The 142,781-nt window shown below is 45.6% G+C and overlaps 3 protein-coding genes across 4 annotated transcripts; 2 read left to right on the forward strand and 1 right to left on the reverse strand.

Annotated features, from left to right (window-relative positions):
• Positions 1-7,534: 7,534 nt before the first annotated feature.
• On the forward strand, positions 7,535-35,480 carry SUSD3 (sushi domain containing 3). Its single transcript, XM_059823412.1, has 5 exons — positions 7,535-7,625; positions 19,549-19,737; positions 21,204-21,351; positions 24,221-24,388; positions 35,267-35,480. Exons 1-5 carry the CDS (start codon positions 7,535-7,537, stop codon positions 35,478-35,480), a joined length of 810 nt encoding a protein of 269 aa, XP_059679395.1.
• Positions 35,481-43,745: 8,265 nt separating this feature from the next.
• On the forward strand, positions 43,746-70,349 carry CARD19 (caspase recruitment domain family member 19). 2 transcript variants are annotated; one of them, XM_059823084.1, is made up of 6 exons: positions 48,026-48,059; positions 55,617-55,759; positions 57,691-57,844; positions 62,148-62,207; positions 64,091-64,162; positions 65,394-70,349. In XM_059823084.1, exons 1-6 carry the CDS (start codon positions 48,053-48,055, stop codon positions 65,504-65,506), a joined length of 549 nt encoding a protein of 182 aa, XP_059679067.1. In that variant the 5' UTR covers positions 48,026-48,052; the 3' UTR covers positions 65,507-70,349. The 2 variants fall into 2 exon arrangements, with proteins under 2 accessions (XP_059679068.1, XP_059679067.1); XM_059823085.1 differs by lacking the exons at positions 48,026-48,059; positions 62,148-62,207 and adding an exon at positions 43,746-43,844.
• Positions 70,350-77,699: 7,350 nt separating this feature from the next.
• On the reverse strand, positions 77,700-99,321 carry NINJ1 (ninjurin 1). Its single transcript, XM_059823189.1, has 4 exons — positions 99,250-99,321; positions 88,817-89,051; positions 83,764-83,925; positions 77,700-80,648 (listed from the first exon to the last, which is right to left on the reverse strand). The coding sequence occupies exons 1-3, from the start codon at positions 99,319-99,321 to the stop codon at positions 83,771-83,773; spliced, it is 462 nt and encodes a 153-aa protein (XP_059679172.1). The 3' UTR covers positions 77,700-80,648; positions 83,764-83,770.
• Between the last annotated feature and the right edge of the window lie 43,460 nt (positions 99,322-142,781).

Consider the following 142,781-nt stretch of genomic DNA (forward strand, 5'->3'; position numbering starts at 1 on the left):
GGGCAGCCGTTCGGCTGGGGCGGGCTGTGCCCCCCGGGGCTGTCCCTCCCCCCGCGCTCCCTCCGCCGCCGCCGCCGCCGCCGCGCTCCGACCGCGCTCCGACTCTCCCTCTCCTCTCCCTCCGCCCCCCCCCTCCCCCTCCCCCCCCTCAGCGGCCCCGCGGGGGGTCCCCGTCCCGGTGGCGGTCCCGGTGGCGGTCCCGGCGGAGGCCGCACCTGCCCGGCGGTGCCATGCGGGTCCCCCCGGCGGGACGGGACGGCGGTGCTCCGCGGCGCTCCTCAGGTACGAGCGCGGCCCCCGGTGGGTCCCGCACCGCTCCGCGCACACCTCCCCCTCCCCCACCGCACCGGGGGCGGCTTTGGGGGGTCCCCCCCGGCGGTCCCGGGGAGGGGCGCGGGGCCCGAGTCGCGTTCCCCCCCCCCCCCGGGGGGGTCCCCCCTGTGCGGGGCGGGGCCATGGGGGGGGGAGGGGCACCCCGCCCTCCCCCCCCCCGCAGTTCTCAGGGCCACAACCCCCCGGACGGGTGTCCCGGAGCCGCCCCGGGCGCGGGGGGGGGTCCCGGGGACCCCGAAAGGGCTGTGCCGGGGCTGAGGTGCGGCTGCCGGGGGGGGAGGGGGATGGGGGGGGGGCAGGGTGATGGGGGGGGCAGGGTGATGGGGGGGGCAGGGTGATGGGGGCTGTGGGGCCGGGCAGAGTGATGGGGGGTGGGGGGGGGCAGGATGATGGGGGGTGGGGGGGGGCCCCCTCGGGTGATGGGGGGTGGGGAGGGGGCAGGATGATGGGGGGTGGGGAGAGGCAGGGTGATGGGGGGTGAAGGGGGGGGCAGGGTGATGGGGGTGGGGAGGGGCAGGGTGATGGGGGGGGGGGCAGGGTGATGGGGGCTGTGGGGCCAGGCAGGGTGATGGGGGGTGGGGGGGGGCAGGATGATGGGGGTTGGGGGGGGGGCAGGGTGATGGGGGCTGTGGGGAGGGGCAGGGTGATGGGGGGGGCAGGGTGATGGGGGCTGTGGGGCCAGGCAAGGTGATGGGGGGTGGGGGGTGTCCCCTCCAGCCACCCCCTCCCCAGGGACACCCCAGTGGGTCCCCCACGGTGGCAGCGGCGGTGGGGGCCCGGGCGGGGGTTTGGGGGAGCAGCCCCACAGCGGGTGTGGGGTGCGGGAGGGCCCCCCACCGCCCGGGTCTGCGCTGGGCCCCGACGGCTCCGGGAAGGGGAAGGAGCGGGGTTGGTTTTGGGGAGTGGGGAGCCGGTCAGTGGGGCGCAAGCGGGGTGCTGCGGGGGCGGGGAGGAGGGGTGGGCGAAGGTGCGATGGAGGGCACTTGTGGGGAGGGACAGGGACGGGGGACGGCACCGATCTTCCCGCGGGCTGCGGTCCTCCAGGAGAAACCGTCTCTGGGGAATCATCCGTTGACGGGGTAAAACACGAAGATCCCGGTGTTTTAATGGAACGGGATAACAACACTGCGGAGTGGAACGAGAAACCAACCGAAGCTTTTCCACTCCCTTTTCTCTCGCTTCCCCCTCAGCGTTGGCATTCCCTTCGATCGCAACATCCTTTCCAAACCTCTTTGACTCCGCCAGCTCCCATGAACGTGGCGATAGAGGCGCTGAGCGAGGGTCCGGCCCTTGACGCAGGTGGGACGTGGGCGCCGGGGCCCCGGCCAGTTCTTGGCTCCGGGACGGAGCAGAGCTCCGGCCCCGCTGGTTCGGGCGGTGGGAGCCGCCGGCTCGCGGCCGCAGCACTCTCCCAAACCTGGGAGGAAGGTTGGATGGAAGGGAAAGGACCCGCGGGAGCTCGGCGCGGCTGCGGGTGAGCGGCGTTCGGCGTAGCGCCGCTCGCCCGGGGTTCCTGCCTGCCACGGGGTTTTTTCCCCGGCTTCAGCGTAAGCGCTCCTGAAATTCAGGGACCTCCTTCTCCTCCGCAGCCCGTCCCCGCGTATCCCTGCCGCTTCATTTCCTCCTGCGGCTCTGACAGACTTTTTTTGGCTTGTGCCGATAGAAACCAGCGAGAGCGTTTGGGCCGACGGCGTAGCAGCGCTTTAAATTGCATCCACTGAATGTGTTTAACTGTGCATTTAATTGGAATTTAATAGAGCCGTTCATTTTAAAAGTGCAAAACAAGTTCTGGGAAACCTACTCGGAGAATTAACAACTCCAACGCCCAGTGCAGACCCTGGTGCTGTAGTTTGATGCTGACGTTACTCGTTAATTGATTTTTTTTCTTTTGTAAAATGGTGTATATTCGGCTGCTCCAATTGTCTTCCGGCGCTGGATTTGCCCACAGTTAAGGTGAGGTTTGGAAGCGGCACGTCCCGTGTTACCGTCAGCCTTTCTCTTCCTGCCTAAGCTAATCTTACCCCACGTAGCTCTGTGGCAAAACTCCCAGAAATGTGGGACCCCCCCAAAAAAAATTCGGCATTGGGAGTAGAATTCCACCCTCAGTTAATCCCTCGGCTATCGACAAAGCCGGCTTCTCCCAGCCGGCTCTCCAACCAGCGCCACAAACACCGTTTCTTCCAAAGCGCCCACACCAAAACTGCAGAGCAGGAGTTCTTAGTAAGGTGCAAAGCCGGAGTAAAAAGGGAGTAGGCAGGACCAGGGCACGGCTATCCCCGCCCGTAGCTGCCGCGTCCGTTGTAGGACCAGCGGAGACGCTGGCAGCGCACGGGGCCGGAGCTTTGCTGGGCGTCGTGCTCCCCCGTCCCTCTCCTCGCCCCGCCGCTTTAGGGAGGTTTGTCTTGACCTTCAGCATCCCCGCGGATTTCACCGTCGTCGAATGGCCGTTTGTTACGACGAATGTCTTGAGCGAGGGGGACGTGCTGCTGTTAAATCCCAGTGGCTTAAAGAGCTAAAATGGTCACTACTTGTTGTATAATTTTAAATTAAACTCTCGTCCGGGATGCTGAACGTAAACCGCGGCCGTGTTATTTATGCAGCGGTATTTGCTGGAGAGGTGACCTCTAGAGAAAGCTGCTGACAACCGTTGTACAGTATCGTTCATCGTATCCCGTTATTATTGGCCGTCATTTTTCATCCCGCTTGGATTGAGTGCCCGTGAGCAATAGGGTGATCATCCAGACGCACGCGGACAAACTCCCTCCCGCGTTCCTTTTGCAGCGGATGAAACGGGGCCAGATTGCCATTCGAGTCAACGCGGGAACGAGGGAGAAGTTCCAGTTCCTCGGCGCAGCCTGATGCCGCCGGCACTTAGAGGGTCTTACGGCTTCCCGAAACGCGGCTGGGAAATTCAGACACCCTCTTGCTTTTCCTGCTCTTCCCTGCTTTTTGAGGACGGCTTTCTCCCTCTGACGGTCTCGCCTTTCCGCGGTAGTTTACTCTGGACGGATACTCGTCGACCGTCCCTTGCCAGGCTCGTTGTATTACCTGGAAAAGCCTCTGAAATTCTGAAACGCTCACGGAAGCGGTGACCTGAGGGCTTTCCTGCCCTGCAGGAATTGCCGGGAAGCGGGGCGCTGCCGTCAGCCCAGCCACCCGGTTGCCACCGAGCTGCTGTTGCCTCTGAAGCTGCTGAAATTCTATCGGGGGCTCTTTGGGTGAAATCGGAAGAAGAGGAAGGAGTAGCGAAGGTGTGTCGTTGGGTTTAGTCTTTGTCTTGCTGAAGCTGGGGGGCTCTGGCCCTCTGTTTTTCCAAGCGGTACCTCGATTTCGGCTGCGATTCCTCCGTCATTCCTCAACGCAATCCTGTAGCTCTTTCAGGCTGGGCCAGCACGTGCTTCCCTAAACCCGCAGGTACATCGACCAACGCATCGGCGCAGCCGCAGACAGAGGGAGCGTAGACGTACAGACCGCGACGGAAACAACCGTTAACGCCAGGTTGCGGATCGGGAGGCGTCTCGCTGCTGGGTTCTTGTCCGTAGCGGCGGTTCTGCTTCGCCCCTCTGCCTTCCCAACGCAGGTGGGAACGTGCCGCGGGACGCTGGCAATGCCACCTCCGGACCACGTCGCGGAAGCAGTTTCCTTGCGGACACCACTTAAGGGAAGAGACGTGATCTCTGCCTTGGGACAGACGCAAGCTGCCGTTTGCTGGAGGGTGGGAGAGGTATCACCACGTATTCGCTCGGCTGTACTCTGGCTGAACGTTGGCGGCCGTGGTGGGATGTAGGTACCGGGTTGGATGTATCTTTGGCGTAACTCACGGCGTCTGCTCTTTTCTTACAAGCCATTTTTTTTTTATTGAAGTGAGTTTCCTTTCCGGTGCGGAAACTGCGAAATCATGTCACTGAGAACTTGCAGTTGCTCTTCCAGGAAAGCAAAAGCAAAGTCGTTCTTCAAAGCCCAGGGCACCGCCGCGCTGCAGAAGGGCTGCGGGGAGGTTTCTCGCCTTGTGCTTTGCGATCCTGAGATGCGGCTGAGTTTTTAGGCCGGGGAAGAAAACGTTGCTCCTGAATTTCCATGTCCACGGGGACAGAACGTGACACAACTTGGAACGTACGGGCTTGTAATTCCTTCAGGGTTATTTCTCCTTCCTTTTTCTCCCACGAGAACCAAGTGAAACCTTTTATTAAATAAGGTAAAAGAAGTGACAGCTGCAGAATTTCAGCTAATTGGCTTTATCTCCTGTACTGCAAGATGCTAATCTTGGTGGTTAGGCGTTTGCACCACGCATCGCTACTGCTTTGGGGGAATGATTTTTGTGCTCGTCATAGAAACTCTGGAACGGTACAAAATAGAGAAGGAAAAGAGTTATTAGGTCTTCTGGCACAGTCCTCCACAGCGCAAGATTGTTCCCTGTGGTATTCTCCAACACTTTGTCCCAGTTACTCTTAAATTACCTAGGTTCTAGAGATGAATTATGTCCCGACTCCTGAATTCCAGCTAGGGAATGAAGCGAGCTGAATGTTTTGGCCCCAAAACATTGGTATTTCAAAAATCAGAAGTCAGCCTCAAAGCAGAGAAGCAAACCCACCCAGCCGACAGCAGATAATCCAGCACTGTCTGGGTTAGCTGTGACCCGAAACGTGGTCCGTTCTACAGGACCAAGGCGCTGCCCCTTTGGCTGTTCCCACAGCGGCAGAGCCCAGGAGGTCTTCGGACCTTTCCCGCGAGCACGCGGAGCCTCCCGACGCGCGTCTGCAAGTCTACGACAAAGAGAATTTCAGCTGTGCTGAAATTAGCACTGCTTAGCTTGTTCAGTCGCGATCGGCACTGACTTTTTACGTGCCTGGCACTACAGGATCTTGCCTTCGATAATTCGACGGGGACAAGGCGACGTGGAGGACGGCTGCTGGTTTTCACTTAGGCGCTTTATTGACACGCTGTCTTTCAAAGGCAGTCGCAGATAAGCAAGCGTCTTATTCTGGGGAGCAGTTCTGACTAGCTCAGTGGATCAAAAGCTTGACAGAGAGATGATTTTGCAGTCTTGGTGGAAGTCCGCCTCTCGCGCGTTTTGTTTTAAGTTGGCAGCGAGAAATGCAGAAGTTGCGGAATGAGCAACCGCTCGCCAAAAGAAATCAATGCCTCTGTCTGTTGAGGGTCTCGGAGACGGGGCTGAGCCGGCGCCTGGGTTACCTACAAGCTTTTCCCAGCAGAGCTGAGCCCCTCTCGCAGGGGCAGAGGTGCTGGCCCGGCAGCCCCCGGCTGCGTGGGGAGGCAGCGCCGGCACCCGCACGGCTGCGTCAGCGGAAGCTGAAGCGGCAGCGGTTGGTAGAAACACTGGCAGGGGAAGAGGACGGGTTAACTGCTTGCTTTTCCTCTACCGGAGTCGGAAGCGATTGTTAAGTTATTATTCCTGGGATGGAATAAAGCCAAGCCCAATGCTGCTCACATCTACAAGTCTTCTAAGCAGAGGGTCTGTGCTTGGGAATGGCTTTGAGGAGGGGTGAAAATGGGGGCGGGAGGCGGGTTAGGTGAAGGGAAGAGAGGATGTACAAAAAGCTGAGTGCATCGTGAGCTGGGAAGCGCTGGTCGGGAAGATGGGCTGGGCTGGGGTGGCCGAAGGAGGTGCAAGGGGGGAGTCTTGTTTGATTCCTCCCGTTCAGGAGAGCAGAAATTTGTGCCTTCAGGTAAAAGAGCAGAATTATACCCAGGGGGGTTTCTCCTCGGAACTGCGGTCATCTCCGAGACTATGACCTTTGCTAGTTGGTCGGGTCCGAAGAGGTGTCCGGGTTGGACACGTGGGTTTCGCTTTGCTCTGAAAGAGGTGCTCCGCGAAGCCAACGGCAGCTTTGCATAGGCAAGAGAGAGCTCTGCTGTTTGGCCCCTCATCGTTAATAAATACAGAAATACAGATCGGGACTAAGTTTTTCACTCATTTCAAATACAAATCAGAGACTGTCCTTGCCCCGTATTCTGGCCGTCCAAAAGCTGGCAGTGATTTAGCTGAATTACCTGATGCAGAGCTTAGTTTCTTGGACGTGTGCAGTACAGGAAGGCGCAGGGCATGGGGCTGCTGTCCTCCGACCCGCTCGCCTAAGCTACTTGGCATTCTGCGGATAACTCACCCGCAATCATTGACTTTTTTTAATGGGAAAAAGTAAAGGCAATGGAGCGGTTCCCTGTCCTTACACTGGCATCCCCCTCATTCGTCATGCCATCTTTCACTAATTCCCGTGGCCAGGGAGGCCGAAAGCAGATGTGCTTATTGACTCGTACTGTTAATCATTGCCCTGCTCGAATGGTTTCTGGCAGGATGCTGCGTGACTTTCACACGTTGCAGTTTTGCGGGTTGCTTTTGTGTCCGTGGCCGGGTTCCCGGCCGCGTGCCCTTCTGCTGTCCATGGGTGAAGCCTAGGAACAGGAAAGCTGAACCCAGCAGCCAAAAAAAAAAAAGGAGAGAGAAGAAAAATAAAAAGTGATAAAACCGCAGAGAAGGTTTTTAAATCTGGCCGTTAGTTTCTTAGCCCATGAATGATTTCTATCCCCATAATAAATGGCGTGCTATTGCTAACTCTTTCAGACTGGTGTCTAAAAAAATCAATTATTCACAGAAATCCTTGCTGACAGTTGCGAATGCCGGGTCACAGCTCTGTGGTGTGCGTTTAGCAGCTTAACATAGCTAACCAAGTACAGGAACAGCTTCAGTTTGCTTTTGGGAAGGAAAAAGGACTTGCAGAAGCCAAAACAGGCCAGCCAAGGGGAGCAAATGCAGGCAAGGTCTATCGCATTCAGGTTGGTTTTACTTAATAGGGTGGTTGGAAAGTCCTCTAGAAAACTAACAAACCTGGATTCAATAGTCCATTTTAAACCAAGAAAGTAGTTTCAAAGAGAAAAGCTTGAAAAGTTTCTATATTCTTTACAAGTAAGTGCTTTCTGCAAATGCAATTCCTATGTTTGGGGGCTTTTTGGCCAAAAGGGAGTTCATAAGCCCATCAGGTAGGAAGCATTTCTGGTCCACCTAAAACTTCGTGTTGGGGGTGAATTTTCTAACGCCCGAAGCGGTTTTCGGCCAGCGCTGGACCCTTCCCACTCGAGCGTTTTTCGCTCACGGTAGCGCTGGTGCAGTGCTCACCCCACGCCCCCCCGCCGCGGGCAGGGATTTCTGCCACCCGCCGCCGTTGTGCCCAGTCTGGCAAACGCCATGCAGAAGCAAGAGGCCACCGGCCGCATCGTCGGGGGACATCTGCTCTTATCGACGCCGTTCATTACCCCGCGCGTGTTTGCAGGCTGCTGTACGCAAAGCAGACCGACCAGTTGCTGCGGGCAGATAACCCGGAGCCGTCGCGGTAGAGGGGCCAAGCACACAGCTGGGCGGAGCTCCGTTTCTCCGTAGTGCCGGGGTTCGTGGTGAGGAGTGGGAGTGTGTCGGGGTGCGGGCGATAGACGCGCGGGGATGCTGCCCTCCTTCCAGGGGGGCGTTGCAGGAGGGCTCCCCAAAGCGGGGCCGAGCGGGCGGCAGCGTAGTTGTCTGGTGGGGCATCCTTCATCCTTCCATCCTTCCATCCATCCTTCCATCCATCCGTCTATGGCTCCTAACAGACATGTGTTTTCCCTGTGAAAATAGATGCGAGGTTTTCTTTCGGCTTCTCCAGTGGCTAGTTTTTCCATGAAGCGCTGATTTTCTACCCTGTCTATTGCAAATTAAATAGACTTTTGAAAACCATGTTAGGAGATGTCTGATGTTGCCAAGGCGTTGTGTTCAGACCCATTTCTCTATCAGGTGTGTTCAGATAATAATTTTCTATCCTTTACCCTTTAACTCCTGAGGGTCTTAGCTTAGCTCTGCCCAGCTCTCCTGCTCGGCCGTGCAGCTCACTGGGGGTCACCAGAAGCACCAGTGATTTATGTATTGAATCTGTAGGTCCAGAGCTTAATGGACAACGTCGCCGCTGGTTTCTCTCTATTTTAGTTTCCTCATCTGTTTCTTGCAGTAGAGTCTGAGTCTTGCTTAGTTTACCAAAGATCTATTAAAATATTTAATTTTGGCGACAAAACTCCGATAATTATCAAGGGAAGCCAGAAAATGTTGGATTCGTTACCAGCTGGCTTTCAGGTTAAATATAAAATTGATCCACTTAGGTGTTAAAAAAAAAATTGCCTGCTCTACAGAGAAAAAGCCGAAGGGTTTTGCAGAGATCCTTAAAGGTGCTAAATCACTTTGTAGGTGAAAAGCCACAGAGCTGAAGCTTTTCTGACAGCGAGCCCTTTTCTTGGGGCCCATTGATAGGATGAGTGCTGATAAGGTCTTTGTATTAGAACTGGCCGGACAAGGTGGTTTTGACATTCTTCTTCTTCCTGCGTTTTAAAGGGAACAAAAGCAAGAGAGCGGATTCTGTCAGAGCATCCCCTTTCAGACAAAAGGGTCAGGCTTTTCAATTCGAGTTCCTACAAGCGAGCGCCCGCCGCCTTCTCCAGAGCCCAGAAATGCCCATCGTCATCTCTGAGCGCTGAAATAGTTTTGCTCTCGTAGGCGGCTGTTGGTTCTCTCTCAACGGCAGGCTCCCGCACGAGCATGGAGGAGGGCTCGCCAAAGACAGACTGCTAGCAAAACTCGGCTGTTTTCCTCTCGGTACCTGATCCATGTTAGCAAGGTGCTAAATATTGAGTTGGACGCTGAAATCTGGATTTCCCCAAATCATTGGTCTTCTGTGGCGTATTTGTGTAACTTTTCTTTCCGTTTGCGGTGATTGTTTTCTTGCAGTTATTGGGATGATGACAAATGCTTTGAGCATCGGTCCACGATAATCTCTTATCTCGACCACGGACAAGGGAAAAATTCAACGTTTCTGGTCATCATCGTTTCCACTGGAAAATACACAGGGTCTGGTTAATGGAGCCCACGTATCGCTTTGCACCATCTGCAGAAATGTTACGGTCGGCTGCACAGGTTTAACGAATGAGAGATTATTCATGAGCACTGGGGAAAAATAATGATGAAAGTTGAAAATATAAACCTACAGGCTTCACTGGCCTGATGTTTCATGAAGGACACTTCCGCCAGCAAGGATGTGCCTCTCAAAACCTGGTGGAGGACAGAGAGGGACCTGGCGGCAGAGGGAGGGTGCGGGGACGCTCCCGGTCTTCGTTATTCCCTGGAGAGGAGGAAAACGATATAGAAACAGATTCCTGACCTGCAAATTTCAAATTCAGGATTGAGCTGATGGATTCATTTGTCTTGCTTTACGTTTCTCACGTCCCTGATTCTGCTTGGCTTTCCCTAAAGATGGGGTGACGGATCCTGGGGTAACACTCGCATCTTGCTTTGCGTTTTAACCTCGCCGGAGACTGCGGATGTCGAGATGCACGGGGGAGGCTGAGGACCATCTGTAGAAGACTGTGGTATTGCGTAACCAGTCACTTCTGTTCTTCTTGTAAATACCGATGCTTATTATGCAAGAAGCAGTGCTAACAGACTTCGGAGGCAAGCGGAGCAAGGGCCGGAGCCCTCGCTGCCTGCTGGGGACGGCGTGCTGGGACTCAGCTCTCCGGGGCGGGGGAATTTGGTTGCATCCTGGCGAAATTCCCTGCCCGTCGGGTCTGTCTGCTCCAGGCCATTCGATACGTTCCGGGTCTCAGCTGAAGTGCAGGTGAAAAGCTCATTTCAAGTTATTCCTCTTCAATTTTCAGGGTCTCGGCTGAAGTGCAGGTGAAAAGCTCATTTCAAGTTATTCCTCTTCAATTTTATTCTCTTTAGGATCTTTGTTTTAGAAACTCGGCCACAAACTCTGCATTGTGCAAATACGTAATTTATTTGTTATTTGCTTTAGAATGACGACGAGGGGAGAGCATCAGCAATATTCGCTCCATTCACCAACCAATCAGTCACAAAAGCAACTGTTGGCGTCACTTCCATGGGTAATTTTTAATTGGGAACAGTTTGAATTAAGGCGTAATTCTGGTGCGCTCCATAGTGGAGATATATATATGGATAGATAGATATAGATATAAGATTACTTTTTTTTTTAATATGGAAGTAATGGTGAAGAGATAAATAGATGAACGCTTCTAAGTTGCTTTAGGTTTAACGGCTCCTTCCTGTTCTCGAAAGTTGCACTATTATTAACTTTTCAGAAGTGTCATAACCTATTTTTTCAATGCTGTTGGTAAACAGACTAATAAAGCACCGAAAACCCATCCGTTCTTGCTTTACCGGGGACTTCATCAAATACCTCAATTTTCATTTAGTTCTTATTTCTCATCTAATTGTTCCCGTAAGAAGAGAAATACGCAGTATTGCCCTCGTGGCTCGATCCTAGAGTAGAATCTACAGATGAGAATAACCTGACTTTGATGTAAATTGGCAAAAAAAAAATCAATCATGGAGATGGCAGTACAGTGACCGGAACAAATCCTCTCTTAAAAGAGTAACATAAAAACCATAAGACTCATTTTACGCCAATGCTACACATGATGTTTGAAATAGGAGTGGATTCCACGTGGTGTCATCAAACCCTGATCTAGCACTTGGGCGATACGTAGCTTTGATTTGACATGGGTTAAAATTGCTTGCAGCCCTCTGCTCTTTCAGAGTAGTGTTGGGAGGTGTTTAGTGCTGACTCCTGAACCTTGCTACATCTTGTTCACGACACTGAGTAGCTCCAAAGCCAGGTGAGAATGCTGCGAGAGGGAAGAGAAAAAGGCTCAGTATCGTAAAGAGAGATGAACCGAATTTGTCTGCTTCAGATTTGGATGTAAGATTTCGCAGCAGCGCAGCGCACGGGTTTCTTTCGGAGACGGAGGCCGAGAATTTGCTGCTCTCTGGTAATTTTTGCTACCTTAGCAGGCATGAAAAGATCTTGGAAGTAGACTTTGCCAGCCTTCATCCCCCAAAGGGCACCCCGAGCTGCCAACGGCCACGCAGCGGCCAATACGTTACTGTGTATTTTCCCATCCGGATGTAGGGATCGCAGCTCTATCGAGTGAGTAACCGGCAGCCCCGTATGAAGCGGGTGCAGCCATCCAGCAGCTCTGGATACAGCACCGGTGCCTGTTCAAGCTCAGCCGCGTTGACGAGGTGATTTAATGCCTCGCTCACGACTTCTCGCCGGCTTCGCACCAGCTTTGTCCAGCCGGAGGATGAGGCTCAGGAGGATCAGATTCCCACCGAAGTCTCCCCAGCATCCAACAGCGGTTGGGTCTGTGCTTCTGCTCGTTTATCCGAAACGGTCGTGGCGGTGAGCGATCCTGCCCCTCTCGTGTTTCAGAGCTGCTTGGCATTTGACACTGTGCTGTTTCTTTCTTTTCTCTGGATGCATTTGCTTCTCTCTTCTTCTGTACCTGCGCCCTTCCCAGCCCCAGTCCAGGAAGGATCCCGCTCCATCCGATAGCAGCCGCGGCCCAAACTCTGCCACCGCTGACCCGAAATTGCAGCAGCGCTCCTGATGGAAACCAGCTGCACACGAGGAAGCACGCAGGGTGTTGAGATGCGCTCACTTGTCCTGGGGGCTCCCGCCTCGCCCGTCACCCCGGATGGGTCGTGGTGAGAAGGAAAGCAACGCTGCCCGCAACTCAACCCATGAGTCTCAGCCTGGCGTGGGAGTCCCAGCAGCCCTTCACGCTGCAGAACTATTGCGTGTTGTGAATTACGTTGCAAACAGTGTGTTGAAAAATCAGTTTTACCTACAAAACGGACAACAGAAAGAAAAGGAGGGAGGTCGGCAGGAGCGAGCCAAAGGTATCTGCTATGGTACAGGTGTGAGCAGAGAGCGCACTTGAGTACGGATCTGTAAGCACGGAAAGAAAGTCGCTTCAAATACCTTTTTTCTCTCCTTCCCTCCTCTCTTAATTGCATGGAAATTCCTTATCAATGGGAGAATGAGCTTTTTTGAAAAAGCATTTCCACCGGTGTTTAAGGGTGGCCTGTGAGAAGGATCAGAAATTGGGTTCCCGCTTTCACAGAATCACTAAGGTTGGAAAAGACCTGTGAGATCATCACGTCCAACCACCAACCCAACCCCACCATGCCCACTAAACCATGTCCCGCAGTGCCACGTCCACACGGTCCTTGAACACCTCCAGGGATGGTGACTCCAATAGAAACCCAGAATGTTTTATAGGGCGTACGTTCATTTGGAAATGCTGAAACCAGGCAGATGCAAGACCCGTGTATCGTTAACGAGTTGCAGTTCTTTTTTCAGCCTACGTTCTCTGACAGATGTCCTCTGTAGGTACCTTCAGATTTCACTGTCTGCATTGTCCAGATGGTTCCGTGGTCCTGCCCCGGGGGCAGAGCCGCCCGCGCGGCTGCCGTTGCAGTTCTTGCAGGTCACCATGAGGCTCCTGAGCGTGACGCTCCCCTGGGCAGCGGTGGCCCAGCCTAGCCCTGCCCGCCAAAGGTGGTCCTTACAGTCACGTCTGTGCAGAGGGCTGCCTTTTGGTGCGTGCGGTTTGTGCCACACGTGGACCTCTGAAACCCCCCCCCGGGGAATAACTTTGCAGGGCCATGCCCACGTGCGGGAAGGCAGACAGGTCTGTAACAGCTTTCCAGTGTCTCGGCTTTATAGTGACTCTCAGAAACCAGTGAAATAGGTAGGAAAGGTCAAATCATGCCATTGTTGATGCGTGCTTTTGTTAGAAAAGGGTGAAGCAGGTCATTACCCGGTGCCGCCAAGCCGTGGGAGGTCTCCATGGCACGCTTCCCGGTGGCTGCGGCACAGCTGGGGACCTTGTTCAAGCTCTGCAGCTTCAGGAGCCTGGACCTGCCCCCCTCTCCTTTACTGCTGGGTTGGTGTGGTGTTTAACACCGATTTCTTAAAAAGCCGTGCCAGCTAGCCCTGCTAGCAGGAGGATAAGCTCGTCCTGGTAGCAATTTGTTGTTGCAGCGCTTCGTGCGGTTGAGAGCCCAGCCCTGGCGCGATTCGTGGCCGGCTCTGCGAGGGAGCGAAGGCACGGTCACGAAGGACCGGATGCCAGGGCCAGGCGGTTTCACTCACACAAGATGTTTTACTACATCTGCTTTATTTCATACTTCACTTCTAGCTGCTTTTCTTTTGCTTTTTGACATAGCGAGCTCTTCCAAGAGCTCTTCTGTGAGGCTGCTGCGGATGTTCAACATTACGCCTGTGACTTCAGGGACGCTAATTTCTAAGACGTGCTTCTGTAGGAAAAGAGACTTGCAGAAATAACACCAGCATGTTTATTTTCTGCAGGGTCTATAGAACCTAATGTTCTGTTTCTTTCTGGCATCTGCTTATTCCGGCATGTTTTACTTGCATTAAATAGTCAACAATAAGCAACGCAAAGGCGTGAGTTACGTGTCTATGGGAATAATGAGGCAAAGTCATGGATTGCTCCCTTTCTCTGCAGACAGCGAGTGGCAATCTTGATAACATGCTTTCAGGTAATTACTGCTGTGTTTTAGTTCGTTTTGGTATATACTTGTCTGACGTATTCGATTTTCAGTCTCGATGTTTCGCTATGGAAGGAGCACAGGAAATGTTTAACGGGCAAGCGTGCCTAGGTTGCTCTCTCATTTCTGTTTTCTTATCAGCAAAACATAAATCTGCAGCTTGCCGACAATGAAACCATATGGTACCTCTTTCTGACAAACCGATTTTGCAATACAGATAATCCCGGCTGTGCATGTGAAGAGATATTTTGGATTATTTTGTCTTAATTCTTGCATTACTCTCTATTTTTCAGCGCCTGGAAATTACGTATGTGGCTATTTATGAACGCAGCGGTCTGGATGAATTAAGAATTTATGGAGTACGCTATACTTTAGTGTCTTTACTTTGAGGGCAGTTATTTGTCATAGGAATTGAACTGTATTTGCAATAGCCAATGCCGCCCTTCAGTGACGGCAGCAGATTCAGATAGAATCATCGAATGGGTTGGGATGGAAGGGACCTTTAAAGGTCATCTAGTCCAACCCCCCTGCAATGAGCAGGGCCACCTTCAACTAGATCAGCTCGCTCAGAGCCCCGTCCAGCCTGACCGTGAATGTTTCCAGGGATGGGGCATCTCCCACTTCTCTTTTTCAATACTTTTTGAACACTGCGTATCCTTTTAGTGTGAAGCCAAGCTAAGAAATGCATTTGTATAAATCAGCTCTTGCTTTACAAGAAGCTGCAGAAGTAACTGTAGGAACTTGAAGGTGTTCGGCTCTTTGTGTCCTGAAGGGAATTGGTCAGCTGATGGCTGTCGGTCAGCTCGGTTCACCAGAGCTGATGCCGTACATTGGCATGGTACGCAGAGTGGACAAGGCGGTTTATTAATCCTTTTCGATGAGTAAAATGAACAAGCGAGGGTCCTCACAACTTCTTTTGGACTTCAAAATAAATGAATAAAAATATTTCCAGGCTTTGCTTCATAGCGATGTATCAGCAAGTGAGTTTTCTTCTTGAGCTTGGTTAGGGAGTTGTGGTGAGGTGGGTGTTGGTCTCTTCTCCCAAGTGACTAGCGACAGGACAAGAGGAAACGGCCTCAAGTTGCACCAGGGGAGGTTCAGGCTGGATATTAGGGAAAATGTCTTTCCTGAGAGAGTGGTGAAGCACTGGCAGAGGCTGCCCAGGGAGGTGGTGGAGTCACCATCCCTGGAGGTGTTCAAGGAACGTGTGGACATGGCACTGCGGGACATGGTTTAGTGGGCATGGGGGGGTTGGGTTGGTGGTTGGACTTGATGATTTCACAGGTCTTTTCCAACCTCAGTGATTCTGTGATTCTGTATCTGGAAGTGTAAGCAGAGAGTGGAGAACAACAGTGAGGAGTAATGGGAACTGGGTGCTGGAGACACGTATCAAGTCTAGGAACGATGCCATGAAGCTAATCGAAACTAAACAAGACACCATGAATTGTGATGTTTATTATAAACTATGTAGAAATGGCTGATAGGCTGTTAATTCCTCAAGTGTTCCTCCTAGCTTTACGTGCTGGCTGTCAGACATCAATCTGTGGGGTTTGAGATGCAGCTATTGCAAAAACTACGTGAGCAATAATGAGGGGGGTTTATTCAATGTCACATTTCTGGGTGCTAACAGTTACTGCAGCCCAAGACCTGAACAGATTTTCTAGATATTTAGAAAAGAAATATAAATCAAGATGTAAATCTGGTCAGCACAAATGTCTACGCAGTATTTATGTTTTACTTCAGGAGGCAATGCAGCCTCAAACACCAGCCTCAGCTGAAAACAAAAATATAAACATATTTAAAAAAAAATAAATAAAATTCTTGGTTGTAGTAGATTTAGTCAGATAAACATGCCTGAAGAGTATTCAAAGCATAAATCTATATGGAACATCTGCTTATATAAATACGAGGATGGAAGCCTCCGTAAACAATGATTTTCTGGAGATGGAAGGGTAAAATTAACCTAGCGGAACAGTGAATGCAGCAAGTAACTGCAAAAGCATTATAGGTAGTTAACAGCAAAGGACGCTAGAGCTTACAGGAGAGATTTTACAAATGAGTTATCAGAAGACCATTGCTCATGTCAATCAGGGCAAATTTTATCCAGAGATCTTAAATCCAGACTTGGATAACATTCAGCGAGTCATACCGGCAAAAACCCATCTATGCATTTCAGTGAAAGCATTTGCGAAGAGCAAAAAGCAGTGACACATTTGCGTGCTTTGACTTTGGTCGGAAGAAATTGTGTTGAAAAGCTTTTAGGAGAGGAGGAGGAAATGGTATTTCTATTCTGGCCAAATGCAGGTCCATGAAATGCAGTTGATGAACTTTCAGCTCAGCGTCTGTGTACAGCCAGGTATAGAAGCTTTCAAATGTTGAGCTCTCATTAGCTGTCATTAAGATGAGCCTCCGGGGTTCCTGCCCCAATTACATTCCTCCGGGAATGATCCTCTGGGGATGACATAATCCTGTTACAGCCCTGGCCAGAGCGAGGAAATACTCACGGCTCCATGGGACATTGACCGTTAGAAATCTCTGTAGTGCTCAAGTGAAGAAAAATATTTTAAAATCCAAGAAGAAGAAATATATGGCTCCATGGGACATTGACCATTAGAAATCTCTGTAGTGCTCAAGTGAAGAAAAATATTTAAAAAAAAAAGAATAATGCTGACAAGGTCACTGACATTCAGAGGTTTTAATCCCTCGCCGTATACCATCGTGGGCAGGGACAGTGCAGGAAAGGGTCAAGCGCACCTGAACCAACTACGGCTGCACATATTCCTCAGGATGGTCAACGCTGGATTAAATGAAGTATGTCGTGAAAGAAAGGATCCAGTGCCAAATGATCTATTCTTCGGTGAGCAGAGGCTGCGTAACGAGTCCAGGTAAACCGGCAAGTCCGCTGAAAGTGTCTAACGAGGGCTGCTGCGGTGGCTAAGCAGATGTGCTTTGACTCACATTTGGCTCTGAATTACTTTCTGCATCTCATGCAGCTGGACGTGTCACCAACATGAACTCGAAGTATGTGATCTGCTATCTAAAAATAGCCTCGAAAGTGTAAAATGCAAAAAGGCAGATATTTTGCAGCTTAGGACATGGTGGTGTTTTTCACAGTAAGTCTCTGAGTGATTAAGGTCAAAAGAAAAGCCTAAACTCGTAACGCTCAACTGAAGCGAGGAGGAAGGTCGTCCAATGCACACACCCCACGTGTTCCAGTAACGGGATGTTGGAGGGAAGGCCAAGAGATGAAGCGCAACGACCCTCAAGAAAACATTTGCGCTCGTTGAGGCAAATTGCTGCCATAGTAAGAGACTGAAAGAAGTGGCACAACAAACAGAAATAATCTGCGTGGAATTAAAAAGGCATGTTTCTAAAAGCTAGTCCTCAGTACGTATTTACTTAGTAGATCAGACCAGTAATTGTCACTGTGGCTTTTGTTTGGTCTTTTGCTGAGATTTCTTTGGGTTTGTTTTCCAGGGGACTGGGGTTTTTAAGAGCGTAAATTGAAGATAGGTCGTAAGCCTCTCTGCTGCGGTTTGATCGCAGAAGCTTAACGTTAATTAATGACAAGAGGGGGGTTTTAAGTATTAAAACTAAAAGAGATTTGCTATCAACGTGCGATTCTGTCAAGATGTTCTCAAGGAGACTATTAAAACTCTACATTTCTTTTTGCTTGTAAGTGTGGGAAGCCTATTTTCCCCCTTTAAATTTTTTTGTGTGTTGTCATAGTGCTCGCAACTCTGGTCTTGCAACTGCGACCCAGCGGCCTCTGAGTCTGCTGAAGTCGTTTGGAAATCCAGCGAAAGATAGGGAACTCGCACTCCGATGCAGAAGCAGTGCTGGTGTTCAGTAAATGTTACCAAAAAAAAAAATCATGTAAAACAGTTCCCAGATTCTGTCAGTGCACATGTACAAAACCAGAAAAATGTATTTATTGTTATTATCTTTAGAGTATATCTTGGAAGGATATTTTATGTTGTCTTCATGATCAATCGTTAAAATTTGTGTTTAAAATGAGTGTGGAACAGGGAATGTTGTGACAATAAAACCCTATGTATAAAGTTAGTGGCCATGGTGAGGTTGGGTTGATGGTTGGACTTGATGATCTTAAAGGTCTTTTCCAACCTCAGTGATTCTGTGATTCTGCGAAGTTGTGGCTGACGTTAGGTGGCCGAGAGGAGAACAGCTCCGGGACTCAAAGAACAGCTGCATGAATGACAAAGAAATAGAATGAGGAAAGCTGAATGAACAAAAATGAACTAAAAATGAATGATATACTGTAAAGCAGAGTTTGTCACTTGAAAACAGAGATAAGTTGAAGGTAGTTGTGCTGTGTGTGTATGTATGTCGGTCGGGCAGGAGTGTTGATCTGCTCGAGGGTCGGAAGGCTCTACAGAGGGATCTGGACAGGCTGGATCGATGGGCCGAGGCCAATTGCATGAGGTTCAACAAAGCCAAGTGCCGGGTCCTACACTTGGGTCACAACAACCCCAGGCAACGCTCCAGGCTGGGGGACGAGTGGCTGGAAAGCTGCCCCACAGAAAAGGACCTGGGGGTGTTGGTCGACAGCCGGCTGAATATGAGCCGGCAGTGTGCCCGGGTGGCCAAGAAGGCCAACGCCATCCTGGCCTGGATCAGAAATAGTGTGGGCAGCAGGAGTAGGGAGGGGATCGTGCCCCTGTACTCGGCGCTGGTGAGGCCGCACCTCGAATGCTGTGTTCAGTTTTGGGCCCCTCACTCCAAGAAGGACATTGAGGTGCTGGAGCGTGTCCAGAGAAGGGCGACGGAGCTGGTGAGGGGTCTGGAGCACAAGTCTGATGAGGAGCGGCTGAGGGAGCTGGGGTTGTTCAGTCTGGAGAAGAGGAGGCTGAGGGGAGACCTCATCGCTCCCTACAACTACCTGAAAGGGGGTTGTGGGAAGGTGGGTGTTGGTCTCTTCTCCCAAGTGACAAGTGACAGGACAAGAGGAAACGGCCTCAAGTTGCGCCAGGGGAGGTTCAGGCTGGATATTAGGAAAAATGTCTTTGCTGAGAGAGTGGTGAAGCACTGGAAGAGGCTGCCCAGGGAGGTGGTGGAGTCACCATCCCTGGAGGTGTTCAAGGACCGTGTGGACGTGGCACTGCGGGACATGGTTTAGTGGGCATGGTGGGGTTGGGTTGATGGTTGGACTTGATGATCTTACAGGTCTTTTCCAACCTTAACGATTCTGTCTCTCCCTGTCCCCTCCCTGTAGAGTGGCTTTTGAACCTGCTGCTCATTTCAGCCAAGGCTAACAGAAGTGCAGTGCTCTTGAAAGACAGGAAGTTTCTGTAGGATCATGAAAAAGTTGCTGCCAAGTAGACTGAAATATATGATCAATCCATTAGATCTTGGAGATGTGGCATGAGGGAAGATGTCTTATGAATACTCCCAGCATGGAAGATGCCAGCCTGAGCGCTTAATTAAACACGGAAAGTCCAACAAGACAGGAATCCATAGGACATCACGCCACTCACAGAATGACTCTTTTTTTTTTAAATGTTTAGCATGTACCAGTGTAATAATAATCATAAGTAGATAATGTTGCAATACGAGTAAAACCCCACTTTGTGCCGGGGGTCAGAGCAGTGGAACTGTTGAACGGCACTGAAGGGGGTTTGGCCTTGGGCTGGTACTTGGCAGAGCAGTCAACATCGCCCACCCCGAGGTCTGTTATTTGTTTTCACCGCTAACTCGGACTGATTTACAATCTGGTCACAATAAAACTAAAGTGGACCTTCGCTTTTGGCTCTAGTGCTGCATTGTCTTGCTTTGTCTTTGTTCTGCAGGGCAGTGCAGCCGTGTCTTCCCTCCCCAGCTCGGCACACTACAGATCATTCATGGCAATGGCACGGCCGTGGGGACGGTGATAATGTTCCAGTGCTCTGCCGAGCATCAGCTGGAGGGACCGGGCGTCATCACCTGCGTTTGGAAAGGGAACGGTACCCAGTGGACAGCCGGAGTGCCCTCCTGCAAGCGTAAGGTTCTTTCCAAACCGTTCCCAGTCCCTTTGGGCTGCATTGTGTTTATTTAGCCCTGCCTGTCTCCCACAACTTTAGGATTAATTCTAGACATCTGTGCAAGGAAAAGGACAAATTCAATTTCCTTCAAAGTTGCCCCCACTGACTGTAATTGCGCTCCATATGTGTTCTGACATCATTAATTATCATGATACAGAAAAGACTCGGCCGGATTTATGCCTGATCTCACGTCACTGACTCCGATAGCGTTGCACCCGCAATAACTGTGGCTCTGTAGCTACAAGGTGTACCCTTCTTTAGAAAATGTATAGATATGACCAACTAATGCGCAAGCATATTTGCAAACCCTCTAATCTCCTGGCATTCTTTTCAAAAGAGATTTTTGCTCTAAAAGAACCGCGGCGATATTTTTTGAACAATTCTAGGTTGTTGCCTGTGGGCAGCTGCATGGGAAAGTTACCCTATTGACAAATAGCGTTTGAACGGCAACAACATTAAGTACCTTTCACGCTGTGTTCCTTCTTATTTATTATAAGGTTGTTAGTCATTTGACCAGAGTAGGCCCAAGCAAAACATGGTACCTCTGAGCGTTGAGAATCTCCGTCTGTGTCTCAACCTTGTATGATTTTGAATCGCCGGTGGCTCTTTCAGACACTTACCACTCTCTCACAAACTCAGCTGTTCTGGTCTCTCATTTGAGAGATCCCATTAAAGAAAAACGAGAGAAATTCTCCCCTCCAGAGGCTGCAAAAATAAAAAGCTTTGCGGGGAGCTCAGCTGAACCATTTCTGATGCTACTCATCGTGGTGTTGGAAGAACTAGATGAAATGTGAAGTGAGACGTACTTAGTGCTCCAAATGAGTTGGAAGACATCTGCGTTACCTGCGCCACGCCACATTCCCACTCCCCTTTTGTCTGGATAATTCACTTCCGACAGCAGGTCACTGTGAACGCTCACACCTGTAGAACAGAGGAAGACCTGTTGTTCGCTGCCTGCCAAATAGAATGTAATTATATGGAACTCTCCTTGCTCTAAAGGGCTTCTTTAAACCCGTTTACCCCCCGTCCGGATTTGGTTTTTGCAGCCCCACTCCTTGTTAACAATTGCTTGTAGGAGTCTGCCAGCTCATCTGCGTTTGCTATGCCGACAAAGTTGTGCTTTTCAGCTACTGCAGCGCTAAAGGCGTTGTGTTTAATTAGTTGCAGTGGTGAAATACTTGTGAACGATTCATTAGTAGCTTATAAACGGGAGATTTTTAAATAGCCCAATTTGAGGCTTGCGTAGCTCTAAGCTGAAGCCAAGGTACTCTGCTATCTTGACACGGACTAACGTGAAAGTCCTCGCTGAGCTATTATTAGCAGAAGTGTGAAGCAGGCAGGTTTCAGCATGGTTTAATGAAAATGTGAAAGATAAATTCATGGGTTGACCTTAGAAACGTGCTTCTGTGTTTGCTTTGCTGCAGCCGTATCCAAATATGAGACTTTTGGATTTAAGGTCGCAGTGATTGCCTCCATCGTGAGCTGTGCCGTCATTCTGCTGATGTCCATGGCTTTTTTAACTTGTTGTCTTATCAAGTGCGTGAAGAAAAGTGAACGGAGGAGGACTCAAAGGTATGTCAAAAAAAAGATTTTTAAAACCGGCGTTAAGACTGTGCATCATATGGACCCCATTGCTGTGATAGCAGAGGGCTTCAAAGGACTTGATGCTCGCGACACCACAATGATGTTAATTACTTAAAATCCTTAATTTGTAGGTTAGGCTTTAGGCATAGAAAGACTTGGAATTCAAGACTGTTTAGGCACCTCATGTCTGTTAATATCAGATGACCCAGAAGGGCCTGGGCAGATCTGGATTTACCCAGGATTATGCAGAAGCTGAACGCACAACTCTTATTTGCTGGCCCAGTCTTTCTCTCCTTGAATGATTTAAGATTGGCGGCGTTTTCCCTTCTTCTCTCTCTCTCTTTCATTTTTTTCTTTTGCTCCCCTTGAACACTGCGGGGAAAATGAATTTACCCGTGCCGAAACCATCAAAGCCCTCACCGTCTGCAAAGCGTACTTAAAGCTGTCGCAGCGCTGTGCTGGGAGGATGTAGGATTTTGTCTTCTGGCTTGAAGCGCAAGACAGCGGGCAGGATTATAAACAGGCATGGGAAAAAGTAAAATTTACCAATCCAGGCCGTTATAAAAACTCGGTGGCTGTGTGACCACATCTGGCCGTACGCTAAAGCCGAGCCAGTGTCGTTCGTGAGAGCATCCATCCAAAGTCACCTGCTGCAGAAGGCTGCAGCCAACTTAAAATCGACTTCTGGTTGATTTTAAGCCTCTTCTTGCTTCAGAGAAGTGTTTGGAGTGAGGCGGGGTGGCGGTGGGGTAGAGGGAGACTGGGGAGGACTCGGGTGAAGTTCTCTGTGCTCTGAGCTGTGTTTTATCTAGAGCTGCGTGGGAACCAGCTTAGGGGGGAAATCCTGTCATTTCGAAAGCTGATCGGAACCAAAATACAGATTTTCAATTTCCCTTGAAAGGATTTTGGGAGGCAGAAAAGAAAGTCTTTGGTGTCATTCATAATATTAGGTTTTCAGTGATAGCATGAAATAATTTTTGAAATGAAAGGGTCGATTGGCATTTTTGGAATCGACGCTTTTCTTTTTGATAAGACTATTCATATCAGTCCTTGGTTTTCATGTATTTTAAATGGAGGTTTGCCCATTTTAGCTGTTCACATGACTTTGATGACTTGATATTTTTCTCTTACAAAAGAAAAGCCCTTCACACCGGACCTTTCGACCTGGTTCTGTCATCAGGACATAAAATGATTCTCTTTCTTGGAAGCTTCTCAATTCCCCGCTGCCCGCTGTCCTCCCTTCACTGCCTCCTGAAGGAGCCGCTCCAACCCGGCTCGTCCCCGACTGAGCCCCGCTCCTGGGGCGGGAGAGGAACCCGAGGGCACTGTAGAGATTGTGTGGCTTGGCCTCGCTGTCCGAAAGCAACTGAGATGATGGAGAGACCATCCGTGCCACGCCAGAAAGAGAAACAGATCCCTGTACGAGACTCGCTCGACCCGCGGGCCGTGCTGCCGAGTGCCAGATGCGGTGGTAGCGCTGCTGCAGCCGGCGGCGGCCGAGGGCGTGAGGGTCTGCATGTAGAGAGCATCGCTTTTGTGGGGGCAGTAGGAAAATGGGGATCGACTTTTGGATGCACTTTTGGATGCTTCTGTAGAGAAGCTGCAGGCTTGATAATACAAAATGAGAATATTTGGTAGGGGATTAGTTAAATAAGTGTCTCTTAGACCATCTCTGAAAGAAGAAGTAGTCTGTACCTGTGGGGTAGGGAGGATGTCCTCGTCTTGCCTTTAGCTTTGAAGACTGCCTGTCTACTTTTTTTAGCTCTTTTCGATGGTCGGCTAGAAGAGATCGCCTCTGCCTACAAACCTGTCTTGCAAGGTATCAGTCTGATGATCTTTGAAGTGCCGTCTTGTGTTTTATCCTTGCACTGGGAGAGAAAAAGGACGAAGGCGGCTGAAAACCCTCACGTAATTTAGCCTCCTCGCAGACCTTGTCCCACCGCATGAGCGTAGCTGTCATTTTCTTTGGCAGGAGCCGGATTGCATCCTGAGAGGACAGAAATGACAGCAAAATCAGCATCGCCAGCCCTCACAATTTAATCGTGTCCCATCGGCTAGCGTGAATGTCTGTGATTATGTGAATCTCGGACTTCTTTTAAAAACAAGAAAAGAAATTGTGATTTTTTTTTTTTTTTTTTTTGCCCCAGAGCTGTAGAGAGCAGCATGAAAAGCGCCTTGAGCATTCCTGAAAGGAGATCCTGAAGGCAACCGACTAAGCCCTGCTCTTAACACAGGCAACGTTACCTGTCTCCTCCATTTTTAAGTCAATTCATCTTTTCAACCTGCCTGGTGATTTTCGAACCCTTAGGAACGGCAGTGCTGCAAAAGTTCGCAGGAAATACATTTTTTTTTTCCTTAAATAATTTACTCCACGAAGCGGGGATGGTCTGTAGTCTTTTTACGCACAACGGGATCTGGCCTGGTGTGCGTCACTGATGAAGGTCGGTGAGAACGTTGACACAACATCACGCCTTAAGTGACTTTCCCTATTAACACAAAATCCACTGAATCAAATTGACATAATTATTGGGGGTTTGTTCCTTTGATCTATCCACAGGTGCTCATAAGAAAATGGCTCTTTTTTTTTGTTTGCTTGTTTTTTGAGGAGTGCTGGATGATACTTAAAATAACACTGTTTTACAGAATAATATTTACGCTGTTTAAGAACCCTCCACCTTAAGGCGTTTAAGCCGGGAAATTTGGCTTACACTTGAAGTTCAGCACGTGTTTAAGCGCTGTCTTCAGTAAACCTGGATTTAGATTTAAAGTCTGGTGAGTCAGGGCTGTGGTCAGATAAAAGCTCAGCTATACAGCCATTTATCACAGTAATGTATTTTACCCCTTGCTTTATTCACAGAGATATGCAGCTGTGGTACCAGCTCAGAACTGAAGAACTAGAGCACATGCAAGCTGCTTACTTTGGTTTTAAGGGAAGAAACAATAACAACAACAATAAGAAACTCAGGAATAAATCTGTGTTTGATGATGTGACTACCATGGCGTATGATAATCAAGGCTTTTACAGGTAAGGCTATTAAAATAGAGTGGGTTTGAATGAGTTTGTTGAACAAATTTTAGAAGGAGGATGCCTCGAAAATGCATTTTAAAGGGATGCCGCCGAAGAGGACGTGATGCCACTGGGTTGTCAGGGCTTGCCCTTGAACTCGCCCGTCTTGGGGGGAATTAATGTTGCCGAAAGGCGAGACAGCAGAGAAGCTGAGCATGACCTCCCTCCTTACGGCTTCTTTCATCCGTCCCCAGCGCTGCTTGGTTAAGCCTGGTCTGCAGGGGAGGTTGCACCAGATTAACTGGAGAGAGGTTTTTAATTGGCTTTGTTAAACTGATGCTAAAGGGAAGTCACTACTCTGCATTGGTTAGCGGTATCAGGGCACCAGCTTGCCTAAGAGCTTTAGGAGAGGAGCCAGACAGGGACACCTGGGGCTGCGGTACGGCTCAAGGTGAGCATCGAGTATTGCCCTTTATCCCGCGGCGACCGCGGAAGCTCTCTTGAGAAATATCCTTTCGTTATCAGGGCGCGCAGGGCAAACACAATGGGATCCTCATCCGCAAGGCAGCGTGAATGCCCGCAGCGCGGGACCCCTGACCCTGGGGTAGTCCAAAGAAATGTCCGCGCTGAAATAAAGCGCATCACGTACAGTGGATGCGAGGATGGTGGGCATAGGTATTTTTTGTGTCAGTTCAGGATCACCTCTGAAAGCGCCCAGACACGTACGCTGCCTGTCTTGTTGCCAACAAAGGAAAAACAGAAAAATGAATACGCGTTAAATTCTAATCGCTGTTTGCTATTACCACTCATATAAACACACGTCATTGTGTCTTTCATATCCTTTGGGTCCTGCTTCGTCATCATGTACAGTAATATATAGCACAATCCTTGTTTGCTTTTAATTCACTGCTCGCTTGTGCAGCTTTTATGTAGGGCAGTAGCTGTGATTTGTAGTGGTTACCTGCAGAAAACAATTTTATGCAGATTATAAACCCGCTTCCGTGTCACAGTGCAGCTGGAAATGGCACTCAAATGGAGCGCTTGCACAAAAGGCTGATGGCTGCTTAATCAATTCCGAGCTTTGGGTGATTTCGGAAAGATGTATAAAGGTAATTAAATGCTGATTATAACCTAAACAGCTTTTAGAAGACTCAGGATGTAATTTTTAATTTTGGGCAACTTCAATCTGCTACGACGTCAATGTCTTGTCTAAGTGTAATCTGCTTTTAAAATAATATGGAGAAACTTATAAAGGGCTGTAAACAGGTTGGTGCTCTGCCAGAGCCTCGAGCTCCTTCTGGGTTCTTATCTGCACCCCTCCACGGAGCAGAAGCTGCTGTATTATGTTTACCAAATGCTGGACACTTTCTCTTAACTGAAAAATGCTTCTGGATAAGCAGTTTCTTTGGGGCCAGAAATCAACAAGTTTCGTGTTTCTTTCGAAAATTGGAGAACATATACATTTCAGTGGGGAATTGCAGAGGGCAGGGGGAGGAAAGCCTGGGAACTCTTTTTTTCCGACGTAGAACAATACACATGCTGTGTTAAACACTGGTGCACATACCCACCTCCTGACGCCCGAGGTCCGCTGTTAATCAAGGTCTACTTTATTTCCAGCATGCAGAGGTGATGTGATCCTGGCTGATCACTAGCCAGAGCAAAAACCAGCTAGGAGAGCAGGTGTATTAGCCCGTGCACCCCAGAGACAAAAGTCGAGCCGTTTCTCGCGTGGAGAACGGGCGCCGCTTCTAATCAGAGATGGAAACGGCACTGAAGCTGTTACAGACCCTGACTAAAACTGTCTTGGAATTGCTCTAGGAGCAGGTGTGACCCTTTATCAAGTTGTACCTTGTTCCCTTTCTTCCCTCCAATAAGATTTATTTAATCAAGATGCTAAAAGATGCTAATTTCTACTGGTTAATTCTGTAAAAGGGATACATGCGCAGGATGAGATGTGGGAATTCTGCTAACGTATTTCCTGCCAACTCTTGAAGGCAACAAATGATCTGTCAGCTTTGTGTTTCATTTGCAAGACTGATTTTTTTGCGTGTAGCGAATTAGGCTAAGTTTCGTCACCCTGCGTGCATCCAGCTTAACTGGGAACAGCAGGACAGTGTAGGCAAATCCCTGGGGAGGTGCAAACGTGAAGCTGGCTTAACGCTGGGAAGACCGGCGTGAAAGGACGTGTTTACGACCTGGGTTATTTCTGCGGGACCTTTCTCCGTTTAACGTAAAGCGGACGTGTTGGCAGCCTATGCTTGGAGGAAATCTAACCGTGTGGGTGTTGCTGTAGTGGTGGAGCTGTTATAGTGTTGATTGTCCGAGGAAATAAATGAAGGTGGTTGGAAAAAAGCAGCAAAACTGAGGGCAAGCAAGCCCGAAAGAAAGCTTCTGTATATTGCTGCGTGCACGTGAACCAAAGCGTGCGTCCACGATCACGAACAACCCAAAAGGTGAGTTAACCAAGGCTCCTCAAGGAAGGTTCAGACTTTGACATTAGCAAGCATTTCTTTACTAAGATAGTTATCAAACCCTGGAACAGGCTTCCTGGAGAGGCGGTCGATGCCCCAAGCCTCTCAGTGTTGAAGAGACATTTGGACAATGCCCTTAATAATTTGCTTTAACTTTTGGTCAGCCCTGAGTTGGTCAGGGAGTTGGACAAGATGATCGTTGTCGGTCCCTTCCAACTGAAATACTCTATCCTACCCTATCCTATCCTATCCTACCCTACCCTACCCTACCCTACCCTACCCTACCCTACCCTACCCTACCCTACCCTACCCTATCCTATCCTATCCTATCCTATCCTATCCTATCCTGGTGTTAATGTTTCAGACATTTGGAGGAATTCGTGCGATGCATCGCTAGACCTCTGAGCAAATCAGAAATCCTACTTTGTTTTTCTTTGTTAGAAACTCTCCTTTATTAGAAACTTTATTAGAAACTCTCCTTTATTAGAAACTTTATTAGAAACTCTCCTGTATTAGGAACTCTCCTAAGAAGCACGGGAGGCTGGTGGTTTTCTCCCTGCCTGTGTCAGGGCTGCAGTACGCGTGGTTCTCTGTGATAGAGCCATGGGAAGTGCTCTGCAACCCACTTAGAAGGGGAAGGCTGAGAGATGAGGGGTGCCCTTGTCTGAGAAAGGAGTGGGTGGAGGCTTGGCAATTTATGTCGGTTTTACGATGGCATTTCCTTTTCTTAAAGAAAACTGTTCTGCTGCTTCTTCATGTAACATAGGAAGTATCTGGAAGAGTGAGAACTCCTCCACCCTTGAAGAAGACCCTCTTGAGTGTATCTTAGCCTGGTTTTGCCTAGAAAAGGATGTAGGTCATGCTGCTTTTCAGACTTAATTGAAATAGATTTAGAGATTAACTAGAGATGAACATTTTGATTCACCACTTTAAGGATCAAAAATACTGTAAGAACAAATAAAATAAAAAGCTAATTCTTTCCGGTAAGCCAATATAAAATAAAACAAAAAGCCGATTCTTTCAGACAGCTAAGATGTTTGTTATGGTTTACAGAGTAATTTAGGATTAATAAACTATCGTCTGTTAAAGTGGTGCCTCAGTATGCTGATGAGATCATTTTGGCTGTAATGAGGGGACATAGTGTGGATGCAGCGTGCTGATGTATAGAAGTTATAAATAACGTGGAAGCCCAGCTGTTGGACAGTAGAGGCTCCAGTGTGCTGTTCTGGACCTGTCTGCCACAGAATGAGATCTCTTTCCCCTTGCGTTTGAAGCATGGAGCAAATGTGATGAATACAGAGTTTTGCAAGGAAATGTTGAATTTTAGGGGCAACTACTCTAATTATCATGAGCCCCACTCTGGCTTCTTGGCTGCTTGAACAAAATGCTTTAAGACGCTGAGAAATATGTCTGCAAATACCTGGGATCATTAACCAGAGAGTGCAGTCACTGTTGATGCCACCTCTTTCATTTGGATGTAAGGAATCATGATGAGGATAAAAATACCAATTTTTAGCAGGAGGTCTTATATGCGGGAGCTGCAAGCATTTACAGCATATTTGCTCTTTTATAATACTGGAAGAGCTAACTAATACTGAGCAGGGAAAGCCAAGTTAGAAGGCATGGGGCCGCTGGGAGGGACGTGTTTTCCCCAGCGTTGCTTCTCAGAAGTTCAGAGCATAGAGCAGAGATAGCGGGTCGCTGCGTGATGCAGAGGTTTGAGACAGATTAGCTGAAGAAAAGGGTCTGTCATCTATGGGAGGGAGATTAGCTGCGGCACTGGGCCACGTAGTTAGAGGAGAACAATGTGCATGAACCTCCAGAACAGCGCCCCGGGAGGATTGCTAGGCAGAGGCAGGGCTTGTCAACACGGGGTTATATTGGGAATAGCTCTCACAGCCTGACTGCAGCATGTAATAGGAGAGAAGCCTAAAAGCAGTAAATTATATGCTGCTCTTTTTAACATTTTAAGATTTAGAAGTCTTCCCAATTCCGCATGAGAATGAAAGCGGGACTGTTGGCGTCGTTCATCCAAAGCGAGAGACCGTCCTCAAAGCAGCAGCGAGCAGCACACCTGCGGGGGGATAGACAGGCACGGTGGGTCTCGCCGGGGAGAGCCCTGGGCATCAGGGACATTCGGTATCGCAGAGGAACCAGCGTTTGAAACGCTGTCCTGGGTTTAAGGGGTATTTTGAAATGAGTATGTTCCTGAGCAGATACCTTATTTTTGAGTCAGTTATTCTCTGGTGAAGAGTAATAACTGACCCTGCAGTAATCCTGCTCTGGAATAACTGCTTGGGCAACCACCACCGGGATGAACAGTCCTCTTCCACCCCCAGCGAACAGCCGTGAGGGAGAGCTTGGACTGACTCAGTGGCCTGAGCAGGCAGGTTGTCCTCTGCCCTCTGACAGGCACAGGGTAAAATACCAGTAAAGAAGAGCTTAATGACAGCTGTCCTGCCTCTGTGCCAGCTGCTGGTAATGTTTGAAATGGAGGTGAATGTCATTAAGAGCGTGTCCAGAGAAGGGCGACGGAGCTGGTGAGGGGTCTGGAGCACAAGTCTGATGAGGAGCGGCTGAGGGAGCTGGGGTTGTTCAGTCTGGAGAAGAGGAGGCTGAGGGGAGACCTCATCACTCTCTACGACTGCCTGAAAGGGGGTTGTGGGGAGGTGGGTGTTGGTCTCTTCTCCCAAGTGACCAGTGACAGGACAAGAGGAAATGGCCTCAAGTTGTGCCAGGGGAGGTTCAGGCTGGATATTAGGAAAAATGTCTTTCCTGAGAGAGTGGTGAAGCACTAGCAGAGGCTGCCCAGGGAGGTGGTGGAGTCACCATCCCTGGAGGTATTTAAAAGACGTGTAGACGTGGCGCTTAGGGACATGGTTTAGCGGTGGACTTGGCAGTGTTAGGTTAATGGTTGGACTTGATGATCTTAAGGGTCTTTTCCAACCTAAATGATTGTATGGTTCTATGATTCTAAGGGATGATATTAAAGAAACTGGTGTCGAAAAGAAGAGTGGGGTCACCCTAACGTGGGCGCAGGGGTACGCTCACCCGCTGGCATGGGTCAGCTGCGGCTGTTCCCCAGATGAATAGTCAGTACAGGTGGGTTGAGGCCAGTTTGGCCTTGGGATCCCTTGCCTGGAGTAAGGTGGAGAAACTCCAGCGGCTTGCTTGTGACTCCCAAACTGAAATAGCAGCCTCCTCTTTTCCATTAAGTGGTCCCAACCACGCCTCTAGGAGAAACCATAAAAATATGCGCAATCCAGCGTAACCATTGTGAGAGCAAACAGCAAACGCTCTTTGGCGTACAAAGGCATTAAAGAACGGGGCACTCCACTCTTTGAGCCGTAGCATATTCATACATCAGCACACACAGAAAGATAGCCGTCCCAGGAGAAATATGGATAGCTAGTAATAAGAAAAAGCCGAGAGAGCTCGTTTCAATTTGCATCAACTTCCTAATTGTGGTAAGAAATAGCCGCACCTAGGGAAGCCTCCATTTTCTTTGCTTTTTCAGCAAAACAGTCCTGTAACCTGTCCTGGAATAGATACTCCCTTAACTCAGGGATGTGCTGTTACTTTGCAAGGGAGAATTGATGGTCTGGTGTTTTCCACACTCAGGGAGAACTGAATTTAGCTGTAGGCTAACTCCTTTTCACCCTCTGTCAGCTAAGACGACAACCAGAAAGAAACTAGTCCGGCTCAAAAATACATCTCAAGAGCAGCAAAGAAATTTGGTGACTTTTTTCCCCTGGTGTGGAAGCATTTGGAAGAAGTTGTGCATTCCAAAGTTGGACTGTTTTGAGGTGAATTATTTTACACAGCTGTAGGCCAAGTTATAAAACATTCTCTATGAAGTAGCTGATCTGACTGCAGGAGTGAGTCGAATGGAAAAGCCCATGTCTCAGTAGGTTTAAAGTCCTCCTTTCAGATCTCTACTACAGCTGGAGCATATTATCAAGAAGAAAAAAACTCTTCTGCAGAGAAACAGGCTAGTATACTCTCCCACAGAAGATATTTGTAGTACCTGACATTTTTGTACTGGAGCCCTTTCTGACTACAAGATGCATTACCAGTGTACCTGGCAGAAAGCAAACACGGACAATCCAACAACAAAGATGTCCAAGTGAAGAGGTTCTGCAAAAAACCCAAAGCCAGCATGCTCTTAGGAGGGGCAACTCAGCGTTTTCAGTCAGTCCAAGAAGTCATATTCAAGGTTGGTGCCATTAGCTCATAGCTTTGGCCTCCACAGTAAAATGAAATGTGTTTTCTTTTTCTCTTTGATTTAGTGGCTATAATGGTTGACGTTTTCCACTACCTTGTGTAAGGGGTTGCAAGGAAGGCACAAATCAGAAACTCGTGTTGCTCTAAAAGATGTTCGTGTCTGGCCAGGCTTGCTGAGGAGCATGGCTGTAAGCCAAAGGACCTTCTAGAAGTACGGACAAGATGGGAGGGGACACTTGGCCACATTCCTGCCTTGCCCTTTGTCCCTTTGAGAGCACTTTCCCAGCTGCTTTTCCCCTCTGAACACCTAAGTAGAAGAGATTAAAAATCTGAAGGATCTGATGCCCTTCTGCTAGCAGGGTAGTGTGGTGTAGGTTTACCCCAGCGAAAGGGGACAACACTTGAAGAAATACCCATGTTGAGAGACAAGCTGCTGCAAACCTCGATGGAAAACGTAAGCAGAACAAGAAAAACCCACCAGGACACCTCGAATGACTGCCAGGAGATGCGTTAGCGGGAGAATTAAGGGGGCAAAACATCTTCTACAACAGTGACTTAGTGCAAGACTGTTAGAGGTCCTGGGGAAACCGATTTATCTGGGTGCTTTTGAAGGTCAGCAGTCTCACCAGAGAGCTGGACCCTTCGCTCCCTCCAAAAGACCCCTGCGTTTTCTTTGATGATTGGCCTCGCTGTCCAAAATTGCTCTTGTTTGTCTGAAAGCTCGGGCACGCAGAGCTCAGCCCCGCTGGCTCCTGCCGCCCAGGGCTGCGGTACCCGTGCGGGATCATTTGCAGAGCGTACTTGAATGCCTGCGTGGGTGTGAACGGGGCCTCCCCGCCTCAGCTCCAAGGCGTAAATCGCAGAGAGCCACCAGTGGGCTGCTCCCGGGGCTGCAGGGAGAAACGCAGGACCGATCATCACTGTGGGGTTTAATACTTCGCTACGTAAAGCATCCAGTGAAACGGCTGCAAAGAGCAAATGACCTGTTTGATGCAATTGTAGGTAATTAATACAGTTCCCTACGCACGCGATGGTTGATTGTGAGGCACTTAGGACCGGAGGGGAGGAGACCCAACACAGGAGAGGGGCGGATTTCCTTTTCAAGCTTTGACATAGATTGTGCCACCCTGCGAGTTGTCCCACCTTGAGCTTCTCTATTCATGGAGGGTTTTTTTTCCCCTCTAGTTTGTTATTACTGTGCTCTGTGTTCCTCACCGCCACCTTTCAGAGACTAAAATCTTCCAGTTACCTTTTGACACGCGTGTTTCAAAGAAAGACCAGGCAGGGGAAGTGAGCTGTGGTTTCATCTTGGGGCCCTGTCACAAAGGGTAGGGTAGCTGGCTGCTAAATTATACCAATTTCTGAATTTCAATCTTAATTGTCATCGCAACGAGCGAGGAGGGTGTGTTCACAGCAACATGTGCTTTCGATAAAGCTGCTATTATTGTTTTCATAATGCTTCCATGATTACCCCAGGGTCTTGTACGAAGTCACCAGACATACAGCAACCAAAAAAATCCCCTCCCGTCCTCCAGTATAAAAATCTCTTTTCAGAGCCAGCGCCAGCACCGGGCAGCATTGTCGCGGCCCCGCTGCTCTGAGTTCTCACACTCCTCGGATGTCCCCTTAGCAGCATTTTCCCCTCCGGCTAGGAACAGCTCTCAAGTCGCACAAAGCGAAATTCTTGTGAATCCTCTAAAACCCATTGACAAATGCTATGGCGGCTGTTCTCCCCGGATGGGAGCTCTGACTTTATCTGTCACAGAAGGTCTGTCCTTGTCAAATGTGTTGTGCATCTAGCGAGGCTGTTCAGCACCTAACATCCTTGGGTGGGTTTGCGTTACCAGATAAGAGTGCAGGGAGGTCTTCTGATCCTCTTACCGCAATGTTTTGAAGTAGCCCAGCTGGAAATTGGAGTTAAGGAAAGTTGAAGCGCTTGAAAAAAAGTCACACTTATACTGGATAAAGCACAGAGCTCCCGAGGATGAAAGTGCAAACTGAAGGCTGTGTCTGACTGATAGCCGTGCGTGCAGAGGAGAGCCCACTGCGTGCACATTTATCCATCCCTTGTCGACATCGCAGCCCTCTTAATAGCTCTTCTCAGGCTCCGCTTAGGTGGAACTCCAGTGACTTCACCGTCCCTCTGAGGTCCGCAGGGTTCGATGTGCTGCGGTGAATGGAGGGTCCCTACTGTCACCTCATCCTGGACTTACTTCAGTCAATGGAAGCTTAACAGTTCCCGAGATGGGAGGAGGAGGTTGCGTAGCCAGCGGTACAGCTGTCCTCCAAGTACGCTTTTAGCCCATTTTGCTTTCTGAGTTGGTGGTGGACTGTGGGTAACTGCAGAGTTTCACGATGCAGAGCTTTATAGGAGAAAACATCAGAATGGGATGAATTCTGCCCAGGTAAGCTGTATTTATTGCCCAATAACCAGAATACCTGGATTTGAACTATAACCCTGGCAGAGCTGTTTGCAAAGGCTGTGACTACCCCATGCAAAACTTTATTCCAGTTCTTCTCCCTGTACACACTCTTTTGCTTTGATTTGATTTTTATTTTGTAACTATTGACTACCACCTCAAGAAGACAGAACCGAGTTCCTCATACTATAAAAAAATATAAATGCACAGTAGCAAGTATCTCAGAAGATTTCCTTTCAGCGGTGAGATCTGCAGCATTGCTCCATGTAGCTTCTGTTCCTGATGGAAAGGGAACAGAAGCCACGGGGGTACACGGGTAGGTGTTCTGGTGTCCAACACAAAGATACTTGAGGGCTTGTTGACGCACCAGGGTTAAAAGGCACAGTTAAAACAGTACAGGTCAATGCAAAGAGGGTAAAGTTACCAACCTGTTTTGTTGAGAAATAGATGAGTTTGTTGTTGGCCAAATTACAGGTGGGTAAATTCTGCTCACCTGAGCACCCCCTCGATGAGTACTCTGGCTACACCGACACAGTGCCTGCTCGCATCAAATGCAGAGGTGGTTTAAGATGCCTTTACAGTATCTGACTGTAGCTCATGCCCTAAATAGTTTTGTAATACGGCTTTCCAGTGAAAAAGCGAGATTTATTCTCCTTTACAGGAAAGATGTATCTGCAGTACACCTACTGCGTACCAGAACAGCAAGACCTCGGTTATTTGGTTTTATTTTCTGTTATTCCCCTGTGGGTTCCTATATGTCTGCACGTTTTGTGTATGAGCGTTTCTGCTGGCTTTCTGCAACTGATAATTGCAGAACGCAGCTTCTGTTTCCTGACCGGCTTTTCATGTACGAAAAGGTAAGACCACATTGTCCTGGATGTGGGTGTTGCAGGCTGCTGCGTTCCGTGGCCAACACCGACGGCTTCAGAGGAAGCTGGAGGAGCCACGTGAGCTAGCTCACCTGCAGCAAATGTGGGGCAAGCGACCTCAGCATCTGCCCTGTGTGCAAGCAGCTGCCGTGCAATAACTGCTGTTTTACAAAAGCCCACACGCTCAGACTACAGGAATTTGTCACAGACCCGAAAGGGCTGCGTCTTGCCTCTGCTTCTGGTTCACAGAGCGGGGTGCTTAAAGCCAGCTGCATCACGCCTCTCGCAGCAGAGTTCAAGAACAAGCTGATCCCATCCCCCCGGCTTCCTGAATGAGTTGTGGATAGTTTCCTGAGCATCTTTTCAGCAACTCTGCCATCTCTGCCTGCCGCTGCTGCAGCTCTGCCCACACCATCCACTGCTGTCTGGGTCAGCAGCCTGTGCTGGCTTACCCCGCAGCTGGGCAAACCCTCCTTTCCCGGCATGGAAAGGTGGGATGCAGGATGGATCAGTGACCGCCAGCGCTGCGTACACGCACAGCTGGCAAGTACAGAGTCCCAGCCTGCGGAGCCTTCGGGGAGGGCCAGGCGGTAGCCAGCTCGGGCAATGAAGGGCTAGCACAAGCCCCAGATAGCAAAGCATTAAATTGAAGCTGGGGACTCGTAACGTCTGCCCCAACCCCGAATAAAGCCAACCTCACAAGTCTTTTCAAGGTCCGCATCAGCTTTTACAGAGACGCAATTATTTGCCCCACTGCTGCCAACTGGTTTTAACGCTAGAAGAAATGAGTCCATACGTTCCAGCACGAGTTGGTTGCGAAATGCCTGATGTGCCAATAAAATGGATTGCAAAGTTCTGTATCCTCACCGAGAGAAAATGAAACAGAAATAACTTTTTCCTTTATGCTTACAGGTTCCAGGAGGAGTGGACTCGGGACATCGTAGCTCCTGGGTGTTGTAAAGACAACGATCACCTGCCTGAGTTAACCAAAAGCAGCAGTGCAGCTGTGAAACAAGCTGCCGCAGGACGCGGCACTGCGGTACAGACAGTGAATTCTATACATGTCGTGGAAGTCTATGGACATAAGGATAGTTATAAGAAACCGAGCTGTCAGATACCTGGATAGCGGGTGTCTGAAATACAACTGCTCCTCTGGACCAAAATGAAATTTAGATAGAAATACGTGCCTTAAAGACAACATAGGAAGTTAATTATTCATATGAATTCAGAAGTTTTCTATATTCCAAGACGGTGATTTAACAGAAATGCTTCAAGGTCTGATACAAATAAAAAAAAGAATGCTGAGGCTGGCAGGCCGCAGCCATTCTCTACAGTGTGCGATGTATTGTGACCATGGCAAAAGCATAATACCATTCTTCTGTACATCTAGAGAGAAAAGGAGCCACTTTGTATATTTGCCTCATACAAAGTCACCGGCGATAGTTACACATGCGTAAGATTGCAACCTTCTTTTAACCCGTGTTTTTTGTAAGCATTTCAGAATGAAAAATCCCCCATATTTTTACACAGTAGTATGATAGAACTACAATAAAAGTTTGTTTTTCATTAAAAGCCCCTGCTGGTTTGTATCGGGAAGGCCTTTTTGTTTCATTCATCCGCTCCGCAGTTAAGAGATGATGTGTGACTGGGTGCAGGAGAGACCCATCTCCAGATCCACCAGCCTCTCGACGCGAGGGAGCATACCATAGACCGCCTATAGCTGGTGTACGTGTTACGGCGCGAGGGAGCCGCCGGAGTGCGGGCTGGCAGGCGGGGAAGGCGGTGCAGCCTTCCTGGAGCAGCGTGGCTCAGATGATGGCTGCGGCGTCCCTGGGAGAGCACTCTAAATACGGGGGCGATGTAGTTTTTTGGAAACCTGCCTTCTTTTCCTATTATTAATCTGTTCACTGTGTGAGGAAACAAGGGTTGTTTTTTTTTCTTCTTTTGTCCATTTTGAATAGTTAAGTAACTGATGCGGCTTTTATTCTGCTGTTTATATGCACACACATGTCTATCTTGCAGTTACCCAGTATAGGTATTTTTTGGTTGAGTTGAAGCCTTATTTATTCTCCTGTCATCAGCTGTCTAATGGGTATTGTCACATTCCTGTCATGCTGGAAATATGATCTTATAGCAAGCCCCAGTAATTGTTTTATTGTATATCCCGCCTGTTATGAGTCAGGGATCCTCTTAAGGCCTTCAGGTCTGAAGTTTCAGTTTTGAAATTCAACTTGCTGTAGCTTGCTGGCAGGCCGAGAAATGCCCTCTCCCACCCTGGCCGTACTCGGCCGAGCTCAAAACCACGTGCTTGAACTTCAGCTACGTGGAAGTCACACAGCCAGAATCACACCCAGAATCACTAAGGTTGGAAAAGACCTGTAAGTCGTGACAGAGGAGCTCTGGTTGCGTTCTTCGTAAGCTCAGTTCTTCTATCCGTTACAACAGTCTGCACCCCTGCAACGCACTTCTGAACGTGTGCTGCGAAAAGGATGACGGATATACTTCTCAACGTTCGTTCCAATTAAGTAACTAATTCATTAAATTAATACTAGCCAATGTTTATCAGGACATATTTGTGCTGTGAACCATTTTGTCCGCAGTTTTTCAGTACCCTGCCAGACCCAGCCAGCTTCTGTACTCAGATGCGCTCTCGCATCCCATGTGCAGCATCGGCTTCTGGCTGCACGCGGGGCTGGCGCCGGCTCCGCTGCCTGTCCCGTCGGCTGCAGGCACTGCCAGCCCGGCTGCAGCCACGCCAGGTGGCTCGCGGGGTCGCTGGTGATGTTTGGGAGGATGCAAAGGGGTCAGAAAGTTTTTGAGAAGGTGCGTTATAAAGTCTTGGCGCAAGGCAGACCCCAAGAGGGGCCAGCTGGAGGCCCTAGCAGGGTGCCTTCAAGTGGAAAATGAGATGCGAGGCTGTGACATCTCTGCACAAAGCTATGCACTCCAGCCGTCACAGCGGCAGCTCTTCCCCGCTGCTGGCGTGGGGCTCTCTGGCAGGACAGCTGGGAACGGCTGGGCTCCATCCGCCCGAGGAAAGCTCTCCCGGGTCCTGGTTGAGAGCGAAGGCTCGAATAGCATCAGTGGTGAAAGTCCGCAGGTGGATGAAAAGAAAAACAAAGTGTCTGAAAGAAGCATAGAGAGGAACAAAGGCTGGGAAAACCAGCCAAACATCTGAGATGCTCCTACCCAAAGGGCTGGTACATTAGAATTAAATACAAAAGGAAGTTAAAGACTTTCCACATGATAAAAGGTACGATTTAATAAGAATTACGAGTGCTTGTCGGGAAAATGTGAGGACTAGGATCTTGGCATGGTAAATTATAGCTTCTTCCAGGTAGGACAGGTGAGAAGAAGGGTCTATACATGCTCTGCAGTTCAGCGTGAGGGGAAATGCTCATTCATTAATGTCTGTGGTTGGAGAACGAAGGGCGAAGGAGCATAGAGCGTGGGCCGCTGGGCGTTCAGCGCTGACTCTGCAGTTAGGAGGAGGAGCTGGCAGAAGTTTACTTGGGGAAATAACAGAACCATCTTTAATATTGGGGACTTTATTTGTCTAATTCTCTGCTGGAAAAGCGTACAACCGCCAGGAGTTCGAACATAGGTCTTGGTGACCTCTTCCTTTCCGAAGGTGGTGGGAAATGGGGTTGCAGTTGCTTCTGACTGCAGCAGGGTAAAACTTGTTAACAGCCCAAAGTGACATTTGGGTGAATGTGCCAATAGGTGACATCACATTTTTAAGAAAAGGAGGAAGAGCAGCAGAATAAGGAAAATGGACTTCAAAAAGGCAAATTTTGACATACTGAAATAACAAGTACAAAGGATCTATGCAGAAACAACCTGAGAGATGGAGCGCAGGAGAGCTGGCAGTCACTAGCAGAGAGCGTTTAAAGGCATGCCAGACAAACCGATGCAGAAGACAGCAAAAATCTGCTACAGCTGCCTCAGGAACTCTGAGGACATGAAAAGCAGAGTGGAAAACCTCAAAAAATGGCAATGGGGCAAATGACTGAGGAGCAATACCAAAAGGGGTGAGTGGAGCTGTTCAGAAAGGCAAGAGGGAATGTGAGTTACAGCAAGCACAGGCAATGAAAGAAGAGAAAAATAGAGTGGAAGACTCCGAGAGGAAAACTACAGGTAAGGTATTTCTTGGGAAAAGCAAAAATGGACCCAGAGTTGACACCTGTTTAATGTCTACTTTGGATCGGCATCACTGGTTAACACAATGAATTTTAACGCGGGACTAGGACCGCAGCCTAGAATAAGGCAAGGAAAGGATCACAAACATGAAAATAAATTTGATTCCTTGGTGAAATTCATCCTGAAGCACTAAGGAATTAGCTAAGCAATACTTGAACCATCACTGATACAGCTTTAGGAAACTGTGAAGGGACAAGGGAGGTCTTAGAAGATGGGCAAAGGCAAATCTAACTTTAATAAGGGGAGAGCAGACAACCTCCAGAAGTACCAGAACGACTGTGCTTCCCTGATACCCAGAAAGACTGTAGGACAAATGATTAAATAATTTGCAAAGAAGGCTCATCTCAACCTAGGATTAAACCGAGCTGTAGGCACGCGAGGGGACTGTTCTGTTCTGTTAGTAATATCATGCCTGATTTTTAAAAGCAGATAAGGTAGACATGTGGAGGGTGGCCCGGTTATGCTTGACCCTGCCTCTCTGCAGCTCTTCTGAATTTCCTTCCTCTTCTACATCTCTGCGATTATGTTAATTGGATTTAATGATTTAGCTCCCCGGCATTTTAATTTTATCATGTGACTTTAAATAATATGATTGCAAGTCACTGAGTGAAAGAAATTCACTTGTTGGGATGTCTGGGTCAACATCCACGTGAGAAGGGAGCCCAGTTACCCTGTCCTACAGATGAGGCCAACCTGAGTAACGTTTGATGGGGAAAGTAAACCCTTGAGATGACAAGGACATTGATAGCAATGGGAAGCACCAGCAAGCGTAGGTGAATTTACTGTCCCTGTGCCAGAGCACTGGGTTACTATCATTTATTTAGGCGTCTAACACAAGAGGCAGGAAAGTTACAACAAGATAAGGAAACAACACCCATACTGTTTTTGTAAGATTTGTGGCTCTGTTCCCTCTGGGAGTGGGCTTAGTTTATGACGGCTGTACTCCCTGGAGTTAGCTTTATTGCTCATGTAAACATTATTTATTGTCAGAAGGAAAATAAGTGCTGTGCAGGAAGGAGATGAAAGCAGCTGAGAATCTAAAATAGACATGTAAACCTCATATTTATTACATTAACCCTTAAATGTGTGCCAGCCAGTGATTTCAAATGGATTCAGGCTCCCTTTTCGGCTACAGAAGACTTGCATTTCCTTGTGTGTTTTATGGAACTGATGGCTTGCACTTGAAGAACAAGTTAAAATGCTACAAACTACATAAACAAGCACAAGACAGCCCCCTCCCTGCATGGATGCTCATAATTTAATTGATGTACCTTACAGTATGACAGGGTAATTCTTCACAGATTAAAAAACTGGCAACAGTGTTTATCAGAGCAATCGCTTATTTGCATTCCCTCACCCTGTATTTTAAAACTGTTCTCCTAGAGCGGGTAACTCTGCTCAGGCTGTTGCACTGGTCTGTTGTTAAGCTTTGACCGCTTGCAGAGAACCAAAAGGCAGTTTTTAAGATCTTACGCGAAATACTAAACAGGGAATGGGTTTTAAGCCAGCTGACGTACTATTTGCTGTAGGAGGGTATCTAATCCTTATTTCCTTTTAAATGAAAATTCATTCTTTGAAACAAAGGAAAGAATGGAAAACTGGAAAGAGAATGGAAAACGTGCTGGAAACGTGGAGTGCCTGAGCCCGGGGAGTGCCGAGTGCTCTCCAAGGGAACCCAGGGAACCCCGGACCTGCAGCAGTAAGTCCTTACAGAAATATCCCCTGTGGGGAACACCTACGATTATTTGTGGGATATCACAGAGTACAGTGTTGCCAGATCCTGTGATTTTTGTCACAAGTCTCGTGATATCTCTTATTTTCTTAAGGCACAAATGATGAATATGTGGAAATCACAGCTTCTGTTTAAAAATAAATAAGGGTCTCACACTTGCATTTGAAGGGAGAAGTTTCAGCCCTGACGTGTCAAACAACAGGAAAACCACACAAGTGTCCTAAGTTTCTTTGACGGCAATGACATGATTTGGGGGAGGCCTGACTCATGATTCACAAATACTCGAAACCGTCAAATGTATGTATGACCTTGGCACGTCTTCCGTGGTTGAAAGAAAGGGAAAGACTGCATTTTGATCTGGATGGAACCATGAAGCTTGGGATGCGCACCAGAGTATCTACTGTAGAGTTAACACTGCTCTCATGGAGCTTTCCACATGGATTTATGGATGTGCAGGCTTTCTCCTGGACACCTGCCCCTTGGGTATTACCCTGGAAGTCTCTGAATAGTTTTCCTCAGGATGCTCTGCTGCTGTCAGTGTAACTCTGGGTTATGGGCTAGTATGGTTCAGAGTTCCCGTGAGAAGCCCAGGACCCAGAAAAGAGGCAGGACTGTGAAGCTGATGGAACGTGACAAGCTGCAGGAGGTGGCTGATACCACCGATCTGGAACGGCACGGCACGGGAAAGCAGGAGCCCTCCGGTTATACCAGACACCAGCTGTAAGAACAGGATATAAATGACTGATGGTTTGGGGTGGAGAGGGGGCAGAGGTCTCTAACAAGTTTGCTTCCAAAACATCCCAGACATCAGGGATGTCTTGGAAGCAGAGCAACTAAATGAATCTGCTATAACTTATCGTCAGATGTAAATGGCTTTCGCAACTATTTTTTTTTTTTTTTTTAACAATGTCACGCAGCACAACTTCTTAATAACTATAATTAAATGGTAGATGTAATTGAATCTTCTGCTTGGAAGGACCTGGAAGAAACTCTGGCAACATGCCAGCTGGTAGCTTTTCAGATGACTTACGGTTGCATCTTTTCATAACGTTGGTGGCTCAGCAAGAAGCTGTTAAACTGTGATACATATTTTATTTTGTTTAGGGATTTCTGAAGTGTTCTGTGGAAGTTTCAGGGAAGAGGTACATAAACGCTACCTGATGACATCTGACACGGTTTACAAGTTATCTGCAGAATTTACACTATATTTAAATACCGTAGGGCAGTAGGTCTTGTGCCCAGAAAAAACACCTGAGGAAAGAGTAGAAAGCAACGTCACAAGGAGCACCTTGCGGGTGGAGGACCTCCAGCCAGATGTGCTGCATGCTCCTCTGGCTTGCTTCAGAAAGGTGGCTACACCTGACTGCGTCTATAGGACTGATTAATCTTCAGCACATTTAATAACTCTTGAGAAGTTTAAGAACTTTTTTTGGTTTGGGAGTAGGGTAGGGTAACTCATGGATGAGCAAAAGTCCAGAAAAGCTAGCGATATACGTTTAAAAAATCCTTGGGACTTGTTTCACCTCCTCTTGGACTCGTTTCCCCACAAGAAACAGCTTGACAAGTCAGACCACGGGCAAGAGCCGGGTAACAACTTCCAACAGGGGTAAAGCGAGGTTCCTCTATGACATTTTAATAAACTCTTGCTGTGGGGTGGAGCAGTACCTTTCAGATTTAGGGTGGTATTTTGAGTTACACCTCGTAACACACGACTCTGTGTAAACTCTGGTCAAATCCTGTCCCCCTAAAAGTGAAAGAGGGAATGTCATTTGTTTCTTCCTTCAGTAACATGAGGAGGTGATCTTTTCTACTTATTTTTAAGGACTGTTATGAAGAGAGAGCTGACTGACAGAGCCCGTGTTGAAAGGCTCTTGTGTAATCATTCCACAGCCAATAGCCATTTCTATTCTCACTGCACCCAGAACGTACCAGCTGGTGGGAACACGGCACCCTGCATGTCAAGATGTTTCAAAAGCCAGTCTCCATTCCTGGTAGCTAACGCTAATGCAATGACGGCAACATGAAACTCCTCTGGCACAGCAGCAAGCGAGGCAGTGGGAGTTCATCTGGTGTAAAGCAGAGCAGAAGCAGCTTGTTCCCTGGATCCCTGATGCTATACTTAAGCATGTGCCTGTGTTCAGACCGCTCGCGTATGTCAAGGTCAAGGTTAGATGGAAACGCTCGCAGTAGTGTTTCCCACAGGAGGTATGTTGCATCTATGAGCTGGAATCTGCAGCGGCTTCTAATCCATGCCCAGATGCTGGCCTTTAATTCATAAAGCCCGTGGGTCGCATGCTGGCTGCACACCATCCTTTTTGTCCTTCCGGGCCCGCGGTGGCCAGGTGAGGCACTGAGCTGGCGGGGTGATGACTTCCCTGTGAGGACACAGTAGGTAAAGCGGCTTTGTTCTCTCCCCGGAGCTCTGCTGAATCTTAGTTTGCCAAATCTGTCAGCTGCTTTATTTATAAACCTATTTGAAGGGGAGGATGCTCAAATGGCTTTATTTGCTTTCTGTCTTCAGAGAATTTCAATGTTTGGGGTTTGGCTAGAGAAAAATCTAATTAGTTGCGTATTTTTGCTCGTCTGTGGTTTGTACTTTACAAGGGATCAGATACTGAGCTATGTGAGGTTTCGAACATGTATGTGAAGCTGGCTGTTCATTATCCCATGTACAACCTAACAGCCAACACAGTGACTTCTGTAATATTTATCAAGATGATTTATGATCAATACACAAGGGCTTATTCTATACGCTGACTTTTCCATTGTGCCAGGAACAAGAGGTACTCAATTTTTCCATTATCTGCATCATCACCTTGTTTTGCTAATGCCGTCAAAATTTCCAAGGATAGGGTGTCATACAGCGGAATCGGGGTGCGTGTAAGTCACTCATACAATGAATACAAGAAGTTAAAACTGGCCAGGGATTTCCAGACCTGTGGATGCTCCGGGCTATGCTTTTACCCAAGTCAGTTCTGTTCACATCTAATAGTTCGGCTTAGCTGGTCGAGAATAAAGAGCTGAGAACTTGCAGCACAGCTTCTGCTTATGTGTTTGGAGTCAGAGAATTGTTTTTCTTCATCTCCTTCTAACCAGCGAAGAAATAAAAGATGATTATACCAATAATACTACTATGACTATATAACTAAGACTGGAAAATTACCCATTCTATATGCAAAGCAATCTTAGAAATTATTAGCACCGGAAAAAAAAAAAAAATCCCGTAATTGAGTAAACAAACATCTGGGTTTTCAGAGCTGATTACACCTCCCTTAAAATCAACAGCAAACTGCTGCTGGCTCCAGGAGCGAAGGAGCAGCCCCACGATTCGCACTGCCGGCGTCTGTGCTCCCGGCAGCCGTGACCCACGCGCACGCCGAGGCCTCTGACGGCTGTGCGCAGCCGGACCCGCTCCCTCCCAGTTTACTTTCGCTTTGCTAACTTGCCAGTGACCTCTGCTCATCCAAGGAGGACAGACAGCACTCCGGCTGCCCCGCTGTACGTCTCCCGGGCACAGCACACACCTCTGAAACCTATGGATGATGCTCTACAAGACACGTAAGTGTGTATTTGCAATGAGGAACTTGGGCAAAATGATCGGTCCGAAAAGTCCGAATCTGCAGGAACAAAAGTGCGGCGCCGGGAGGGGCCGTGGCTGTGACAGGAGTAGCCAGCCAGTTGCTGCCGTCCCATTTTTTTTTCCTTCTTAGCGTCTGTTTTTATAAATTATTAGCTAAAACTTGCTGAAGGGAGCTTAGTGTGTAATCTGAGCTTTTAAGAAATATTTCATTGTATTTTCTTAAACACAAAGGAAGACTTTGTTAAAGGAACTGCCTGCACTATCTGGATTTAATTTGTTCCTGAAGAGATCCAGTCCTCTTCAGCTATGGGAAAATAAGAAACCATATTGTGATTTAACAATTAACAGATAAAACAAGAAAACACTACATGCTGATGCTGCCAGGACAAGGGTAATATTCGGTAAATCAAATAATTCCCTCAAATAAACAAATCAGTCGGTTTAGCAGGGGGGAACAGCAATGGCTTTTGGGATGAGCTAACCAGGAAATCCATCTGCTGTCCTTTAGGCGCTGGGAAATAAAACACTGTTGGGCAGGACACTTAGCTCAGCCACTAAATTAGGAGCTAGAAATCTGAAATGAATCACAGAGTTTCGGAAACGAGTTGGGCTCTGCCGCTGCGCACGCCTGCCGTCAGCAGGAAGCAAGGGCTTTGCACAGTGCCGCTCGGTCTGTCAGCGGTTTGAAAACCAGCATTACTCGCCTCAAAGAGCGTAGCTCCGTTTGCATACGGCTGATTGCCATTACCGGTGCCGAGCGTGGGTCCTCCCTATCCGCCTGTGGTCTTTGAATGTCATGGATCATACCGTGGGAGGGGACTTGGTGGCCCAGCTCCTGCCAAGTACGTGCCTCCCCACGGACGAGCCCCGTGCATGCGGCCGGGCGTCTCTCTCCACTGCCCCTGCCGCGGCCGTGGGGCTCCCCCAGGACCTGTCTTCCCAAGGCAAACCTAACGGCAATAGGGCTGCAGAGGTCTCGCATGCCATGGGCATGAGGAGGAGGTATATTTAACCCTTGGTTCTTGTATCATTATCTGAGTCCATAGGACAAAAATATCTCCAGGCAATAAGGCACTGTACACCGCAGCACTCCTGAATGATTGATTTTCACTTCCATTTCACTCACAGTGCTCGGAAATGCTGTCTGCTAAAAAATGTTTAAGATTTATCCTGGAGATTTCAGTCTATGTCACATTAAGGCAACCAGGTTTTCAGTTTTGTGGTTTAGATTCCGGTAGCGATTCCAGGGACACTTTTTAGCAGAGCACAAAATGCAGTGAATTCACAACGGTATAAAATGGTGATAAAAACAAATCCTCAGCATGCCATACTACCACTGCTGCTTAGTACTAGGCAAAACCTCTTGCTGTAATATTTTAATATACATATGAAATGGTCTTAAAAATATATGATGAAAGGAGTTATAAAATGACAATTTCCTTTCCACAAGGTGCCTGTTTCTGTTACTACAATACACCGCCAAAAATCACTCTGATACAGGCATGATCAAGCTCTCCACGTGCAATAATAATAATTTAAAAATCTATTTTCATGCTGTTCAGAAGATCTGGATACCTGAGGGTAAATGGAATAAACTCAGGATGCTTACACTCTATTCATTTCCCAAGGACACGCACCATAAATGTCACAGCGTTTGATAATACCAAAAATATTTCAATGCGATTTGTTTTTTTCCATGTTCTTACACTTTCTAGAGATAAAGAAGCTGCTTTCATTTGTAGCACGGCGGTATAGACCAACATTTTCAAGAGTAAACGTGGAGATTTAGGTATCTTATTTGTTAATGGAGATGCATATAATTGTGTGAGTTACAGCCGTTCTGGCGGTGCTCGCCAGGAAGGTCTCCGCGATGAGCTCCTGGGAACCGCGGCACAGCGCGCACGCAGGTGTGTCCGATGTGTCGCTGGGGTGGGAGGCTGCTCCCTTTGAAGAGCTCTGCCAGGCTAGAAACTCCACCCCGGCAGGGAAGGCCAGACGCTGAAAACACAGGCGAGAGTATCAGAGTAAGAAATTATCTGGAAGAAAGCCTCAGGGCTGTGTGGCTAACCCTGCCAGCCAAAATCCTGCCCCAGGACATGCCAGAAAGGCCCCAGTACGCCCCAAGCACCATCTCTGGGGTCGGGCTGGGTATGACACTTCCTCCGCGAGACCACGAAGTGGCAGCACTCGCAAACTTCCAGCAAATTCTCTTTTTTTCCATTCTTTTAAACTCCCAGGCTAGCTGGACTTGTCTCTTGTAAGAAGGTCTACAGCGTGTATCCAAGCGCTAAGTCAAGGCCTCACTAAATCTTTTCTTACCTCCCATTTGGAAACTCATGCCTACCCTGTAGGCTCCAGAAGTCCCGGCCTGTCAGCTGGGACAGGCGGACTTTCAGCTTCAGCGCTACAAGTTCCCAAGACACCGCACCACTCAAAGCAAGGGGCCGTAGGTTTTATCACCTCTCTGTTTAACCAGCCCTGGTGTATTGGTGTAGCTTTTCCACACATTTGGGTTATGACGGCAGGAAGGCGAAACAGGGCAAACCTTTCCGGATCTGGTGGATTAGCGGTCATCCACACAACGGTTGTGTTTCCTGGGTCAGGGTGTGTCTTGGTGCTCGGGAGTTGCTACTTAAGAGGAGCAAACTGTTCTAACAAGAGGTGTCTGTGCGAGGGCAGTTGTGTGGTTGAAGCATTTTACGTACCAGTCTGGAGGCAGCTTTGCCTATTGTGATTTTAATCCCTCTGGAAGATTTCTGTCCCTCTTCGACATAACCATTTTCTTCATAGTTTCAAGAGAAGTCATAATTACGAATCACCCCGTGTCTTTGCAATACTAGAAACCCACCTTTTCCAATCCGTTACAAAAATACCAGCTTTTGCAGTCAAAAAGCTGCAGTAATAAATAACGTAGCACTTTATCACGATTTACAAAGCCACGGTTCAGCCTCGCTCCTCTGCACCTTTCATACCTGGGAAAGCGTATTGTCCTCCAAACCTCGCCGGGTCATTAAATGCTGATGAAATTTTGTGCTAACGGGAGTGTTTGAAATGCACAGATTTCCTTGTACTTCTCCCCTCACAAAGGGAATATCCCCCAATTAATTAGATGCTTCGCTGCAAGCTTTTCTTTGACGGAGAGAAGTTGTCCCTGCTCCTTGGGCTTGAGTAACTATCTGTCAAATTTGCCTTACGCGTCGTAGCTGCATTTAAAACGCGTGCAGCGCTGCGGCACGAGAAAAAATACAAATGGCATACGGAGATGATGAAAATGTAGAGATGGTGTTTTGAACAGTTAAATTACTTGCGGGAAAGTAACCTGCGGCATTACTAATGATGCAATTAACTGTTTCAAACCTGAGAGCTGTGCAAGCGGAAATTCCCGCTGTCACACTGCGCAGTCCCTGTAAACCATCGCCTTTCACCCCCCGAGGCTCTCAAGGCGACGGGGAACCCGCCGCCAAACGGCGGGGGCGCACCTGGAGCCGCCCCGCTTCCCCCCGCCGCCTCCCTCAGGGCCTCCTCCGGGCCCGGGAGGCGGCGCTCCGGCGGGCCGCACCCGCCCCGGTAGGCCGCACCGCCCCGGTAGGCCGCACCCACCCCGGTAGGCCGCACCGCCCCAGTAGGCCGCACCCACCCCGGTAGGCCGCACCGCCCCGGTAGGCCGCACCCTCCCCCGTAGGCCGCACCCTCCCCTTTAGGCCGCACCGCCCCGGTAGGCCGCACCCACCCCCGTAGGCCGCACCCGCCCCGGTAGGCCGCACCCACCCCGGTAGGCCGCACCGCCCCGGTAGGCCGCACCGCCCCGGTAGGCCGCACCCTCCCCCGTAGGCCGCACCCTCCCCTTTAGGCCGCACCGCCCCGGTAGGCCGCACCCTCCCCCGTAGGCCGCACCCTCCCCTTTAGGCCGCACCGCCCCGGTAGGCCGCACCGCCCCGGTAGGCCGCACCCACCCCGCTAGGCCGCACCGCCCCGGTAGGCCGCACCCTCCCCCGTAGGCCGCACCGCCCCCGTAGGCCGCACCCACCCCCGTAGGCCGCACCGCCCCCGTAGGCCGCACCGCCCCGGTAGGCCGCACCCTCCCCCGTAGGCCGCACCCGCCCGGCCCCGGCCCGGCCCCGCCGCCATCCCCAGCAGGAAGGGCCGCAGCCCGCGCGGGGCCGGGCCGGGCAGGGCCGGGGCCGCCATGGCCGGTGAGTGCGGGGCGGGGAGAGCGGGGGGGGGGGGGCTCCACCGGCGGGGCCGCCTCAGGCAGGAGGCGGTCGCTTTCTGAGGCGGCGCCGCATCGCCCCGGGGCTCTGGGGCTGGAGCCGCTCGGCTGCTGCCGCGCGTTTCGCGAGGGCGAGTGCTTTGGTGCCTTCAGCGCCCCGTACGCGGGCCGCTGTCAGCGCGGCAGCACTGTGGGAGGATTTAACTGCGTGGGTCGTGGGTCCCGGGGAGGGGGTAACCGCCCCACGGGTGAGGCTTCGCGGGTGGGAGCGCGGCGTAGCCCCCGGTCCTGGGTAGCGGGTGCCACCCCCAGCCCCAGGCCTCGCAGCTGGGCCCGGCGGCCTGGGCCTGGGGTTTTACCGGGGCGGGCAGGATCGGTTCTGGGTTTGCAGCCAGCAGACGGGTTAGGCACGCGTCTGGAGCGGAGGGCGTGCGTCGCCCGGCCGAAGGCAGGTGTGACCCGCGCGCCTCGGGGCGTCGACAGTGCTGCGCCGGGTTTCGCACCTCGGCAGGCCGGCCGCGGGGCGCGGGGTGGCCAGGGGAAATCTTCCCCTCAGGCCCGGCCTCCCTCTTTGGCTTCTTAAGATTCTGCCTCCGCACCTGCGGCGCACGCAGGCTTCCCTCGTCACTTAAGGGCCCCGTTGTTTCAGCCCTTGTACGAAGCTTGGAGGACTGGGCATGCGTATGAACTAATGTCACGCTTAAGTATCAAGAGCTTTTTAATATTTTGCTCACTGTTGTATTATTTTTTCTCTTCTACTTTTAAAGAGATTTCAGATAAAGATGGATTACTGAACTCTACAACTACCTGAAAGGGGGTTGTGGGGAGGTGGGTGTTGGTCTCTTCTCCCAAGTGATGAGTGACAGGACAAGAGCCTCAAGTTGTGCCAGGGGAGGTTTAGACTGGATATTAGGGAAAAAATCTTTACCAAAAGGGTTCTCAGACACTGGCAGAGGCTGCCCAGGGAGGTTGTCGAGTCACCATCGCTGGAGGTATTTAAAAGACACATAGACGTGGCGCTTAGGGACGTGGTTCAGTGGTGGACTTGGCAGGGTTGGGTTAATGGTTGGACTCGGTGATCTTAAAGGTCTTTTCCAACCTAAACGATTCTATGGTTCTGTGACTTGCTGTCAGAGACTCTTGATTTCTGGTTACTAACTTGCCGGTAGCAGCAGCAGCAGCACGTGGCAGTGGGTGAGTGTGGCTGGGGAGGGTGGCACGTTGTCTCTTACCTCTGGATGGCCCCTTCCAGCCCAGGGGAGCAGACCAGTGCTCTTCATCGAGGGCGCGTTTCGTAACCAGTGCCATCAGACTATTTCTCTGCAGCCGGATTACTTCTTAAATCCTCAGCATCCCTTTCTTGGGCTCTTGAAAGGGAAAAGCCAAAAACTAAATTAGTGTTAAGCCAACATTTTGTTGAGAGAAACTTTTTCAGCTCTTCCATGAGCTGCTTCAGCAGGGAGTTTGCATGGACGTGTACAACAAGGTTTTGGTTGTCAGTTGGCCTTTATAAAGTTTATGAAAATCATCCAGGAGTTTTACAGGAATTTGCAACTTGTGTTTGCATTGCACAGCAGATACCATTGAGGTTTCCGGAATGGATGTTTACAAATTACGCGTGTTGTTACGGAGAATGTCAGAGCGGTGTGTTGGGTTTTGTGTCTGTTGTATTTAACTTTACCTGCTTGCGATGATCCCGTCTGTTTGCTTGGTAAATTGAAGGAGGCTTTTAAGGGGAAAACAAAGAAAAGATGAAACCATAATAAAGATACAGTGGTGTCAGAGACAGTATCAAGAGTCCTTATGTAAATATTGCTGGAGTTACGAAGTGGAAAGGTCTACCCACCTGACTTAAGGCAGTTGGCAGCATTTATGCTCCTGGGGCCCAGGTGGGGATGAGAGCAGTTACGTCTTGCAGCGTAGCGAGGAGGGGCTGATCGCAGGCCAAGAATTTGAAACGCAGCTGGATTTATTCATTTACTGTGATAAACGGAGGTGGCAATGCAGACCCCAGCCTAGGGTGGCAGGTCCCTAGGGCCATGTGGTTTTATCCAAAGGGCAGTGAAAGTAGATCGTAGAGGAGCGTAGGCAGGGGACTGCGAGAGAGAAAACCCCATTTGATAGTCCTTGTACAGAAAACAACGTGGGGTCTTTTATGGTAAGAATAATTAAGCAGAATCAAGATTACAAAGGGGTTTTTGACAGCCCCTGTAACCTGAAAGTTATGTTCTGTGTTATCGGTGCGTTGTGCCAGTGGCTAGTGACACCTTTCGGGGACCAGACATCTCACCACAGGCGTAGGGAGCAAGAGTGCCACCGCCACAGCGCTTGTCTGATGTCCTGGCTGCTGCCAGGGTCTGGCATGCCGGGGCCTCGGTTGGGAGTTGTCTCTGAAAAAACTCTCTGTGAGCACACTCTGCTATTAAATTAGGAGGAGCTTTGGGAAGCGTGGCTCTGTCGCCCGTGACATTTTTCCTGCAGGTGCTGAAGAAGACAGCCTGGCATGTTACAGTCGCATACGATCAGATTTTTTTTATGAGCCTTGTTACTTCCAAGAGCAGAATATATTTCAGCAGCCTTAAAATGCCAGCACTTAGTATGATGGCTGGGTCATTCCGCAGCTATTGCCGGAAACCTAATTGCCCGTTTGGAAGGAAGAGTAGAGATGTGTCATTTTCTGAAGGGTTGCAATGGGGGTGATTTTTACCTGCATGTGAAAAATGATAAGTGTGTTGCTTTGGTACTGTCATTTGCTGCTTGTGCATTTATCATCGCTGATTTTATGTATTTTATGTTCTGTTTGAGGAGCTGCTGGCTATAAATAACCAGTAATCTCTTGCTTTTCTCTGATATCTCTTAATTATACGTGTACTTCCTTTCCTTCTGTGCGTGCGGTCAGGTGCAGGCTGTGTATATTCGTGTGGAGTGCGTACGCCATACGCCAGAGGCCTTTTGTACTCGGGCAAGAGAAAAAAGCGAGCGTGTATGATGTGTCATGGGCTTATAGTAAGTATAAGTCGATAACATGAAATTATTAGTCATGTTTTCTTCTCACCTGTCAAAGACCATTCCTGAGTTTCCTGTCTGTCTCTGACAAGCTTACATTTCCTCGAATAAGGATCATGCAGACCTTTTTTTAAGCAACCTTTAGGTCAGCTTCAGTGACCTGGTATCCGATCTCAGCTGTATTTGCTGCTCTCTTCAGTGAGGCTGAGCGCAGTCCGCTGCCAACCCCCAGCTATGTCGAAGCCTGCAGACGCGTCCACTGGAGCGGCATGCCTGAGCAAACCCGCGGCCGGGTCCAAAGCCTGTGGACGGGATTAAGCCCAGTTAGATGAATGTTCTGGTGGAAAAAAAGGTGTAACTGCAGTAACATCAAATTACAAGTTCGGAGTTAGATGCAATCCTTGTTCAGTCTGAGGGCGTTAAAATGCCTGGCAATGCCATGCCTGTGCTGTAAGCTGCGGTTAATTGACCTGGTCTCCCGATTTTGCTGCTCTGAACTTTCCGGGCAAGTACTGGCTAACAGCACGACTGTCCTTTTAATGCTGGGCTGACTCCTGCTTAAAACCAAAGTCTTCTTAGCATAAAGGTTTTAAATTTTCCTTGCGATAACTGTTGTCTCTTTGAGGCAGTGAGATAAAAGGTGGATATGCAAAATATCCCGAACAACCACTCCCTAAATTCTTAAGACCTGACAGCAGGACAGTAGCCTTGACGCAGATGTGAAGTTACCTGGTGTGCTGCTTTTGGCTGGGGCAGAGTTAATTTTCTTCATAGTAGCTGGTACGGGGCTGTGTTTTGGATTTGTGATGCAAACAGTGTTGATAGCACAGGGATGGTTTAGTTCCTGCTGAGCAGTGCTTACACAGAGTCAAAGCCTTTTCTGCTTCTCACACCGCCCCACCAGCGAGTGGGCTGGGGGTGCACAAGGAGTTGGGAGGGGACACGGCCGGGACAGCTGACCCCAACTGACCAAAGGGATATTCCAGACCATAGGATGTCATGTCCAGCAATAAAAGCTGGGGGAAGAAGAAGGAAGGGGGGGACGTGTGGAGTTACGGCGTTTGTCTTCCCAAGTAACCCTTACGTGTGATGGAGCCCTGCTTTCCTGGAGATGGCTGAACACCTGCCTGCCCATGGGAAGTTGCGAACGAATTCCTTGTTTTGCTTTGCTTACCTGCGCGGCTTTTGCTTTACCTATTAAACTGTCTTTATCTCAACCCATGAGCTTTCTCACTTTTACTCTTCCGATTCTCTCCCCCATCCCACCTGGGGGGAGTGAGTGAGCGGCTGTGTGGTGCTTAGTTGCCGGCTGGGGTTAAACCACGACACCTGGTTTGGGGTTTCTGTTCCTTTAAAATGTAAATAATGGGCATGTTCAGTATTAAAAAGCTGCTTCTTGTGAACAGTGATTCTAAAACCTCATAGCACAGACGTATCTGTACACCCATAACTGGGCCATGACTGGCAGCGCGTGGGAGCAAGCCCGTGCCATAACGAAGCTGCCGGAGCTCCTGGGGCAAGCTGCGCCCCAGAGCATCGCACGGTGGCTTCGAACGCACACGTGTGCTTTCCAGATACCCTTATCACTCCAAAGCAGGGTGCCGTGTTCCACCTGCTAGGATTGGTGGGGCTGGTTTTGTTTGTTTTCTTTAAATTTAGTAGCTGGGGCACAAATCGGCACTGGTGGGCAGTGTCGGTGGGAAGTTTCACTTCTCTGGTCCGCCTGAAGGCAGTTCCTTGTGTGGTTTGGGCAGAGATGTCTCAGAGTTAAGAGGAGAGACAAAAGATTTCGGAAGAAAGAGGTGACATACTTCTGCTCTGCTTTTATTGAGCTTGATAACCGCTCTTCAGTAAATTTTAAACCTTGCGCCCCATCCTAAATAGTGAACTGAAGTAATTTGGAGGAGGTGAAGGTGCAGGCAGGTGAAACGTCTCTGTGGGAATGGGGAGGAAGCAGACTGCTTCATGGGTGCTGCTTAAAAATGGGAGAAGCATCTTGCAGATGCCTGAGCCAGGCGTAGGACCTGCCCTTGGCAGGCGCAGCTTAGCAGTAGCCAGAGAGGGCGAGAGCATCGTCTCGTTCTCTTCTCCTGCCTTTTGGCTTAGATGGGAAGAAAACGCAGCCACCCCTGAAATCTCAGAGAGGCTTACGCCCCGTAATGCGGCGCAGCAGCGCGCAGCTTTCGGATGGCAGCAGAAAGCCCTCGGTAAGACTGGTGATGGTTTAATGAGTGTGCGTAAATGAAAAGCGCCGCGAGGACACGGAGCGCGCCTGACTGCTCAGGAAATGATCTTGGCTTAAATACGATCTTCAGTTGGTCACAGTTAACTTCGCTGGTGTGATGGCTGCTAGTAGACTTCTGCACGCTGCCTGGGTGGGGATCGGTAATGACAAGGCGGCAACAGAGCAAGAAGCAGGGAAGGAGGTGACACTCTGAGCCTGCTTTTATTTCACTTTGTATACCCATTCTGCTGCACCCTTGTCGTGCTTTTAGCACTTGCTGGGGTTCATTGTTTGAATGTCACAGTGTTATTTGAAGTCTAACTGCTCTGCTAGCTGTAAGACCCTGGTTTAATGCATGTTCTTTGTAAGTTTGCAGAAGGTACAAAGTTGTTGGTGACGCTGAGAGTCACTACAAATCATGTAGCTGAGGCAGAAGAAGGAGGAGGAGGAAGCTGCGCTGTGGCACTTCATTCCCCAAAAAGTATTTGCATGAACAGATACAACTTCAGTCTCCTGGTCCTCGCCTCAGCCTTTTGCGCGTGCCAGTGAGTTGATTTGAAGAGGAGAAGTTTGATCTCAGCCGTGGATCAGATAACGTGGAACTTCTTGCAACAAAAGGGAATTGCACAGCAAGTATCTCAGGGCAGTATGTTTCTGACAGTAGACTAAGCAGCTGCCTTGAGAGCGATCCGTGGAAAAGTGAGGCGTTAGAAACACATGGAAGTAATATGGTGTTTGTATAAAAAGTAAGAATGTAGCTGACATCCTGTTGTGCCTGTAGAATTGCAGCTCTCTCTGCAGTGTGAATAGCTGTGTGTTCTTGTTTGAATAGGAGTGACACCGGCACTGGAGAAGTTATTAGTGCGTGATGGTCACGCTGGAAGGTTTTCCTGGACCCTTTCCTGTAAAAGCTGTTAGTGCTACACAGATACAGAAAAAGGACATGGTATAGAAAGGGCAAGGGCCGTGCGTAGGTGCAGTGCATCGTGCCAAAGTTTTCTGGCTCTCTTCCTTCGTTCTTTTGTTTATCTTCTCTAAATTGCAGGACACAAAGGACTGATATTTTCTGGTAGCCAAAATACTATAAAACCTATGCATTTGCTTTAAATAGGGGATGTGGTGGGGGTGGCGGCGTTTTGTTTTTGTTTTCTGTGCTGCTTGGTTATAAAGTGCTGTACTGACATTTTAACACGTATTTCAGACGCGGTCGTAGACGTTCTCTTTCTAAATCTGGTAAGGGCACAGTAACCCGTGAAACCAGTCTGTGCCTGTGTCTTAATCTAGGGACTATAGACAAGCAGCTATAGGTAAAGCTAGGCTCCTGCAAAATCCATTGCTGTCAAACTGGAAATGGTGCCTAAAACAAGAGCAAGTCTGGATTTGTCTATTTGCAGAGGTTTGGGTTAATAGAAAAAGATGTGGTTTATTTGTATGGGTATTTGAGTGTACGTCCATGATAAAAACGTACTGCTCTTCGAATGCCCTTTCTCCCCACTCCCACGTGAAGTGAAGGTAGAAGTCCTTCCCTAAAAACCCCATGGCTCTCTGGCAGAGATGCTGTTCCTGATGTTCCAGTTCTGTTTTGGTCTGGGCAGTTTCCGCTGGGCAAGTTGCTGAAATCTCCCGTTAGAGAAAAGGCAGCAGGAAACTCTGGGAGTGTTGGGTGATGTTAGGGCCGAATCTCTCCAGCTCAGTCAGCTCCCTGCTTTGCCTGGCTGTGCGAGCTTCTCTGCATCCCCTCCCACCAGACCCCACGCTGGGCTGCAGTCCTCGGGTGCTAAGCAGCAGGCAAAGACCAGCCCTGTGCTGTGTACCAGTATCAGTAATGCACATAATTTGAAGCCAAATTTATGTCCTTTTACTGTTCTACATCAGAGAGAACCTGTCTCTGAAATACATGTTTACATCAAAAAATTTATAAAACACAATGAGTTTTAAACTCCATAATCGGACTTCATAAAGGATAGAAAATTTACCTTCAGTGATTTAACAACTTTAGGACTGTATTTGATGAAATATCCATCGGTGCTTGACATCTAAATAAGTTAGAACCTTCTCCCGTTGGAAAGAGAGGCAGCACAAGTGACCAGCCGGGAGCTCAGATGCGTGTGATTTTAAGGGGATGGATCTTTGAAAGCACGTGGCTGTGTCATGTCTGCCTGAGAGATAGTTCAGCTCTCTAAAATTACGTGGTGGTGGCAGTTTTATTTTAGCTATTTAACCACTGTTAGGAAAATGAAATGTACAGAATCTAAAAATGGCTTGCTAATTAACCGCTGGGGTTTGTTCTTTGTATTATTTTCTCTCTAGATCAGTCGTATTGTCATCGGCTGCAACACGACATGTGTTTTCTTACAAGCAATAGCCGACTGAATGAGCAAGTGGTTGATAAAATCATTCTTCAGCTTAACAGAGTCTACCCCCAAATTCTTACCAATGCGGAAGCAGAAAAGGTAATTTGATGGATTTTACTGTATTTCCGATTGCTGCATTGTTTTTGCGGGTCAGTGGCTCAGCTGCTCTCTTCCCGACTTGACTCCTGGTGCCACATGCAGCTGATCTTCCTCACCTCTTACTTGCTGACCAGCTGTATCTGGCACCTCATATCAGAGGAGAAGTCACAGGGCTGGCACATTCCCTGTGCCAAGCGCTTATGAGAGAGGGCACTCTCTTCAGCAGCAGCCGTGACGACTGGCGCCGCGCATGCGGAAGCACGCTATCTCGTAACTGCTCCGTGGGCAGGATTGCACCCGTCGTGTGACCGAACGCCCTGCATGCCTGCCTCCTCACACGAGTCGGTATGGAGTGTCACGTCAGATCATCTGTGCCACATCCAGCTGTGTCCACAAAACCGTCTATATTAGCTTAATCGGTTTTAGTTGCTGATTCATGTGGTTAATAACTCTGAGTATTGGTAGAGACGGGGGGCATTAGTCCCACCTGCAAGTGTGGGAGCTGCGGGAAGTGGATGGAGTTAGTAACATCCTCCAGCGGTGCCGCTGTGTATGGAGGAAGGCCGTCCTCCCTGGCATAAAGCTTTCAAAAATGGGTAGCTGTTTTTAGGGAAAAAGGTCTTTGAAACTTATGTGGAGTGCAAGTTAAAGTCAGTTAAAAGCTTCCCAGATCCGACTTATAACCGTTTGTACTTGCCTTCTGCTGACTTCATCGTCTGCACAAGGCTCAGGATTTTGGCGTATCAGTATTTTAACGTTAGGAAAAACGAGTCTAATTCTGCCATAATCCAACTCCGTGGGGACGAATAGTGTTTTGGTGGTGTAGAGCAGTGCTAGATCATCAGCTGAGCCAGTCTAGCCACTCAGTTACGATGAACAGTGGGACATGCACAATTAAAGATCATCTCAGTCCCTCAAGAGCTTCAAAATAAATGCGTAAAGAATCTGTGAAACATAATTTGTGACTTCTGCACTTAGCAGACAGAAATTAACTGCTTTCTCATAGGTCCAGGCAAGTTTCTGTCAACTCTGTTGAGCGTTCAGGAAGCTTACAATCGCAGCTATATCCGGTAGACCTTGCGGGAATTTTGTCAGAATAAGGAGGGTTGTGTAAGGTGTGTTGCATTCCTGTCCCCCTAGAGCAGGAATGGATCCTAACTAACTGTAATACAAATGTTATCTGCTGTAGCGGTCTGAAATACAGTGCTTTGCTGAGAACGACTTTGGATGTTTTCCACATAAGCTGAGATCAGTTCGATGGGTGTAAGGCTAGGTACACGTTTTCATTCTCTTTGTAAGGTCTCTTAATATCCATCACATTTTGGACTACAGGAAAAAAAGCACTTTCTCCTGCAGCTGCTTGCCATGTTGCCTGAGTAATGAGAATTCGTACACGTTGCACTGGGTACGCAGCGGTTAATTGTGCGGAAACAAGGAAACGTGTAATCTTGTAATGTGGAACCCTCCAATATTGGGACTGATACAAGCAGTATAAAGTACCTTTTTGGGTGACCATTACTAGGCAACGAAGGGAAAACTTGAAAACAGAAAACTTTATTGTAAGATTTGTTGATATTTTCTACAGCTGCAAGAAACAAATTGCAGAGTAGCAAGTACCATGTTAGTCTGAATGCAGAGAAAACGTCAAACGCGGAGTAGCTGTCACTGTTATCAGGACAGGAAAAAGAATGAGGGAAGGCAGAGGCGATATGCTCTCTGTCAAGCAGTGCTGATCAGATGGAGCTCGGTGTCTTGCAGACTGCTGTGCAGTCCGTGTCCTTTTCAGGTTCCCCTCGTTTTTTTTTGTCCCATTCTTTTACTAAATTATAAAACAAGCTCCGTATCTTGGCTCCCTGGCATACTGTAAAGCGATGTAAAATTGATCTCCAGCTGCTGTAATCTCTTTTCTGACGAGTGCTTTTCTCTTACAGTTCAGAAATCCAAAGGCATCACTCCATACCAGGCTTTCAGATCTGATAAAGCACCTTCAAAAGAAAGGAGACAGACACTGTCAAGAGTTTTACAGGGCTCTCCAGATCAATGCTGAACAGCTGTATAATGACCTGCCAAGCAGGAAAATCTTGAGTAAGTTGATTTGTAAGTTGATTGAGTTGTGGATTTCCTCATCAGTGTATTACAAAACCTCATTCAGATGAGGTTTAGGATATTTAAATAACTGCTTTAGGTTATTTAAATAATTTTTGGGGTATACATTAATTCCTTCTGACTGGAATTTCCCAAAAGATGTAAGAGGATTTGACTGCATAGTTCTTATTATTGGTTGACTAGTGTGGGCAGTCTAAAACTCTTTGATTGTTTTGAAATATGAAATATGTCTTTAAAGTAGTTTAAGTACAACATGTAAGACACAATTTGTATGAAGTACGATTTCTCTTTTCATAACCATTGCTCCTTAATGGTTTGTTTATTTCCTCTGTGTTTATTTTGACTTGTAGCACTTAAGAACATTACAAACCTCAAATTTGTTAAGCTCAAAACCGGTGTCCCAGAAGCTTGGCTTTCCCTCAATCCATAAATCTCCTAGTTGTGTCTAGTTTAATGGGACACAAACATATGAACGTTTGCTTGCAATGATGAACTGTGTTATTTATCACTTAGGTCTTGTTTTGTGCAGCTGGCAACCCTGCCTGATGTCCGTAAAGCTGCCCCCCAGATACACGTGTGTGTACTTCAGAAGGACTGAGGCTCAAACAGTTGATTCTATACCGCAAAGGAGCTCATTTCCTTAAGGAAAAGTATCAAGCCTGACTTGCCAGTGTTCCAAATGGATGGGAAATACGTTCAGGCATCCCACATACGCAAATGACTTGAGGAGCCTGAGGGAGAGCTCCCACATTTAAGTTAATGAAGCTGCAAAGGGACTGCAGTTTAAGAAATCCTTATAAGGTATCTGACAGCACTAATGCTTCACTGGTCAATTGACTTCTAGTTCTAAGAAACTCCACAGTTAAGTGCCAGGGGAAATTTTAGACATGTGGATCAAACTCCAGTGAGATTCAAACCGTTACACCAAAAGTCCATAGGTTTAAAATAAAAAAAACAACACAATTATACCTCTTTTATTTCTAGGGTGGAAATGGCATATAAAATTGTAATTACCTTTGAAGATACTGCATTGTCTAGCTTTGTTTTGCCTTTCATTTTGATGGAAAAGCTTTGTATCTACCCAGCACAAATATGTACCAGTGGAGGACTGCACCATTTTCCTGCCTGCACACGGAGGCTGTAAAGTTACCCCAGGTCTCCGTATCCCATTCCCATACCCAAACCCTCTTGAACTGGGAAAGTCTGTGCCCGTCCCTGCCTCAGAATCTCCAGTGAGCAGGAATCCCTCTTGATTCAGCCTTGCAGCAGCTTTAAGGCAGTGCTTTCGATCTGATACTCACCTTGCAGAAGTCGTGCCCTTTGAGGGAACAAGCTTTTAAATCGAATAGTCTTGGATCAATCGTTTTTACTCAGGTAGAGCTCAAGAGCAACAGGTTTTTCTGCCAGGCTGACTAGAAGGCAGCAGACAGCCTTTATTAATTAAGAGCAACTTAAGAAGTCTTAGTGTAGTCACTAAGAATAAAATGCCAAGAGTGTATTGATGGTTTAAGAGTTTAAGCTCTGTTAATGTTCAACAACACTTAAGTTCTACAAGCCATTTCTGAAAATGTGTCTTAACATGTGTGCACAGTAGCCAAGGCCTGACTACATCCCATATGGACGGTCTGAGTTCGGTTGGGTCTTAGAAATAGCATAGCCGTGACCAAGTTCAGCCGTACCCGTAAAACTCACGTTGGAAGTTGTGCAGGTATTGTGAAGACGAACTCTCACGCTGCCTTGCGCTGTTGTCACGCCTGGACAAACCAGCTGAAAGGAAACTTGCATAGGGTGTCTGCGTGATGTTTCCCCTTTTAGCTAGAGCGTAAACGTGCTTGTCCTTGCACCAGGTTGACATGGTGACTTCTGAGAGCTTTTACTCCGGTAGCCACATGAGTAGGCAGGGTTAGGGCTTCTCGTGTTCAGACTGCGCAGAACAAGTACACGTGCTAGAAGTGCTTCGCAGAAAAAATAAAGCTGTTTGTGGTGCCCCAGAACTGTTTTGCTGCGGTTGAATTATGCAAAGGGACTCCAGTAACCATCGTAAGTCATTAAATCCTCTCTATCTGGGTACACTCTCCTATGTTACCATCCTCAGAACGATGAGAATAATTTAAGTAACTGAATTAAAATACTACTACATGGTGAGATTCTGCAGTTTCCTTATATTGACCTGAGAAGGAAATAATGAGATAATTGTGTTAATATGTTTGCTGCTTCTTATGAGTTCTGTAACTAAAACAAACGTCTGCGTTCTGGATTGAGTGGTTGATAAACATCCACGCACCGTTTTAAGCTAAAACCGCAAACAATTTTATTCTTCAGGAAAAGCTCCCTTTTCAATATGAGGTGTTATTTCTCATTTAAGCGAACTTGAACATTCTTAATATTGACGGCATTATCCTTCTGACCTCTAACATGTACCATTTTTTATGTTCCTCGAATGTTTCTCTCAGCAGTAGTTGTAAATTTGTCAAATTTAGCACAGGGCATTTACGGAATTGACAGTAGAATTTGTAAATGTGAGGAAAAAAGGGGATCCCTAACATGAGGACTTTGTTCTAAATGCAGATGAAGCTGAAACAAGCAACGTTACAAACAACTGGAGAAATTATTGGTGAGGACACTGATGAGCTATGGCCAGGACAGAGTTCTGTAATAGCTTACGTGCAGCTGCACATATGAAAAACGTTTTCTGCGGAGGAAATCCTTTCAAAGATTTCTTTTTCGTTTTTAAACCAACTTTAAAGTTTGTGCTAGAACAAAATGTCTTTGCCTCAAGTGTAATATTGCAAGTGAAATGTTTAGCCGTGTCTCGGAATTCCCGCTAGAGGGTGGATGAGGCACACGGCGTGGGCAACTTCAGAGCTCGTGAAGCCAAACTGGATCTGCCAAGTGAGTCGGAAAACATTTTTCTTTCTCTCAGTGCTGACAAAGAGTAGAAAGATAAAGGATCAGATCAGCCCCGCACAGCGACAGCCTGACGGAAGTGCAGAGATCTGGCTGTGCCCTCCTGTGGAGGGTGAGGATTGCTTAGCTGGAGTCCCTAGGGAGGCCGTCCCCCAAAACGGGCAGGCTGTGCAAGACCCCCATCGATACAGAGCGTGCCGCGGAGGCTTTGCAGCAGTCCTTTCTGCTTCAGTGACTCTCGAGCTTCGCAGCGAGGTGCTTCGGATGTTTCTGTTCTGCTTGAAGGCCGTGCCCTGTCAACCCGCCGAGAGGGCCGTATTTAGCGTGGGAGATGGATGTTCGCCGTCTAATGTTGGCTGCCAGCAGGTCCCCTTTGCCGTCTTGGTGTACAGGGCAGTTTTCCAGGGCACCTCACCTAGCTCCAGATTGTCACATAGAAGAAGGAAATCAGTTGAAACCAAACGGTCTCAAATTCTTCCCTACTGACAGCCAAATTTGGCGCTCTCACTTTTTTTTTTTAATCCTCTTGACCACAAAGAGGTTTGGCTAAAAAAGTCGTTTTGCAGATTCATGGTGCATTAAAGGAAAGTAATTCCTGTGCCATTTATGGTGACAGCGGTGTTCTTTGGTGTTCTGCAATGTTATCTCCACATCTATATGGCAAAGGCACCTCTAAAAGAGCTGCAGGTCTTTCTGCCCAAAGCCGAAACTGCTTTATTGGTGCTAACTACTCAACACCTTGTCTTAAGGTCAACCTCCTTTTCTACTAGAATTTGCGGAAAGATAGAGGCAAGAATTATTTGCACCAAATGTTAGCACGTAGTACCTACAGACTTTCAAAGAAGCTGTACATGTCTTTAGCCGAGACCAGAATTCAGATAAATAATCTGCGCCAAGCGGTTTGTTCCAAGTGCTTCATCTGCCAGACGCATTCATGCCCAGAGGTTTACTCAAGAACAGAAAGAATGGTGGTGCATTAAATTATAGGGGTGTTTTCAGATTAGCACGCGTATTAACAAATAGTTTGTGTTTATTACAATGCAAATTTCTGGCATTATGGAAGGATTAGCTCCTGCTTTCCTCGCTTGGGAAACAAGTGTTAATGTTACTTATGTGGTTAGTGCTTAACCAGATCAGAGGTGTTGCTGCAGCTATTTATAGTTGCATTCAAATGACTGTGTGCCTATGTCTTTTGATCAACGTATGTCTAGATTGAACTCTAGTGGTGGTTGACCTTTGGAGGGGTTAATATTTTATGTCACAGTTGGGTATTATTCTGAAATGTGTTGTTTTGCAGAATTTTGCATGTGCTGACTATGTTCGTTTGTTTGCTTGAGCTGAGTACTAACTTTTCATGTGTTGCTTTTATTTCTAGAAACCACAGATTCCACAGGGATAGACACTGACAAGGAGAAATATATGCTAAATGACAGGGGTAAATAAATGCATACAGTCTCACCGGATGGAATGGCTTTTCAGATTATGATGCAATTTATTTTCTCATGTAATTTGCATTTCATGTAACAAATAGTTTGTTTTATGATGTCTTTACTGTCACAAGTTAAGTGGAATTAATGGAGGAAAACATACTGAGCTGCTGTTGAGGAATCCAGTGCCAGGAAATTCAAGAGACTGTAGCGTTTAATCAATATTTACAATGGTTTTTTCACTTACACTGTTCTAGCTAAACTCTTCATTTCCTGTGATTTCTTCAATGCTTGAATAGTGAGGTCTATTCAGCTGCTGCTGCTGTCATTTTGCATAAGGCCATCAATAATTTTTTTATATAACTTTGAAATTCTTTCCGTTTTTTCAAGCTTTCAATTTAAGTACAGATCATTTGAAAACAAAGACAGAACGGAAGATGAGCAAGGGTGAACCTAAATATATTTTCCTTAGGAAGACAGGTTAATTTTTTTCCCCTTCCTCTGTTCGATGCCCAGATTACAGAGGCAAATATCTTATTCACTGAAAGATACTTTGAAAAGCAACTGAAAATCTGAGAGAGAGCTGAAGAATTTTCAAAATTCATAACGAATAATGAATTTCATTGAATAATGAGATTCATAAATTATCATTTAACCGATATTTTATTTGGATACAATTATGAGAGAATAAAAGCACCTTCTACGAACTATGCCTTTTTGCCGGTTTTCCCCAAGAGAAAACTGAAACAAGGGGCAGGAACGCAGTTTAACTCAATCTGTATTTTTGCCTCTGTCGCTGTTACCTTGAATATCGAACCAAATCGCTATTCAGATTTTTTCACGTCACTTTGCAGCATAACAGTACAGGAAGAACAGGGAAAGTGCTTGGAAATAAGAAAATTAAATAATTTCTCTTCTTACTCATGCTGATGAACGAGCTGGCCTCAGAATGGAGGTTGTCCGGCTGCTGGCCACCCTCGTTGGGAGATAACAGCTGAAGGAGCAGCCACGTCCTTGCTCCTTTGCTCTTTCTCCAGTGTCCTTGTCCGCTTGGTCAGCTCCACTAATTTCTGAGTCTGCAGTTCATTTGTCCTTCAATTGACAGGTGCAGTTTAATTGTAGCTATATTCATAGTGAAGCAGTAAATACAAATCGACTCTTTGATAGTAAAGAAGCAGATATAAATCTTTATGAGGTTTTGTCTGTGGATAAGTATGAATTAGAAAGGTTTTATTGAACATCGGCATTAAACTGCGATGTAATTCCAGGCAGGCACATGAAGGAAACGTTTCCAGTGGGAGATTTGTTTTAGGTGTGCGTGTGGCTCGGCGTTTCAGCTTCCAGCAGAATTGTAAACAGGAACAAGAATATTTGCTCTTGCCGTGAAAGTGGAAATGGTGGAACATCGGTGGGGAAAACCCAAACCCCTAAAAATCTGCTCCTAAGGGACTGCAGTCTCATATGATGTACATTTACCCACAGGCAGTGCCTGGGCCCGGTGGGGACTATGCGTAGAGTAAAGTGCTACGCTGTGTGGTGAGGTCCCAATAGCCTGGTTAGTATTTTGTTGTAGTGTTTAAAGGGCTTTTTGCACAAAGTTTTAGAGTGAGCAAACATCTAAGGAAGCTTTCACTTGAATTTCCTAGGATATGGCTAGATGAACAGCGGCGAACAGTGAATGCTGTCAAAGCAACTGTAATAAAAATTAATTACAGTATAGTAAATGTGCTTCATAGCGCATTAGCTACAGAACATACACAACTGTGAATGTGTTAGCTTCATTTGAATACACTTAATTATGCATATTAATAGCAATTGGTGATTTATGAACTGAGCTGAAATTCCACTGCTCTGTTCTGTCTTAATGTGTTTCCTTTTTCGTTTTCTTTAGGTCCGGTGTTTTTCCTCGCTTGTTTTAGCGTTGCTGCAGGATTTGCCTTATTTTGGTATTGCTGTAACTCAGGTAATCTACTCCGGAGGTTTTTTTTCTTACTTTAGCACGGGATGGCAGAGCAGCATGCCTCTTGATCTGACATGGCTTGCTTAATAGAGCAGGTCATGGTGTCATCATTCATTCATGAGGTTAGGATACAGGTTGCGCTTCAGACATGCCGAGGTATAAATAATGGATAGTTCGCCTACGGAGGATGCCGCAAACAGGGGCTCTTTTGAAAGACATGTGAGCTCCTGTTGCTATAGCAATGGGTCATGATTCCCAGCAGTCATGAGACAGACCCAGACCTTCCGGCTTCCGCATCCCTTGGGCGGCGGGTGAAGCATAACCAGCGCCAGGGCCAGAGGACGCTGGCTCGGTTTGCTGAGCCTGAGCAGCATCAAGCGTTGCCCCTGTTGCCTGCTCTGGGTGTCGCTGTGCCTGTTGCTGGCTCCGGGGGTTAGCTCTCCCAGTCGGCTGGAAGTCTCCTGCCTCGCAGCAGCCAGCAGAGCAGAGCTCCTGCTCCTCTTCACTGTCCTACCTTCCGCTCACCCAACGCTGCTGTGAGAGCGGCCGCAGGAGGTGCCTTCGTGCGTCCACATGGATCAACTGCAGCCAAGCAGCGAGTCAGTGCTAGTGGGAGAGATCCAGGGGCTGATTCAGAGGTGTCGCTTTCTCCGGAGCCTCCGCGTGGTGCCGTGGGAAGTGCCAGTCTTCACATGGTAGATGGGGAGCAGAATCCCAACTCCATTTTGGTATAGTGCCTTCTGCTTCTCATACCCCTGTCACAGCAGTTACAGTTGGACACTGTTCTTTACTGGTTTTTTCCCAGAGCCGTAGGCTACAGTAGCACCAGTTCACGGACATTTCAGCTGACGTGGGAGCCTGGGCTGTCTTACCTTTCGTTCCCAGATCCGAGTCCCTCAGCTGGACTGCCCGTGGAGTCAGGGTTTAAGGCTGAAAGGGAACCATTAGACCTTTGAGGCTAACCTGTGTGTTTCCTGAGCTGCCGTCACTTCCCTTCATCCGCTTCAGTCAGCAGCACCTCTTTGTGTGTCTGAACTTGCAGCGATGAATCCTAACAGATCCATCGTTATCCTGTCTTGGCAGTTGATCTATACAATATTGAAGGAAATGGGCTTTCTTCTAGAGTCATTTTTTTAATAGATTTTTATTTTTCTTGTAGATGCTGCTTGCTAGCTAGAATGAAACTTAGCTGCGTTCACTTTCTCTTTTTCCTCCCGTCTTTATTCTGTTTTAGATACGAAAGTCATAGGAAGAGCCAGGAGAATCTTGGGCTTTTCTCCTATTATCATAGGAAGACACGTTAGAAATATTTGTATGTTGTATTTGGAAGACATACCAAGAAATTAAGGAGAAGCCGCCTCTTCGCTTGTCTGTACGCTATACCTGCCAAGGGAGGACAACGGTGCATGAATACTAATGTACTGTACTCTCATACCAAAGATTTTATTAACTAGCTTCATCAATAATTGTGTTGCCTCAAGATGTATTCAGAATTTCAGCTTTATATGTCCTTCCTTATGGGAAAGGACCATTTATTTTTGTAAATGCTTATTTTAAAATATTTATCGTTGGGATAAGAACTATTTTTAATACAAACTTTAAAATTATATCCTAAGTGATCATGGGTCTTAAGCGATGTTTGCATATGTGTTTTATACTGGAATGAAGGATCACAACTGTTTAAAGAATGCTAGCCTGTCTTTTGTGATAATTTAAGAAAAGCACTTAAAAAACCACATGCACTCAAAGCCTTACTAAGAAATGGATCTCCATCTCAGGATTGTCTGTTTTGCCTAGATCCTTTACACTTACTGCCTGAGTTCAGGTGGGCACTGGCAGCTACGAAGTCTATCAGTGCCAGTTACATTTGTGTGTGCCTCGTACTTGCCGTGGTTTCTAGTTCCTGTCCATGCCTCATCCCAGCCTGCCTTGTTCATGGTCATACTCAGCTGTTGGCCGTGGTTTGAATGCGCCGGAGCTGGTGCAGAGTGGTTCCCAGCCCACGGAGGGTCCCAGCGACTGGAATGTCTGATCTGAATCACATGAAACTACCAAGAAAGTTTTTCAGGTTTTTTAACTTTTCCTTTTCCAGTGAAGTGTTTTGCAGTCTGTATCTCTAAGAAACTGAAGTAATCCAAGATATTTTGCAGGGACTTCAGTGCCGTGACATGGGGCTTTTTTTATGGCCAAAAATACGTATACTTACTTGAAGAGCCTGAGGTTGTTCATAACGTCATCTGATGATGTTACGTTTTTCTTCTGTGAGTTGAAACCTGAAAAACTTGCAGAAACCATTGTAAGACTAAAATTCTTGAGGGAGATGCGGGGAGTCAGGACAGCAAGTGAAGCAGCTGGGGGTTTCTTAGCTTTGTGAACCTAACCTTGCTCCTGCCTAGCTCAGTACAAATGGCTTTCCTCTTCCAGATGGGAGGTGCAGGAGTTCTGAACTGGCTTCGAGAAACGACATTTTCAGTGGGTAGTTCTTCAATTACCTGCTCAGGAGTGTAAGGAGCTTGGGGTGACCATGTCCCTGGACTTGGTGAGAATGATGCTTTGTGGCTCTTCATTCACTGACTGAATGAAGAGGTTTCCAGATCAAATGTCACCTGAATAAAAGTTGCAGCTACATCACAAGTTACCATGCGCTGGAAGATCCCGCGTGAAATTCTAAGTCATTTGGAGTGGTTTTCTCAAAATAGTCAGACTGAAATTGTCTTCCAGCTTTAAACTTTATTCATGCTATAAAAATATCTTCTCCAAAGTAAATCAGCTTGTAATAACTGTCTTTCCTTCCAGGACAACGCTCACCTGATATAGTAGCAAGCAAATAGTTCAGAGGAGGAATTGAGTACAGGGCCAAATTTCCAAGTAAAAGACCCAAGGAGTATTTGCGGGAAACGTCTTGAGAGACAGAAAAGGGCTCAGAGGACCCTGATTTTACTCTTCTGATGAAGTGTTTTTACCTGTGGCATTGGAGTGGGGTTGGGACACAAGCCAGCCCCACGTAGAGGTAGCCACAGTCGTCTTAGGTCAAATCTCAAAAACAGGGGACGCATCTTCGCGTCATCACTGGTGGGAGTGCAGCTCATCTCGCAACACCGAAGTGAAATCAAACGGGCTACAGGGCGAACGCTACAACCGCGCTGTAAGTCAGCACAAGCTATTTGGTTCAGTATTTATTCTGATTCTGGGAAGGTGAGCTCCCAGGGGCTGGGTTTACGCTGCTAACGGTGCCTCCGCAAGCCGCGTTAAAGCTGGCTTGGCTATTTTTACGCGGCTGCAGCCGCTCCTTTGACTGCAGAGCCGGTGTTTCCGTAACAGCTCCCCTGGTGTAACTGTGCAGCACTCAACAGAAGAGCTTTCTGCATAGACAGACAGACGTACCCCAAGATCAGCAGTGGGCCAGAGGGTATTATAAACACTTAATAGCCTGATTGCTGCAGTGTAAAACGTGGAATGAGACAAACGCCATGCGAACAAAATGAGACCCAGCAGAGCAGCTTATTTAGACTTCTTCTCCCCTGCCTCAGCCCCACCAGCTCTTGTGTCTCTTCGATCTAATCTCCACGGGGACTCTTATTAGGGAGAAAACGGTGACGGAGTTGAGTGCGTTTCCTACAGAATTGGCTAACCATGAGGCTCCGCTGCCCTTGTTACGGAACGATCTGCTGTTGTGCTGCCTTCCATCTTGGGAAGTGCTTTAATTATCTGCTGTTGTTTTCTCTCTGCCTTGCCTTGTGTTTAAGGTGACAACAGGTTGGGTTTTTTCTCCGGCAAACCAGCTCTGATTTATAACATTTGAAATGAAATGTTCCTTTCCCCACTGCTCCTGTAGCAGCCCCTTTTCAAGGGACTAGAAAAAATACCTCTGAAACCTAAAGGGGTTTTAAATCTTTGCCTTGAAGCCAATTTTGAGACCTCATTAGAGGAACGGTGTTCCATTTTACACAAAAAGCCACCGTTATTCAAAGTTATCACAACAGTCACGTCTCATTTTAAAGCAGAAACAGAGGCCTTATTGCTGCTAGGTAGATTCTTTCTGTTTAGATTATCCACTGTGTTACCCCAAATTGTTGTGAGCTGTTACTGAAACCTACAGAAGTCACCTGTGCCTTATTTAATCTGCAGATGACATTCTGCTGCACTTAGAGGTTCAAGGTTGCCTTGCAGTGCCAGGAGCCCTCTCGGGTCGATAGAACCACCCCAGGAGCACACTGGCTGTGCAGTAGGACGTGGTCCTCCCAGTTCCTTAAACCGAGTGGCTTTCTTGAGCCTTGAAAACCGTATGGAATAGGGAAGTTCCCAAAAGGCTATGGCTGTATTTCTTTCCTTTCTGAGGTTGGTCGAGACGAGGGTGCCTCTCGGAGCAAAAAAAAAAAAATCCGGGATGAGCTATCCCCAGGGTTAGGGCTGGGAGGAGAGAAGAAAAATGAGGCGCTGTTCATCCCAGTGTGTTCGTTACAGGACCTGACAGCAAAGAATAGAAAATAATCTGTTCCTTTATCAGTGCTAGTTCGTAATTTAAAAAGTAAAAGCGAGGCTAGCTATAAAATTGGCATGTGCGTAGGTTGGCAGACATTCTTTTTCTTGGAGGATTTTTCTTTCGGGAGCAAATACCGAGGCTTAATGCACTTCTCCGCAAGCGCATCTATGCAGCGCATGTCAACAGCAGATGAAGTGATAATTCCATCTTCGGTTCCTGGAGGAAGGCCGTACGTACCTGCGTGGGAGTCGGGTCCTTCTAGGCAAGTGGTGTTACTTGGAAACAAATCAAGTAGGGTCTTGGATGAGCCCGTCTAGCTGTAGAGTTCCAGCTTCCCTGTCAGGTCAAGAGTAGCTTGGCGGTTGCTGCTGAAACTGTACTGGGGTTTAGGAATGTGCTTTACGTGCAGGGAAGTTGTCCTGGCTGTGTAAAATTCAGTAGGTGGTTACACGTGCAGAGGACAGAGGCCATTCTCGTGAACGCCCTGGTTCTTGTGCTGCAGGCAGTAAACGCGCAGTCGCTGATAAAAAGCAGCCGTGTTTGCAACGCACCTTCTCTCACCTTGTGCAACTCTCGCTGAAGGAGCGAAACGTTTGCTTTTCCCTACAGCGTAAGCAGCGTTGTGCCTTTAGCGGCATTATGGGCTGAGGAGCCAAACGGGTCTTGGGTGTCACTCTCCTGGAGGGAGGAAGGAGAGCTGAACGTGGCTCTCGGGAAGAGATGAGCGAGGAGAAGCTGTGGGCTCTGGAGGGTGGGAATGTGCGTGGTATCGAGCAGTTGGCTCCCCTGCCAGCTTAAACTGTGCTCTGCGGCAAGTGCCTCGCACACGGACTGGCTGCAGCTCCCACCAGGGACCGTCCCCCTTCGCCGCTGTGCGGATTGTGCATGAATCCAAGGGAAGGGAAGGGGGAATGAGGTCCACACTCTTCAGCCTGGAGGCTCCTGATACCTAGCCAAAAATCACCATCTTTCCCTGTGTTTTTTCCTTATGAATGGGCTTTTTGATTTAAAGCGAAGCTGAACTGCCTCCGATTGCCTTGCTGGTAATGTCAGGGCTATCTAGACAGCCGGGGCTAACGAGTTCGCCGGTGTGATCACCCCCGAAGCAGCGCGTGCAGGCCGCTGGCCCGAGTCACGTAAACAGTCCGGGCAGAGCGAGGGGGCCGTGGGCATGCGGAGAGCGCTGGGAAGCAAAGTGACAGATCACACAATGAATTTGCACAATTCCATTTAAAGACAGACTGCTATTTAAAGTACTTGAGTGAAGTACGATGTGCCTGCAAGCCAGAGCTGGAATAAAGTGATGATTCATTCTGGGACATACTGGGCTGCTTCAGAGCTGCTGGCTGGAGTTTTCAAAGCTGCCGAGGCAAAGTTCCTCTTTCTGTTTCTTGTGATTTATTTTTTTTTCTCATACTGTAATAAATTGAAAACACATTTGATCAAAATTTGCCGTTGCGGATGCTTTTCGCTGCTGTTCTGTACGCGCAAGCGTTATTCCCGAGAGAGGCCGTGCCGTAGCTGTGTAATCAGCATTGCTGTTACGCGAAGAAATGCAAACAGTTTGCTGTACGTCACAGGTCCTGTGTTTTGTAATCATTTCCCCTAATGTATGTCTTCTGGAATTCTGTAGAAATTTATGGAGTTTGTTTTTTTTTTTTTAATGGGGTGAAGCTGGCAATTAAATTGAAATAAAATCTGTACTGAGGAAAAAAAATGCTGCTGTTTTCCTTCTCCTTCCAGAAGCAACCCGCAACGTGTTGCCCTCCCGTGGCTGCTGTCTGCCGCCTGAATCCCTCCTGGTCTCCGCTCTGCGATGGTTAAATTTTTGTTACGGGTATTTGTGGCAAGATTTTTAACGTTTTCTTTTGCTTTCAAAATTCTTTGCAGTTTTCCTGCTTAACTTGTTTAGCGATCCGAAGTTAAACAGGACACATCGCTGCAAAGGCTGGCTGTCTCTTGGTTATCCTCGACTTTGTGTCGTTTTGGTCGTCCAGTGAACCGTTCCCCATCACGACATGCCTGGAGGCCTACCTCTTCTTGGCATAAAGTGACTTTGACACAAGATTGGTTTTAAGGGTTAGTTTGACCACCCAAAAAGGGACTTCAGGTAAGAAAAACGTGCAGATAAGTTTGTTACCGGCCTGTTCTTTTGCTAAACTTCGAAGGGGAATGTGCTGGCCCAGGTGCTGCTATGGGCAGTGTTAAGGATCCCACCAAAGCCACGTGTTACCGTGGCAGGAGAAGCTTCAGGGGGAGTCGCTGACCCACAGCCTGGATTGCATCCCCTGCTGCAACGCTTTGGGGGCCGAGAGGAACCCCAGAGCCCCGGTGCCTTCCCCTAGCACGTGTAACACTGTTCAACAGGAGCTTGGTTGTCAGTGTCGACGGAGGAGGATCTCTTCTTGAGATAACGGTTGATCAACAAGAGAAATCCTCTTGGTTGTTTTCCTTCCCTTGGAGTGTCTCTGCCTGATGAGCTGGAACGAGAGTCTCTCCCCCGCTTCGCTGCTGCCTGGCGTGTGGTTCTTCGGGGGAGGAGGGAGAGGAGCAGCTTTATTACCGAGAGGACGTGCTCACGTCCGTGCCGAGCGGGCGCGTGGTGCCCCGACCCTCTGCCACTGCAGCAGAGGTCTTGCGCCTGGTGCCAGGAGAACGGACCGGCGCAGAGCTTTTCTCCATGGATGTCACCAAGGTTTGGATGTGAGTGAAAAAACAGCTCAATTAAGCTACAAAACTGTAGGATTCGGGGGAGTGGGTAATTTTCATTACAGCTTCAACTTGTCCACTTCATAGGGACGTTATTAATGCCAAATGGAAAAGAAACCAGTGGCTGGAGATGAGACACGTACACAGCGGCGGCACTCTGTTTAGTTCAATGTTTTGGCGTAAAAGAGCATTTCAGGTGAATCCTGACCTGCCCTTTCTATTTTGGAGCACAGGCCACTACACACTGCGGTTGGAAGGAAAAGCTTTCTGCCACGTTGCTGTTGATAAATCTTTAATAACATTGCGCCCAGCAAAGCAAAAACCTTTCAGACTTGGTCTGCGCTTTGTCACCTGGTAACAAGGGAAGTCGGGTGCCGGCAGCCGGGGCGCCACGGCACCTGGAGCCTGAATAACTGGCAAGGTGCATCCTCACAACACGACTTATATCAAGTCCTCTCTTTTCAGTAGCAAAATATGTCATCGCGCTCAGGTGGGGTTTTTTTTCCTTTTCTTTTAAGCCCAGGTTTTAGCTGCCCCGGCTGTTTCTTGGCGCCCAAGCTCCGCAGCCCCTGTCCGGAGGATGCTCCGTGCCAGCCAGCGCCTGTCTCTTGCCCGCCGGCACCGCCGCAGCGCCGGCTCCAGCAATGGCCTCGGACGGCAGCGCTGCCTGGTCCCTGCGGCTGCCTCCCTGCTGAATGCCACAGCTCTCGCATGAACAGAAAGGGAGAGATCTAAGATTATTTTCCACTGTCTGCACTGGGCTAATTCATTTTAAAATCTCCTAGCAGAGGTTGAAAATAGGATGCCTGTGCCTCTTAAATATTCCTGGTCCGTAACGGTTGCGGACAGCTGCATTACGCTTTTCATCTCCCTGTGGAGGAAAAAACCCACCCGCTGAGACTGCGATTTCCAAATCTATGTGGGGCTGAGAAGCACCCTGGAAATCTTTGGGAGAGGTGTGTTACCCTGGTCCTGTGGCTGCCGGGGGAGAGCTCAGCCCTTTGTCCCTCTCCCACCCCTCCCGTGTCCTGGGGTGACCTTTCCGGCCCCCTGGGTGTTTCACTTTTACTAAAGATTTGTTAAGACGGTTCCCAAGCACAAAATGGATTCCGGGTATTTTCAGAGACGGAGAAGAGGCAAAAAAATCTGTGCTCTCCATCCTACCAGTTCCAGCTTGGGGCTTGTCCTCGCTTGCAAGGACAACGCATTTTTAAAATACGCAGGTATCCAAACCAAAGGGTTGCTCCTGAGCAGAGCTGGTGCTTCCTCCCCCTTTCTCCTGCCAGACAAGCCGGCAGGAGGGCACAGCGCTGCCCGGCCCCCGCTCCGGTGGGATACGGTAACTCAGGCCCTGGACTGGTGCTCGGGATGCTGGCACGGGGGAAACAAGGGCTGGCACAAGGGAGACGGGCACCGTGCTGCAATAACCAGGAGTGAGCGATGATAGCTCTACTCTCACGCTTTTTCCTGCACACCAAGAGGAAACCCCAGAATTCATCGCTACTTTCAAAGGCAAAATTGAAGGCATTATGTGCAGACGAGCCCTGACCGGTCAGCGGCTGTGCTGCATGCTTCGACATTTGTTATAGACGTCAAATGGGCACCTCCGTACGCTCTTGGTAGCTTTTGCTCTCTGCCGCACACCTTACCCCAGCTGGCTGTGTTCTGGCGGATTAAGGGTCCTGCACAGGGGACGTTCCTGTCCCGTCATTGCGAGCGCGGGGCCGGACCGGCTTCCGAATGTCACCCACAGGGTTTATAAAGCAAGTGCAGGAGCTTTCTCTCCCACCCTTAAATCACACGCCACTCCATGCCTGCTTTGCTTTAGTTTTATGCCGGTTTATGGTTAAGCAGGAAGGTGCAGTTAGAGCCTCCGGAGGTGAGGAGAGGCTCATCCTTCGCTCTGAGGTCCCACATGTGCTCCTTGGAGCTGGCTCAGAGTCACCCTCGTTTATCACTGCCGCTTTTCGCAGCTCTGGAAGGACTCCGTCCTGCCAGGAGGTAGGAAGATAGTTTATGGCAGGTAGGAACCAAATTCAAAGTCCAGGTATAACAGGTAAAATGATGGCAGAAAATAATAATTGTTATTAATAATAATAATTCAGACAGCAGTTTTCTATGAAAGAGTTGCAAAGGCGCCTTGCAGGGTATTCCCAGGCAGGGAGCACTGTGGGGCACCGGTGAAACTTGACTTGCACGGAGTCATTAAGAAAACAAGTAGAAAGGAAATTGCTCATTCAGAGCTGGCTGAAATTCAGCCCTGGATGAGTCTAGGCTGGTCCTGACTCTGGAAACATGATCGAGGGGACATCACAGCCTGTCTCCACAAGCGAAGGGGAAACCATTTAAACAAAATAGTAACAGTGACACCGAGTTTAAAGATGTCGGCATCTCTATTTGATAACCGTGGTCCCTTCGAGATGTTGTGAGGAGAGAGATCTACAGGGGTGGCTGGGGGATGTGGGGCTTTCAGACCTGTTTTTTTTTTATCAGCATGGAGAAAAAAGAGCGTTTACAGAGTGTGAAGGAGAATACCGACCCACACAGGCCGGTGCCCTGCTCTCACGCTGCCCCATTTAGTGTACTTCATACAGTTCGATTTTGTTAAGTCACGTTCCCAGAATTTGAATCTCCAGAAGCGATGGAGAGGCCCGGGGGGAAATAGAGTCATTTCTTTCCTGAACGATGCTCTCCCTGGCATGCCTGATGAATCATATTTTCTGGCACAGGAGAAAAATAATCCTGTTTCAGGGTAAAGACACGTAGCTGTCTCCTGCCATAGCTTCCACAGCTCCAACGCAAATGTGAAACTTAAGGCTTTCCAACGCTTTAAATTATTTTCATCCTCGATGCCAGAAAACTGGGGTAATGTTGGGTGGTGATGAAGCTGATTTATTTGCCAATATTTTTGGCACCGGTGAAAATGCTTGGCCACGTTTCAGGTGTCGTGCTGTGGCACTTCATACCATGGCACCAGATTTACCATTCACCTCCCGACTAATTAAAAGCTGTACCGTAAAAAGGGGGTTGGGGCTACCTCTGAGCTGGAAGATTGGAGAACGGAGGAGGAGGAGTGGAAAGCATCGGCAAGGAGGCTGGAAGAAAAAGGAACCAGAGTTTTTGGCATCTCCGTTTCTGACAAAGCCCAACTTGCCTGATGAGCTGGCATTGGAAAGTGTCTGTTGCCAGCTGGGGAGCTGTGGCACGTTCCTTGGGAAGGCAGCCAGATTATTAAACAGTTCTCGTTATGAAAGAGTCCAAGAGAGAGAAAAATAACCATGAAAACAGAAAAGAAACTGCAGAGAAGGAAGAAAGTGACTTCAAAATAATCCATTGCATCCATTAGCAGGGAAGGTCAGGTTTTGTCACCACCCTGTTAGGAGGCAGGATAGTAATCGGTTAGATATTATTCTTGAAAAGATTATATTCTGTGTCTGCCACTATTTATCATAACATATCCCGCAATGACGTGTGGGTAATGGTCCCCACACCGTAGCCAAGGGCCACTAGAACAGTGGGGCGGAGGCCGAGTGTGAGCATTTAGGGCAGAGTAAGGAATTCAGCCGGTGTGCCAATGTGACATGCCTCCTTGCAGAAGCGGCCTTTAAACAGCACGCCTTTTCATGTCAGTCTTTTGCCGCTGTGCCTGTACCGACCGTGGCCAGCGTTTGCTCCCTGACACAGCCAAGAGCCACCTGCTAACGGAGGGAGCGTTGCCGTTAGCTCTGCCCGTGCTCCTGCCCCCTCTGCCCTCCCACCGCTGTTGGGTGCGTTCAAAGGTAAGGACGTGAATAAATGGCGGTGGGGACGGGGGTAAGACTCTGGTACAGCTGACACGTCACCCCTGCAGCGGTCAGGCTTAACCCAGCCTCCGATGAAACAATCTGCTCGAAGAGCCTGCCGTGGCCGTGCAGTTATCTCTTCCTCAGATGCTTTCTCTCATTTAATTCAATTTATTTCTCGCTCTAGTAATGACTTGTCTTAGCTTTTGACTTTGGCCCAGCCTTGTTGCTCACCTGCGAACATTAAAGGGCTGCAGCAAGACCCCTGCGTGACACTGGGGTGAACGGGCTCCTCCCTTTAAGGAGCTGAGATCTGCTCCTGGTACGCTTCAGCAGTCGCCTCTCCTTTTTCCAGGGGAGAAAGGGAGCCTGCTCCTCCGACGTGTAGCTTTCTGAGATGAAGGCGGGGGGAATACGGGACGCAGCAAACCTCTTTCTCTTTTGCGTGCTTCCCAGTGGGCAGGTAGCTCCAGCTTAGTAGTAGTCCTGAGACAGAGTTTGACTCTTTTTCAAGACTTTTTGACCACGGTTGCCTTGCACCGTTGTACGTGAAAGCTTCCAAAATCAAAATGAAGTGCTGAAATATTATTTCCTAAAGGAGAAGAGCATCCCATTTCCCACCACTGTGGGAGGTTTCTTCCCAAATACGTGCTGTTCTCTGGGGTAGTTCCTTGGGGCAAAATCTGAACATGGTGGTGTGGTCTTTGCAATGCATGAACTTCACTTTAAGGTCATTAAATTTGCATATATTTAAGTGACGTTAGCCATGTTCATTTCTACTAGAAAAGAAGTAATTTACAATTAGCTACCATCTGGTGGTATCCGGGGTGCCGGTTGTTTCCTGACTCATTCTAAGGGAAATGTGGTATCTGCACTGTTCTGCTGCAGCATCCTTTCCCGGATATTGCTTTAGCAGTGATAATACCGAATGTGTTGTCTTAAGAACTAACCAGGACTACTTCTGCTCTGCTGGATCATTTCCCTACAGACAGCGTAGCAAAACTGCTGGGAGTATTCAGCAGCTCTTGCTTTATTATTTTTTAATTTCTTAATGGAAGCGTAGGGTTGGCCATGCAAAGATGGGAGGCTCCACCTCTCGCATTTGGATATTATGCTTATGTATATAACCTGCGAATCATTTCTTTAAAAGCAAACCACTGTCGCTTAGCAGCAACGTGGCTTTTTCTTGTACGCAAATAGCTAAGGTGAAGGAGAGCCTGCTGCTTTTCAGGCTCAGTGCTTCTACATGCCCTACGCTGCCTCTAACCTTATGGGAGATTTGATGATTTAGTTTCAACGGGTGGTGTGTTTAAATGTGCAGGTTATCAGAGAGATGAGTTACAGATAGGAAAATGTATCATCGGTTTTCTTCTAAGTGTTCCCGCTGCCCTGCAGTAAGTAAATACACTTTCAGGAGAGCCTGTTCTCCTGTGGTTTGACAAAATTATATCGTAGAACAAGGACCAGCTTTTGAGACTATTTTTTTTGTGGTTTGGGTTTTTTTTAAACAAACTGTAAAACGGTGCATGAATTGGTACGTAGCATTTCCTGAACCAGATAAAACTTACAATGGCAACACCTTTGGTAAGCTAGAAAATAAGCTGAGCTTAGCATTTGGATTCTGTCATTCATTTCCGATAACTCTTTTGTAAATATTTGAATGATCAAGATTATCATGTTTCTTCCAGCTGTTAACAATAAAAGAGCATCCAAGCTTTTAGGGTAACACGTAGTAACAAGCCCGTGCCCCGGACCAAGGAGATGAGCGCAGAACACCGGTACCTCTGGTACAGGGCAGTGTGTCCCAGTCACCTAGCACCTACCCAAAGGGTGGCTGGCAGGGCTCAGGGCGACTCGCAGGAGGACGTGGCAGAAAACAGGATAAAACATTTGTTAGAATAAATTAAAATGAGTGACCAAAACTTTCCGAATGATAGCTGAGGGGAAAAACAGTAACCAGGATCATGCTTTCTAGTTCAGCCCATTTTATGTAATAGCTGTGACCTGGTTTAGAAGACAATTACTTAAAAGTCAGTTCCAGTAAATATAGTCGTTGTCACCTGCTTCAGTAAATACAGCTACACTGGACATTTCAACCCAGGCAGTCCTAGATGCTGAAGGGACTAATGAGAACGACCAGAGCAGCATGTGTAATTCTTCCTCTGCTCAGCAGCTTATGAAACAGGAGTAAACGGATGACCTGGCATGAACTGTTTCCCGGGACAGCCTGTAAAAATTCATCTCGCTTCATTATTGATGACCTCTTTTTAAGCGAAATGCTTGCCTACAACCAAGAACTCTGGAGTAGCACAGCAAACCAAAGAACCATTTAAACCAATGCATTTGTTTGCCGCTCCCAGGAGCTATTCGCTAGGATTTTAAATAAGCACCTGACTTAAAAGAATAATAATCATGTGATTAAATTATTTATACTTGAAACGAACTTGCAGATGCTTTTGCCTGCTAAAAAATACATGCTCTCTGAAGGCTTCAGAGACTTAAAACACAGATTGCGTGTCTGAAGACATTTTGCAAATCTTACTTAATGGCAATAAAAGACATGGTAATAAACCAGCATCCTTTTTATTTAAAAAAAGACATCCAGTTGTGAGTTGAATACTGCTGATGCCCAGTGCAGTCTCGTCGTCACATGGATGGCTTTCAGATCAGGTTTTCTTGTGTTTAGAGTCAAAAGAAGAGGCGAGGCTCTCTGAAGCTGCAAGCATCTCTGCTGTGATGCTTCAGTCACACTTTCAGAAGCTCAGGAGGCAGAAGGATTCACGGGGGGGTGGTTTTTGTTGTTGTTCTGAGCCTGGCTCCGGCAGACTTGAAGTGAACGGACACCTGCCCCCTTAATGCTGATCTCCACATCCAGCTCTTGGCACCCAACGGCGTGTTCAAGCTTGAAGTATTTTTTCTTTCCCTCCTGTATGTCTCTAAACCTGCGTCTTGCAAAGTCCATTGGAATCTGTAGTTGACGAGTCATCGCCTGGTGAGCGTTCCCCACCCTACTGCACTGGATCCAACCAGGAGACGGGACATACAAGCCTTGGGAGTTTCTGTTGGACAACAGCTTAGCAGTGAAGATGCTATTAAGAACAGCTATTATCTTTGTCAGGAGAAACCGACTGTAACAGCTTGTTTGCTTGAGTGACCTGAAAAATTACGGTCCAATAATGAGGGGAATAAAATGGGAAAAGACCTGGTATGTCTGTACCACAACCCCCTCTGACTGCTTTCAAGTGTTGCAGTGCAAGACAAACACGGCCATGCTCATACGACAGGGCTGTGGCAATACGTAGCACAGGAATGGAAAGCTACATTCAAAATTGGGCCAAATCACCACCAAGTATAAATCCGGTGAACATCAGCAGAGCCTGGGCGTCTGTTTGCATCTGCCCTTAGGGTAGTAAGGAGAAGGCAAAAAGTGAGAGGATTCGCTAGCTGCCTGAAACACCTTTCTTCCTATTTTTATGTCTTGCTTAAAAAACTGGAAAGCTGCAAATCTGGCAATGACACGTAGCTAATACTCATGCCTAAGTTAAAAGCGACTATCTTTTGGACAGGTTATGTATTTAGGACAGCACAAAGTGACTGCTACAGGCATCTAGCTTAGCTTAGGTACCAAGTTTCCCATACAGAAGAGAGGCAGCTGCCTCCAGAGAGCCTCTCCAGACTGAATCAGATGCGCAGCCGGGCAAATACTCCCGTGAGTAAAAAGGTGAAAGGTAACAAAGGTGGTACATTCAAGAATCTTATCAAAATTACTGCCTGATGTTGGGCCACAGATGAATTTCATGCTTGGACGGGCTCTGCCTACAGTCACCTATTTTCTCCAAAAGAAAGGTTTTTTAAGGTTTTGGCCAGTCAGTTCACTACACTACAGCATCGAAACTGTGATAGCACAAGTACGTAGGAATAGTCCTTCAACAGTTCGCTGGTTTGTAAAAAATAAATAAGGCAAATTATCCTGAGTATCTCATTCAGAACTTACTCTGAGCTATATTTAAATTAGTACAACACGCACAATTGAAACCATTGCTTGCTAGATACTGATTAAATATGTGTTAAGTGGAAATGAAGCAAGAGAATGTGAATTAAAAAATAAAAAGGAATGTCCATTCCGCTACTAATCACACAAGTTTCTGATTTGTTTTCTGTTAGTAATTCTTACAGAACACATAAATGAAGATATGGTACATCAATGGGTCTTGAGACATAACTAAAGAGAAATGTGATTAACAAAACCTGTAAATGAGATGAGACACATGGAAGTCAAACTTCTATTAATATGTGCAAGAAAGCATTTAAAAATTAACGGTAAGGAAATGTATTAGTACCAATCTGCATCTACAGGTAAGCACACTCTAGAAAACTAGGATTTTTCTGATTGCAGATGTAATACTGTGGAAATAAAATGACTGAAATGTTTTTGTTGTAGAAATTTTTATAACCTACACTATTACTGGTAATAGCGTATTTAGAAAAAAGTGTCAGTCCCTGAGCCAGCAGGTAAGAACCTAGAAGATATTTATATCTCTCTCTATATATTTAAAAATAAAAATTAGAAAATTAGTGATGCTTTTAGCCATAAGCTCGTAAGAGTAACACAACTTCAGCAATCAATCTTGGGAAGAGAAAAGGGAAAAGTAAGTTATAGAGGGATAAACTTCTTTCAATTTGCTACTTGAATTGCTGATAGGCACTCAGTACCAGTTCAGCAGGTCAAGTTCACCCTGTATCCTCCAGTTTCCCAGTTTGGCCTAGAAAAGGTAGCGCTTCTAACAGGGTTTCCACAAATATATATAATGCACAGAATACAGAGTATAGCAGTTAACAGTAAAAAAACATTAGCAATTAGGTTATTTGTGTGGCTGTGCACAAAGGAGAAGGAAATTGTAAGTGTGGTCCAGAGATGAAGAAACAGGACAAACGACTACCTGTGAGCAAAACTGGACAAACGATAGCCTGCTGTTTCTGTCTGTCTCATCTTTGCTTTAGCTAGAGCGGAAAAAAAGAAAACAAGGCACAGCTATCTTTGCACACCGCAAAGGAAGACCACTGCTGCACTAGGGAGGACGTAGGTTTGGTGCCAAGCGAGTGAAATAAAGGAGAGAGTGACCACGCCAGAACCGAAGGCCTGCCGTTTCTCGCCATGCCAGAAGTGACAAATTGCCACAAAAACAAAAGGCACGGAAAATGGGAAGTCCTGTGAAGTGCCACCTTGTTTGATGAGCTTATGTGACTTCTCTGAAAAACTATTAGTTTCTACAGAAATTGAAATGCCAATATTCCAGAAAAACAATGTCCTTGGGTCAAAATCAACGTTTCCTTAGATGCCAAACAGTTTAAATATTAACACATTGGAAAATTTTAGGTGCACAAATGTGTTGGAAACTTGAGAAAGCTGCTCTGTATGTCCAGTTTCTTCAGATTATTTTTTTTTCCCATTGTGTCCAAGTGTAACTGGCTCAAGTGCAAATGGCATCTACAGAAGAATGAATGCTTCAGGTCTCTGAAATACAGAACAAAGATACTGAGATGTTAGTGATACAGGAATTATAGTAAGTGACAAATTTGTCTTAAAGAGGGAATTAAGTTTTCTTTGGAAACGTGCATAATAGTAAAGGTGAAGCCAGAAAACAGTGGCCACTCACTTCTCTCAGGGCTTTGAGGAGATTGTAGCAGCAGACTGAACAAGACTGGTTTTTCAAGTTACATTCAGATGACCAGGTGTTTTTAGCAAGGGCAATATGTAACAAATGAGCAAACAACAGAGGTAATGTTCCAAAGCAGTTCAGAACTTCCACATTTAACAAGTCTGGAGCAAAAAGACACAAGTCCCAGACCCCACATTTGGCCATTTTATTAGGAAACTGCATGTGTGAGAAGCATGAAGGCAGGATCACACAGCTGCTGGTTTGGTACAGGGGTAAACTTGCTTTAAATATCCTTTGGTCTTGCCTCTACCTGAGTTGCCTCTACCTGAGGTTACATAAAACAGCTAATGTTTCTCCTTTATTGTGACACTGCAAGTTTATTAAACCCATTTCAGCGGTAGATACTGACCATGTTTATGTATGTGAACAAATACTCTGGCCATGCATATATCGCTATATGTGATATATGATACATAGCTGTATGAGCTATTACCGTCCACTAGACAGAACTGTGTTTCGTGCTCTCCTGATGATCTCAGACAAGTTACATGTGAACTGGTTTCTCATTTAAGACCTAGCTTTCTAACTAGGGATTCCACAATCCTAGTTATAATTAAGCCACAAAACCCTTTGGGTTGACAGTTTATGGAGAGCAGAAGGAATAGCAGAGGAGAAACTCCAACACAAATGCTGTGAAGAGCCCCTTCTTGCCAGACGGTGCCAGCTAAGCAGCAAGACATTGCACAAAACCACTCATGTTTGCGTAAGACTTAGCCACATATGTGTGTGAAGGAAGGGAAAAGGAGACAAAGTCCACGGACAGGTGGGAGAAATTTGCAGGGGGATGCACTTTACATGTTTAAAGAGCTAATGCATAGCAATGTTCAGAAGCCAGCCTGGCATGTTAGTGCTGCCCAGAGCTGAATTGGCTTGTAACCCACAAAACAGATGCCCTGCAACCTCTGCAACAGCTTCAGGGTTCTTCAAAGCACTTCAGTATTGAGTTCTGCTGTAGAGAAATACAGCAGTCACGTTTGGGAAGCACTGCAGAAACAGCATCTCCTAAAAGCGAGCGAGAGATCAAAAAGGGAGCAGAACTGGCACTGGTACTGGGGAGAATCATTAAGGCACCTCTTTAGGGAGCGTGGTACTAGTGGAGAAAGAGGAGATGAAACGTGGGTGAGCTCACCCATTCGGTGTCCTGGTAAGACAAGGTGTGTGACACCTACCTTCTGGCTACTAGCTGACTTCTCAGTACACCGTTATATTAAGGCACTGACTGGCTTGGGATTGGATTGTCAACTCATCTTCCTCTCTACTCAGCACACATGGGTGTGATAAGCAAAAGCTGCTTCTCCTCTCTTCCCTCGTAAGTTTTTCTTTCACCATATCAAAAAGAGGCGCAGCTGGGATACTGGTATGCTACCTTGTCCATTATTTGACTTTCTGGATGCCTATTTCAGATTCTTGTCTCTGCCTCTGTTCCTGGCTATTGTGCGTGTTTTTTCCTGTGAAGACAGCTAAAATTCCAATAATCCTTCATTCGGGTCTCTTGGCTTTGCCACTGCAATTTTGCGGTTAGTGTTTCAGTATTGTTTTAATACGTACTGCTGACATGGACAGTCTACCTATAATTCTGATAATAGCTCAGATAATCTATGTGCTCTTTGCTGCTAAAACTAAATATTTATTAGTTTCTTTGTAGAGGCTATGGCCAGAAAATACAACAAAACTATCTTGTTTCACTGCCAGAAGTTCACAGGTTTTGGTTAAAGCAGACGATTCCGCCCACACCCTGAAATAAATGAATTTCATTCTTTATCTTCCTAGTAATTTGTTGCACTGATTTCCCCCTATGCTCTTTAGAGTCCTGATAGAGCTTAGTCTGGTTTCCGTTCTTGTTACAGATTTCCGTTGCGCCATTCATCTTCAGATTAGGGCTTGTATCTTCTTTTTCATGGAGAAAGAGTTTCATCTAGAAGTTAACTCAAACCAATAACGTTACATGTATGGGCTGTCTGCGTAGTAGCCGGTGTACCATGGCTTGCCGTGAAACTCAAGTTATTCCTTCTTCAGCAGGTCTTCTGAACGTGATTTGAGATTTGGAAGAAAAAGAGCCGGAGCAATCTTGGCACACACAGATTTAGCAGTGCTATTTTAAAGGCAGATGTTGGACTATAGTGCTTCTTGGGCTACAAGCCTACAATTTAGGTTTATCTCCTCCCAAATTGTTCATCATAGCTATGATGGTAGGAAGATACCCATTTTGATTCCCACATTTCCTGTATCTATCCTTCTGTATAAGTAAATAACAAACTTTAAAATGCAGGTAGAGCAAACAATATTGTTCCAAATGACCACGTGTATCAAGTCAAGTGATACATAAAGCAAAAGCCCCAAAGCCCCCTTTTGCTCCCATAAAGCAAAAGCCCTGCAGCTTGGGAGGACAGAAAAACCACACTATCTGCATAGGAACTGAAGGGCTCCAGTGATGTGTAGTATTATATGTTGGACTTAGTAGCCCTGGTTACCTGCATAAAGATTAAGTCTTCAGTGTTCGTAACAGACTGGATGCAGTGTACTGCAAACCCGTCTTAAAAAAAGAACAGGCATTTGGAGGAAGCAAAACAATATTATTTCCCTTCTCAGCTTAGTCAGCAATGAGGAAAAGGAGCGGCTAAGCCAGAAGGACAATCTTTACACTTCCCATGCGTGACACATGCAAGAGGCCCCTGACAAAGTAAGATGGTGCCATCAACTTTTGAACTCTACATTTACAAATACACTGTAATAACTTAGCAGTTCCTAGTAGCTTCTGCTTTTGCAGTAGTCTGAAGTAAATTCATTTATCCGTGAGGGCTAGAACTGTATAGATAAGCTCGTGGCTATTTTTAAAGTTATGCCCTAGTGCGCACAGCAGTCTTGTACGCTATGCCCTACTACGTTATGGTGAAGAGAGACTACACTCACCTTGTACTTACTGCCTTGATGCTGACTCAGCAACCGGCTTCTGCACTCCAAAGGCAGTGATAAAAATATTCACAACTACTATAATGAATACTAGTCCAGTTGCAAGGTTGTTGAGGAAATCCAGCTTTCCATGTTTTGCAGGGTTGTTAAGGTCATATTTTACTTCAAAGAGAAAGGGAAAAAAAAGTTTTAATTATATGTATATTTCAAAATCCAGAAAAAAAGTCTTCACTCCTCACACAGTTCAAGAATTTCTCTTACACTGAGCTATTTGCATCAGTCATACTTAAAAGGGAAGTAAGATTCTGCAGTGTCAGTAAAAGTGCTAAGGACAAGATCTTTAACCACAAAGAGTCTATTAGCTTCCAGTAATTAGCATCTAATCTCTGGGGCTGCACATGGGAAGTAACGGATACACGAACATTACTGCAAATCTTCTAAGTTCTTGATCTTTTGAAACCTGTTGTTGCAGACTTCAAGCATTTAAAAACTATTTCAGTCTTGACTACGTGAAGCTTGAAGCCCTGACAGGATGGAATGAAGTTAAATTTCCTACAGTTAAAACGCTACAGGTTCTTTGCAGACAGCCCAATCTCTTTACCAGTGCTGGATTTTTTTGTGTAGCAGTGCCCTTTCCCAGCTGTACTCCCTGCTTTTGCACTGATTCTGGTTTTAGAAAGCAAGGGCATTGTATCTGTTAAACAGAGGAGGAGTTCAAAGCAGTGTAGCTGCAGTCCTTTTTACAGAGAGCATCAGCTGTGTAAACATTTTCTTTTGTTTCTTGCAGTTGTTCTTTGGTTGAACTGCTAATGGGAGTGAGGGAGGAACACACAAGGGAGATAGTATTAATTTAGTTTAAGCTTTGATTCCAGGCCTTGTGAAAACATATAAACAAGTTACACTGGACTGATAATAGACTTGATGAGAGAGTAAAGCATGTGCTTGTATAGGACGTCTGGGAGCGTTTGCCTGGCATCATGGGGAAACCCAAGATTTTCCTCTGTCTCTGTTCTCCTGCAGACCCTCTGATAAACTTCTTTGATGCTGGTGGTATGAGCGCCAAGGAACCCTGGAGCGTGCTTTGAGAATGGTTTTTGTCTATTGAGACTCCTAATTCTTAAATGTGTAGATCACTGGAGCTTGTGTGTGCACGTACAGGACAGGAGAGAAAGTTTATACCTGACCAGTTTTTACAGTAACATAAATAAAACTTTGAGCTCCTTCTGACAGGCACATACATGGATGTGTAGCTTATGACCCTACTGCATGAGATCAAGTTTGTTATTTGCTTTTAACATAATGACCCCGTTAACACTGCAGAACTTAACCACAGAACCAAGACTCGCTTGCTTGTTCAAGCAGTTAAGTAGAAGTGGTGGCAAACGCACTCGTGATGCTGAAATATTAAAAGCCAGGTTCACTTGGTGTCCCCAATTAGGAAGTCTAATGCTGTTTTGGTTTCAAGGAATTCTGGGCGCCTGTTCAAGTCCTGTTTGCTAAAGCAGTATAGTCAAACATCACAGGCCAGTCAAAGCACTGAAGAACAGCGTGGGGGAACTCTCTGAGAAGCTTAAGCTACTGCACACCTGCGTAGGCATGAAATAATTTAAGCTCAGCAGTACTTAACCCTGAAAATGAGTTTATACCTGTCTGTAAAGCATCTGGAGCTACGTGGATGCTTGCATCCCAACAGTACATGGACGGACTCTAGTACTGTCATGCGAATGAAGCGGAATAAATGAAATGGAATAATTCATCCTGAAGTACGGAAGAAAAGCATTTCAGACGGTTGGTTTCAAAAAGAAAAGGCAATAATGGCCTAAGATGTTTTGTGAGTTGAAAGAAATCATGCTCAAAGGAGAATTGACACTTTCAGAGCTGTCCCTTTGTCCAAACAAGGGTCAGAGAAGACAAGTATTGCTTGTCAGTTTAGGCGGTGCTCTGAATTTTGAAGTAGAATTGCAGTAATCCTATCTTTGTGATTATAGTACTTAAGATGAGGGTGTTTGTGAAAATGTTCTTAAGAACAGTTATTCTTTAAGTATTTCATTATAGTGGGATTAGATTACTATGATTTCATGCCTCTTGAACTATTTCAAGACATTCTTTGCTTTTCTTCCAAAAAGTTAAGATTAGCAAATCACTTCCCAGGACAAGTTTGCTGAACATTTTTCAAAGTGCTTTTGTGAAAGGCTCTTTTGAAGGAGGAAAAGCTTTTAATCCCTGCTAGAGAACTGTGAGAACTGGTAGCTCCTGGGATAAAACTCTGTCTCGAGGAAACTTGATGGTTGCACAGACTTTTGTTTGGACTTGTGAGAGCTTGTAAGGGGCAGAATTTTGTGGCTGGACAGAAAGGCAAACTGTTCCTGCAGGCCAAAACTACCGAATACACATTGTGAAGAGCAAGTGCTTGCTAGGATGCCTGTATCTTTGTACCTTCATGTCCTTTTTCCTGTCTTCAGTACTTTTGACCTCAGCATGACAAGCATCGCTCCAACAGCATACCACTGAAGGCCCAGGGCTTTGTCACCCTCGGTACGCCAAACCTACAGCCACTGCTGACTGCAGAGCGCAGGCTGAACTCCTGACGAATCTCACTATTTGCTAAGTGGAATGTGAGCTCCACCTCCGCCCAGCTTCGGAGTTGGGGCTGCTGGGTACGCTCTTCACTCTCAATGTCACAAAGATAAAAATTACAGAGATGGAAGCCACTTTGGCAATGTCTGGCAGAAACAAGCATTAAAAAAGCAATGTCTCAGCATATACGGAGAGATTATTGCCCAACAAAACACAGGGAACTTGCTTACAGCCTCAAAGCCTCCTTAACTGAAACAACCACCAGGGAGATGCTTTCAACCAAGAAACATGTAAGTGTTTTGCTGATTTTTCCATGATTCTCTTCCCACATCCCCCAGTATCATCAGGTCGCTTTTTCCAGTCCCTTTCTGGAATCTCCTCTGAGCCAGGACCTGGATTTTGCTCTTGCACCAACTCTACCAAATGCAGAGGCAGCTGTATTGTCTCTCTTTTGTAAGAAAGACAAAAAGCTACGTCAGCTGCATATCAGTGTTACAAGCCTTATGTGTCCTGGTTTCCTAGGAACTTCCTCCTTGAACAGAAAGCTGTTTTTTCAGTTGTGCTAAAAACCAGAACATTGAAAGACTAACAGAGATGCCCAAGGTGGCACATATAGCTTCGTAAATGCCATGTGTGAACTCTGGCTATCACCTTCAAGGCTTTTCATTTACAGTAGACATAAGATCTGTCATATAGTACCCATTAATTTAAAGGGAAAGATCTGAAAAAAGTTATGAGAATAAGTGATCATATATCACTAGCAAAAGAAGTGATCCATAGCTGTTCCCTACCAGTGAAGGCATCATTTATTTCAGTGAATAATGGGGTTCAACTGATGCTGAAACCTAAACATTTCCTCTGATTTCCACAGGTATCTTTGATCGAATCTCCAAAGTTACGGTCTACGGTTTTGGGTGCTGCTAACGAATGCAGGTTTTCAGCAACTTTGCAAAGTGCCACTGGATTCTTTTTGCATTTTGCCTTGCAAAAGCATGGGGGAAAATATCACAGTAGGTTGAGATAGCAAAGAGAAGTATTGAAGACTTCTTTAAGGTCAACACAGAAAACTCAGATTTCCAGACAGTGCTGTCTCTCCCCGCTCTGTGGAGTTTTAGTTGGGCTTTTTTGGGTAATTCATGCTTGCTTAGTGATGATATTGTTTTAGAAATGAGCCTGGTTCTATAGCTACTTAGTTCAATACTCTGCCTTACAGAATAAGGCAGAGGGTGTAGGACATACGTGTGCTACTAAGCTAGCACCACTAACTTAAAATACCTAATTTTTAGGGATAAGTACTGGCTCTTGTGCCTCACAGCGTTGTACCTGTTAATACTGAATAGTGGAACCACTATTTTTGAGAACAACAAAGACACTGCATTGAACTCCTAGGAATGTGAAGGTCCGTAATTCAACAAATAAGACAGAAAGGGGAGAGCGGGGAAGGCAGGGAGCAGGGAACTAATTCTACAGCTGTCTCATTAAATGTGTCCAAAGCGTGCGCTAACACAACTCCTATTTGAACTCAATCTCTTGAAATGATTTCTAGCGTACGTTAAAGGTATTGCATCACATTTCTTTGGTAGAAAGCAGAAAAGGTTTCCCTAGCAATAAGCAGAATTCAAGACAATCTATTTGGAGTTCCAGGATGCTACTCAGACTGTGTTTTCATATTATATGTAATCGCAAATTTTTTGACTGAAGTCATAGTATGTGGGTAATAGATGAGGTGAATCTTATTGCTATGGTGAAACCTTGCTCCAAGCAGCCTATTTTTCTTTTCAACTTTGATTTCAATCTAACACAGGTTTGAAAATTAACAGTAACAACTGCATTTCTACCATTCCCCACCTAGAGATTTAGGATGCTTTGAATAATTTCCTAAATTTAAAACGAAGGGGTTTTTTTCATTATTGTCAAGCCTTTGCTATCAAACCTTTGATCAGATTGCAGAAACACAAACAAACTGAAGAGAATGGGCCACATCAACACGAAGATGGACATTTCAACTTTCACTTCTGTTTTGGAGTTCCACGTTCACAGCATATTCTTACAATATTACATATGATATGACTGATATGGAACAAATACATTTCAGTCACAAGATTAAGTAACAGGTCTTGCCAGAAACAGTATTATGAAACTGGGCATGCTGCATGATCCTATCTGGCCTATTGTTTCTTTTACAGTATTTCATCATTCTCCGTCCTCCTCAGGCCTTCTGAAAAGAAAAATAATCATACTCTGGGCAAATGAGCATGAGGAAGCTGACAAAAATTGAAGGTTCCACATAAAGCTGCCTTACTCCTTGTGTTGCAATATTTCTACGGTCTTAAAAGAGAAAACTTGAATCAATTCTGATGTAAAGACTTTCAAACATAACAGCTTTTTAAAAATAAATGGGGAGTCTATATACCATCTTATAGGTTGCATCCTATAAGAAAAATACATGTCAATGGTTCTTGCTGTTGCTACATACCAAGGAATATCAGGAGCACTCCCACCATAACTTGCAGGGTGAGCGACAGGCTGATAAGAATGATAAGTGGGATGTAGAAGGAAAAAGAAGGTCCTTGCTCCATCACGGCTTTCAGCTGGGATGCATTGGCCATCAGCAGGGCAATGTCCAACATGCTCTCCGCAGCGCTCTTCTTATTTGCGTAGTGGTTGATATTCATAGGTCCATTTCTTTGAAACCACTGTGACGTTCTGCGCTAAAATTGGGAGAGAGGAAAAAGATTATTCACATCTCTTTTAATTGGTATAGTGAGCGAGAGATCACTTGGCCCACCAGCTGATTTCTGTAATCATACTGACAGAGTAATAGCGGTACTGAGACTATCGGTGCATCTTTCTCACTGTTAACCACTGTCCTCCATCTGACAAGAGAGCAGTAAATAGTGTCTGTACTGCACTTTGGCAGAAACACTTTGCCCAGCTTGTAGGATCAGTCTAAACAGTCAGTATGTTTCTATCCTGGAAAAAGGAAAGATTGAAAAAGCTGAAAAGTTTGCACTGAGAAAAGTTGGGAGGGAAAACCCACCGTAAAACAATCAAGCAAACAACAGATTGTTGTAACTTATTTCCTTGTAAAGGCATACTTAAAAATACAAATATTTATTAAAATCACCCCTTGTCATCACGCATCTGCATAGTTCCTTAATTATTCATGAGTCTTACTTCGAGGATTTATGTGGAAGTTGGGCACTGTATAAGCTTTGCATGACCTCTTTCCCTGCTGTTTCTTACTCTGCCGTGCTACTGTCCAGGTCCGTCCATACACAGAGAACTCTTTTTCCGCTTAAATATCGTATGATCTGTGGTTGCAAAGCACTGCCCAATTACAAGGAAAACTTTTGTTTTCCATTTTTGCATCAGCAGCTATCGGGTTTTTTTGTGTTGTTTTTTTTTTTTAATTCCCCTGCAAACCAATAGCAAAAGAAAAAACAACCGCAGGGCAAAACCAGAGCTAGCTAACCCAGCGGGATGAATAAAATGAGTGTTTCCTGATGACAATTCATGCGACCCAACTTGAAATTTGACAGCTCGTCTCCCAGACGTAGGTAACTCTGTGATGAAGAAAGAGTAGGTAACCCTCTTCTCTGCAGTCTCTGAACATGTTAGGAACTTCATTCTCACTGCTCTTACTTCTAGACTTTATTTTGAAAAATAATACGCAAATATATTAAGAGTAAGCTTATTCTAGCTGACTTCTTTAAACCTGCTTCTTAGAGACCTTTTTACTGCACAAATGTGTTCCCGCTCGCCAGAAAACACTGTGAGGAAAGTCTCGCTTTGAAGGTTAGTTCAAATGCAGCAAACGCCCTCTAATTACTCTCTTCAGCAGCACTAATAACTATCAAATTTCCAACTCCAAAGCCAGGTTTGCCAGTGTCCAGACCTAAAAGCGTCCTTTTAAACAGGACAGATATTGATGCATACGGCAAACACACTGCCAGTTTTTCCAGGGCACTCAAATACCAAACTTGACCTATTTTCACCGGACACGTTGTAATCAACCACAGCCCAAATATTTTACTGAGTGAAAAATGTCATGGGGCAGCAGCAGACTTTTCTTCTGCGAAGAGAAGCAAGCCAGGTAATCGTAACCTCACGCAGACGGCTTCTTTACTGAGACCAAGCTCCCGGGAAGAAAATGACTCTGAGATGGATGCTGACTTCAGTCAGGAAGAACTTGATACTCGTTTGGTTTTGTCTATATTCCCCAATCTAAAAATGCAGTTTGGCTGGGGAATCTCTCCCGCATTTGTCACCTTTTCTCTCCCCAAGGAAAGCCTCCTCTTCCCACCCCCTGCCCCATTAAACCACTATGGCATTTGAATGCTTAAGAAAAAATACCGTAATTCTAGTGTACCACCCACCAGAAGCACTAAACCAGGTATGGACGTTCATTTCCTTACGGAAAACAGCATGGAATATCTGCTCGCAGTACTCAGTAGAAAAATCCAGACTAACGTTTTTTACTGGTTATTTTACAGTAAAAAGCCAAACACACACGTTGAGCTCTTGGCTACCTAATGTGTAAGAGGGGAGGGGAACTATGTGTGTAACTGGAGAACTCAATTTCGGGGCATGAATCTAAAAGAAACTCTTCTCAGTAGGCTGTAGAAGTAATACGATCTATTTTGTCACAAGTTCATAACAGAGGATGGTTTTTTCCTATGTCTAGTAGCAAATTAACTCCTTCCTTCCAAGAATACTGACTTTGAAATATCTATTGGGTCTACGAGGCTGCAGTGTGTAACACAGGCAAAAACTACACGGGTAGCTGTGACTCAGTTCTTAATCCTAATGGAAGGAGACTGCAGTGAAAACATGACGACCGGTTTCTTTGTTTTCACTCGATGTAGGAATGTGATTATGTTTAACACGGCGTTTTTTTTTTTTTAACTATACAAAGGAGTAAGAAGTAGTCTAGGCTACATCTTCCTTTCAGTTACATCTGTGACTACATGATGTAAGAGTTTCTACATAAACAACAGAATACGATCTTTTCTTTTTCCTGGGGAAATGCACTTTTAGGACCTCACTGTTTGCTTATTTTCTGTATGGTCAAGCTGCAGGTGGAAATAGCAGGCTATGGCATTTGAACTGTGGTGGAAGCAAAGGTTTTGAGTCACTTCTGAACTCCAATAAATGGATAAGACTTTTCAAAGTAGGGCGCTGCTAAGGCAAACTAAGGCAAAACTTATTCCTGGAATGACAACTCAGCTATTTACTCTGTTCAGATTCTAAAAAGTGGCATTTTACTCTGTTAAGAGGCTTTCAGCTACCACTCCTGAAAGCAGACCAGTTCAGAATCGGAACTAGGCATATGGAGAACTGAAACGTCGGTTCTACTGTACAGAGCTTTTTCTCAGCCTGTGATCTTGCCTTCTGCCAGGAAAAAGGACCTGTAATCATGAAAGCCCCAGAAGCAATCATTTCCCAGCTCCTAACTGAGAAATGGAACCTCCTGACTCATGCCGGAAAACCATAAAACCAAAAAAAAAATGCAAATTAGCCTTGCCTTCTGGAAGCAAGTTGAAGGCAACTGCCAAAATGTATTGAAACGAATGCAGTCAGTACTATGACGGCAATTTTTAACATCAGACTATGTGTTACACAGCAATATATAGTCGGACAATGAAAGGAGAGCTGTTGCCTGAACCTCAGGGTAATGACAGTCATGTACAACAGAAATTACATGGGAACTTTGTTATGTGGCTTTATGGTTTCAGGGAGATTCCAAGCACGTAGCGACCCGTGCAGCCCGCAGCGCCAAACACCACTTACCGGGCTGTTATCACCTGCAGGGCTGCAGAGAGGGAAAGTGAAACTTCTGGAGATTTTCTGGGATGCACGTGAAGTAAGGCTTTTCCTGCAGGTGTCACTCGGCAAGAGCACAGTATGTATTCCACGCGACCTGCTTCCGTCTCAGTGTAATCAAAACACCTCATTACACACTTTCAATATTCAAATTACCTGGTACAGACAAGCTGATCTCTTCAAATGAGTCTGAGGAAGAACGGCATGTGTGTTCACACGTGTGTGCGTAAGAGCCAGGGGTGGCTGTGTATGGGAACACCCAGCTAAAGGCTAAACCTGTTTCGGAGCACCAAGGCGAGATGCAGGGAGTTGTGATTCGACTCAGCTTTGTCTCACCTTGACAAATCCTTACCTATGCAGAGACGACCTGGGGGGAGCTGCGGAAAGGGCTCAGCCCGGGGTTGTCTGAACACTGCCGAAACCCGAATGGAGCCTGAATGATCCCTTAACAAACCAAATGCCCTGAGTACCATTCCACCACTATTCAGTGACTTTGTGTGCTAGACATCACTAAATCACCATACAGACTAAGGAGCCATCAAGGCACCAGAGATAAACATTCCTGCATAAGCCTGCCCCCACCCATCAAATCAGGGAATAAAAACCGTAAGGTTTGGGCAGAAAAATGGGGAGAGTCGCTTTTCCAAGGATACAGCTGGCCTGTAGGAGATTCTTTCCCCCTTGTCCAGGACGCTGTACAAGGTAACTTCCCAGGGATTGAGGGGCCTTACCTGAGAGAGAGGGTAAGGGATTAAGAAACATACCTATGGCATTTGGCATGCTTTAAGATCGCGATTAGTGCGCTCTTTTTGTAAGGTATTAATATCTAGCGCGCTTGTGAATTGTGTATTTAATTGCAATAGTGCATTCCTCCATTGTATCCATAAAAGAACCTGGAACAGTGCCGTATTGGACCTCTGAGTGAAGTTCAAATAAATTGTTAATTTGAACCTGACAGTGAAGTCTTTCTCTCCGTCACAGGCTGGAACTGCTGTATCTTCCTTTCCCTGTCGGTAACGCCTGCCCTCAGGTCTCCCATCGCCCGCAAAGCATCAGCCTCTGAGCAGAACAACCTGCCGTGCTGGTCTACGCACAGTTATAAAAAGGAGAGGCGTGAAAAGCCTCCCCTTCTTGCTCCGTCTGTGACTGGAAGAATCCCCCGTGGAAGAGCTGATTTTCACAGCCACACAACGCTGTCCCCACAGACAGTATTGCTCCACGTCTCCGCACAGCAGCAGGGTCCGTTTGCTGACCCAGAGCACTGCCGTCTGCAAGGGTAAAGCTATGGGGCTACATCAGAAGCCGGCACTTGTTTGCTTCTGGAAGACCAACCCTTCACACCAGGATTGAACGGTACCGGATACACAGTCTTACTGTGTTGGTACAGACTTTGCCACTGTTTTGCTTCACTCGTCATTTCAACAGTACACCCAGAAGAACTGAGTCCCTTTGAAACACAGAAAGGATTTATTTAGTACATTCATTAAAAAATAAATAAAAGTGGCACTGAGGCGAATGCCCTTAGGTGCTGAGTTTCATGAATCACGCCTAAGACCCACCTGGTGATTCAACAGGAAGGAAACTGCACTGAAAATGGAAACATCTGAAAACAAATAATAAACTATCTTTGCTAAATACAGTAACTTGTTATAGTAAGGATTTCTGCTTCTATTACAGCATTAAATCCCTACTTGTGACAAAATGTATGCGGCTGTTTGTTCTACAGAGTATTTATCAAACATTAGTGACTGCTGAGGGAGTCAAATGACGGTGCTGGAAGTCTGACCAAAGAAAAGGAAACCCCAAAAGTATGCATATTTATTTTTTTTGTCCAACTTGACCTGAGTTTCCTAAAATGTACCAGTTAGTCTATCCAGAGAAGACAGGTGGGGTTTTTGACGTGCCAGCCCTCTGTAATCCACAGAGGAATAAAACCCCACTAGTGAAAATGACGCCTATTTCGCATTTGTATTTAGAAGTTATGTTTGTTTCTGTCGCTCTGCCCTGTGAATGCAGGAGGAAGGAAATCACTTGGATTTTGAGTGCAAGTTTTTAGGATTCATTCCTTCTCTTTTGGTATGTTCCCGGTACTTTACGCAGCTTCTTAAATGTCTTCCACCATACATCTGTTCCCCTAAAGAGATTGTTGTAAGAAAATCTAAAAAAAAAAAAAAAAAAAAGCCAAAACAAAAGGCCCACAAAACCTGTAAAAGGCAAATATTGCCTGAACCAACAAGACCTTGAAAATTCCAAGTTAAGAGTCAGATCTGTTATGAACACTGAATTTACTGTTCTTGTAATGAAGTTAACAGAAACTTGCAGCAGCACAAGACTGGCTACTTTCTTCTTAAGTCCCACTGGAAAACCAGTATTTTGCAGTCAGCAAGGTGAACTTCCCATTTTCCAAATGAATACTTCGAACCAGAAACTGCAAAGTATAAGCCAGAAGTACAGCCTGGGTCGCTTTAATTTCGATTTGCAATTCGTAATGGCAGGTAGTTAATATCAGCTAGGACTGCGGGACCCAGAGCTCAACATGTTTTGTATGTCAGGCCCAGAGTCTCATAGCTGGGTTCTGAAAACATACAAATACTTATTTTAGTATTGGTACAGTATTAGCGCTAAATACTCTCATGGTATTCTAACTTCAAATCATTACGCAGTAGAACGCCTTTATTAAATACAGCAGACCCACAGTTTTGTATGGGATAATTGGGAAAATAACGCTGATTATTATTTCTATATTCCAAACAAGGTTTCTAAGAACTGTGCTTCTGATTAATAACACCTTCCTTAAGCTGTCAGAAGGTTCTTTGCCTTCAATCACATTTACTCCGAAATACAGACTTCATCATCTTTGGCTTGCTCTAACTCTGCATACAGTTTTCTTAGGTGTCCAAGGAACGTGTGGACATGGCACTGCGGGACATGGGTTAGTGGGCACGTGTTAGTTGACGGTTGGACGTGATGATCTTACAGGTCTTTTCCAACCTTAAGGATTCTGTGATTCTTTCTACTTTAGGCGAGTGATTACTGTGATTTTATGGCAGCTTTTAGACACTTTTAATAGCCAAACAGCCTTGATTCAAAATGAGATTGGACAGGCTTGTGGACCAGCATGACCTCCAGGTTTGTAATGTCATGGAGCAAACTTCCTTAAATTCTCGTGTTTAGGGACAGTCCTCATTTTAAAATAACGGAAATTTGCTACGTAATAATGTGGCTGTGTAAACATAAGGCAGAGTCATACTGATCTTACAGCGGACTGTTCTTTACCGTGTTTTGCAACAGTCTTTCTAATCAAAACTGTTAAAAAGATGCTAAAAAGCCCTTTTGTTTAAAAAGTAATTTTCTAAGTTTTTGAAGTATTCACCTTTAAGAAAAAATACTGCATGGCAAATTTTTCCAGATCTTTTAGTGGTAATTTCACATTCAGCAAAAATCCCAGTTATGTCAAAAAAGAGAAGGAATAATACAGGACTAAAACAGCACACGATTTCAGAAATTGACTTTTTTTTTTTTCTAAGATCAACCCTACAGTTACAGAATTGAACTAGTAACTTTATATGGTTATTTAATAATCCTCATAGATGTGGAATTTCTGTCCACATCTCCACCACCTACATACCGACAATTTAATGGGCCATACGTGGCCACTCTGAAATCGGACTTCCCCTGTCCCAGAGATCTTGCTGATCTATAAAAAATAGGGAAAATATTCTACAAAGAAAAGAAAGACTCTTCCAACAAAAATATTTTAAGCTATATCAGTTATGTAATGGATGATTAGATCCTTTGTACACCTCCTCAGAAGATATTATTTCTTTTCCCCCATTAGCTCACTTGCTCAGCTTAGCACTGACTCAGAGAGAAAACAACTACGTCTGGGCAGCAGTTACATTTCCCATAGGAATTTCATTTGGGGGGGGGGGATCTGTCCATCCAGGTACCAACCTAGCGTAACACTAACGAGCTTGTGAGACTTCTGCAATCACATCTTGAGACACTATGGTTGCAGGCAATTTAAAAAAAAAAAAAAAAGGGACAAACTCAGCCTGTGTTCATATTTCATAGACAGGATTGATTTTCTAGCATCATTAAAAGCCTATACTTAAGAAAAGCCACTTTCTATACAGAGAGAAAATGCAAGTATGACTACATGAAGGAAAAAAAAAAGCGGTAACCATGCTGATTCCCGAGAGCTAAAAAGTTAGTATGAAAAAAAGGGGTTTCCCTTAATAACAGTCATGTTAGCTCAGGGCAGAGCACTGTTTTCCTAAAGCTATACTGCTTCCAGGACCAAGCTAGAATATTTTTAAGTCATTTAATGAGTAAAAATAATCAGCACACCTGATGACTAGCTTTGTGAAACGAAGTAATAACTTTAACTTGTTCGCACAGCTATTTAAGTAGAAGCTTTTTCCTGTACGATTTTTTTTTCTGCCTTGCATTACTAGCTCATTCCAGTAATTTGGTCTTATGATACTATTTCTCACAACTGGGCTGTGGGCTGCCTATTTTGTGTTGTTAAAGCACTGTGTGTTTATTCTAGCTACTTAAAAACCAAGCAAACAAAAACTTATCACCAATAGTTTCAATATTTGGAGTATATCAAATACTCCAAATTCAATTTGAGGTAAGTAACGCTTTAGAACATGTCATTTCATTCTATATGCAGTAAAATTATTTCAAGTTCCTACAAATCTGAAGTCTGTTACTTGCAGTATGACGCCAAGAAACTGCCACGTCCCAAAATTATTATGACTTAATATACAATCTTGAATACCTTTTTAGTAATAGCAGGACTATAATAGAGGCCAACTATTCCAGAGCTGTTCTTTTCTACTGTCCAACTCTTGCTCACCTTTTTCATAGTTCTTCTTTAACTCTTTCAACTAGCATTTCCTGCTATCTTGGAAACATCAAACTAGATTTTACAACACGGTGAATCTAGACTGTTTCAATATGGACCATGAACAAGGAAAGCAAATAGAGGAAGACGAAAAAGCAGTTACTATCTGTATTTGTATGAACAGATCCTTTGCAGAAGCGGCCAAACACTTCTGCCGAGTGTAATTATTCACGTTAGTCAGTGAGGTGTGCCAGGCCAACCCAGTATTAGAAGCAAGGAATTTCTTGCTTCTAAAAGCTTGACAGCTGCTAAAAAAAATATCAAATTAATGATGGAGTTAAAATAAACCACTGTGTGAGCACTCATTGAGAATTACAGTGGGCTTAACCCGTCTTTTTTTTAATTCGTGTGCTTTGCTTTGAAGGTAAGACAACTATAGCTGTATTTCGTGTCAGCTCACCTGTAAGAGAAGGCAGCAGCCTATTGTTGAAGATGCGCAAGAGAATCTATTTTGAGGAGAGAGCAGATGCCAGGATGGGCAGGAAGCAAACCAGGGTGGTCCCAGTTGCGATGCCTGTGAGCATTCCTAAAAGCAGACACTTAGGCACTTTTGATGCCAGTACTGAAGATTTCGGCACCTGCAGATCTGTGGTCTCTCCAGATTTAGGTGGCTGCTGAGTCGGGGCATTCTTTTGTTTGTGTGAATTGTGAACTTGGTCAGATTTTTTAAGGTATCTCCTATTGATAGATTGGTTTTTAAGAAATCTGTCCCCATCTGTTTTACCCCGCATACACTTTTTTTTTTGTGGTGAGAAAATTTAAAAAAGTGTCTGTAAAGTTCTCTGAAGTGCTACTGGATACGTAGAATACAATATAATAGTACATCTTGCTGCTGATTCTTTATATGGCGCTCACATAGAACTTGTAGTTTCTATGGGAAAGATGTAACAAAATGATGATTGCTTGCAACTGAAGATGAAGTAAAACAGGAAAGTTGCAGAAAAATTCGTGGAGCAGATCAAGTTAGAAAAAGAAATATCCCCATGACAAGTACTTGTGATGCAATCACAACTCTATGTCAATAAAAAAAGAAAATTGCCGAGGAGTCAGCGGCTTAAAGGAAGGCCCTTCAGGCCACCAGTTTGACCTGCATGCCCCAGCCTTGATTCTCTTTAGGTACTTTCCAGGATTTATTAAAAGCAGATATTTTTTTTCTTGGTATGATATCCATGACTACAAGGGTTTGTCGGGAAAGGAGGGAGGAAGGGCAGATCTGCTACACAATCGGTCCAGTCTGTCTGTAACCGGAAAGTTTTACCAGGGATGTAGAAGGTGGCTTAGTACGACTGTTTCTATGTGGCAGAGCCTTGGGCTGGAATAAGAGCTGCTTTTGAGAGTTTAGTCCTTTGCAAAACAACATAAAAGATGCTCTTTTACCAGTCTGGCTTTTCAGGTAAGTGGCATGCTTGGAAAACGTCCTTTAGGCGTAACCAGAATATGGTTTGAAATGCTCTCCAGTGAAGACCTCTGGTCATGTTTTGACTACATGGCGTGGTGAAAAGCTGGGTATTTCTCTTCCTGTTTTTATTTGGATTGCTGTATGGAAAAAACCCCACCGCACAGGCCCAACCCTTGAAGTAATTCCTCCCTACTTTTGCGCTCACTCACACTCTCCTGTGTCGATATCCCTCAGTAACTTTTCCAGCCTCTCCCGGCTGGAAAAACCCTGCCCGGCTGGTGTGCCCCGAGCAGATTTCTGGGCGGGGGGGAGATCTGATGGCCGTTCGGCTGACAGGCGGGAACCAAGGGGTCATGGTGCCAAGGAGCGGAAAGGGTTTCCCTCTCAGTCCCTCGCTGGCACTTCCCTGTCTTTGACGTGAGGCGAAAAGGGACGCTTGCAGCAGCATCCCTGCAAAAAAAGCGCCGAATTCATGGAAGCCGTGTAAAAACACCCGGTAATAATCGAGCGGAACCGAGCACGGGGCCGGGGCAGCGCTCAGCGCTCCATCCCCTTCCCTCAGCTTCTTCCCGCCCCGCCGCAGCGGGGGGGCTCCGCGGGGGCACCTGCAGCTGCCGCTGCCCCGCCGGGGGCCGGGCGGAGAGGGGCTCCGGGCCCCCCGGGCCCCCCCGCCCCGCCGCCTCCTCCTCCTCAGGCCCCGCTCCCGCCCGCCATGTCGCGGCGCCGCGGCAGCCGAGCCCGCTCCCGCCCTCCGCCGGCCCCCGGCCCCTACCCGCTCGACGACCGCCGGCTCCGCGCCCTCCACCTGCCCGTTGAGCTCGTGGGTCTCGCTGCCGGAGTCCATGGCGGCGCAGGGGAGGCCGGGGCGGCCTCAGCGCCAGCCCCGGCTGCCCGCGGGGAGCCCTTTTGTCCCGGCTGGGGCGCGGCGGGGCGGGGGCCGCTGAGGGGCCGCTGCCCAGCGAGGCGGCGACGGCGGGGGCCCGCCCCGGGCCCGTCCCCCCCGCTCCCCACACGGGCCGCCCTTCCAGCCCCGCCCGCCCCGGGGCGGTTCCCCGCCCGGCAGAGGCAGCCCACGGCCCCGCGGGGAGGGTGGCGGTGCGGGGGGGGGAGGCCCGGCCCGGGGCTGCGGCCCTGCGGCTGCCGAAACCTCGGGCGGGGGTGAGGTTTCCTCAGCTCCGGCTGAGTTTGGGGTGAGCGGGATGTGGGGACCCGAGCGGCTGCTCTGCACGGTCAGCTTGGGCTGAAGTCCGAACAGCCTGGGGTTAAGACCGAACAGCTTGGGTTTAAGTCCAAGCAGCTTGGGCTTAAGTCCGAACAGCTTGGGTTTAAGACCAAACAGCTTGGGTTTAAGTCCAAACAGCTTGGGTTTAACACCAAACAGCTTGGGTTTAAGTCCAAACAGCTTGGGTTTAAGACCGAACAGCTTGGGCTTAAGTCCAAACAGCTTGGGTTTAAGACCAAACAGCTTGGGTTTAAGTCTAAACAGCTTGGGTTTAACACCAAACAGCTTGGGTTTAAGTCCAAACAGCTTGGGCTTAAGACCGAACACCTTGGGTTTAAGACCAAACAGCTTGGGCTTAAGTCCGAACAGCTTGGGTTTAAGTCCAAACAGCTTGGGTTTAAGACCAAACAGCTTGGGTTTAAGTCCAAACAGCTTGGGCTTAAGACCAAACAGCTTGGGTTTAAGACCAGATTTCCAACGTTGGGCAAGAACCATAGTTCATGCTATTCTGGGGAGGCCTATAGCTAATTGGTACTGCACGCAAATGTTTCATTTCTAGCAAACTCTCTCTTGACAAAGTTGAAGGCTAGGGTTTCATTTTAAGAGCGCTCTCATCAGTGTTTTTAGGTTTTCAGCTTCATTATCCTATATTTTTTTCTCCCTAGACTTGTTTTCCCACCTGTACCACGGCAAAGGACGCACAGACAAGCAATTAACGTACAGGTTTGATGGTGATGGAACCTCAGAGGAACACTCAGACGCACAGAAACAGCACAACAGCAGTGAAGTAAGCCTAAAGTATGAAACAAAATAATTTAAATCAGGTTTTAAAACCTTATTGTTACAAGCAAACCTTCTGCTACTTAAATTTGTGTTCAGAGTAAAAAATAAATCAAAAAAAAGATGTTTCTTATATGACCACATGCAATGTCTTTTAAGGCTAGCAACGAACTGCTCATCTGCGCTGAAAATCTTCTTGAGTAAGTTGTTTAATGAACCGGTTCCTACGTGTGGTGTCCAAACATGTATTCCTCAGGTTAACTCCTTCAAAATCTTCTATGTTAGGAATCGCTTTTCTCACTCTCTAATCACAGTTAAAGGATTTTCTATTTACACAATGTAAGCGAATATATTGAATGTAAACAAACATATAGAATATAAGCATAGAGGATGTAAATATGAATTGAATTTTTTTTAAAAAAGGTATAAACGCCCTTTGCTAGACCTTGCGTAAAGAGAGACGACGTAGAAGGATTACTACCGATTCTTTTATCGCCAAGATGGCATTTTTACTTCAGCAGCTCCTGTGGAGGGAAGCCCGACTTGTATCGCTTACTGCAATACACACAGAGCTGTTGGACCTACAATCATGAGCAGGTTGCAAGAGGCCACTGCTGAAAGGAGATCTAGACGCTTGGCTGTCCTCCCGTTATAGCCATGGTGGTTGGGAATTAGCCGTTAGTCTGAGCCTCACAGAGACGCACCAAGACCGTGCCCTGTCTGCAGGGAGGGATCTGCAGTTCACTTCAGCAGGTCCTCCCGCTGGACTAGTCAGCAGCTTCTATACGAGGTCTCGGGCTGCAGTGTACCCTACAAAGTGGGTCTGCCCAAAAATGTAGACTCAGGCTTAAGGACTGTGACACATCAAAGAAAACTCTCTACCACACACTATATCACTACAGCTTTTTCCATGCCGCAGATGAGCACGCCTCTCTAACGTGCAATAGCTACTGAGCGGATACAAGAGTGGAATTGTGACGACCACCTTAAAATTTTATGCGTCTCTGTGACTGCTTAATCCTTTGGACTTTCTCCAGTGGGGTTTGATGGAAATCCATATTCACCTCGGCATTAAACTGCACTGACATCTCGTAGCTGACTTTTGGTTTTAGGCTCCCAGTGATTTTTTTGCTAAATCATTTTTTGCTAATTGGTGACTGAATCCATTTTTAGAGTCCACGCAAAAGCATATGGACAACCAGATGTGGCTAAGCACAAATTAAGCACATGTTAGGCTTCCATTTTTAATGCTAAAAGTCACCGAAGATTACATTTCAATGTACTCAGGAGCGTGTTGAATTGATCATTAACTTGCATCCCATAAAAACCCCTTGACACAGTACGCACTCGCAAGTTTCTGTCTTCACAAACTGCACAGCAAACATTTATTTAATTAGACTTTATAGGAAATCCTCATCTCTCTTGATTCCTAGTGGCCTTCTCTGCCTCTCTTTAGTACAGTGGGCTAGAAAACACTTATTTAGAGAGAGAAATAAAGTTGTGTTATTACAGTCCATAGAAAATGTGAGAAACAATGTATTACGAGAGCAAAGATGTATTTGTATCTTTTGTTCTTACGCTAAGGAGAGTGTACATTAAAAGCAGAAGAATGGACGTGAGCTGATAAAAATGTTTGTTGCTCTATTTTGAACCAGTGCTATGCTGAACCTGTGATGTTTCCAGTGGATGGGAATGTCATATTAATTGCTCAGGTGGTGTTACGGCTTGCCAGGGTGGGCACGAGTATTTTGGCAAAAAGTCAGCACAATAAGGTGACGCTGGGGCACTCTGAAGCAAAGCTATACACCACACTGGGTTGTCAGTTCTTAACAAGTCCAAGGCTTGAAAAAGCACAATGCTTTCCTTAGTTTTTGGGTTTGTAGTAGCTGAACTTCAGTAATGCACTCAACTAGGCTAGCCTTTATCAGACTCATTACCAGTTAATTTAAGAGTCATTCAATATGCTTGGACTGTAATTGCCACCGTGTTTGGACCCCAAGAAAAGCTGGTCAGAATCCTCTCTGGCTGCAAGCATCCAGTGACGTTTTCAGAGATACTGCTATATTTTTAATTGCCCGCTTTTCATCTTCTGTAGCTCCTTGCCAATCCATTTTGAAAATCTTGTTTGGCAGTTGTAAAGGTTTGATTTGCTCTAGTGAAAATATTCTGCCCTTAATCCTAAAAATCAAGAGAAGATCTGCTGTCTGTAGGTGACACTTAGGAGTGATAGCGCTGAGTTATTCCTTCTCTGTGCTAACTCACATTTGTTCTGCACAGTTTCATGCCAAAGAGATCTGTGAGAATAGGACCTGTTGTTAATCTTACGGGAAATGGGTGTAATTTCAGTGGAACTGAGAAACAGCTTAGTCTGAGCTTGTGAAATGGCCTGTGAGACAGTATTCATAGATGGTCTGAAACAGTCAATTCTCTGTTGCATCTTTTTGTTGTTGCGCTTGTCAGCCCAGTATCACATTTTTAACAATAAATTTTCCTGTTTTCCAGCCTTTGAGTTAGTTCTGCTGGGTGAATCTGAAAAAAAGATTAACTATATATATATATATTTTGCTGCTTATGAAAAGAACCCTGTGATCCCTATAGAAAAAAAGTTGCAGACTCAAGCTGGTGGTAAGAGAGGTAATAGACTGGTGATGTGTTCAGTCTGCAGCCACGTAATGAAGCAACAAGACAATACTGTGTGGTAGGTCATTCTTATTTGTGTGTGAATTTGAGCACAGTCATTATAAAATGAGAACTCTGCAAGTGTCATCACATGAGTCTGAGTCAGGATGTTTGGTGAGTGTTATGCAGAGCAGATATTGGAGGGTGTAGAGAGGGTCCTTGGGGCCACTGTCAAAACAGCTATTGAAACCTGGATGGAAACACTTAAGGCAGAAAAGACCCATTGAAGTGCAACTTTGCATCTTAGCCAGGAAATGAATTGGCAGTCTGTGTTAGACTCTCAAGACATTAATCATTATTAACTGGTTTGGATTTTTTTCCCCTCAAAAAAAAGTGTGATGACTATGTGACAAGCACAGAATGACCCTAGAACACTAATGAAACCTAACTAGAAAGGATTATCTTAAGCATTTTCACTAAAATTTTAAGAGTTTTTTGGTTTGGTTTGGTTTGGCTTTGAGGAAGTATTTTTTTTGTTTGTTTTGATTTTTTTTTTTTAGACGTAGGGATTCATTTTCTTTGAGTCAATACCGTGTATGTGGCCAAAGAGACAACCTGAAGAAGCCCGAAATAAAAAGTACATGGTACTGCCTGGCATTTGTGGTCACTCTAAAACCAAGTCATTATGCAAAGTGGTACTTGTAACTAGAACGCAGGGTTAAGTAAACAAAATGGCATTTGGTCTAATCTCTCTATGGGAAAAACAGTTGTTCAAAAACGTAGAATGAGGGAAGGATCTAAGGAGGGGGGTACTGGTGGTGAAGAAATGAGGCTGCTTGAGCTATTTAACGCGGATATAGAGGTTGCAATTCCAACACTGGTACTTTGTATCATGGACAACGGCATCACCCTTTATAATCTCCCCCTGCCTCCCTTGGTGCGTCCTACTTCTTTTTTGCTGGCATCTAGAGTTATTACGTACGTGAAATTTTAGTTCCTTGCCCTGGCAGCTATTCTCAACAAAAAAACTCCCTTTCTATCCACTGTAAGATATGTGTCGTTTGATTGTTCACTTGTTTTGGGAAAAGGTGAACGTGTGTCATATCATTGAAACTACTTGGAGTGAAAGCACATTATTTTCTGCTGTTTCTTCCTTTTTTTGGTTTCCTGTCAGTCCTTCAAGCCTTGCGTTATATCCTGCAAAAAATCGTGGTGTTTTAGAATTCATTTTAAAGGTAAATACTTAGTTTAGGTGGTTCTTGCGCCAAATGCCTGACAGATTTTAATGAAAATAACATTTAAAAAAAGAGCTAGCTGTTAGTAGCTGATATCTTCTTAGTTCATGACTCCTGATAGGTGTGAAATCTAGGAAAGAAATGGACTTTTTTTCTTTATATCTTTACCTATTACGAAGTGAATTACGCATTAAGTTGTTTTCTTGTGGTCTCCTGTCATAATTTCCTGCCTGATGCTTGCTCTTTGTGTTTATGTGAACTACTTGGGAGTTGGGAGAAGACAGACAAAAAGGAGTTTCCATGATGCTCTTTGTGAATGACAGGATGGGATGCAGTAGAGAGATATTCTCTACCTAAGGGCAAGAGACCTGTCCCACTTTCCCTTTCCGAAGAAAAATTGGGTGGGTAAAAAAATCAAAGCATTAATTTGGAGAGAAAGCAACGGAGATTTGAAGGGCCTGACAAACATCTAGCCTAGCAGCAGAACTGCAAAATTCCCTGCATCTTCCATTCCTCTCTCTAAAATCAGTCCTTGCTTCATGTGCTTCTGTGTGCTGGTTCCCAGCAAGGCGACCCCTTTAAAATAACTTCGTGATGAGTGTGAAAATGGTCCTTTTTTCTATTATGAATGGTGCCTGTATGGAATTACTTCTCTGCAGTGGGACGTATCCAGGGATGTAACTGACACTGCAAGCTAATCTCCTGTAGTTCGTTTTGTGTCCAGGGGTCATCATACATAATTTAGATCTGACCTGTTGCATACGCTGCCGCTTTAGTAGATCTATATTTAAATGACACTATTAATTCCTTAGAGCTGTAGGGTATTTTGCAACATTTATGGTACAAAATTACTGACTTCCCACAAACTGCGACTTAGTCTGGGGCAATATAGGGCAGGTAAGGCTGGAAGGTCTGGTGTGATCATGGCTATCAAGCACGTACAGACTGCAAAATGTTTATATTGACTATCTGGACAAGGCTATGCGTTGGAGAGAAAGAGGAAGAAAGAGACTTAAAGCTGTTTTGGGTTATGGCTACAGCCGTCTCTAATATTAGAGACGGTTGTAGATGGAGGAGTTGGTTGGGCACACTCACTGGAAGATATTTAGGGAAGCTGGAACTTGTGAAAGTGAAGTTTTGATTCGAGAAGTAGTTGTAGCAGCACATCTACTATGGCCACGCAATCAGAGAATCAGGCCATTAGAATATTTTTAGGGGCTGTAACAAGTGTCTGGGGCAGAGGGGTTTACATCTGTGCATGTGTAATATCGGTATGCCAGAGCGGCTTTCTGTATTGTAGGCAGATAACTAATTCTCTGCTAGTTCAGAAACCATTTCGTGAATGATTACCACTGCGTAACACAAGGGTAAGGAGGTTTGGTGAATCCACTACAGAACAGCCTACTTGCATTGCAAGTGGCTGGAATTGCTGCGGAATAGCTTAAGTTGTAGTTCTGCCTGGCAGCCCCCAGGAATTGAGACACGTGGATGGTTATGACAGCATCAAAGTTCTGAAAGTGACCTGAATATTTTGATTGACTATGAGCTGTCATGAAAAGCCAATGATCAAGGCAAGTGATGGTGCCCTTCACTTCTAGTCAGTAGGTTCTGGGAAGACTTTTTGCCTATTCACTTAGAACTGGTTGTGGGCTTAATGCGTGAAACACATAGGGAAACCTCTGGCCTCTGTTATTCAGAAGATCAGATTCAGCAATCACAATTGTCCATTTTGGATTTAAAATCTGTGAAACTAGTGATTAAAAATATTCTTTTGCTTCAGATGTGCTGGCTTGCTTGGCACACACATATTTGAAACAGACTTTTTGAGAAAGAGAATGTTTCAAGCAGCGTTGGACTGATGCCAGAAGGAAATGAGTAAGCTCCTACCTAGAAATATGCAGAAACATCTCTGCAAATGGTCTAGCATTAAAATAGGGACGTCTGGAGTTTGTGAAAATGATCTGACCCAGGTTATGCAATTTAACAATACTCTTTTGGATTCCTTTTTGATGCATTTAGAAGTGTAAGGCAGTTAATTTTCTCAGTCAAGAGCAAGTACTACCCGTTACGTAAATGACTCTTCCATGCTGTGGTGCTTACTTCCCCTGGGCCTGCTGTCCTTCACGGACTAACACATTTCTGTACAGTGCATTGTATTCACAGTACGCATCAAATTAGCTGTACACTCAAATAAACCTCTTAACTGCTCTATTCTGCATTGTGCAAACAGATGTTCACATAGAATAAAGTGCTTTGTACTGTTTATTGAAGCAGCTAGCGTGACTGTAGTGCAGATGTTAGGTAGACTCTGCCTGATGGGATGGCTTCAAGGCAAAGAGGGTCCTGGTGGCCTCCTGTAGAAGGGAGGTGGCCGGGGTGCTGCACTGCACGGACGAGGTGTCTAAAAGTGGCTGCATCTCATCTGAATGTGGAGCCCAAAGCAACGGCACAGCCACACATCATCTGGAAACCAAAGAAATCTGCGTAGGGTCGATGTCGCACGTCAGCGTGCTGTCTAATTACAAACCATGTGTACACAGATAGCTCTGCCATGGAGCAAAAGACTGTGCTTTATAAAAATTATTGGCATTCCTCCCTGGAGAGTCTGTTGATCCGTTGTTGGGGGTTTTTTGGATGATGAGAGCCAGCCAGGTTGTCAGGTGGTTCTGCTGTTCTCTAATTCCGGAGCACACTTCCCGAGGAGATCTGGCACTGTTGGCTTAAGCTTTCTATTAACTCCATCCTGTAAAGACTGCTTCAGTGTGTGCTTACGCTGCTGCATCTGCCTTCCCTGTAAGGGGACAGGATTCACTCTTCAAGAAGTGTTACCACACAATGCGATCTGAGAAACTACTTTCAGCCTTTTATTTAGAAAAGGAAATGAATGTTAAGAATATGGATAAAAGAGACTCAACAGGAGGAAATAAAGCTCCTATTTTTATCCTCAGTCTTAGGCACTTCATAACTTCTACATTTTCAGGCTGAAATAGTTTAGCTTAGCCTATTTCTATGTATTAATTTCTCCTTTTTAAGGTGCCAGTAAAAGCACTGCACCTTTTTTTAACCACAACATATGTATATGTATGTGTATTTACACACTTCTGCAATTAGAGAACAGGTGATTTTTATGCAAAAGTTGTGAAAAATTGTATAGCTGGAATGAGATGGGATATAAAGTTGCAAGTCTGGCATTTTGAGGCTGGTCTACAGTTCTGATGAGCTTGAACTTTGTCTTTATTAAAATTGTTAGTGAAATGAACTGCGATGTGCATTAATGATTTATCTTAGCTGGTGAATTACCTAGCTGAGAAAAGCACATGTTTGCATGCGTCTGAAGCTGCGTAAGTTAGCTGCGTGCTGCAAAGTATGCAAATAACGTACAGGCTTAAGAGGTGGTGCTGTGTTTTTAGAGGGTATACAGGTCATTGACTTTAGAGGTGCTGAATCTACATCTAGGTAATGAATGTGAGATCAGAAATCAGTTGCATCTGAATTTCCAAACTGTGTTGTCATTGTTTTATTCTAGTCAACAGAATCTTCTTCTTATCATTACATTCTTTTTATAGAATTTATTACATAAAATAGGTGGAGAATGATTTAAAAACCTCTACACGCAAACTCTGGGAAATAATGTTTATTTTTAAAAGGCTAATTTTAACTTTTTTCATCAAATGTATACTCAGTGATAGGACAGAGATGACACATTATCAGTAATACATTCCAGAACAACGAGTTTAAAGAAATAGAAAGCCTAATGTATTTTCCAGACGTTGTCAGCAGAGATGCTGCAGTGCTCTAGAAGAGAGAGCGGCAGGAGGTTATTTGTAAACATGAGTAAAGCATGCATCTGTTTAAAATGCCAGGTCTTTGTACAGGTGTGAATCTGAGTTGTATGTCCTTACATAGCTTGTCAACAACGGGGTATGTAAGAGAAGAATCAGGTCCTATAGCTACTATTGGCAAAGTGTGATTCAATGAAAGGAATAATCCTTAAATGAAAAAGCCTCTGTATATGGAATTACTCCAAAATGGAATTCATAGAACAATGCGTGCTATTGAAATGTCGTTTAAAAAAAAAAAAAGAAAAAAAGGGGGGAAGAAAGAGCTGTTCAAAGGGTTCTTTTGTATCGTAGACTCATGCTTTTAGGAGTAGTTCCCAGCTCACAAGATGTACGGGGAGAGGAGGGAAGAAGGAAGGAGAAAAGAAAGTTTCCCCAGAGGTAGAGCAGCAGCTCCACAGGCGCTACAGCAGTGGCGAGGCTCCCGAGGTCCTGAAGCACCTGCCCTGCAATGGGCCAGAGGAAAGAAATGAAGAACAGAAAAGTAGACTCCATTGCCAAGGTCCAGCCCATCCCTGTTTGTTATGTATTTTATTAATTTTACTGTCTCTTAAAAAAAAGCAAGTGATCCCTGCTAGATATCACAGTCTTACAGCAGTCAAAGTTTTCAGAGCTCTTGTGTTGTGATAGGACTGTGACTGTGTGCAGAGCTGCACGGGCTGTAGGGCCTGAACCTGTTGGGTTTTGTTTGGACTCTCGCAAGACTGAGTTCAAGTTCCAGTGTGTGCAATGGCATAAGCTTGTGTGCGTTACACGTGCACTTAAATATGGCAGAAGCAGCTTATTAGTGTGACTAATGTATGCAACAAGGGAGACCATGTGTCTTGACTGCACAAATAGCAAGGCTGTTTTCGTTGTCAAGTAAGAGTGCCTGGTTAAGGTTGGTTTTTCCAGGATTTCTGGAGGACGTGTGTTCCTAGATTCTTAGGGTAATTCAGGGTGAAAGAGACATCAGGAGGTCAGCTAGTCTAACCTCTTGCTCGAAGTAGGATCAGCTGTGAGGTCAGACCAAGTGACCTGGGGCTTTACCCCAGCCTGGTTTTGAAAACCTCCAAAGTTGGAGACTCTCTGGACAACCTGTTCCATTGCTTGTCCTCCCGGTGAAAAAGTAGTTTCCACTCTCTAGTCTGAATCTTTCTTGTTTCAGCTAACGTCTGTTATCTTTCATCATCCCATGAGCACCACTGTGAAGAGCCTGGCTCTGTCTCCTTGGTGGGCTCTTTGTAGGTATTGGGAGGCTGCTACAAGGTCCTCGCAAAGCTTCGTGTTGAACAAGCCCAGTTCCCCCAGCCTCTCCCTCACAGAGCAACTGCTCCAGTCCCTTGACCATCTTGGTGGCACTGTGCTGAACTCGCTCGAGGTTATTGATGTCTGGTTTGTACCGGGAGCCCAAAACTGGATGCAGTTTTCTACAGGTGGTCTCATGAGTGCCGAGAGGTACAGGGAGATAATCGCTTCCCACGATCTACTGGCTATGCTGCTGTTAACACAGCCCAGGATGTTGTTGGCCTTCTTTGCTGCCAGAGCACACTGCTGGCTCACGCTCATCAGCCTTGAAGTGTTTTTTTGCTAGTTTCTTTGTCATGATAATGTTCCAACATACAAATTTACAAGTAACAGTTTACACCCCTTTCACGTTGTCTTTTTGCCAGTTTCATAGGCAGAAGTTTTTTGGAAAGCCGGGAATTTGACCGTATAATTTTTTATTTGTTTGTCTGAGGAAACCACGTGAAATCTTTAGGTCTGGATCATTTAGAATGATACCCGCACAATTTGATTGCTGTTCATTACTGAGACACGGTTTAAAGTAGCAAGAGGGAATTCCACCTCAAATGTATATTTCAAGGCCAGAAATCACTATTGTGATCATTTGGCTCGAATTTCAGTCCGCACCACTTACAATTTGCCCAGTAGTTTGTGGTTTGAACCAGAGCATATATTTTAGAAAGACAGTTGGTTTTGTTTAAGTCCTTGGCATTGCCTTTAAAACTGACATTAAAGGTACTCAACAGCTTTGGGATGTGGTAAACAATCAGCCTATAGACTAGACTGGACTGAAACCATTAAATATGATACCTAAGGAATTTTTTTAAGCGACTTAGACCTGAAAGTGCTGAGTGCCTTCAGCAGAACTGGTCGACGCTTTCATTCCACCCGTGATCTTCAGTCACTCATTCGCCTCTGCAGTTAGGCTGAGTGTTATTGGCTGTCTGTAGACACACAGATTTATGTTGGTGTTTTACTGGCCGACTATCAGAAACACGTTGCAAATGTTGCTTTCTTTTGGTTCCTATCTTCAAGACTACATATATACGTAAGCGATTTGTTCTTTGGAGACCTGTTGCCTAAAGAAAGCAGCGCCATCTGGCTTTTTGATTCTTCTATCGACTGAATATTTGATGCAGTATATCAAAAAAAGTTCCAATACAGCCAGTTTACTCACACTGTGTTGCCATCTTTTCACTTCATTAGGTACTTACGCTTGCAATTATTTCCCGTTGTTGGCTTTTCTTATTTGCTGAGTGACTTTTGTATTCTTTAAATCTTGTGAGTAATCTTCTCTGACTTAGAATACAATAATCAGGGAATTAAACTATAAGTAAGTCATTAATAGGTCATAAAATAAAGAAAAAAGCTATCAAGAATATCATAATATCAGTCACTTAGCTCAGAGATGTAAAAACTTCTTTGCGTTTACAGGGTATTTGTTGTAATTCATTTGTATCTGCTTTTGCTGTAAGCTTTGTGAGGAGCGTGCACGCAATGTGAGTTTAGGGTAGCCGCCCCATTAAGATGCATAGTTTACTTTTTAAATTTTGTCTGCTGGGTCAGTTTCTGCCGTCTGCTGAACTGCGCTGCAAACATCTCTGTTTAATGCTCGCGTTACTCATATGAAGAAGTTGAGCATCAGTCCAGTGTTACAAACTGGAATACTGAGGTATGGAGAAAATGAACGAGAACTGGTAAATAATGTTTTAAATGGGGCATAGACAGAAGGGGGTTGGATCCAAAAATGTGATTTTTGAAACCCCTGTCTAGTTGGAGATTAAAATTAATAGTTGTGCTCCTACCTACAGTCAGGAACTGCTCGCACTGAGCATCTTAATGCTGAAGCGTAAAGGCTGGTTAATTCATCTCCCTGGGAGCTCCGAGGATGGATCTCTGTACCCATCTACTCCAGGGCATGTGCAGTTCGTATTGACAAGACTGGGATCCCTCTAGGGTGCCAGGGTAAGATGCTACTTTACTTTAAAACATGCTCCTTAGAGGAGGCAAGTTGGTAGTTCTAGATAAAAATTTGGAGTTCTGCCCAGAAGTGGGAGGTCCAAGGTCTCAGCCCAGCATGGAGCTGCTCAGTGGGTGCTTTGGGGAGCGTAGGGAAAGCCAGTCTGAAATCACATTTTCCCCGATCCAGCAAATTTTTCCGGGAGTGGTGGCATGACTTCAGTGTGAGAGGTGCTGAGCATAGTGTGAAAGCCACTGTTACAGTCTTTGGGGCACAGGTTTGAACCTCTCTTATTGGGAAAAGAACTGAACATAGCTAAGTACTCTTAACAACTACATCGCTACAGTCTAAAAGGGAAACACCGCTGCTTCTTTATTTCAGAATAAAGAATTTCACCCATCTGTGTGGGGAAAAAAGTCATTCTGGTGTCTGGGCTATGGATCTTAAATGAAATTGCGTGACTTCTTAAACTGTCTGAGGACAGAAGGAGGAGAAGTTGCTAGTTCAAACCATTTGCAAGCCAGGCAAACTGATGAAAGTGGGTCCCAAAAGGAAATCTGGCTACTTTGGATCCCATTTTAATAGACCAGCTAGGTACCAAACAGAGAATCCCCAGATTTGCTTTGGGATCGGATGCTTCAGGATGAAGTATTGCAGAATGTAAGTTCTGTACTGGATCTGGTTCCTAAGGGACGTTCAAGTGACTAAACACAGGCTACATCCGTGCTTGGAGCTGAATCCAGGTGTCCTCATCTGCAGGCCTGTGCTCTTAGGCACTGCCAGCCTCCACGGTTCCAGGGAAGGCTGTTTTTAAGGCATGGATGCAGGCAGAATTTAATCTTTTGGCCTAGAACTGTCTCTGTTGTAGGACTATACGTGAATCACTTCTGCAGTGCAGCTGGTTGCCAGGAGGTCTAACTGTGAATCTACCAGTCAGTGTGATGGATTGTAAAAGGGTTACAATAAAAGGGGAAGTCATTAGTCCCTTCTGAGGATTTCCGTCTTGAGCACCACCAAATCATTTTTCTGACTTCCTAAGTAGGCAGAAGGAGTGAGATACGAATTTATCTTTCTCTCTGGAATTACTTCTCTGCAGGATTGATATGCATACAAGAGGTAATCAATGCCTGAGAGGCAGGAAACGTTCTAATGCTGGGGCCAAGGCAACTGTGGTTTGGATATTGCTGCATGGCGCATTTCTAGGGACTTGGGTTTTATTTCAGAAGAGAAACTCTAATGGTAGTGTGTAAGAATAATGGATGCTTATAGCAACACACTGGGCAATCTCAGAACCTTTATAAAGGCATCGCTACTAGACACTCAAAGTAAAGAAGAGGAATTTTGAAATGGTTAAAAAAGAGCAGTTTGACCAAGTAGGGGTTTCTGGATGAAGAGAGAAATAATTCCCTTCACATTTTTAGGAAAAGAAAACACAGAGTCTCAGCCTAGCTTAGAAACGCTGCATTTTTTCATATCTGTGGCCTATAAAGATGAATCAGGAGGATGAGAAGGAAATCTGTATCTGGACTCCTTAGTCTGGCTGCACCACGCACTAGTCACCGTGTTCTAAAGCCCTAGTTTATAGTATGGTGTAAATATTTAAATTATTGTCAGCAATTATGGTTAATCACTTTCTTTGTAAGTAACATTGCGAATTTGCTCAGCAAATGCTTCTGCAGTGGTGCTGGCTATAGGGGAAATGAAGCATTATTTATTACTCTGAACATATACTTTCTTAAACAACTGCTGTCAGGATAAATACAAAATGTGAGAAATAAAACTGCTCTGATGTACTTAATTGCTGCTGGTCTGTCACTTATCTGCCTAAAAATGCATTGCTCTAAAACCTAGCAAACCTAGCACGAGGCTTAAAACTGGTACTGTTTTCCAAACCAGTTGACTGGAAATATTGTATGAAAACTAAGGATTCACATTTTCCCCCATTTGAGGGATGCCTATTTCTGATTATATGTATGTTCCAAATAATTCTTGCTTTAATGCATAAAAAAAGACCAGAATTCAAACTCCTGAAAGCTTCAGCTTTGAGACCTCTGTGTCAGATCCATTTGCAGTATAAAAGCCCACACGATTCAGACACCAAGATGAGTTTTAACATCCTGGTTCAAAAAAGCACTAAAATTTTGAATGTTCTTAACTGTTTCTCAGACTAAACATATTCAAGTACTTTTTTTTTGGTTTGGTGGAGGCTTAAAAGCGACTATATTATAGGATAAAATATAAGAGGTATGTGTATGAGCTAGCATGTGCAGAGAGCCGTCTTGTTCTGTTCTTCCAGAACAACAAGGTCATTAGGAAACTAAATGAGACGTTTATATCCATTTTCACTGAGAGAGGTGGGACCAACGTGCTCCCAAAGTGGCTTTCCAGGAATTGAACATTCTTTGGTAACCTTAGGGCAAAGTCTGAAGATGAGTTCACAGTTTTAATCCTTCAAACACTCACACCACCGTGCCGCCAGATGGTATTTATCCAGGTCGTAAAGAAAACAATGCAGAATAGAGACTGCCACTATTCTATGTGATGAATTATTGGAAACCAGCTTCTACGATTTTATTATTGTTATTGAAACAGTTCCCTTTTATTAAAAGAAATTTAATCCAGTAAGTATATACAAAGCTTCTCTGTCAGTTTATCTGACTATCTACCCCACAATATATTTTCTTCTTTTTTTCTTTTTTTTTTTCAGTAAATCTGTCGTAAGCAGAAAGGAAAGGGTGTCTTTGGTCAGCGGTCTGAGTAAGTGTGTCCTGATGCTGTTCAGGATACAAAATACATGCTTATGTTACTGTGTTGTAGTAATGATCCCAAGAAATTATTTGCTTTGCTTTTAGGTGGTGTACCTCACTGTAGACAGTATTACTGTCCATTCAGGAAATTAATTGAAAGTATAATTAAGGACAGTTACACAAGACTAGGAAAAAATACAGCCCCACAGAGCCCAAACAGCACAACTTAACCAAGAGCATGTTGCAATTCCCTAACCTGTTTTGATTCTTTGAAAGAATTTGAAAATGGCTGATGTGTTTAACTTCCATTTTTCACAAAGCTTTTAACAAAGGTATCTCTTAAAGCTCTCAAGTAATTGGAGGAAGGAGCCAAATTGTGTTGTGAGTTAAAACCTGGTTAAGGAGCTGGGAACAAAGAAAGTCATAAAACTGTTTCTGTAAGTAATACTGTGTCACTGCTGAGGTCCAGGATATCTGCAGTTTTGGGAAGGGTGTGGGGGAAGCTGCTGCCTCGCTGCTAGGAGAGCATTTTCCGCATCCCTCGGCCTGGGAGCAGCTGCGGGCGCAGAGCAGAGCTGGTGGCCGCAGCCCTCCTGCCTTGAGACAGGGCGAGTGGTGCGGCAGAGCATGTGAGGCTTTCCCTTCTGCAGGAGCTTTCGTGCCATCACTTCAGATGGGCTGTGGATACCAAGGACAATAAACTGCTTGTATGCAGAGGCCATCGGATACCTCGATATTACTGCCCCTGCCGAAGGGTCTGGATCTGCACGGAAACAAGAAAGCTGCTCTCACTGTTTCCAGTATAAGTTAGAAGCCAGAAATCAAGAGTATGGTGAAACCTGCCTTCAGAAATTACTCAAAGGATACAAAAGGCTTCTTGATAAAGGTAAACCAAGCCTGTAGACAGTACATTTGAGGATACTTTGGGTTAGTCTCTCCAAGTACAATTCTAGCATACAACTGTAGGCTTTTGGACAGGCTTTCCTGTTATGCAGCTGTAGAGCCAGCAATTGAATTCAAAAAAGGAGAGTAAGTTTAAAAAAGTATCCCTTCTCTCCATGTATCTGTTAGAGATACACCTTTCTTTGCTTTAGAAGCTTAAGGGTACCTACAGCCATTCTCTTCAAACAGAATTCAGTATAAATTTGTTGTGAAAAGCAGCTACGCGTTTCTGGAAAGACCAACAGCCCTGCTAAGGAAAAGGTTCTGAGTAAGTGCAGGCATATTGAACTTTGATAACGCTGTTTCTCGCTTTGCTATTGTTTCATGGTGCCAGTGATTTAAGAAGCAACCAGGCACACGACTGTGTATTGTCCCACTAATATATATATAGAGACGTACCAAGGAGAGAGACATAAACTGTCTCCCCCGCCCCAATTTTTATATCCTAGCTAGGTAATACTGTAATACAGAAAATAGCTGTGTATTCTGGCTGCTGGACAATATTCCTGGATCTGCTAATGCAATCCCACTGAAGCGGAGCAATCATTCTGATGCATCTTTAAAGAGACTTTTGATTTTTAAAGTGGAATAACTCATGGGGAGGGAGCTGCTACCAACATGATTTCCAAGTAGTAGATGTACGGGTGAGCATCTTGCTGATATTGCCTATGTACTGTACATCTTTTATGATACGGGAAAGAGAACCTGTGTTTTTGTAAGCTGATCCAAATCTTTCTGAAGTTGAAGGAAATCCTGCAGTGAGCTTTTGCTGACTGCACTGAACATGAACCAAGACTGCAGCAAAAGATATAAAATGGAAATGTTTCTTTTAAATAAATAAAGACATTTGTTACCTGCTGTGTAGTTCGCTTGTTTTAACTCCTTTGCCTTACTCTTTAATTGCCTTGCCTCCTTTAGCTTTTCTAGGTCTCACTGTTTTAGTTTATATCGAGTCTATCACTCTGGTTTTCTCTTCTTAGCTGGTAGTCTTTTGTAGGAATAAAATACACTAGCAGGAGGGAGAACCAGGCTGCTTCCAGAATAAAAATATACTGCCTGTATCAAACGTCCCATCTACCCTCATACCCTGATTGGAAAAAAACATATTTAAAGTCTGTATTGCTGTGGTTTTGTGGTTTGTTGGGTTTGGTTTTTTGGTTTGTGGTTTGTTTTTTTTTTAAAGGGATGGTACTTCAGTGGAGTATCTCTCTGGCTTTCTCCATCTCCCTCCTTGCCACTCACTATTTTGCGTGCTCCGTCTTCCTGTGATGTCTTCTCTGTCCCTGGTGTTTTAACTGCTCTTTAATCCTCTGGAGCATATTCAACAGTTTCTCTGTGTGCAGAGTGAACAATTCCTTTTTGTAGGCTCTGTGCAAATGTGCCTATCGTGGCTCTTTGAGCACATGTGCTAACTCACCGTGGAGGGCAGAATTCTTTATTCCTTACAAAGTTCTTGCTGTGTTAAGATGAGGGAGCTGTAGGTTAAAACGAAAGTAGCAAATCTTTGCTTGCATGGTATAGGGTGACTGTGGCGCAGCCCTGCCTGAAGGCTTGGTTATGTTTGGCCTATCTGCATCGCACAGTAATGATTTTATAACTTTGTGGCAAGCAGCACAGCCTTTTTCATAGCACTATCAGTGATGACGTTTTTTGTATCAACAGTCCTGTGGAAAAATCTTCATTGCATTGAAATAGGATATAAAGGTGTTTACTGTGGGAAGGGCTCAAATGCTGCAGCCAGTATGTGTATCATATTCTCTCTGCAGTTTGTAATATACACTAAGTACTACAAGAAAGACACTGAGGTGCTGGAGCGTGTCCAGAGAAGGGCGACGGAGCTGGTGAGGGGTCTGGAGCACAAGTCTGATGAGGAGCGGCTGAGGGAGCTGGGGTTGTTCAGTCTGGAGAAGAGGAGGCTGAGGGGAGACCTCATCGCTCTCTACAACTGCCTGAAAGGGGGTTGTGGGGAGGTGGGTGTTGGTCTCTTCTCCCAAGTGACGAGCGACAGGACGAGAGGAAATGGCCTCAAGTTGCGCCACAGGAGGTTCAGGCTGGATATTAGGAAAAATGTCATTACTGAGAGAGCGGTGAAGCACTGGCAGAGGCTGCCCAGGGAGGTGGTGGAGTCACCATCGCTGGAGGGGTTCAAGGAACATGTGGACATGGCACTGCGGGACATGGGTTAGTGGGCATGGTGGGGTTGGGTTGATGGTTGGACTTGATGGTCTTACAGGTCTTTTCCAACCTTAATGATTCTGTGATTCTGTGAATTTTAATATTCAGATGAAAAATGGAAGTGTATAGGCACCACCTGAAGCCATATTATAGCTCTCTGTGATCTTCCCTGTTTATTTATGTGTAGGCTGAAATAGGAAGGCACAATGGAAGACACACACACGTACTGTGGGTGGTGGGCAACGAATGCTCCCATCTTTGGTTCTGAAACAATGATTGTAGTCTGTGGCTGGATCTGTACTGAGATGGCTATATCCTCCTACTTGGATGTCACCAGGATGCATTATAAGATGATAATGGCCAATTCTGTTAATTCTGCTTTTCATCTAACAGAATGTGGTTAGGATGGTCCATGGAGATAGTGCTTCAATATGGTAATGTGCAGTCCTAAGTGTCCTCCGAAAAGTGACATGGGCGACTCGGGAAGGGGTGGTGTCTGTGTGGAGTGTAAATGCAGTTAAGGGAAGAGCTACAGGGCCAAATGCCTTCGTGAGAGTCAAGATCTCCTTGCAGAGCTTTTCAAAACCTCACCACTGAAGGACGAGGTCAGATGCAACTAGTCAAGGGTCTTCTCTGTTCAGACTGGAGCTGTAGGAAGTGTCAGTGCAGCTGCACGGAGGATTGCTGGGAGCCCTACCCATGGGGAATAACCACCATCCTCCTCAGGAATTCGAATCTGTCGTATAAAAATGAAAGGCCTTTGATTTAGACAAAGGTTAGGTGTGTTACGCATCATTCTAGAACTGGGGTTTGAATTAAGCTTGGCAAAAACCCCAATGCTCATGTGAGCACTTTTCAGCTCTGGGTGAGTGCAAGTTAGGTCCAGGGAACAACACCCTGCAAGTCCTTGGAAGAGATGAGGACATATCTCCTGGGGCAGATTCACGTTGTCAATTAAAATTTAATGATAGCCTTTGGCAATATGAGAGCAAAGGTTGGGTCTAAAGTCTTTGTTCAGTCCTATAAATAAATTAAAGCTGTTAGATGCATTGGTCATCATTTAAAAGACAGCTTTTGCCAGTAAACGCAATCACATCATATATTAGACTGTGGAATCACGAGTACAACTGTACAATGACAGAAAATTAAAAATTGGCTTCTCCTGCAAGTTAAATATGGTAAATATGTATAGTGACTGAATAAACACAAGTGAGATGGTCAAACATATTTGGAAGTAGCTGATTACTTACCTGTACTGGTTATTGTTCTGCACAGGGGGTGGTGATGGTGGCGAGGTGAGAGAGACGGCGCAGGGTTCTTTCGGGATCTCAGTAAGAAGGGCCTGACAACAAATGGCTTAATAAGATAACTGGTTTAATAAGACAGAATAATAAGAGGAGCATAGATAGCAAGTAAATCTTAGGTCTCTTTAGATTCTGGGTACCCCACGTTCATGCAGGATCGGATGGAGCCCAGATTGATTTTCTGCTGGTGCTCTGCACAGGGCAGAGCAGATGCTGTCAGTGGAGAGAAGCCCTCCCTTTCGGTCTTTCGAGCTAACATACAATTTCCCTGCAAGAAAAAAAAAATCTATTCCTAAAGGATGTTCTCATGAGAACTTCTTGCTGGACTTTCAGATAAAGGCAAGGGCAGGTGGGTGGCGTAATCACAGCACTAAGTGGGAGCTGCCCACAGGCTCCTCTCGTACACCGAGCTGGCTGAATTTACCCTGCATCCACGGGTTTTGTGTGACAAGACACAAGCCTGGGAGCCACGCTGGGTGTGCAGCACGGCGCAAGCGTGCGCCTGCTCGGGATAAACTGTCCTGCGGATTGCTAACTCCTAAACGTGCAACGGTCTTGGTCAGGATCAACGTCCCACCCCTTGGTCCACATACAGCTTGTATTTCCCAAAGATATTAAAAGTCACAGGTGACATTAATAACATATGGGCTTCTCAAGCCCAGATTACGAGGTCCAACAGAGCAGACATGGCCTGCTCAGGATTGCAGACTCCTCGAGTACCACGTCCTCCGCAAGGCTCCCAGCAGAGTCACAGTATTACACCCCAAGCTAAGAATACATCTCGCCACCTTTATTTAACATCAGCTGCACAGAGCTCCATAGCCTACCCACCTTACCCGTCATTTCAGACAGAGCAAAACCTGCAACCTGGAGAAAACCTGCAATAGGACTGCCTTCCCCCCAAAAAAACCAGCAGAAGATGTAAAGAGATGGTATGTCTTGGCAATAAGAGTGCCACTCCTGAGAGCATCCAGCACCAGGAGGCTTGTTGCTAGGCAAAAGCACAAAGGAGTTTGTAATAATCTTCCAAAGAGGAGTCTGTAGATTTGATTTTAAGAAAGCAGCTGAATTTCAGTAGAGACACTTACATATTTAGTTTGTAGAGCTGGTGTTTGATATTAATTTTAAAAGAAGTCTATAATTTGCCGTGCTGACTATTGTGTTTTAACTGTGGCACTATTCTAATGCCTCCCATTAAATTTTTTTCCCACTGCAATTAACTTATGTAAAATCAGGTTTCCAGGTTTTTTTCAGATTTTATGAAGAAAATTGCCTTGAATACGATTACTGTGCCATGGCTTCTCATGGTGCATTTGTTCATTGTCTTACACAGTTAAACATGTGTTATTAAAATGCAATAACATCATAGAGTTACAATTACATTATGAAAACATTATCTTCATGGAATAATGGTACTTGAGGGACACGGTAAAGTACAGGTTTTCACAGAAGCATCTCGAGGTTATTTTACCAGCACGATGACGTCTTTCTAGGCGTGTCATGAGACTTCAGCAGTGCTTTTAAAGTGAATGCATAATCATAATAAAAAATCTTGAAAAGTAGCTCTTGCTTAAACTTTAGTGACTTGAGTTAAGCAATTTAACTACCTTTTTGGAGCTGTTGTTAATAGCTGGAAGATTTTAACTGTTGAGAGAGTTAATCAGTATACGTGCCTATGTATCTACCCTGTATTGACATGCATATACAGACACCGTCTATGTGTGGGGGTGCCCATGTAAATCCAGCTGGAATACAGACCTGTTAAGCGATTGGATATCAAGAGATTTTTTTATTGTTTCACTTTTCTCAGCTAAAGAGAGACATGGTAAAACCCAAAGCTGGCCTTACCGCTTGGCCTTGCTGGAGCTAGAATTTCCAACCAGGGGTTTTAACCCCCAGGCCAAGGGAAATATAAAAAAATCCAAACAACTGTAGTTTAAATAGGAGAACATTTTTAAAGATTTTGAGGATTCTGTGTGTGTCTCTGTGTGTGTTCCAAGTCCATCCTGGTACAACAGGGTAGTAAGAAGAGGGTACAACTTTTGTACCCTTCATGGCAATTTTTTCTCCTCTTTATGGGAGATCTGAAATGTAGTAGATGACATGCAGGCACCTGCTGAATGTTCTACAGACACCAAGAGGTGTCTTATTCCCTTGATAAGGGCTGGTGCGTTACTTGCTGTACTACACCTTGATATCCCATCAAGGTAAACGAGCAGAAAGAATGGCATTTCATTTAGGTAGAAAATTAACAGCAATAATTATGAAATCAATGTACAAACTTCTTCACAGAAAAAAATTAAGTAATTGAAGACAAAATTAACTGCATCTAATAGCATGAGTCGTATTAATTCAGGTATCTCTAGGCAATTCTATAAAGATGGCTTCAGCATTTATAGTTCTTATGATGTCTCAGCCAGTTCTGGCATGCAGCTGAGGAGGGAATAGATTATTCTGCAACAAAATGAAGTTATTTAGATTAATGTTAATATCATGACTTAATTATAAAAAAGGAGTCATCTGTGTTTGCGTAGAGCTGGCTCAAAACTGCTCTCAGCTGCTAGGCAAACCAGGGCCACAGGGAAGCTTATGACAAAAGGACTTGGGAGGGAGTCCGTGCCTGGCAGGCAGTTTTCGCCTGGGGACCCTGTGCTGGGGTTGCTGCTTCTTTTCCCTGCTTTACAAGCCTGCCTTGAGGGAGATTAAAGACTTGATCTGTATCTCAGGCTGTGGTAGCGGGGAGGCTCTTTCTGCAGCTCTGCCACTGCCTCCACATCCATTTCCTTCATCCGCCGGGTTATCCTTAGGGATGGGCTGCCCTTAAAGGGAATGTTGTGCCTCTTTGCAGTAAGGTGCCTGAGGTAACTGCCTCCCCTTACAGCTAAGGCTGCTCCTGTGTGTGTGTATTTATATGCAAATGCACATATGTGCTTTCTTATTTTTAGCATATTTATACAAGTGTTGTCCACAGCTGTTTAGCTCGAGTAAGTTTTTTTTGTGTCTCCTTACTCTTCTGTATGTTACATAAGTTTTGAACTACTGAGCTGCTGAAGGAAATATTGGATGTTTGGTGGAGTTATATTTATGTGATGTGTTTGCTTGGTATCTTCATTTTTTTGCTGATAAATGAGCTTGTCAGTATATAAGTAGCAATCTGCTGCATTAAGCAGCTCTAACTCATGAAAGATGATGCTAAGAAAGCGTAGTTAGTTTATATTGCTGTGTGATTGGCTTCTGAGGTGGGGTTTCAAACAGTTATTCAAATAGACAAAGGCAGGATGGAAATTTTTTTTTTTATGTAGTCTTGGACTCTTAAAGGTATGATGAAAAATATTGGCATTAACAAAAGAAGGAACAATTTAAGTCTTTATGGGTGGAAAGACAGGAAACAATTTCCCGTCTCTTAATGAAATAACTGTTCTAAAAGTGAAGCATTTATTTATTCTGCAGTTCTTTTAGAAAAACCATTGCAAGGATACAGCCTAGCAGCTCTGAAAGATTGTGGAGATTGGGTGGGGGGATCCCTGACTGCTGGAGAAATGCAAATGTTGTACGTATCCTCAAAAAGGGCAAGAAGGACAATCCAGGGAACTACAGGCGAGTCAGCCTCACTCCTGCCTAGAAAAATCACGGAGCAAGTCTTCTTGGAAGCCGTTTCTGGGCATGTGAAGGAAAAGGAGGTGATTAGGAATAGCCTGTTTACCGAGGGTAACTCATGCTTGACCAACTTGCTCGCCTTCTGTGATGAAACGACTAGATCTGCGGACGATGGGAGAGCATTAGGCGTTGTCTATCTTGACTTTAGCAAGGCTTGTCACACAGCCTCTCACAGCATCCTTGTATCCAAGTTGAGACTTTAAGAGTTATGGTCTGGATGTCTAGTTGTAACCCAGTAACAGCCTAGACAAATAAGTAAGTGAAAGACTGGCTGGATTGTTGGGTTCAAAGAACAGTTCATGCTCAACCTGGAGACAGGTTGCAAGTAGAGTTCTGTAGAGGTTTGTGCCGGGACCTGTCCAGTTTAGTACACCTATCAATGACCTGGAGGAGGAGATGGTATGCACCTTCATCTGCTTTGCAGATGACACCAAACTAGTCAGTGCAGTTGATGTGCTTACGGGCAGGGCCACCTTCAGAAGGACCTAGGCTGGCCAGAAGAAAGGGCCAGCAGGAACTTCATGAATCCAGCAAGGTCGAATATAAGGTATTTGCCTCTGGGATAGACTAACCCTCTCTAACAGTGCAGGCTGAGGACCGACCAGCTGGGTAGCAACCTGCTGAAAAAGAATCGGGTGTTCTGACAAACAGTGGGTTAAAAGTGGGTCAGCATTACAGCCTGGTGCTGATGAAGACAGGCAGTGTGCCGGCCTCTATCAACAGGACCATAGTCAGTAGATGAAGGGAAGTGATTTTTTTTCTCTTTACTTTGCACTCGTTGGACCACATGTGGAATTTTGCATCCAGTTTTGGGCCCCTCTGGTGTTGATAAACTTGAATGAGTTTAGTGGAGGGCTCCTAAGGTGGTCAAGGAGCTGTAGCACATGAAGTATGAAGGGAGGCTGAGGGAACTGGGCTTGTTCAGCCTGGAGGAGAGAAGAGAGCATAACAGAAGTCCTTCCTATGAGGTGGTTACCAGGCACAACTTCCCTTAGAGGTATGATGGGAAAATGAGAGGCCGTGGTCATAAACGGGAGGTTCCAATTACATGTAAGGAAAATATTTTTCATTGTGAGGATAATTAACACTGGAATAAGGACCCAGTGGGGGTTGTATAATATCTATCCTTGGAGATGTCTGGGTAATGCCCAGAGCAACCTCGTTTGAACTCAGCGTTGACCTTGCTTTGAGCAGGAGGTTGGACTAGAGACCTCCTGATGTGCCTTTCAGCGCATGGGAGTCTCTGGTTCTAGAGAGTAACACAGCAGGTTCTCTGCTGGAGAAGACTCTCGGAGTTCTACTACAGCCGATGAAACTACAGGACATTATGTGACTTGCCCTTCTGTTCCTGCAATATGGAAACAGAGAATTGTCCTAATTTGGGGTTACACTATTACAGCATCCCTCTTCTGTGTCTGGGCAGGTATGTGATACCCATGAAAAAGTAAATTTGCAGCACAGCTCTTAGGAAAAAGATATAATCCTAAGAAACTTCTCTGGTATGATAGAGCCTCACTGCACAGCTTGTAGGATTACTTTCAGGCCATGATGTAAGTTTACAACAGATTGCATCAGGCAGCGTTACATATCAAAATAACCCCCAGCAGAAACCATCAGCAGAGATGCGAGCAATCTGGCAGCAACTGAGTTGACATGAAGTGCATGTGTGGGATAGGCCAACCTAGAGGGCTGGAATAATACACAGAATATGATATGTGTTCATCTCTTCTGCAGTTCGTAAGGAAAAGGAGAGAGGAAATTGTGGCCAAAGTTTCCAGAGAAGCAAGAGCAAATGAGGAAAGACCAGTTTCTGCCGTCCAACGCAATGTGAGTGGTATTGCCTTCTAGGGAACCAACGCTGCCTAAGACTTGAATGCACTGGGTGCATGTAAACACCCCGAAACTTTAACCGCTTTGCAACACGCGGTATCCAAAGTCGCTGCTGCACCAGGTAGATGTAAGGCAGACCGCCTTACTTTTTGTTATGAGCAGTGTCTTTCACAAGAACAACTTCTTGCTCCTTGTCACGTGAAGTGTTTTTAGGTTTGTAGCGTTTTCTTTTGCCTGTGGCTTTATGAGCTGTGATGCAGTAACATGCTACACAAGACAGGAGTGCAGCATCAGGGTTTCACTCGATGGCTGGGAGGATGTCAATTAGTTGTGCAGAAGTGTTGATACAGGCGGAGTTTTCAGACATCTGTTTACTTTAGCCACAAGGCTTGCGACCTTGACTTCCACCGTCCCAAAGCATAATGTCATTTTTTGCTCTTCTTTGCCATTGTTGGGAGCTGAGCAAAAAAAAAATCTAACCCATGCTGCTGTTCTATACTTGTGCTATCACTTGCATGTCTGAAATAATACTATTGCTTGTAATCTTTGCAATACATAGCTGGTATCTCAGGCTAAAACCACTTGTATAGTTGAACATATGACGTGCTATGACACACTGAGCTTACAATGATCTCGTATAGGCGCAGACAAGTGTCCTGTGGTTAAAAATGGCCTTTTCAAATCTGCTTTTGTTGAAAGTATCTCCTCTGACTGCTGTCTAAGGTTAACAACACACCCAACGTTACTGGGATAGGAGGCTCTTCACAGGCAGCCCAGCTTGATGGATTTCATGCACCGCTCAAATACAAGCCATATGTCCAACACGCTCATTTTTCTCACCACCCCTTGGGTTCGCAGGTATGTTTTGTCAGAAGTCTGGATGCTCTGCAGATGCAGCAGCAGGTTCGCAGCTGGGGTGAGTTGGCGCACTCTGCTACGTTACTTGAAGATGTGGTCTTTTATTTGTATTTCTGGATTTAGGAATCAGAGGTATTCGAGGAGACCAGCCCTGAAGTGTTTGGGGTTCTTTTTTTAATTATTATTATTATCAGCTGAAAAGCTGAATATATCTATTTAAAGCATTTTTTTAGTCTTCTCCAGTGACTCACACTTTCAGTGAAACATGGTCTGTAATTATGTTCTCCCTTAGTTTTTCTTGTCTAAGCATTCCTATTACATTTATCTAATGCTTGTACTATTTCTTCCGCCTCTTTTTAATTTTTATTTTAAGCCTATGACTAAGGGAAACAATTTAAAAACCCATTACAGCGTTGTCCTTGATGATGTGTTCATCAGAGAACAGCTCATAATGCTCTCCCAGGACTGAAATTATTGGGTATCTTCACAGCTCAGCTGACAGAGACTAACCAAGCAAGGGAATTAGCCTGATCGACGAGACAGATAGAAGAAATTCCTTTCTGCGTTTGCCAAAACATAACAGAAAGGACCGTTGTTTGTGTGAGGGAAGCATCCTCTGCTAAGGTCCTGGCCGCTGGCCTGCATTGTGAAACGTGGATTATCCACCGCTGGAGGTCTTTTAAGAACAGGCTGGAACAACACGTAACTTGGTGGGAGTATTATACGCTTTGACAAGCCTGCCTCAGAGCATCAGCTTGGACTAGATGACCTCTCTTAAAGTGCTTTTTTATCCCTGCTACTCCAACATAGTTGTCTTTTTTCCTTGCTTGACAGGCAATACAAATGTAAATGCCTGTGTGTAGCTAAGCAACGTCTCCAACTAGATCGGAAGTTTTGCCCCCAAAGTCACTTTTTCCATTTTCATCTCTGAGAAAATACAGAACTGGAGGCTGGCTCAGACCCAGGGGAAAGCTGCAGAACCGACGAGGAGCGCGCATCTCCCACAGGAGTACGGAGGGGGGGAGAGCATGTGCTGCTCTCATGAAACCGTGCTTTTACGGCCCCCAACCCCTGTTTCAAAGCTTCAGCTTGGAGACTAGTTGAACAGGTCTGTCAAGAGGCCTCAGCATGGAGAACACACCGAGAGAAGACAAAGGGATCTAGCTAGGTTCCAGGTGGATGCTCCAAAATCTATTTAAATCTCCTTTGAATCTGCCATTTAAAAACTTTGAAAGAGTTAACCCAGATCAGGAAAATTAATCTGAATTCAGACTTCAAGGAAAACCTGGTGCAATCCTTCAAATCCGTCACATGTCTTCATAATCTTTTGAGTTTGCACTGAAGATGGAATGTATTTGGCTTTCAAAAAAATTGAGAAGAAACTTGCATTAAAATTTCCTCTAATTCAATTTAAGGCCTTTTGGATTCTTAAAATGACATATCCAGCTAAAGTTGGATGGGGCCTTATTTTGCTTGGGAAATGCAACATCTGAAGTGGTTGATGTTGGGCTGTTACCGCAACGGCTTGTTTAAATACATTCTGACTGCCTTGAATGAACCCCATTACATTATGATGCATCAGGATTTATGACGCAAAAGCTTTTTCTTTTCCTTTTCCTTTTCCTTTTTGCCCTGTTAATTACAGTCCAAATAAGCACAGCAATCATCTAGAGCAAAATCAGGCATTGCCAGGTTCATGCTGCAATAACTTAGAGGCAGTTGATACGGCTTTTTATCTGTTTCTTCTTATCCTGTAGTGCAAATCCTCGCTCTATAACACACCTGAGGAGGACAGCCAGAACGGAGGGTCCCTCGCCGCTCTGCCCAGCTGAGTGAGGTCTCTCCAAGCAGACTGATCGGATCCAGTCCTTGGCTGGTCGGAGTGGGAATGTAGCAAAATCACTGCTCTCTTCCTCCCCTCCCAGGCAGTTTAACCCCCAGAAGGCTTTTCTCTTAAGCAATTTTCAGTTAGTAACTTTACAATAAGGGGGTTATCCAGAAATTATTACATTCTTGGATTATTTGAATCATTTGGAATACTCTGGAAGTGTCACAGCATTCAGTGAAAACTGCTGACAGCTCTTTGTATCCTTAATGGGGTCTCCCATTGTTGTTAAAAATATATTCAGTGTAAAATAATGTAATGAAAATAGGCAGAAACTCTCTCCCTCACGATCTAGTCTAAATGTAACAAAAAAAAAATCCTTGCCTAGTGTTTTAATCAAGGCAGCTTTGCTCTACTATCTTGTGCATACTAATACAGTCTTCTTTGAATAATAAAGAAGAGAATATCCTTAAAATTAACTTTATCAGCAGTTCACTGGTTATTGCCATAATACTCGGCTTGATATTATTGGTTATGACTATGACAAAAGACATCTTGCAGCTTTCAGCCCAAGAGGAACGGAACTGGGCAGTCACTGCCATTAAACTTTGATTTTTTACATGTTTGTATTTGGATATTCTTTTTCTACCATGTTTTTTAATAAGGTTTTCCAGGTCTGCCTCAGATTCTGTATAAGTAGTGCAGCTCCCAGAAAAGGCAATGGACCAGATTAACCACTGATGCCATTTCACACATGCAGGAACCTCATCTAACTTGCACGTATGTTACCCAGTTATCTTACAACTTGCATCCAGAAAATGTTGACGGGAGTATGCAGGTAGAGGAAGCACAGCTAATGGAAATTTCCTCAAACAAGACTTACCTTGCAGCTTAGCTGTGATATATGATAGGCATTGTTCTCTGCTAATCCGGTCCATTAACTCTTGCCATTGGGTTGCCATGTGTAAGGAAGGAAGAATCTCTTTTTTATTGCAGAACGAAGGTATGAAGAAAGTTAGTATGAGTTATGAAGAGAGCTGCACACCAATATAAACCATAATGAAAATATACAACAAACTGGAGAACTGCTGAAAGCAGAAGGGTGTTGAAAGTGGTACACTATGTACTTTATTTATGTTATTGGCATCATAAAGTGTTTTAGGATGGTGTGAATCCTTATCCAACTCTAGCAGAAAACAGGTCTCTGCAGTCGCACTCCCACTGTCTCTCTCTCTTTGGTAAGGTACGTCCTTTCTGACAGCAGAAATTACGCCCCAGTAAAAACCTTGACCAAAGGTTTTATTCCTCCACATGAGTGTTTCCCTGCTGGTTTTCCTTATTGTTCTGTATCTGAAGCTGTCCTTTCCTGCCGTTATGTTCATTACTTCACCTCCAGAATGAGCAGCTGGAGTCAGCCCACGTTTCCCTGTAAAATGACAATCCTTGGCAGCAAGGTTGCAAGACCCTGCCTGCCGCATCTTCCTAGAGCTGCTGGTTCGTGGTCATTTTCCATGACAGTGAGGAACGGCCGACCAGCTAGTGATCTAGGGTCTGTGAGTGCTTTAAACAGGCCAATTCCTGTGAGTGGTGTAGTAAGTCTGGATCAGTGAAGAATATACCCATTGCACGAGTGACAGAAATCTGTATAACATTTCCTTGCTGTTGTTTCGTGGTGAGAAACTTTGCAAATTATTTCACAAGTGCACAGATATGATGGTGTTTGTTATCATGCTTGTTTTTATTATAGCTGTTAAGGTCTTGGGTGTCTCGAAATATGTGCTTTAGCAAGGAGAATGCCTCTGCTATTCTGCTGAAAGCTTGCTCTGTGCAATATGTTTCCACCAGAGAAGATGCTTGAACCACCCAAGTGGAAAATATAAAGAAAAAAACCTCTAACAAAGCGAGAAGGCACCTTTGTAGAGTTTCAGCTGGGAGCCTGGATGGTAGGACCTGGGCAGAAGGGAATCCTCTGGCTGGCTGGGGAGGGTTTGTCCCAGGGAAAGGGTAAGGTGATGTCTGCCGACCTGCCGCCGGAGAGAGCCGTCCACGCTGCTACCCTGTGGAGTAGCCCGGCCCGTGCGATCCGTGGAGGGATGATGTCTCTTGCACCAGATTTACTCAGGAGGGTCATTCATGTTGGGGAATTCTTTACAAACCCGGTCCCGGGAGATTCTGCAGCCAGAAGCCTGTTTCTATACGTTACTTTGCCAGATGGCTGCATTATGGAGGGATTGGTCAATCCTGCATCTAAAACCAACTATGTTTTTCGAAATCACAGTAATTAACCAAGCTAGAGGAGATGATCTGCTAAACCTTGCTCGTAGCTAACATCTGAGAAGTGTGTAATAAGACTTCCAGAGTCTAGTGTGCTACTGAAGATGTGTCTGCTTCCAATTACTTATTCCAGTAGGCCCATGCTTTTTAGAGTGCTCCATTAATTTTCATCACAGCACTCCACTGGCTTTTGGGGTTTATATTACATCTACTGTAGATTAATTTTGAGCTGCTGTATTTGTTCTAACCAGTTTTTGTAATGAAACTGCAATCTCATTTATTTTTATTTACGTTGTAATTAACGACAGCTACAAATTAGATACTTGGAAAAACTCTGATCAAACTCCTAGGGTGATAAGTGGGGCAGAAGTCTCCCCAAAACAAAGTGCCTGCACAATCTGGAGCACGTCCTCGCCATTTCCGTGGTTTAGGGAAGGAGACCTGTGTGATTATTGTTGAGTATTATTTCTGCTTCCATTGGGGGGAACAAAACCAGCTCGAACAAGGAACTTGCAGAAAGAATGGGAAGGAATGAATTAACTTCTTGAACTTCAGAGTATACCTTTGGTCTTCTCTGCAGGAAAGTTTAGTTGTTAATTTCTTCGCATCAATTCACCTACCTCCAGCTGTCTTAAAATGCCTTCAGAAGAACAGGAATATTCATTCTAGCAACAATAGTACACTCCAAAACTATAAAATCTTTTAAGACTGCTTACTAATTATCATCATCTCTGGAACAGAAGCAATTATAGAAGCCATTAAAACAAAGAGGACAAGGAAATAAATATGAATGTCTCATATCTTACAATTTTCAGGAAGAAATTTAGTTTAAAGGTAAAACCTAAAGATTTCAGATAAACCTAACCAACCTAGCCACAATGTAGATATAATTCAGGGTTGATACAAACAACTCACAATGGAAAAGAAACTTGAAGCACCTATAAACCTTGCCAGGAAGCTGAGCAGATTGTGCCAGTGGCCATCTCATACAATGTGAGAAGGTGGATAATGATCTAGATAAATACTACTGCAAATGTAATCATGTGATAGTTGAAATCCACATCGCAGCCTCACCTGAAGCACAACATTCGACTCTGTTTGCAAAAGGATCTTGGAAATAAAAGCTACTGAGAAAAGTAGGTAAGAGGTAAGTCAGACGAATAGTAGGCAGGGCGAGTATGGGTAAGAGGGGATGTCATGGATGTGCTTAGAGAACTGAAGAGAAATCTTGCACTTCCCTGTATTTTTATTGCAAGAGCGAGCTTTTTAAATCAAAAGGCATAAAATCTGATCTATCGAAAAGGCAATACACAGTTTCACTGAGGAGGTACTTGTCTTGAGACGCTGCCTATTTTCTGGAGAAATGTATTGAACACTAGAAAAGAGGTAAAAACCCCCACCTCTAAAAATTGTTTGAGCTGGCGTAAATGATTGTCATCCTCAGAAATCTATTTCTTAAATCTAGAGCAGGCCCCGGGGAACTGCGAATATATGAAAGGTTTTCTAGGCACCATATGGTGGTTATGAAAGAATCTAACACAGGCCTATTTTTGAGTCAGAAGAATGGGAAAGAGGAGGGCTAAATCTTGGAAAGTGGTATGTTCGTGATTATGAAACCGAATGTGGTAGACAGGCTCAAGCCCTCCGCACTTCAGCAACACTTGCTCTGTATCTATTTATAAGTCATTTTGCTAGAGGGGCATTAATCAAGTGAGAAAATGCTCTTCTGCTCCAGCTTGGGAGTGAAGAAACTGTTATGGCAAAAGAAAAGCAAACAGAGCTATTCTAGATTGTTGCGAGAGGCGTTCAATACAGCCGTGTACTCGCAAAAGATTGTTGCCTGTGCCGTTGTCTCCTGTCCTGCGCTGTGAGAGTCTGTACCCCGGTCTGTACCCCGACGATGCAAAGCTTGCGTCGTATTGTTCTTTGATGAAACGAAGGCTGATATTGCACATCTACCTACGAAAATGCTGGCAAAGCATTTCAGAGGATGTTGATAAAAGCAGACCGAGTGGTTTTGCCTTTAGGACACCTGTGTTGTGCTAGGGGATTACTGTCCCTGTGATCTCCCACCCCGTGTTAGAGAGACACTATGTTATTGTTTGGCTGGCACTGTTCCTCTCCTTGGCATTCCCAGCACCGCAGTTCCCGCTGTTGCTCTTCCAGCTCCGGGAGTCCCCACAGTTGAATGCTACGGTGTTTGGGAAGGACATGGTTTATGTGCTTCAACTGCCTGTGTCCCTCTTAGCAGGACAGAACCTGCTGGGGCTTTGGTTTTATGATAACAGTTGCGCTGCAAAGCATCAGTTGTTTGCTCGTGACATTCCTCCAATAAGCTCATACCCGCTCCCCAGTTTGGCAAAACCCAGCTCCTCTGGGTGCTCCTTGTAGGAAAGAGACCTTTCTGGGATGCTTCCAGGTTGGCTTTGCCTCCTCTTTACCAGGAGCAGGTTTCAAAGAGGACACGGGGAAGAGGGGTCTTTCTGCAAGGCGATGTGCAGCAGCAGTGTACCCCCCTCGGCTGAGCAGCGATGAGCAGAATAACTCAGCAGGCTCAGCCCAGCTGAGCTCAGCTCGGCCCCTTTGTTTCAGGCTGCTGATACCCATGGGAGAGAGCTGAGGGGAGGGAGGAAGGGTACTCAGTCATTTTCACTGTCTTCTAGCAAAAAAGGTGTATTGGGCACCTTGGGAAAATGCATTTCCAAGCAGTGTGGATTTTCTTGCTGTGATACAGTCCTTGATGTTGTCTACTTCATTAATTCCTTTACATCCTTGGTATAAACAATTGTAAGGACAACCAGATATATTTACAGAATCACGCAGAATCACAGAATCGTTAAGGTTGGAAAAGACCTGTAAGATCATCAAGTCCAACCATCACCCCAACCCCACCATGCCCACTAAACCATGTCTTGCAGTGCTACGTCCACATGTTCCTTGAACACCTCCAGGGATGGGGACTCCACCACCTCCCTGGGCAGCCTCTGCCAGTGCTTCACCACTCTCTCAGGAAAGACATTTTTCCTAATATCCAGCCTGAACCTCCCCTGGTGCAACTTGAGGCCATTTCCTCTTGTCCTGTCACTAGTCTTGGGAGAAGAGACCAACACCCACCTCCCCACAACCCCCTTTCAGGCAGTTGTAGAGAGCGATGAGGTCTCCCCTCAGCCTCCTCTTCTCCAGACTGAACAACCCCACCTCCCTCAGCCGCTCCTCATCAGACTTGTGCTCCAGACCCCTCACCAGCTCCGTCGCCCTTCTCTGGACACGCTCCAGCACCTCAATGTCCTTCTTGGAGTGAGGGGCCCAAAACTGAACACAGTCACGCTGGAAAATGATCCTTTATTTTTGCAATGTTTCTATTATTTAGTAATTAAAACAAATGGATCTGTACCCAATAGCAGAATTTGGCACTGAATAGTTAATCCTGCTGTAAAAACTGCAAAATCAGCGGGAAGAGCTGACTTCAACCGTCAGGGTTTCAGTGCGGAGGATAAAGGTATATTTTTATTCCCCTGTGGTTCAGATCAGGGGTGTCCAATCTACTGAACACAGATACAGTTTCATTAACTTATTGAAGTTGGACTCTATTGGTAAAACTAGAATAACATTTTAGAAAATAATACAAATGCTTAAAAGAAAGAGCTTGAAGAATTCCCTGCTGAGGTATTATTTTACTGCCTTATATGGAGCAATTCTGTCTCACAAAATGAAATAGCAAAAGATCCAGCTGTAACTGGATATTATGCAAAAGGGTGGAATGAGGGTTTTGCTTTAAAATTTTTTAGAAAATATGATTTTTATAACTTTTTCATTTATTTTTTTAGCAAATATTTTCTGCAAATGTCTGAAAAAACTTTGTAAATGCATCTATAAACAGCAAAATTGTAGCAACTATTTTATTCTTCAAGTTTGTTCAAACTTGTAATGAAATGTAGTACAGAATGCTCTGCTCGCTGTCGTCAAAAGCTGCCAAAAATTAATTACAGTGCCTCTCTGATGCATGACCTGAAAGCCCCATGTTTTAACTACTTTTCCAGCTTATAAGACTATCTTTGGGTCTTTTGCACTACACCCTTGTTTACAGCAGTATTTAAAAAATAATGGTAATATTAAATACCACTATTTGAAACCGAAGACGATCCTTTATAAAATGCAAGTAAGTTATTGAAAAACCATTCACAAATAGGAATAGCAGAAGCATTAGTTGTTCTGCTTACTATAAACGCCCAGCTATAAAGCCTCCTAAAGCACCTGCCAAAGAAAGAATGGAAGGCCAGACGAAAACCAGGCATCCTCATTCAAATCCACGATTGTTTCCCACAGTATTTTCCACCATTCGGCAAGACGCCAAGCTTTAACTTACATCTCCTTTAGAAATTTTTGCTTTTGCCGGTTTAGGCTGTATATTCTAAATTTCAGTAAATGTTGTGAAGTGGTTTAGCTGGTTGGCCAAGAAGTGACTTCCCCAGTAGGGAAGAGTAGGATCAGCTTGGTGAAGCTAGACTTCGGTGACTCCGTGCCCGGCGAAGTGCTGAGCCACCCTCAGCTCCCAACCTGTCACAGGACGGCACGTTCACCCTCTAGAAATTGCCACCCTGTTTACAGTGTATTACATATCAATGTAACGAAAATCGTCGATTAACCTTTTCAGGACGCACTGAAATACAGCAGCCTCTCATTAATTTCCAGTGACGTGCTCACAATTTCCTGAACCTTGAAAACCTGCTGCTCGGGCATTTAATTGTTAGAGCTACACGCTACTTCTTCGCCCTGCCTAAGTCAAATTTCCCTGTCTAATACAAATATGCTTTGCCCAGCTAGAAAGGTGCTTTTCAGGCGATGTCCACTGTTAGAGCTGAGGACTGTTTACGGTGCGTTGTCAGCTGGTACTGTCAGAAAACATTTTCCCTTCCTCACTTTGGTCTCCAGTAGCAACACACCTTTCTCCCTAGCTATGGTGTTCTGACAGAAGCCCTGAACAGTTATATATAGTTTTTAGATAAAAATCCTAGAAGTAAACTAATTCGTACAGTTATGGCAATAGCACAGATTTTGAAGCCTTTGAAGACCTGGGATCCTTTTCAGGAGGGTAATGGGAGAAATTGTTGAGTTTGTTGTAAATGCCTAAAGCCATTCTGGCGTTCAGGGACAGAAAATACCGTGCGCGTCATTTGAAATAATCAATGACTCAGCACCTTGCTTTGCCTCTCCCGGGAAGACGGGCTCACAAGCCGTTGATCCACCATCCAACAGGCAATTGTACATCTCCCTCTTCCACTTGTTCCCTGGGGTTGCACCCATGATTAGCATGCATTGATTCTGTACCGATACGGAGATGTGTGTATTCTCAGGCTTGAGGGGGATGCACACGTTTACCGAGTTTCGCCGAGCTTGGATGTTAGCCTTCAAAGGAAAGCATGTTTCACGGGAAATTGATGTGGAGGGTCAACGTGAACAACGGAGGCTTTTCTTAGTTCTACTTCATGCTCATATAATGGAACATCATGAAGACCTCCAGTGAAGGAATGATGATGCTCACAGAATTTAGCTGACATCTGGAAAAGAAATTAGGGTGTTGGAAAAACCCTGTCTTTTAAACTGTTCTAATTTCCAAAGTCACTGTACTTAAATTAAACATTCTGTGCTAGTTTCTCATGTTGATATTATCTTGGAGTTGGGAGGCTATTATTGGAATTCCACTCTCTAATACAGCTATTCAATTATTTTGGTGTTGCGTACTACTTATGACCTTTTTAATATTCTGTCATTTGACCGACTGCCTATTCGTATTCTTTTTGCTATTTACAGTTTTACAGCCCCACGGGGAAGGAATAACCGCACTGACTGTTAATGAAAATGCAGACTGCTGAAATGAGCAAAATGGTTTCTCAAACTGCTACGGCGCAGTATTATGAAGCTTCGGAATAACAGCAGCCTTGTCGCAACAGTAGTCCTCAGCTCTATTCCCGCTGAAGTTGCTGAGTGTTTTGCCATTGTCTCATTGATTTGCAGAGAGCAGAAACAGCACTGAAGAGCTGTTCCAACAAAATTTCTAACAACGTCATGTAAAATTGTAAAGAAAATGAGAAATCATGAATACAGGAGTTACTGGGTTTTTCCTCAAGTTCATCACAGTTTTTTTAGAGCGACACAGAGTACACATAGTAAGAAATGAAGTCTTAAGATGTGAACCTAAGAAAGAACAGGAATCTCTGCAAAAAAAACCAGGATCAGGAAGTTAAGATTAAGTTTATGTGCCTGGTCAGTGAAACTGAGATCAGAAAGATACACTTGGACCTTCAGCACGAAGCTGCTCCTCATCAGACTTGTGCTCTAGACTCTTCACCAGCGTCATTGTGAGCAGAATTTTGAGGATACGTTAATGGTAGTGTTGTGTATGCAGCTGAAATCCAGGTGATGGATTTAGAGTAGAGGCTTAATAGGATGCATGATAATGGGCAATTACAAATTTATGAAGTTAAAGTTTATGAAGGAATTCTTTTACACCTGTCTGAATGAAATAGTGCAGATACTTGCACGCTTAAAGAAGCAGAAAAGGCATATGAGCTTAGAGTATAATAGGATCCAATTTTTTCTAGCTGTTGCATTACAGTGGCTTTGATAAAGCGTGCAGGGCAGCACTCCTGGGCTGGGGGGTATTTTTCATTTGCTTGTTTTGCGTGTGGCACAAGATAGAAGCTGTAACACTCACCGTTGACTTTTGAAGAGCATGTGCAAAGTAACCAAATATCGGAGAAAACGTGTGCTTCAAGAGAAGGGAGAAAATGATCTTGTACCATGAGCTGTTTGCACCATATTTAGCCTCTCATTTTCCCATACGTGTGCTTGCAGACTGTACCTTGTTAGATATATATTTGCCTGGAAGGTTAGTTTTGCTCAGTTTTAGGCTTTGTGTCCTGGTATTGTAGCCCACGGGAGAAACGATGTAAAATCACAGGTTGGTATTCAAACTATTAATTCTTTTGATGTGTTGTCTGTCGTGAAGCAAATTACTACTGGGTGTGACACAGCACGAAGATGAAAGAGGAGAGACACGTGCTTTTGATTGACTTTGTAATATCGTAACGGGAAGTAGTGCCGAAAGAGGGCCTCTGTGCTTGTACTGGGAAATTTGTAATCAGAAATGGCGTGGTTTATAGCCTTCTGTATTTCTAATCCTATTGTTGTCTGATCTAATCTAAAGCCTGAAGGCTTCTTGCTGGGTGAAAATTGCATGTGGAAATAGAATCTAGATAAGATGCCTGTCATCTTAATATCAAAGCACTTGAGTCCAGGATGAAAATGGCAGGTTTTTATTCTAGAAAAAGAAAGACTTTTCCTTCTGTGGGATTCTGTGAACAACATCATTCAAAACGTCCCAAATCGTTGGACTGCAGAAAGTCAGAGTCAATTAGGTTTGAAAAACATGGCCATGGCGAGGTGTAACTAATCAACTAACCGTGGCGAATTCAGTATCTCACCCATAGATATTTGATAGCCGTTTCTTACTATCTTCATCTCACAAATGAAAAGTGTAAAATACCTGCAAACACTGTTCTCCAACAGCATTTTTGCATTTGTCTGGAGTTTATGGAAGCGGTTGGCAATAACTAGTTCCAGCCATTTCTGCCACATCTCTTGGCTTTCTGGAAAACCTGCTTAAAAACCTGCACCAAACTGAAAGCGCCTCCTTGCAGCGATTTTTAAATTTAGAAATCGTGGCTTTTAGATTTGCTTTACCCAAATTATTTAACACCACATCTCAGAGCCTTCCAAACAATGAAAAAAGTCATTGAGAGCCCTTAAATGCACAGCCCAAGTGGAACCCTGGCGCAGCACGTTGCCCCAGGCACGATGTTTAGACTGCGTACCTCTCTGATTAGTCTTTGGTTTCAAGGCAAAAAATAAATGCAGTTAGTAGCAGTCGTTTTGAGGTTGTCTTTGAGGATTGCTGGAAAGAGAAGAGTGATGACAGGTAGGTGAAACATATGACCGATACGTGGAAGATAGCCGTGCAGAGGCCTGGTTGGGGCCAAAGCTGCTGCATGAGGAAAGGCAGATATCTATAAATAAAGTACATAAGATGTAGAGGCTGATAAGGAGAGAGGATAGTACGAAAAGTGTGCTCGGTAAGCCCAATGAAAACATATGGCTTAAGCTTTCGCTGTTTGTACTGCAGTTATCCCTGTAAAAGTTATCTGAATGTTTTCCTCCCATAGCAAGAACCAAAAATACCCCTTTTATTCCAGAATTAGCAGAATCAACAAAAATACAGAATCTCCAGGAGTCTTTTTGCAGCCCAGTCTCCTGGGAGAGAAAGGGAGAGGGTGAGACCCCCCTGACATTCAGCAGAGGAATCCTAGTTATGCCTGCTCTTTGCCAAGTCCAAATCTGTCTCTTGTGCGAATGTTGCTGGATTGGTAACGCTCGGCATCCAGGAATTTGTGTTCAGAAAGCCACTGGCTCCCAAATGGTGGGGGCTGTGGGCTGATTTCAGGGGTCAAAGGGAAACGCACGGCCTTTCTCTCCTCCACTAGCCCCCAATGCACCAGGAGGACCCTTTCTCTAAAGTTAGTTGTGCTTCACATTTGCCCTGATCAAAGAAAAAGAACTTGTATCTTTACTAGCCAATGGAAGAAATCCCCTTTCTCATGTAGGTGTGTGAACTCTCAAAACGGTTGGAGTGGGTTCATATATCTTCTCACAGTTTGCGTATTGGAATTTTTCTAGGCAATTTTGACTCCTCTGCAATGAGACACCATAATGCACGAATGAGGACGATTGCAGCAGTTGCTAATGAAAGCAGGTTAATATATAGAGTATATTCCATTTGTTTTATAGCTCCTGTAGCATTGGGACCACTTGGTTAGTAGACAAACCCAAAGAAGGTTTCCTACCTGTCCCAAGGCAACTCCACAGCCTGCTCAGTCTCCTGCGGCGGGTTCTGCGTGCCGAGTGATTAACTTCCAGCTTTGCATTCTCTGCAGCACCCGGCAGACTCCGGAGCAAACGCGGCTGGCACAGCTAACATTGGGCACCTTCATTTAACGGGATGGGCTACTGCAGTTATTCTGTTGAAAAGAAGGAATTGAGAGGTATTTTGTGACATTACCGATGAATTTCTCAAGGCGGGAAGTAACTGAGTAAATTGAGAGCAATGTTCTTTAAAGCATCCACAACCCAGTCTGGTGGCCTTCTGATGAGGGATCTATTAAAGCAAATACCGTATTACAAAAACACTGACAGCGTACCATCTCAGCTGCTTTTGCGTAACTTTGTGTTTTCACTTCACCAGCATGTTTTTACAGTAAATAAGTGAGAAAGGGATCCTAAAAGAGCTCAGATATTACTCCTGTACGCTGCTCTGTAGAGTGTTTGCTAGCAGTCCGCCTCCTGGTTTAGCCTTGTAGCTAGAGGTTTCTCATAGCTATTAAATGGGATTAAACCCAAGCAAAGAGCAAATTGCACAATTTTTCTCATATTTCTTCCCGTATAAGCAACTGCTGGAAAAGACTGGCTTGGCAAGGAGCTGTCACAAATCCCACCTCCCTCCTATTCCTCTGAGACCACGCGAGTGCTTAGAGCAAGCTGCTTTCCCTCGGGGATCTGGATTATTTGGCCTTCGCACATTGTACGGTTCTTAATGCCCCACGTCCTCAAGTGTTCCTGGGAGCCGTGGAAGCCAGTGAAGACTGGACTTCTGTCTTAAGCTCCAGACGTCCACCCTCCAGCTGCTGAGGACCAGCCGCATCCAGATGTGCGTGAGGCACCGTCCCCTCTTCCACAGGCTGTGTAATTCCTCCATTCCACCTCTAAACATCTCTTTCTGCTGTATCCCCGGGTCACAGCGGAGGATCGGTACATGCTACTTTTCTTTCTAGTGTTTTTTCAGGTTGCCAGGGAGACAGCCGTCTGTCTGCACTTTGTAATCCAGGCTTTTGGGCCCGATTCCTCCAAGGAAGAGTCAAGGGTGGGATTTTTTTCCTCTCAACCTTAACTAATTCCCCCAAATGACATCTCCCTACCCGTGCCCTCCCCTATCATTTCTCTCAGCGTTTAGAAAGCCCTGCTCGTGACAGGGGAATGGCCTGGGATGGAGAGTGTGGTGGCCTGGACGGGGGCCGCTCCTGGGAGGGAGAAGAACCGTGTGTCACGGACTTGGGTCTCCGCACCCACGCATCAAAAGATTTTCCTCAAGACTCAGTGACCTGGCACAACCCCTTCAGTCGTGCTTCCCTTTCAAAGCAGCTGCAGGATAATGTGTGAAGACACAGTGTGACGTACGTTTAAACTGCCATAAGGTGGGTGAAGAGTGAAAAACAGACGTGTAGCCAATATCTTTTTTATTTTTGGCTCATCCTTGGCCGTGACCAATTTCTCCATTGTTTTATGGCCACGAGGAAATTGCGTCCTAGGAAATTCTGTCAGTCCCATCTTCCTTTCCCTTACTGCTTCCCCAAGCATATTAAAAATCTGGTTTGATATGACTTTTTCTGTGTTTATTTCTCTGCGTGCGGGATGTAGCTCCTGTTGTGGAAGGTGGTCTTGCTGGCCATAAACAACGCTGGAAAACGTGGTGCTGCAGACAGATAAGTGATGGCGTTGGTCCGGGAGCATCCTTAAGCCATCCACAGCTTTACAAACACAGATAAAATAGCTCCTTAGCGTGGAGAGTGTACAGTCAAAGTAACGTGAGATCCAGAAATATTCAGGAGACTGATATTCAATGAGAAAAAAAGGAGATGCTTCCGCAGAACGATGGAGAAAGGCAGAAAATACACATTACTAGACAAGGGTGGGTAGATATTTTCATGTGTAAGACCAAAGTGGGAGATGGTGAGAAGCTGAACCTAGGAAAAGAAGACTACTGTTCTGTGATACAATGGGTTGTGAAGGAAAGGATGACAACAGAGCACGCCGACTAGTTCAAACAGAGGGATAGATACAATACTGAAAGCATCACCGGTTTTGGAATACATTCTAGGCTGAGAACGTATGTTGCTAGGAAACTTTTATATTAAAAGGCATTCATCTCCAAACCTTGGGAACATAGTAATAGCTTTTCCTCTGTGCTAGGGAAGTTCTTTTAATGTCAGTCCTGACGTTACTTAGACAAGTAATATGCGAAAGGGAGAAAAATACCTTAAATTGCCTTGAGCAAAGATTAAAATCTAACGTTATTTTTAGATAGCTTGCAGGGTTTAACTGAGCTGTAGTCATTCTGGTCTGACTAAAAAGAGAATGATAAACAAAAAGATGACCGTGTTTTGTTTGATAAGATGTTATATGGAATAAGAAGTGAAATACATCTGGAAAAAGGTTTAGTTAGCCCAATCCAGAAGATAACTTTGGCTTCTGGCAAGATCCGGCAGACTGCCATCCGGAGAGGAGGACAGCTAATCAAATTCCTTCAGGTTATCGCAGTCTCATCCACAGGCTTTCTGGCTTTCAGTTTTCTCATTTTATACAAGTCCTGTATACAAGTCTCGATAGCTCATATAAACTCCTTTAAAAATCCCCAAGCGTCAAATCTCTTGAGGCCGGTTTCTAATAGGTTTCTGATATTTTTGCTGGTGTTAAAGACCTGCTTCCTGAGCCGAGAAATCTTTAGAAAAGAGTGGAGCTATTTATGGGATTCTCTGCCCAAATAAGACATCCAAATCTGGTTCTAGTAGTTCCTGACCCTAATACTTTAAGATGGCATTACCTATTTTTCTCATGTGCTTTACCCTGCGTTTTGTTCACTCTTTTTTCTTTGGTTTGTTTTTTTTCCCCCTCAGTTTTTCCTTCCTTCCCGCCCTGGCTTGAGGGCAGCTGCCATCCTAACGCTCCCTGACTGATGGGATTATAAACCAGCGTCCTGAGATGCCCGTTGGTTGCAGTGGCAACTTCAGCACCTCCCTTTACCGCTGCCACGCTCTCCACCGCGCCGATTCAATCGCCCGGGGAATTACACGGTAAACCAAAGTTATTGCTTTTATTTCCCCTGTGTGCTCTCTCCCTCTGTGCCCTGGGCACACCGAAGGTCTATCTGACTTCTTTGCCGTGCTAAATTCAGAATGTAAAACATGTTATATAACATGTAATGGTCCCCTTAAAAAAAAAAAACGGCGGCGCTACTGATAAGAGTATTATGAGTAGTTTTAACGGACTTTTATTATTAATATCACTGTATGACATGTCCCGGGGTATTGGGAGCTTTCCCGTAGTAAGTTCAGCCTCATTCTCTTCACGTGCGGCAATGAGAACTGAGGGATCTGCCTTTCTGCCTGGCACCTCCACAACGCAGGAAAGTCTGTTCTGGGGGAGCACTGCGATTCTGAACGAGTCACCGAGAGGGGAAAAAACCGTGTTAGGATTGATATTAAACATGTTGTTAAATGAACCTCCTTGGAGTTCTGTGCAACGGAGTGGGGTTTTTCCTGGGGGAACGTGATAGCCTTTATCACATCCGCTGATACAGCCGGAAAAAAGCGGATAAGCTTTTGGACTCAACCTAATCATAACTTAAGACCTGTCTAGTAAAACCAGAGTGGAAAAGGCAATCTGAACCTGTGGGACAGAGCAGGGTTTCCGGAGGTGTTCCTCCCTTGCGGATCAAGACCTTCGGTTAGCGCTTGTGGTATGCCGTTGTCTTTGTTAGCTTCTCTTGCGTGCTGCCTACTTTTCCTAGCGTTTTCATAAAGGGATATGGGTTCATTTAGCGGCTGGAAACCTTTCAGGGCAGGAGCCATCTTTGTTTCCTGTGCTGGTAACACCATCCGTGTCCTGCCTGTACGCTGCCAGAATAGAAATGAGTAACACCAGATGTTTGTGTCCCAGATGTGTACGTTCACAGAGACAGTGGTTCTGCAAATAGTTATGCGGGAGTGTGACACTTGCACAATTAACCTCATAACCGGTGGGATGGATGAATAAACTTCCACCGCAGGATCACGAGCGGAATATTATATGAATTAAGAATTATATTGCAGGATGTCTTTCCCCTGCTGCCCTGCTCATCTTCCACGTATGAGTTAGAGAACAAAAGTAGCTGCATACTTAATTATGGCAGGCTAATGGGAGATCGCAATCGCCTTTGAAACCGTTCCAATGCACGGACGTTATGGTAACACCTTCCCTCTTATGCCACTTGGTGGAGCTTAGTGGTTTTGGCTATCACATACATCGTTTTGCAAACTTGCTGTTTGATTACACAATCAGTTGTCAGTATATCTTGAAAACGGCCCAAATCCCTAAGGAAGTAAAACCAAAAGCGTACCGTAAGTTCGAACAAACAAGATGCTGATTCCTAGCTGCTAATGAATTTGGTAATCATCCCTTCTCCTCTTGAAAGCAATAAAAAATATAAGAAGGTTTTCATTTTTTAAAGAAAAAGTTGAAATACGGGCTTAGGATCTTGGTATTTATGATATACAGGATGAGAGACGGGTAGAATTGTGTCATGTTTGGTTTATTTTTCAGATTTAAAATAATGTTTTAAATTTTAAGTTTTATCTTCCCATGCAGAATTTTGGGAATGCGTACGTGTATCTGGGTGAAAGACCTCACATTTGTTTGAATGTGTGCTTTTCCTCAACAAGCATGTGAACAGTGAGCAGATCGACAGTTACCTAGGGAAATGATTATAGCACACGCTGCTCCTGCCTTCATTTAAATCAATAGCTGGTCGGGTCAATAAAACCAGAATTGGGACCTTGACTAATTATGTGCTCAGCCAAAACCCTTGTGCTCAGAGCCTATCTGGAAATTCAGGATACTACACCAA

This window comes from Gavia stellata, chromosome 12 (assembly GCF_030936135.1).
Source record: "Gavia stellata isolate bGavSte3 chromosome 12, bGavSte3.hap2, whole genome shotgun sequence".
Taxonomy (NCBI): Eukaryota; Metazoa; Chordata; class Aves; order Gaviiformes; family Gaviidae; genus Gavia; species Gavia stellata.

What these genes read in the sequence shown, in the direction of transcription:
- SUSD3 (XM_059823412.1), top strand. Translation starts at nt 7,535, where the DNA reads ATGCAGAAGCAAGAGGCCACCGGCCGCATCGTCGGGGGACATCTGCTC. An exon ending in CGGAGTGCCCTCCTGCAAGC is followed by an intron (nt 19,738 to 21,203) that starts GTAAGGTTCTTT and finishes GCTTTGCTGCAG; the next exon opens with CCGTATCCAAATATGAGACT. An exon ending in GATAATCAAGGCTTTTACAG is followed by an intron (nt 24,389 to 35,266) that starts GTAAGGCTATTA and finishes TTATGCTTACAG; the next exon opens with GTTCCAGGAGGAGTGGACTC.
- CARD19 (XM_059823084.1), top strand. An exon ending in CCAATGCGGAAGCAGAAAAG is followed by an intron (nt 55,760 to 57,690) that starts GTAATTTGATGG and finishes TTTCTCTTACAG; the next exon opens with TTCAGAAATCCAAAGGCATC. An exon ending in ATATATGCTAAATGACAGGG is followed by an intron (nt 62,208 to 64,090) that starts GTAAATAAATGC and finishes CGTTTTCTTTAG; the next exon opens with GTCCGGTGTTTTTCCTCGCT.
- NINJ1 (XM_059823189.1), bottom strand. Translation starts at nt 99,321, where the DNA reads ATGGACTCCGGCAGCGAGACCCACGAGCTCAACGGGCAGGTGGAGGGC. An exon ending in AGCCGGCGGTCGTCGAGCGG is followed by an intron (nt 89,052 to 99,249) that starts GTAGGGGCCGGG and finishes TCCCAATTTTAG; the next exon opens with CGCAGAACGTCACAGTGGTT. An exon ending in AGTGCTCCTGATATTCCTTG is followed by an intron (nt 83,926 to 88,816) that starts GTATGTAGCAAC and finishes TTCTCTTTGAAG; the next exon opens with TAAAATATGACCTTAACAAC.